This window comes from Chenopodium quinoa, unplaced genomic scaffold (genome assembly GCF_001683475.1).
Source record: "Chenopodium quinoa cultivar QQ74 unplaced genomic scaffold, ASM168347v1, whole genome shotgun sequence".
In the NCBI taxonomy this organism is placed as follows: Eukaryota; Viridiplantae; Streptophyta; class Magnoliopsida; order Caryophyllales; family Amaranthaceae; genus Chenopodium; species Chenopodium quinoa.
The window spans coordinates 1,772,670-1,916,848 of NW_018742730.1; the positions used below are offsets into that span (position 1 = coordinate 1,772,670).

The following is a 144,179-nucleotide window of genomic DNA, read 5'->3' on the forward strand; positions in this document are numbered from 1 at the left end:
TGTCTGTCCACTTAGAACTGCGAGAATGCTAGGCATAAGAGATGAAGACCTAACCCCGTCAACGCAAGGAATAAGAGCCTATGACAACACTCGTCGTCAAGCTCTTGGTAAAATTACTATGAATGTAACGGCGGGAGGGATAGAACACGCTACTACATTCCAAGTAGTAGATATTAAAGCTTCGTTCAATCTATTGTTGGGACGCCCTTGGCTTCATGACCTAAAGGTCGTCCCCTCATCTCTCCACCAACAGGTAAAGGCTATAGTTGGAGGAATTCCCATTACAATCGATGCTTCACCCATGAGAATTAAATCTATAGAGAATCCAATAATTAATGTGGAGCACGATGAAGATTTGTGGGGCTTTAATGAAGAGGTCTCCTTAATCGAGGAGGATGAAAGGACCCCTCTTTGCCACGACCCCCACTCCAATATGATCGTGAACACTATTCTACAGAAGCAAGGACATTTTCCTGGGATGACCTAGGAAAGAAGAAAGGAATAGCAAAACCATTGGAATCACCTGGCCTCCTTAAATTAGACACTTTCGGACTTGGTTTCGAACCGACTCGGAAAGATCTCAAGCGAGCCCAGGAAAAGTCAAAGGCACGTAGGGATGCTCGCACTTAATGGAAAATTTATAAAAGAAGTAGAGGATTATCCATGCTATGAATTTCCCGAACCATTTGCCGTAAATGGCATAAGGCAACCAGGATTCGAGATTTTCTTAGATTGCTACTTCATAGACGAAATCCCAACTCCTGTCCATAAGGAGAAAGCACCTCCAGGCTTTGACTTTAATGTCATGGGATTACTATTTGGGCTAGAAAAGGATGAGCCAACATTCAATGGGGATAACTCCTCGCTCATTCAAACAGTCCTACAAAGCGAAAGCTTCGATCCCTCGAAGCTAATCACTCCAGCGGAAGGATCACTACAAGGGTGGCGCAAGACCGTCAAGGTGACTACTCCAAGTGGAAGGGAAATCTCCATCACAACGGGGCAAGGATCGATGTTCGATGAGTCATCTGAGTCAGAGTCAGAGTCAGAGTCTCTCCCTATAGAGTCATTAAAGTCTTTAGTTGTAGCACCCCCTCCCTCTATCTCTTCCCCTAGGATAGTTAGTGATCAAATCCCTGAGGACATATCCCTCTTTGATATAATGATCTCAGAATTCAATAATATGGCTTCTTCTCCTTACTCCTTGTGTTCTTCTTTAACCCAAGATGACAAGCATTGCTTAACTAACAATGAACAGGACAAAGAACTTATTAAAGCAATGGAAACACTTGAAAAGAAAACACCGATAATTGAAGAAATTGAGACGATTGATATCTTAAATGATTCAACCAATAAAAGAGAAGTTAAAATTGGACTAACACTTAATGAACAAGAAAGAACCGATTTAATTAACTTGCTTAAAGAATTCATCGATGTATTCGCTTGGTCATATGAAGATATGCCAGGCATTAATAGAGAAATAGCTCAATGCACTATACCATTAATTCCAGGAATGAAACCTGTAAAACAAAGGTTACGTTGAATGAAACCCGACGTAGCTCTTAAAATAAAAGAAGAAGTTCAAAAACAAATAACTACAGGTTTCATCAAGGTATCCAAATACCCTGAATGGGTCGCCAACGTCGTCCCAGTTCCAAAAAAGGATGGAAGGGTAAGAATGTGTGTCGACTATCGAGACTTAAATAAGGCAAGTCCAAAGGACGACTTCCCTTTACCACACATCGATATTCTGGTGGATAACACAGCAAATCATGCACTTCTCTCGTTCATGGATGGATATGCGGGCTATAATCAGATTCTCATGGAGGAAGAAGACATGGAGAAAACAACATTCATAACACCATGGGGTACTTACTGCTACACGGTAATGCCATTCGGGTTGAAAAACGCGGGTGCTACTTACCAACGAGAAGCGACTGCCTTACTCCATTACATGATGCATAAAGAAGTTAAAGTATATGTGGATGACATGATTGTGAAATCAAAAGATTTCCCAGGCCATCAAATAGCCTTAAGAAAATTCTTCGAAAGGCTGAGAAAATACAACATGAGGTTGAATCCATCTAAGTGGGCTTTTGGAGTCACCTCAGGCAAGCTTTTGGGGTATGTCATAAGCTCTAGAGGAATAGAGATAGACCCAACCAAGATCAAGGCAATCATGTCAATGCCACCGCCCAAAAACGAGAAGCAAATTTGACGATTTATTGGCCGGTTGCAATACATAAGCAGGTTTATATCAAAATTGACAACAATATGTGCACTAATCTTTAAAAAGCTTAAAATGAATGTACCAGTGATATGGGATGACGAGTGTCAAAAAGCCTTTGAAAAGATCAAAGCCTATATCGCAAATCCTCCCGTATTAGCACCAGCATTTCCGGGAATACCTCTTAGATTGTACTTAACAGTTACCAAATAGACAATGGGAGCCATTCTAGCGCAAGAAGTAGAAGGCAATGAAAATGCGATCTACTATCTAAGCAAAAAGATGCTCGAGTATGAAGCACGCTATACACCACTTGAGAAATTGTGCCTCGCTTTGGTGTGGGCCACAACCAAGTTAAGACATTACATGCTCGTGCATACAGTCTTTGTAGTTTCCCGATTAGATCCACTCAAGTATTTATTCGAGAACTCTACACTCAATGGGCGCATATCGAGATGGACAGTCAACTTAGCCCAGTTCGATGTAAGATTCATGCCACAAAAGGCTATCAAAGGATTCGTGGTGTCGATTTTTCTAGCAGACTTTCCAATAGAAGACTCGATGCCAATATACGACAATGAATTTCCAGCAAAAAACTTGATGGTGACTGAAGATGATACTTGGACCTTGTACTTCGAGGGAGCCTCAAACTAAAAGGGATGTGGCGTTGGAGTATTACTAGTATCACCAAAAGAAGAGCATGTTTCAATCTCCATAAAGCTTTATTTCGACGTTACCAACAACGCTGCTGAATACGAAGCATGCGTGGTAGGCCTTGAAACAACTTAGGCATTGGGAGTGAAAAAGTTACGGATATTCGGAGACTCTTCATTGATCATCAATCAAATCTCCAAAAGATGGAAAGTAAGGAGAGAAAGTCTAGCCCCTTACCAAACTTATCTGAAAACCCTTACTAATCAGTTAGAGAAGGTAGAATACACATATCTACCTAGAGAATAAAATCAACTTGTTGATGCCTTGGCAAGACTAGCCTCAATGGTTAGGATTCCTACGAAAATCGAGCAAATGCCTCTAACTATAGAAAAAAGGCATAAACCGGCTTATATTCAAGCTATAGAAGATGATGAAGTGACCCATGAAGAAGAAGAAGAAGAAGAAGAAGAAGAAGAAGAAGAAGAAGAAGAAGAAGAAGAAGAAGAAGAAGAAGAAGAAGAAGAAGAAGAAGAAGAAGAAGAAGAAGAAGAAGAAGAACTGTGGTATACGGATATACTCAATTATGTCACCAAAAGAGAATAACCTCCCCACGCTGACAAAAGAGCAAAATGAGCATTAAGACTCTTGGCTTCACAATACGTACTCATAAACAACGAGCTACACAAAAGGGTACCTAAGGGTCAAGCTCTCTTGTGTGTAGGAAAAAGGGATGCTCAAACAGCAATGAGGATAGTCTACGAAGGAATTTTTGGAACTCATATAAATGGCAAAATGTTAGTCCAAAAGATAATGCGAGAAGGATACTATCGGACTACCATGAATAAGGATTGCCATCAATACGTAAAAATATTCCCTTAGTGCCAAATCTACGCTAATTTACAACATGTTCCTCCATCTTTGCTCTACACCTACACTTCGCCATGGCCATTTTCCACATGGGGAATTGACATCATCGGCAAAATCACCCCCCCAGGAACAGGAGGTCACGAATATATTTTAGTGGCAATTGATTACTTCACAAAGTGGGTCGAAGCACAATCGTACGCCAAACTCACTGCAAAACATGTAGCACTCTTTATCAAAAGAAATATTATTTGTCGTTATGGAGTCTCACATGAAATGATAAGTGACAATGGAACTCACTTTCAAGCCGAGTGTGAAGAATTGCTACAAAAATATGGCATTCAACATCATCATTCTTCTCCTTATAGACCTCAGGCAAATGGAGCAGTCGAAGCAGCTAATAAAAATTTAAAGACTATCATCGAGAAAATGACGGAAAATTACAAGGATTGGCCTTATAAACTCCACTTCGCATTGTGAGGTTATCGCACGTCAATTCGCACGTCAACAGGAAATACGCCATTTTCCTTAGTTTATGGAATGGATGTCGTAAAACCGGTCGAGCTAGAGATTCCATCTCTACGCATCGCATTAGAGAGCAAACTTGATGAAGTCGAATGGACTAGGGCAAGATATGAGGAGCTAATTCTACTTGATGAAAAACGACTAGAATCTCTACATCACACTCAATGTTACCAAACTCGTATGGCTAGGCATTTTAACAAGAAGGTCAAGACAAGAAACATCAAAGTAGGAGATTTGGTGTTAAAAGCTGTAGACACCTAAAAATGTCTCCCCAAAACCAAACCCGATGATGAACAACCTTTCACCGCCATTATTGGTCGGGTTGAGTATTTAATCTTGGAGTGCTTAAATCCATATTTCCATTTCATAAACCGACCCAATTCCTAGACCATTTCCCCAAAACATAACTTATTTTCCTCTTTTCGTGCCTTTAAACCCAAAATAATTCATTTCGTGTCCTTAAAATCATTCATTTCGTGTCCTTTTTATAAAAATGTTTAATCCAGTTTATTTTTATCCATAATCTGGGTCCAATGATTTAATATTTGGATGGGGCTTTAAAAGAGCTTTCCAACGATATATTGTAATCCCAAATCCGAGTTATAACGAATAAGTTATGGCTAAAATATTAAACTGAGCCCAAACCGAACCTAAGCCCACCTTACCTACGACCCAATGATCATGTGGAGGGTCCAAATTATTTAATCCCATTCCTAAACCAATTAGGATTAATTATAAGATTCTATAAGTTTCTAAAAGATTCTAATTATCCTTTTTCAAAAGATAAGATTAAAGAGTTTGAAATTGAATAAAACTCCTTTTTTGAAAATCCTATTTCTATCAGAATTAAAAGACATTCAAAGATAGACATATTTTATTTTCTTGCCTCGTAGTTTTTATCAAAATTTTAAATGGTTGGATAGCCCTTGAAATTATCTTTCCAATGATATATTATAATATCAATTCCGAGCTATAACGGAAAAGATATGAATATAATGTCAAACTCTATCCAAAACTGACACCATCTCACTATTTCGGCAATATCTTTGATTATATAAAATATTGTAATTTGATTCCAATTGGGTTAGAAATTAGACTTCAAGAGCTTTCCAACGATATCTTATTCATCTTATTCCGATTTATGGATCAAAAGATATTATAAAAACAAAAACCGCAAAAACTGATATCTATCGAGTTTTATTCCGATTTAATTCGGATCTTATCTTAATTCTTCGACCCCTATTTTTTCTCTATAAATAGAGGTCATATCACCCCTTTTTCAAGAATCAACAAGTTTGATCATCAAATAATTCTCTTCTCCCTCTTTAGCCTAAACACTAGCCTCCCCATTCTTTCACTATTTCTTCCTTTAAGCACTCCAATGAGTCCATACAATACCTGAAGTTCTATACTTTAACCAAGGCGTGATAGGTAGAATTAACTAAGGGTTTGGACTAAATCAACTCTACTTTTAATTTAATTTAATTTTCATTTAATTTATATTTTTTTATTGAAGTTACTAACAGTTTATTCATGATGTAGCAATTCAAGGAACGCGCAGAATGTGAGTGTAGGGAATAATTTCAAGCGTTAATCCCCTAGCTTGAACCCCGCTGTGATCATACATTAAAGTACGGTGGCGTCCAAAAGGGAAGAAGATAGAGCAAAAGAGTCGTCAACAAGTTTTAGGAACTTGTAAACCGTTCACGAGGTGAAGGTTACACCCCTTAACGATCCAAGAGATCGTCAACTCCATAAGGTCTTGAACCAAATAAGGGTTCGGGGATGAAGGTACAAATCCAACCTAAAAGAGATTGAACCTGCACTAATAATAGGCCTCTACTTTATTCTAATCGTATTCATGTGCGCTTTTTGATTAACATGCAATCAATAGGATTAACCCTAAACCTGTTTATCTATGTTGGTTGAATATTAATGCACAAACAAAACTATTATTGGCGATCACTTGAAATTATAACCAAATTAAACCTAAAAAGATTATTAATTATCTTATTAAGTGTGATTACAAGTACAAATTCCCTTTAAACATGCATAAAAGGTGTGATAAGGCAATAACAATATATCAAGCAACATAATAAATGATCGATAATAATTATCATAATCATAACAATCATAATTAAAAATAATCATCATTATAACAATTATAATCATAATAATAAACATAATAATAATAATAATAATAATAATAATAATAATAATAATAATAATAATAATAATAATAATAATAAAGTATAGCAAGATCCTAGGCATGATACTAACAAGATTAATAACAAACACTAGCATGTCACTAAGCAATAAAAATCAAATCTTTAACCCTAACATGATACTAACAATCATAAATATTAGGAAGAACATAGGAAGCATCATACTTTTAATCATATTTGATATTAAATTTACCCTAGACATGATACTAGGAATCAAAATAACAACCTAAACATGATCATAACATCAATAAAACCATTAAAGCACTTACTTTGATGCCTCGTACCTCTTTCTAATAACAAAATACACACGTTAGTAACTTCAAGGAAAATAATAATTAAAACAATTAAATTAAATAATTGAAACAAAGATTTGGGACCAAACCCTCAGAAATTAAACCTTTCACGTCTAGGGCGAAGGCAACTTCGAATATGGCTAGGTGTTTCTAGATCTTGAGAATGCTGAATTTTGTATGTAAAAAGCTAGTTTAGAAAAAGAGAGAGAGAAAATTGGTGAATGATTAGAGAATGAGAATGAAAATTGGTTGTAGGTGAATTCTTGTTAAAACCCGTGAATGAAAAAAGAGTTTTTACGACATTATTTATAGAGAAAATCAGCCAAAAAGATAAAATATCAAAATAGAGTCTGGTGCACGTGAAACAAGGTTGGCGCCAACGCTGGCCATTGGCGCCAGACGCTAAGCTGGCGCCAGGCGCTACAGCTAGCGTTTGGCTCTGACCTGGAAATTTACGCGTTTTCCTAAAATCAGATAAAAAATGCCGTACAGGAGGATAAAATCGTATTTCCCTCGAAAATGCTATTTGATTTTGATTAAAACTCTGAAAAGTCAACAAAAGTCAATTTATCAATGCTAATTGAATTAGGAATGAAAAGAACCTTCTAGAAGATTCTAGAAGACTAAAACCATTCCTAATTGCATTAGGAATGATAAATCATATTAGGCCCTCCCCTAGATCATTGGGTCGTACATAAAGCTCAAACCGGGCCTAGTTTAGTAAATTGGCCATAACTTCCTCAATATTCATCGAAATTGGGCTTATAATATATCGTTGGAAAGGTCTTTGCAAGCCCCATCCAACTACACTACCATTGGAACCATATCATTGACCAACAAAACTGGATTGGCTGTTTTCCTAAAATACATTTTCAAAAACAGAGAGAAGAGAAAAGAAATTAAAACTATCCGCAACACTAGACCTTTCCACACTTTCTATTATGATTCGACGTGAAAGGTACTCATCACTCGGTTTGGTTTTGGGGAGACACAAATGGGTGTCTACAGAAGCCCCCACTTTGACTGAGTTTGTAGAAACGCGAGTTTTGAAAAACGAAAGTCAAAGTAGCGATAGGGACGGAGAATGATTCAGAACGTTCTGCGATCCTAAAATCACTCTTGTAACACCGATATCTGCAAAACTAGAGTTAGTTAGACAGATAAAAGAGTCAAGAAACGCGTATCTTGCACCGTCGAGCACACGTCTCTGAAAGTAACCGATTGCTTTGATGACCTCCTGCAAGCTAGAGAATGCCATCCCGCTTGAAAACCGCTACACCTGTAACTGCTTCCAAATTTGGAAGATTTCTTCGCCTGAAACGATTCTCCTCCGCAATGATAATATTCCACATACTAGGGAATACCATTGAAGATTATTTCTCTTGAAACAATCCTCATCCGCATTGATAATATTCCACATCCTAGGGAACACTATCGAAGATTATTTCTCTTGAAACAATCTCCATCCGCATTGATAATATTCCACATCCTAGGGAACACTATCGAAGATTATTTCTCTTGAAATAATCTTCAGTTGTTCGTGACAACTCTCCGCAATCTAGGGGACGCCATCTTGCTGCTTGTTTTGACGATCTTCCACAATCTAGGGAATGTCGTCGATCAATGTTGCTACATCTCGAGCCTTTTCTTTGATCATAGTGACAACCTTTCCAATCATAGCAAAATTCATCGAAGACCGCCTCATCATGAACCGTTCTTCTCATATCTTGGTGACAACCTCCACAATCTTAGCGAACGCCGTCGAAGACCGCCCATCTCGTGCTATCTTCTCAAATCTTGGGTGACAACCTCCACAATCTTAGCGAATGCCATCGAAGACCGCCCATCTCGTGCTATCTTCTCAAATCTTTGGTGACAACTTCCACAATCATAGCGAACGCTGTCGAAGACCGCCCATCTCGTGCTATCTTCTCAAATCTCTAGTGAAAACTTCCACAATCATAGCGAACGCTGTCGAAGACCGCCCATCTCGTGCTATCTTCTCATATCTTTAGTGAAAACGTCCACAATCTTAGCGAACGCTGTCAAAAATAACTTTACTTGAAGTCATCCTCGTTCGATGCGATAATTTTCCAAAGGAAATTACCGAAGATCCACGCCTGTCGATCTTTAAAAGTTCGCCTGAACTTTGCTCCCGCTATGCCTGTACGTCGGCGTTACTGTTGCTTTGAACCTATATGTCGGTGCCTTTTCTGCTTTTGAGCCAATCGTTAGGCGCTTTAAGCTAAGTGAGACGATCTTTCGTCAGGTCGATCACTTATTTGCGGTTAAAATCAAATCAACTACTCAATCATGTCAAATTGCTTATAGGGGCTAACTGGCGTACCAAGGAACCCGAAATTGTTGTATGAGGTCGAAATCACCTTTCTCAGAGGCTCGAGCTCTGTCGCTGCTGAAATATCTCTGGCGCCAAGAATTGACTCTGTCGCCGAACGCTGTGATAGGGCCTTCCCTGTTCTGCTGCACCTGTATTTATTTTGACTATAGAACTTTGCCAATATCTTTAATCATCTTAGGGTTGACCTAAGGCTTAACGTTGCTTGACTCATTGACTTGACACGACTCAAGATATAAACTTGACTCGATGTGATCGACTCGAGGTTGACTCGACTCAAAGTAAAATGACACGTGTGACTCGTGACCCCTGTGTGCATAGTGTTGACTCAACGTGACTGAAAAATGCAAAAAGCAAAACTTTTCCGTCATTTTTGTGGAGGGTACCGACTTTCTCCCGAAAAAGAAAGACGCCAAAAAGAATCGAAGTTTGAAGATGCATGTTGAATGAGCTTAGTCAAATGTCATTTGATACTATCTTTCAAGGTGCAAGGATTAATCCATCCTAGGCTATCTCAATGGGTGACTCAATGATGAAAGTATTTGAGTAACTTAGGCACGGAGGGTAAGTACTTCATACTTCGATGCAATGATGATTATGATTGATGAGTGATGTTGATATGACAAGGCATGCTTCAACGGTGATGCATGACAAAGGGTTCCTAAGGGAAGTATATTTGGTCATGTATCTGTGATGTGTGTGAAAGTGACACTAAAGTTAGGCCGCAAGAGCTAAGTGTGTGGGAAAATATATTGAAAAGAGTCAAATGGTGGTGACTCTTAGGCTAGGTAGGCTAATGATGTAGGGATCAGGCCCCCAAGTCTAGCTCTAAGTGAATAGGGATGAGAATTGGAGATCCCTTGATATGATCATGGTGCAAGTGTGTGAATGTGAATATGAATGCATGTTTATTACGGCCGCACCTCGATGTGAGGTTTCCTACGTATCCGTTAGGAATCAGGCCGAACATAGCTCTAGCCGAACCTCGCACAAGTGCGTGTATACCTCAAAAAGGTCTTTTAAGGGTTGTAACGTGGTTTGGCTAAAGGTTATAGAAAAAAGGGATAAAGGCTCAAGACCCTAGATAAGCCCCCAAGGTGTGCAACCTTGCTTTTGAAACTTTGTATTTTTATGCTTGAGTTTCTACTCTTTTTTAGCTCTTTTTTTTTTCTTTAGCATCTATTTTATTTTTATAAGTGTGGGCAATCCCGATCATGCGGTCTATCACTCACTTGGAATTCATGTTTCTCAGGCACGGTACCGAGCACTCGATAAGAGACGCAATCTGAGACGTGTTCTTATCAAAGATATTTTCATATCAAAGACATTGCAACACTTACCCTTTTGTACACTTGTTTTCATTTTTTTTATTTTTGCTTATTTTTTTGCTATTGCTTTCTTTTGAATTTGCTCAAGCTTTCTTTAGAAGTGCATAAGTTACACACCATCCCATCCCAAGATTAGGTAGATGTAGGTTGAAAAAAATGAAGGGTCTATCATTTAACGAGGCTCAAACTGGTTTATGAAGAAAGGATTGCATATTTGAAAGGTGAAAGGAGATATGATGTGGCTACAAGGGTGCCTCAAATCATTGGTATACCTTGTGCTTAATTCGACATAGATTTTTTTTTTTTTTGCAATGAAATGTGATGTGATGATCATGTATAAGGAAATAAATTCTCATTTTATTAAAAAAGAAAAAGGAAAAAATCCTATAAAATTAAGGTGCCTATGCTAGACTTATTGGGGAAAGGAAAAAATGAAGAAGAATAGAAAAAGAGGTCACGAAATCTTGTCGTTGAAGCTCACCTCTTGTCTTGTGTTGTGTCCTTCATCATCTCTCTCTCTTCTTGTTAACTGGAGGCATGGGAAGCTTGTTATCATCAATCAAATGCTGGATAGCCTCTTTTAGCTTCCAACAGCTCTCAGTAGTATGACCCCTACCTTGATGGTACTTGCAGTGTTCGTCTGGATTCCAACTAGGTAATCTCTTTTCAGGTGCAGGATCTTGAATAGGTCCAATGGGAGTAATGAGTCCTTTGGCATGGAGTCGATCGAAGGCAGTATCGTAGCTCATCCCAATGGGGGTGAAGTCTTTCCTTAGTTGCTTCTTAGATCCTTGGTTATCTATGGCTAAAACTTCACTGAGATTAAAGGTACTAACATTGTTACTAGAGTGGGCGTTTTCGGAAGAAGGAGGATTGTCGTTCTTCTTTCCTTTCCAGCCACCGTGGTTACTATTGTTGGTAGCTTTTTTCTTTGCGAGGTCATCTTCGATTTCAATTCCGATGTCATAAACGGCCTTGAAAGTATTCAAGTTGTGTTGATATTTTAAATGCTTCGAATACTTTTCTTGGAGATTCTTGATAAACGTCCTCAAAGATTCCTTTTCGGTGGGGACCTCAATCATCTTAGCGAAAGTTTCCCTCCATTTATTAAAGAAAGAAGTAAAACCTTCATTCTCTTTTTGTCTTAGCATCTCAAGTTGTCTATGGTCGGTTTCAACTTGAATATTGCACTTGTCTGTATCAACGAAAGCGTTTACTATCGATTCCCAGGTAGAGGTTTTCTCCTTTTCAAGGGAGAAGTACCATTGTTGGCAAACGGTTTCAAGAGATAGTGAGAATAGAGAGGGGAAAACCTTCTTATCGATACCCTTAATGTTCATTATGGTTTCGAAAGCTCTTAGATGGAAGTAAGGGTTATCCGTTGCTTTGAATTTAGGGATGTCAGTGGCGTTGAACTTATGTGGAAGAAGTTCCTTGTCCAGCGAGACCCCTTGTGAACTCATGCCCTGAAATTTATAGTCAATAGATAGCTTCCTCAAACTTTCTTGCATGAGGTTCATTTGTTGTTGCTTCACGGGATCATCAACCTTGAGTGCGAGAAGCTTCAGTGTTTCAGTCACGGTAGCCAGTTGGTTCTTAAGATCATTGACTTCTTCTTGAGTTGCCATTATCTTCTTAGCCTTCCTCTTTTGACGAATCGGTTTATCAAAAAGCGAGACCTGAATAAAGAGGTTGTCCTTGATTAATCGCCCTTCTCTCCTTGACCAAGTACTGTGGAAAAGGAATTCGGGGATACTTATTGTTAATTATTTGACTCAAACTTTATTCAACATGCAATGGATGGAGGAAGTGAAGAAAGATTGGAATAGAATGTGAAGAAGATTTAGATGGAGGGATATGAAGAATTAGGAGTAGAATGTACCCCAACTCAAATAACGGAAAGACCGACCCATGCATGAACCTAAGACATGGTCATGGTGACATATACTCAAAGTGTGTGCTAAGACTAGAGAGTGTAGGTGACATGTTGAGACTCGTGTCATGACCATGTGGCTAGACTATGTGACTAAGACTTGATTAATGACTCGATAAGGTTTTACCGAATTAATTAGCAAACTGGTTAATTAGACCCTAGGTGATGACTCGACCAATAATCCGAACTATCGGCCAAGCGACAGGACTGGCGTCACACTGTGGAGGTTGGCGCCAGACAACATAGCTGTCGTTAGGCGCTACACTCCATCGTGTGGCGCTACAGCTTAGATCTTGGCGCCAATAGTGGAGCTTCGACCTGGGACTGTTTTCGGTGTTATTAGTCAACTGGGGTATGCCTAAAGTCATACTGGGTCAATTCCGATTAAAAATATTAGACTTTATTGACTCAAATTAAATAATTAATTAATTAATTGGGCAAAGTTCTTTAAGTCATTAATTTATTTAATCTCAACACAAGTCAACACACGGTTAAGAGAAGCATAGAATATATATGCACAACAAATAATGCACAATTAGTCAAGTAGGCACAATATGATGCAATGCGTTCGCAACCTAACCATGGCTCTAGTTCTCTAAAGTTCAGGATATGGTTTAGTCAATAGAGGTTCCATGGTTAATTGTCCGGATGCACCGCGCGGAAGCCTAACCGTGAAGGATTGGCACGAGTGGATGGGACACCGCGAGTTTTAGAACAAACTCGCTTCCATGGTTTGGTGAATTCAACATCTCAGATGTACCCTTTGTTGCACGGAGCGTTCAATTAGGTAGATGGAGCATGAATTCCCAGAGGGTTATGTCCATATGTAGAACACATATGGGTTTCAGAAAAGTGAGAAAAAATTCAATCAGGAAGTAGGATCGAGCAAACAATAAAAACCGGTCGAAATTAGAACGCATATTTCTGGCTCGGTATTAGAAGAAATTGGCGCCAGCAATCAGAGACTGGCGCCAGTTTTTTAACTGTAGCGCCTGGCGCCAATGCTGGCGTCTGGCGCTACGGCTAAAAGTCTGGCACCAAGCTCTGGCCCCTGACACTACTTCCCACATGCCTCAGCAGCTTTCTGTGCTCGATAAAATTTTCCAGTTTCGCGCGGTGTTATTTCAGTCCTAGTTGTGAAAGACGTTTCTCAAATTTCCTACGTGTAAAATCCTATGTTTTTAACTCATTACGGATGGTCTTTCCAATGAGATATTTTTTATGCATATGACAATAATATTAATCAAAATTACGCACATGAAATACTTATAACTTTTCGATTCTCATCCACTCATTCTAAATCATTGCCGAAACAAATTCAGGAATTAAAATAGAAATCCTCCCCAGTGGAATCGCCAAAAACTGTAGGGAATAATTTCAAGCCTTTAAAATCCCACTAGCTTAAACCCCACTGTGATCATACACTAAAGTACAGTGGCGTCCAAAAGGGAAGAAGATAGAGCAAAAGAGTCGCCAACAAGTTTTTTTTAGGAACTTGTAAACCGTTCACGAGGTGAAGGTTACACCCCTTAACGATCCAAGAGATCGTCAACTCCATAAGGTCTAGAACCAAATAAGGGTTCGGGGATGAAGGTACAAATCCAACCTAAAAGAGATTGAACCTGCCCTAATAATAGGCCTCTACTTTATTCTGATCGTATTCATGTGCGCTTTCTGATTAACATGCAATCAATAGGATTAACCCTAAACCTTTTTATCTATGTTGGTTGAATATTAATGCACAAATAAACTATTATTGGCGATCAATTAAATTTATAATCACAATTAACCCTAAACAAGATTATTAATTATCTTATTAAGCGTGATTACAAGTACCAATTCCCTTTAAACATGCATAAAAGGCGTGATCAAGCAATAACAATAAATAATATATCAAGCAACAATAATAAATAATAATAATAATAATCATGAACAATAATAATCATAATCAAAACAACAATAATAATATTCATGATCATGTTCATATTAATATTAATGCATAATAATAATAGCAAGATCCTAGGCATGATACTAACAAGATTAATAACAAACCCTAGCATGTCACTAAGCAATAAAGATCAAATCTTTAGCCCTAACATGATACTAACAATCATAAGTATTAGGAAGAACATAGGAAGCATCGCAGGAATCATATTTAATATTAAAATTTCCCTAGACATGATACTAGGAATATCACAATAACAATATAAACATGATTTTTACATCATAATCAATAAAATCAATTAAAGTACTTACTTGGATGCCTCGTATCTCTTTCTAATAAAAAAATACACACGTTAGTAACTTCAAGGAAAATAATAAACAAACAATTAAATTAAATAATGGAAATAGAGATTTGGGACCAAACCCTCAGAAATTAAAACCTTTCACGTCTAGGGCGAAGGCAACTTCGAATATGGCTAGGTGTTTCTAGATCTTGTGAATGCGGAATTTTGTATGTAAAAGCAAAGTAAGAAAGAATTGAATGATTTAAGAGAGATGAATGATTTAGAGAATGCTAAAGAATAATGATTGTTGATGATTGAAAAAGATTGGTGAGAATTGGTGAATCAAAACGGAGTTTTTAATACGATATTTATAGAGAAAATCAGCCAAAAAAGATAAATTAACAAAACAGAGTCTGGCGCTCTGAAAACAGGGCTGGCGCCAACTTTGGCTAGCTGGCGTCAGGCACCAGCCTTAGCGCCAAACACCAGCCTTAGCGCCAGGCGCCAATGGCTGGTTCCAGGCGCCAAGGCCTGAGGTTAGGCGCCAAGCCTGATACAAACGCGTTTTCGAAAATCAGATAAGTTTACCGTACTAGAGGATAAAATAATATAATTTCCTCGAAAATGCTATTTGATTTTGATTAAAACTCTGAAAAGTCAACAAAAGTCAATTTTTCAATGCTAATTGAATTAGGAATGAAAAGAACCTTCTAGAAGACTAAAACCATTCCTAATTGCATTACGAATGATAAATCATATTAGGCCCTCCCCTAGATCATTGGGTCGTACCCAAAGCTCAAATCGGGCCTAGTTTAGTAAATTGGCCATAACTTCCTCAATATTCATCGGAATTGGGCTTATAATATATCATTGGAAAGGTCTTTGAAAACCCCATCCAACTACACTACCATTGGACCCATATCATTGACCAACAAAACTGGATTGGCTGTTTTCCTAAAATAAGTTTTCAAAAACAGAGAGAAGAGAAAAGAAATTAAAACTTTCCGCAACACTAGACCTTTCCACACTTTCGTTTCATTCTATTATGATTCGACGTGAAAGGTACTCATCGCTCGGTTTGGTTTTGGGGAGACACAAATGGGTGTCTACAGTGAGTAATTTCATTCTAGGGTTTATGGGGATCCATAATTAATATGAAGGGATAATTTGTTATTATTGATTATTGATATTGCATGATAATTTCTTATTGAATTGTTTTAATTCTTTGCAACTAGATTATGAATCGAGCAGATGTAATTTGATTGTAAATGTTTAGCAATATTGAATTGGTGAATCGAGCAGATGTTAATTTAATATTAAAGGCTAATTTCAATAGGAACTTAGATCTAGTAAATTGCAAGAGCCTGTTAGATCTATGTTGATTAATAAATTGCGAGAGCCTGTTAATCATGTTATTTGTGCATTGTTAATTATTAATTACTTCGTTTTATCCCGGAATAATAATTATTGGTGAACCTGTGACCCTAGGCTTTCTTATTATTGTTTCTTTTCTCCCTAAACTTATTCTTCGTAGTATAGAATTTATTCCCAAAAATATTGGTTACTTAGATAATTTAGATTATAATAAATAATTAGGAGTAAAAAGACTTGTTTCCCTGTGGAGTTCGACCCTACTTCCCTATCTACATTAGTTAGAGGATTTAGGTATTACTTTTGATTAGGGGATACGACTTTACCCTGTCAAGTGGAAAATGCAGATGAATCTTCTAGAACTCGTGTGGTAACTTGTAAAATTTTATAGCCCCCAATGTTTTCATTATGAGTTTTACGAACATCGTGTCTTACGCTATGCCACTTCCGGTTTTGTAGATGTATGTATACTATGTTGTGTAGAGATTTTGCCAATGTACCGTTTGTAAATAATGTATGTGTATCCCTTGTATTTTGTATATGTATTGTATCATTGTATGTATCTCATATGTATATATTTCAGTTGTATTACCGTGTGTATTTCAGTTGTATTACAGTATGTATTTCAGTTGTATTACAGTATGTATTTCAGTTGTATCTTTCGGTACTAACCGATCAGATTTGCTGAGATGTCCGTACTCAGTTTTGTTGTTTGAAACCTGCTTAACATATTGGAACTCAAAAAGGCATGTGAATAATTTAGTGTCTTCACCAACTTTTTGCAACCACTTTGAAAAAGAATTCGATAAAAGGTCGTAAATCAACAAAGCGTAATAATTTCAACGTTCAAAAGGTGAATAATTTCAAGAGTAAGTATAAACAAAGACGAATTAATTCATTTCTATACCGAACTGAGTTCGGATGTAGAAACTAAGTTCGAAAGTCAGAAAAGACAAACTGATTTGGTTTGGTATGTTCCCTAACTGAGTACGGATAAGAGAATTGTGTTTAATTTTCAAAAAGACAAATCAATTTTATTCGGTTCCGGACTGAGTGTGGACAGAAGGACTGAGTTTGAAATTCAAAAAGGACAAAGAAATAAATTTACTTCTGTTCCGTACTGAGTAAGGACAGAAGAACTGAGTTTGGAATTCAAAAAGGACAAAGAAATAAATTTACTTCTGTTCCGTACTGAGTATGGACAGCAGAACTGAGTTCGGAATTCAAAAAGGACAGAAATAAATTTACTTTTGTTCCGTACTGAGTATGGACGGAAAAACAGCGTTCGAAATTCAAAAAGGACAAATAAATAAATTTACTTCTGTCCCGTACTGAATATGGACAGAAGAACTGAGTTCGGAATTCAAAAAAGACAAAGAAATAAATTTACTTTTGTTCCGTACTGAGTATGGACGGAAGAACTACGTTTGAATTTCAAAAAGGACAAAGAAATTTTTTTGCTTCCGAGCCGAGTTCGGAAGTCAGAAATGCAACCAAAATAAAGAGGAACATCTAAAGCCCCCAATGACATGATGAGGATCTAGAGTATATAAAAATAACCAAGCTAAACATGCATTAAAAGAAAGTAAGGAAAAAGTAGGTAAAATGTTACTTGAAACGAGTAATGCTTGCAATTCTCCGAATGTCATTAGACCAACTCAGTTTGTAACAATTCGTTCATATTGGTCCTCCTCAAATCACACTTGGGCCATAGCTTTAGCTTGCACATCTTCGAATGTTGCACAAGGGTACTTGGTTAGTTCCTTGTAGAGCCCATTTTCTTCAAAAAGGCCTTGACGGAATGCTTCAATTGCAGTGGGGATGTCACACTTGTAGATCTTTACTTTCTCCTTGTTAAAGCAATTCAAATAACTTCGGAGTGTTTCATCACTTCGTTGTCTAATGTGGTATAGATCTCTTGATTGTTTCTCAAGTGGGCGACTAGTTGCAAATTCTACTTTGAACATGTTAATCATTTCTGGAAAAGATCTAATAGAATAATTAGGTAAATTAATAAACCAAGTAAGGGCCGGACCTGATAAAGTGGCTCCAAAACTTTTGCGCATGATCGCCTCTCGAATATTTTGTGGTACAAAGCTAGTCATCATCTTTTGTTTGTAGAGCGCAACATGTTCATCGGGATTTCCGGTACCATCGTATGTTGGCATGTCTGGAATGACAAACCGCTTTGGAATTTCCACTAGCTCAATGGATTCGATAAAAGGTGAGTCGACATAACTGTTGTCAGCTTCTTCCTTGATTGGCCGAGGAACACCGGGAATCTTGTTGATCTTTTCTTCTACTTGCTTGACATGAAAATCTACTATCTTTTTCAAAACTGACTCCTCCCTACTCAGAACGGACTGTGATTCCCAACTTTTTGATGAAACAAAGCGCGAGGCGGGGTACGATCTCGAGATCTAAAAATTTCTTTGTTTTCATGTCTCGAATTGACATTTGCTGCTGCCATTAAGTGAACTTGACTCCTCAAGGATTCGTTCTCAAGAGTTAGTTGGGCTAGTTTGGCTTTTGTTTGGATTTTTCCTTCCAACAATGTTTCTATTTGGATTTTCTGTGAGTCTAGGGTTTTCCTCAAGGAACTCATTTCCTGATGGATATCGGCCATAGTAATCCATCCTTGGTTTCCGGACATGGCTTGGATTTAGGCTTTGTGTTTAAAGGTTTTAGCAAATTTTTGACTACAAGCCCCACGGTGGGCGCCAAATTGTTTAGGACAAATCTTAGAAAAGGATTTCTAGGAATTTGTTAAAAGTTTTATGAGGTTTTATTAATCAAATATGGCAAAAGAAAATAAACACAACCTCCAAATGAATTAGTTAAGATCAATAAAATAATAGAACTATAATAAAAGATCAAGATAAGATAGGCATTTCTGAGTAAGGACGAACTGGTATAAATAAGGACGACATAAATCAGATATTTTAATATAAAATTGTAGTAAATTGTGTTAGACAATGTATGAATGTGTGTCTTCTTCTATTACAATGAGCATCTTATTTATAATGATTTATAAGTCTAATAAAGGTAAATATTGAAGAATCCTCGCTATTATGGTAATGATGACAATATTGATTGAAATCTTCTTATCTTAGGAAATGTTGACTTAGTGATTGATATTTCCTTGATTTGCTCCTTCAATCATGGGACTTGATTGTGCTTGTTGCCCAAGCATTCATTTTGTGTCTTCAAATGGTCCGAACTTTGAAGGGAAGCTGCCTTACTCAAAAAGGCTCACTAAGGCAATCGACTTACTCAGAAAGGTGCACCTGAGTCCGTACTGTCCGTACTCAGCAGGGACCACTGCGCGGATAATATAGTCCATCAATCAAGTTATTCATTTCCCGATCTAGCTTTATTTGATTGATTCCATATTCTTCATAAGATCTTTGATTAATTGTTGACTTCTTAATTGGACTAATTAAATCCTTGATTATTATTCTTTGATATCTTTGACCATGTATGCTTCATATTTCACCTCATTTCCTTAATGAGTGTAATTGATTCTTTTATTATTATCCTTTTCCTAATTTGTATCTTGCTTGGAATCCACTCCCAACAGGATCTTGCTATTCATATTATACTTTAACATGATTATGATAATTATGATTACGATTATGATTATAATTATTGTACTATCGAATTATATAATGTAACGTAATTTGTAATTTAGCGAATTGTTTTACGTAATTTGTTAAATAGCAAATTGTTTCACGTAATTTGTTAATTTACGAATTGTTTCACATAATTTGTTAATTTACGAATTATTTCATATTATTTCTTAATTAACGGATAGCTTATATATAATTTTATTATTAATATGTTGCTTGATATTATTTATTGATATTGCTTGATCACGCCTTTTATGCATGTTTAAAGAGAATTGGTACTTGTAATCACGCTTAATACGATAATTAATAATCTTGTTTAGGTTAATTTGATTATAATTTAAGTGATCACCAATAATAGTTTTATTTGTACATTAATATTCAACCAACATAGATTAAACAAGTTTAGGGTTAAACCTAATGATTGCATGCTAGTCAGAAAGCGCACATGAATACGAGCAGAATAAAGTAGAGGCGTATTATTAGGGTATGTTTAATCTCTTTTAGGATGGATTTGTACCTTCATCCCCGAACTTCCAGTCATGGTTCCAGACCTGGATCGTTAAGGGGTGTAACCGTTCATAGGGTGAACGGTTTACGAGTTCCTAAAACTTGTTGGCGACTCTTTTTCTCTTGCTTCCTTCCATTTGGACGTCATCGTACTTTAGTGTATGATCACAGTGGGGTTCAAGTTTGGGGTACCGCTTAAAATATTCTCTACACATATCTATTAGACATATCTTTATTTTTTTATTTTTTTTTGGAACCGATCATACAACCTACACTTCAGGCGTAGTGATTCAGGTATAATTGGCAAGATTCTATCTCAATGTATACACATAATTAATATGACCAAAATGTATCTTCAACGCTATGCAACATGAGTCATAATTGAATACAAATCAAATCATAAATGTGCAATATATCTTGATAATATATATACAAAAGTTGGCATACAACTTTTCAAACTACCATTATAGGGATCATATTTATTATTTATTTATTTTAATTAAATTTTTCCAACTTTTGCTAATTCGTTTTTCTCTCCCTAAGTTGGTAAAATATCTCATTTATAGGGGTGTCTTATTATATACCAACTTAGTAGACAAATCTGCATTAATAAAATTCACTTCATTAGGAGGATCACAATCAAAATTTATTTCTCAAAAGATGTGTATTAAATATGTTTCATCTCTTCTTGAGAACAACTTCCATGAAAAATCATTTCTTCATTAATTTTACATTGCATGTGTATTTATTATATATTACCCTTTTCATAATATCTTTTGGAAAACAATGTCACTGGGGAGACATTGTGTTGTGCAGTTGTACGTTTTCCATTCTTTTCCAATTTCTTATGTGCTGACATATAATAGCCCCAATCAAAAGAATTGTTATACAAGCATAGATCACTTGCTTGTAATTCTACTAGTTAGTGATCTTTTGGATCTTTAAAGCTTTACATAATGTATTTTGGTGAGCTTCTGGTCTTCTGATAGTTTACAATAATATATACGTTATTTTGGTGAACTTCTGGTCACCCATTACTCTTTTTTATAACCTATTACCTCTTGAAATTTTCATCGATACAAATTAGTATGAATCACAATCCAAATATATATAGCTCAATCTCAATGTTATGTCTTATCGTCCAATTCATTTCATATATCTAACATTGAGAGAGCGTCAGCACAGTATCAAACGAAACTTCAAGTTTGCATAACGGGTAATTATTAAACCCGGATGGCCTATTTAATTATCACATCCAGTCACTTCTCTAAATTTGAACTCTGGTCAGTTTTCTAACACTAGTTATTACTTTATTAAACTTACTTTAAGCATGGCCATGAAATACGATGTGATAATATAACACCAATATGTGTTTCTTTATACAATTGGCAAGACAATCAATTAATATTTTATCCAATAATTACTCATACTCTACTAGAGTTTAAAATATAAACTTGATACATGTTAATCTTGTTGGATATTTCATACTCTTCTAGAGTCTTTTATATAATCATGAAATATATGAACTTTACTAAAAGTGATTTCTTCTAGAAATGTAATGAGATTTACCACTTCCTTAAATTTGTCATTGTCAATAGTGACTCCTTTCCTTTTCAAAGATACTTAATTATCTTTAGAACCTATTGATTTATCATGCTTCAGGCATGCTATAGGTTCATCAAGAATTGATATTGTACTTCTAGGACATCAATTTCAAATTAGAGCATTTGCAACTAGTATATGATAAATATCATTTGTTTATATCTATCTTCAGGATGGTATCGATCATTTCAAAATATTTAATTAACATGTGGCCACTTCTAATAAATAAATCGTTGATATTTAAGTTATTGTATGTATCAAACTGGCCATCAATACATTTTATTATTTATATGCAAGGATTACATACAATCTCCCTCTAATCCTTGCATATGGGGGTATGGAATGAATCAATCCAACAACCTTTAAAATCCTTGCAACTTTTAAGCCATACATTCTTTTGGCAATGTCATGTATCAAGTAACGTGTTCCTTTTTAGCAAAAACATGCTTATATAAAATTATACTTATAGAACACTTAACATGTTCCTCATGCCCAATTACATTCATCTTAATAAAAACAAAACCTCTTATATTTATGGGCATAATAAAACGTCAATTATGTAAAGTTTCTGTTAGTTTAGATGAACTACTACGAGAGGGGGGGTGAATAGTAGTAGGTTCCAATCGTGGAACTTAAGCGAAAATAAACAATTAAAACGTAAAGAAATTTAAAGCACACAGCAAGTTTTACGAGGAAACAATCCAGTGCCTAACTGGAAGTAAAAACCTCGGCCCTATTGGGACTTATAAACAAATTCCACTATAATAGGCAACTCTCCTAGTACAACCTATTACACAGACCTTTGCTTTACAAGTTCCGCCACGGACACTTGCCTCTATGATAGGACATCTCCTACCAGACCTAAGACACCTCTCAGGACCCTTTTTCTCCCTTTACCCAGGACACTTCCTAGGTGACCCAAGACACCTCTCAGGTTCCTTTCACTCACTGTGCACTCACAGCTACCACTTGAATTTTAGAGAATTCAAACTCATACACTTGCGTGAATTTAAGAGAATTCACAATCTCACCCCAAAACCAATTACAACTCAAAGACACACTCTAACACATAAATGGAAAGCTACACATGAAACCCGAAATCAAAATGATAAAGCTTAAACCTTTGGCAAACTTACTCTTAAGCACTAAGTGGTTTTCACGCTTAAAACTCTCGTTTTGCTAAGATGAAATACTTCTATATTTATAGAAGTTTCTCAGCTTCTTAAACTAAGGTTTTCGCAAATAAGATAGATCAAAAAGAAATTTGATCTTATCTTCTTTAAAACCTAAACCAAACAGATTTAATTTAGCTTTTTTTGAAAACCAAATTTTATCAAATTCGTTTTTGTTAAAAGATAGAATTTTATTAAAAAGATAAAACCAAGTTAAACCAGATTTTAAAAGACAAAATCAATTAAGTACTTTTTCATAAAACATATAATTATCTTTTACGAATTAATTAGTTTGCCAAGCTTTATCTGATTTCTAATAAGTTCCATGCATATCTATCATTTATATGTTTACATCATCCTACGAAAACAAACTTATCTTTTACACAACTGTAAGTTATGAAGTCCATCTTCTTCAGTTGATATCTTGATCTTAATATTGATTCTTGGTTATTGAGGCTTGCCCCAGCATTACACCGGAACCAGGTTGTTACAACCCGTTTTGAAGTTCCTGTTGAGAAACTTCAGGAAGTTCCATTGCTGGAACTCTTCTTCTATCTTTTACTTGTCCTCATGGATCTTCTAAAGTTCCTTTGTCCCAGTTCCTACTTCAGCCCTCTATGCTTACTGAACCTGCCAACATCACAACACTAGAAAATCCTTATTAAAAGGAAGTTTGCTCAATTCTTAACATCATCAACAAAACCTCATAAGGGTCAACAATTTCCCCCTTTTTGATGATGACAAACTGAGCAAACTTTTGAGGATGATAAGTAAAGAAACAGAAGGTTAATTTTCCATTTTTCAATTTTTTCTTTTTCATATTAGCTAATTAAAAGACTTAACAGAAACAAATAACAGAATGAATAAGAATGAAAAACAAATAGCAAGAAAGTAAAAATTAAGAGAAGAGAACAACCTTTGTTACTTACTCAACTGGACCTAGAACAACTTCAGCTTTCAAGTTTGCTCCTTATTTTCCCCCTTTTTGCATTATCAAAAACATGATTTTTCAAAGTTTTATTCATCTACTCACAGCCCCACAGGCAATTCATCGAATGTGGGAAGCTGGAAGCAGCGCTGGCTAGCTCTCTTAAGCTAGTACTTTCACACAAATTTTCCTGTTTATTCTCAACAATGCATGCAAGTATAGACAAAGTTCCATAGCATTTAACAAAACCAACCATCCAGAGTACTTAAAAATATTACAGACCAAGTTCCAAAATATTCAAAAGCAAATAAAGTTCAAAAACATTCATGAAAAACATATCATTGTTCCAAAAACCAACAGGAAATATATTAAGCTAGGGAATGGCTAGGGTAAGATGCAGAGATGATCAGGCATCAAGCGCTTTCAAGATTTGCTCAAGATCTGCTTTGTTGTCATCTTGAGCTTTCTTCAGTTTTGCTTCTAGGCTTGAGATGGCTTTATGGAACTCCTTAGCCTGAGCGACATCAGTCCTCTCCATTGCCTTCATCTTCCATGCCAAGTCAAGGAGCTGTCCTTCAACCTGCATAAGTCTATTAGACAAATCAGCTACTTGCTCATCAGCTCCTCCTTCACCTTCGCTTAACTCCAGGGGATCAACATCACTTGTCTTAGCCTGAGTTCCAACAGAGAGCCTTCTGCTCTTCCTAACAGGAACTCTCAGCTGTGAATCCTCTTCCTTCTCCTTTTTCTTCTGAGAAGCCTCATATCTCACACACTTCCCCCTCACTACAGCAAGACTCAACCCTCTCAGAGTGGTTTCATTTATCACATTTTCTCCTTTCTCCCTCATATGCCCATAAAAATCTCTCAATTGCACACCTAAATCTTCAAACACAGAAGCAAGAATCGCAGCATATCCAACCTTTATTTCCTTTTCTATGTAATGCTCTAAGTGTTGGATCATAATTGCTGGGAAATTGATTTTAATTTTCTTAGACATGCAAAAGATTAGGGCCATATCTAAATAGCACAATTCATTTTTCTTTTATGTCCTTGGAACCAAGGACTTCTTCACCAAATTAAACTATAATTTGTGCAATGGAGAGAGATCATTTTGATTCATTACACTAACACCCTTTTTACCACCCAAGTAGTTTATAATTTCAGTTTTAGTGTGCCCTGCCACTTTTACAGTCACAACCCCTTTCATATAAGCATCAAACCCCTCACATGGAACTTGCAGATAGACCTTATTCTAGCAGCATCAAGCTCAACATCAACACCATTAACTTTGCTATAACACACACCATCTTCAAATTCACATTCCTTACAGATTTCATCCATAGCCAACGGATACAAGTAATTTTTTGCTTTAACAGTAAACATGAAATCCCAACCCCGAACTTAAGCAGATCTAGAAATTCGAAATTCACCTTACTACACCATGCATCATCAATTTTATAGCCTACAACATACCTTTCAGCTTGTTTTCCCAGAGCTTTCTCATCTTCTTCCCCCTCAGAATTTTCCTTCCCTTCTTCAGGCTCCTCGTCTCTCGCCATAATATCAATTTCAAGAATTTGATCTTCCAGCAATTTTCCCGATTTTTCGGCTTTCCTCTTATTCTATAAGCCAATTCGATCAAGGACGGTGGGAAAACTTCCAGTAGAGGAAGTTGCAGTTTCCTCAAGGGCTTTTGGCTTGGTATTTTTAGGTTCTGAGGTGGTTTGGAGTAGCACTATAGGAATTTCTTGGTTAATGGGTTGTGGGCTAGGTGATTTTGAAGGTGATCGCTCTTCTTGGTTCTTAGGGTTTTCTTCAGCCATGGTTGATTGTGGTTTAGCTGTAGAAATTTTGTGGTTGAGAGAGTTCAAGGGATTTAATTTGATGTGACTGTGAGTTAGTGGAGTTGGTTGGGTAGTATTTATAAGGGGGGTAAATATTTGAAGCGGTGTATAGAAGTTGAAGAGGTAAGTTTAGGAACAATGAATTTTATCTGATTTTTGAAAATCAATCTGGATGGAATTTTTACAATTCAAGAATTTATCTTTCCACACTTCATTTAATAAAAGATAATTCCAGAAGATCAATCTTCTTGAAAAGAAAAATAAAATTTTCGAAAAATAAAATTCATGGAACACGTCACATACATGTCTACATTGCTTTGAATAATATGTACAGTTTTAAATATGTGTTAATTGCACTAACCTCCAAGAATTTACCAATGGTGACATTCCCGTTATGTTTATCAGACCAAGTTTGTGATAGATGTTTTATTCTTCTAATTGATCTTGTTAATTGACAATTCCATATCTAGGAACTTCACTTGCAATCAATTCAGCTTGATCATCCCAAGTTCTAGTCTCATGTTCTCAAAGCGTTCTCTGCTCAAAGGCTTAGTTAGAATATCAGCAATTTGATTATCAGTAGGACAAAATTCCAACTTAATATAGCCTTTTTCCACATTATCTTTTAAGAAGTGGTGTCTAATGTGGATATGCTTAACCTTAGAATGTTGCACTGGATCTTTAGATATACAGATAGCACTAGTATTGTCACAATAAATTGGAAAACATTAAATTTTAAACCAAAATCACATATTTGTTGTTTTATCCACAACATTTGTGAGCAACAAGCTGCAGCAGCTACATATTCAGCTTCTGTTGTGGATAAAGCAACTGTATTCTGCTTCTTGGAACCCCAAGAAACTAAGCATGGTCCAAGAAATTGAGTCATACCTGATGTGCTCTTTCTATTTTACTAGATCACCTGCATAGTCAGCATCTGTGTATCCAACTAAATCAATTGATTCATTTCTTGGATAGTAGAGACATAAGTCATCAGTTCCTTTGAGGAACCTAAGTATTCTCTTAACTGCCTTAAGATGAGATTCCTTTGGATTGGCTTGGAACCTTGCACATAAACCTACACTGAACGATATATCAGGTCTACTAGCAGTTAGATATAATAAGGAACCTATCATACCTCTATACATCTTCTGATCTATGCAGGATCCAGCTGTGTCTTCATCCAGTCTGATGTTAGTTCCCATAGGTGTTCTTAAAGTTTTGGAACTTTCCATTTTATATTTCTTTATGAGTTCCTTCACATACTTTTGTTGGTGAATCATTATTCCTTTCTCAGTTTGCTTAATTTGCAATCCAAGAAAGAAGTTCAGCTCACCCATCATGCTCATCTCGAACTCACCACTCATAAGGTCAGCAAAATACTTCACCAAAGATTCGTTAGTTGCACCAAAAATAATATCATCTACATATATTTGCACAACTAAAATGTCAGTTCCTTTAGATTTCAAAAACAAGGTTTTGTCTATTTTACCTCTTTTAAAATCATTATCTAACAGGAACTTGGACAACCTCTCATACCATGCCCTTAGTGCTTGTTTCAGCCCATAGAGAGCTTTATCAAGTTTATAGACATGATTTGAGAATTCTGGATCTTCAAATCCAGGAGGTTGTTCCACATAGATGTCCTCTTTTAATAGACCATTTAGAAAAGCACATTTAACGTCCATCTGAAACAATTTAATTTCCATAAAAGCTGCAAAACCAATAAGAATGCGTATAGATTCTAACCTGGAAACTGGAGCAAATGTCTCATCAAAGTCTATGCCTTCTTGTTGATTGTACCCCTTGACAACTAGTCTAGCCTTGTTTCTTACTATGATTCCATGTTCATCAAGCTTGTTTCTGAACACCCACTTTAGACCTATGACTTTCTGATGTTCCGATCTAGGAACTAGGTGCCAAACTTTGTTTCTATCGAATTCTCCTAGTTCAGCTTGCATGGCTATGATCCAATCTGCATCTTGTAAGGCTTCATCACATTTCTTTGGTTCCAAAGTAGATAGGAACGAGAAAAATGCACATAAGTTCCTTAACTGTGACCTAGTCTGAGTTCTTTTGGTTATGTCACTCATAATCATGTCCACTGGATGAGACTTTTGATGTTTCCAACATTTAGGGGTAAAGTCTTTGATTGGATACAACTTTTCAGGTTCAACATCATTGTTTCCTGTCTCTTGATTCAGTGGTTCCTGATTCTCAGGTTCTAGATTCTCAGGCTCAGGGTTTTCCTCTTGTGGAACTTCTGTTTCAGTTGCGGTTTGGTTTTCAGCTACTGGATTCTTGTTTTGCTGCTCCATGGATATTTTTTATTCCTCATCAAGGTCATGTCTTCTTACTAACCCTATTTCGAAATCATCATCATCCTGTACATCAATCATATAATCAGTTTCATCAAAAATTATATGTACAGACTCTTCAACACACATTGTTCTTTTGTTATAAACTCTGTAAGCTTTACTATTTGAGGTGTATCCTAAGAATACAGCCTCATCACTTCTTTCATCAAATTTTCCCAAGTTTCTCTTTCCATTATTGTGTACAAAGCACCTGCAACCAAAAGATCTAAGATAAGAAATATTTGGTTTTCTTCCTTTAATTAGTTCATAAGGTGTCTTGTTGGTTATTTCTCGAATAGAAACTCTATTCAATATGTAACATGCTGTGTTTACTGCTTCTGCCCAGAAGTTCCTAGGCAGTCCACTGGAAATCAGCATAGTTCTTGCCATGTCTTCCAAGCTTCTGTTTTTCCGTTCAACTACTCCATTTTGTTGTGGAGTCCTGGGAGCAGAGAAGTTGTGGTCCATCCCATGTTCATCACAAAACTCATCAAATTTTGAGTTTTCGAACTCAGTTCCATGATCTGACCTCAGGTGAATTAATTGATGACCTGTTCTTCTCTTTTCTTTCTTCACAAAGGTAACAAAGTGATCAAACGTATCATCCTTGCTTACAAGAAAGAAAACCCAGGTATATCTGGAAAAATCATCTACAATAACCATCACGTACCTTTTTCCACTCCTGCTTTGTATCCTCATAGGACCACACAAATCCATATGGATAAGTTCCAAAGGTTTTGTGGTGCTTACCATATTCTTAGATTTAAAAGATATTCGAGTCTGCTTACCTCTGACACATGCACTACAGACTTTATCTTTTAGGAACTTGATGGATGGAAGTCCTTCCACAAGTTCTTTTGATCTAAGTTTATCAAGAAAAGAAAAACTAGCATGGCCAAATCGTTTGTGCCATAATAAGGGTTCATTCTCAATGACACTAAGGCAAGTCAAACTACTACTTGAAACTTCATTGAGATCCACAATATATGTGTTCCCCTTTCTGGTTCCTTCAAGAATAATATTGTTAGTGTCATTGTTAGTGATTCTACAAAGATTAGAAGTAAAGCTAACTGAGTTACCTTTATCACAAAATTGAGAAATACTTAACAAGTTGTGTTTTAGACCCTCGACTAAAAAGAAATTTTCAATTGCATGGGAACTTGACCTTCCTACCTTACCTATAGCAATGATTTCACCTTTCTTATTATCACCAAAGGTCACAGTTCCACCATAGTAAGCATCCAGTGAGAGAAATTTAGATTTGTCTCCAGTCATGTGCTTAGAACAACCACTGTCGAGGTACCAAGTGTTGTTCCCCCTCACTGGAACCTGCATGAAAACTAAGCGTTAGTTTCTAGAACCCAGGTTTCCTTGGGTTCCACTGTTTTGGAAGAAGAGTCATATTTCTTCATCCAGACCTGTTCATCATGCTCAGTATTCTTAAGAGTATCTTTATTTCTTTTATGACATGCTGCTCGAAGATGTCCTGTACTACCACAATAGAAACATAATTTTTGACTGGGTAATTCCACATACTTCTTATTTCTTCTAGACTTCCTCTTATATCCTAGTCCTTCTTTATTCTTGTTTTGAGCGTTAGCTATCCAAGATGGAATTCCGTTATTAATCACTTCTTTTCCTTTCCTGGCTCTTCCAAGTTCCTCCTCCAAGGTTTGGTTTTTTACTTTGACTTCTTCCAAATCTGATTTTAATTTCTCAAAATTTGGAAGTTGGCTTGCAATAGGAACTTCAGAGTCAGGAGAGTTAATTCCAAGTTTCAGTTGAGCTAACTCTACATTCAACAGAATATTGTCATGTTTTAGTTTTTCAACTTGTTCTTTTAGAAAGACATTTTTATCTTATAAGTCAAAGAATCTAGTTTGTATGTCATTTTTCATATTGTCTACCCATTCACTATGTTCTTTGTGAATTTTTAAAGCTTTATCAGTTTGGAACTTCGACCTGTTTCGTTCTTTACAGTCATCTTGAAGTTCCACAATAATGTCCATAAGATTTCCTTTGTTTAGATGTTTGAGTTGTCGATAGTCATACCATACCTCAGATTCAAGTTCCTTCAGACGAGCTTCATCATCAGTTTTGGCCATCAAACACAAGTTGGTTGTTTCTTCTAAGGATTCTCTTTCTGCTTCCTCTTCAGAATCAGAATTTCCCCATGCAGCCATCATGGCCTTTCTGTCATCCTCCTTGGAGAATGATGATTTGTAATACTTGTTTGGCTCTTTCCCTTTGTACTTCGATTTCTCATCTTCCTTAGGTTGAGGATAGTTTCTGATGAGATGGTCCTTGGAACCACATCCGAAGCATTTGATCTCCCTGGAACTTGGCTGTCCACTCCTGTTCTTCTCTCATCTCTTTCCCGGCATCCTCCTGAACCTTCATACTAGCATGGCTGTCTCCATGTCATCATCTTCAGACTCACTAGATTCATAAGCCTTTAGTGCAAGGCTTTTGTTCTTGGAACTTTCAGTGTTTGCTCCAAGATGAAGTTCATGAGTGAGCAAGGATCCATTGAGTTGTTCTAGATTGAACTTGGTGAAATCCTTGGATTCCTGTAGGGCAGTAACCTTGGATCTCCACCTCTCATCTTGAGGAAGGCTTCTAAGGACTTTTCTGACCTGTTCATCAATGGGTATGGACCTGCCTAAAGATTCTAACTCATTGACAATGTTAGTAAATCTAGTGAACATATCCTGAATGGATTCTTTGTGTAGCATTTCAAATCTTTCATATTTTGACATCAGTAAGTCAATTTTGGAACATTTAACTTCATTTGTTCCTTCATGTGTTACTTGTAGTAAGTCCCAAATCTGCTTTGCAGACTTACAACCCATGATCCTATTGTGCTCATGAGGTCCTAGTCCACAATGCAAGATTTTCATTGCTTGAGCATTTAACTCATATTTTTCATAATCTTCTTTATCAAATTCAGCTAGTGGTTTAGGGATTACCTCTTTGTTTGCATTGGTTTTTGTTACCTCGAAGTCACCGCTTTCAATGACTCTCCATACCTGGTAATTTTCAGTTTTGATGAATATCTCCATTCTATTCTTCCAGTATGAATAAAACTTGCCATTGAACATTGGTGGTCTTTGGGTAGAATACCCTTCTTCAAGTTTCTCATGTGCATTCATCTCTCCAGGAACTTTGCTCTACAAGGTTGCTTGTAACTTCGTGAGAACCTTCTCTGATACCAATTGCTAGTTTAGATGAACTACTACGAGAGGGGGGGTGAATAGTAGTAGGTTCCAATCGTGGAACTTAAGCGAAAATAAACAATTAAAACGTAAAGAAATTTAAAGCACACAGCAAGTTTTACGAGGAAACCATCCAGTGCCTAACTGGAAGTAAAAACCTCGGCCCTATTGGGACTTATAAACAAATTCCACTATAATAGGCAACTCTCCTAGTACAACCTATTACACAGACCTTTACTTTGCAAGTTCCGCCACGGACACTTGCCTCTATGATAGGACATCTCCTACCAGACCTAAGACACCTCTCAGGACCCTTTTTCTCCCTTTACCCAGGACACTTCCTAGGTGACCCAAGACACCTCTCAGGTTCCTTTCACTCACTGTGCACTCACAGCTACCACTTGAATTTTAGAGAATTCAAACTCATACACTTGCGTGAATTTAAGAGAATTCACAATCTCACCCCAAAACCAATTACAACTCAAAGACACACTCTAACACATAAATGGAAAGCTACACATGAAACCCGAAATCAAAATGATAAAGCTTAAACCTTTGGCAAACTTACTCTTAAGCACTAAGTGGTTTTCACGCTTAAAACTCTCGTTTTACTAAGATGAAATACTTCTATATTTATAGAAGTTTCTCAGCTTCTTAAACTAGGGTTTTCGCAAATAAGATAGATCAAAAAGAAATTTGATCTTATCTTCTTTAAAACCTAAACCAAACAGATTTAATTTAGCTTTTTTTGAAAACCAAATTTTATCAAATTCGTTTTTGTTAAAAGATAGAATTTTATGAAAAAGATAAAACCAAGTTAAACCAGATTTTAAAAGACAAAATCAATTAAGTACTTTTTCATAAAACATATAATTATCTTTTACGAATTAATTAGTTTGCCAAGCTTTATCTGATTTCTAATAAGTTCCATGCATATCTATCATTTATATGTTTACATCATCCTACGAAAACAAACTTATCTTTTACACAACTGTAAGTTATGAAGTCCATCTTCTTCAGTTGATATCTTGATCTTAATATTGATTCTTGGTTATTGAGGCTTGCCCCAGCATTACACCGGAACCAGGTTGTTACAACCCGTTTTGAAGTTCCTGTTGAGAAACTTCAGGAAGTTCCATTGCTGGAACTCTTCTTCTATCTTTTACTTGTCCTCATGGATCTTCTAAAGTTCCTTTGTCCCAGTTCCTACTTCAGCCCTCTATGCTTACTGAACCTGCCAACATCACAACACTAGAAAATCCTTATTAAAAGGAAGTTTGCTCAATTCTTAACATCATCATCAAAACCTCATAAGGGTCAACAGTTTCTCACAATGTCATATTGCAATTTATAAACTTGAAAACATTATTTCTTGGTCCAATAGTTAATATGTAATCATCTTTGCAATTCTAATTGAGTTTTTCAATGATTACAAAAACATAATGAAAATATGCTTCCTTTCAATCACATGAACTCTCATTCACTTATGGAGTAAATATAGTAATTTATGTATCTTCAATACTCGCTTAGGGCCTGTTCTCATTGACTGAACTCAGCTGAGCTGAACTGAACTGAACAGAACTGAACTAAGCTGAACTGAACTGAACTAAACTAAACTGAACTGAAATGAATATTTTATAAGAGAAGGAAATTAGGAGCTGAACTGAACTGAACTGAACTGAACTGAACTGAGATGAGCTGAACTGAACTGAACTGAACTGAACTGAGCTGAATTGAATTGAACTTAACTGAACTGAACTGAACTGAATTGAACTGAACAAAATTTCAACGTAAGAGAACAGGCCCTTAGAGTTTAATATTTAAAATACATTCAAAACCTTTTGTATATTCTTTCTCATGGAATTGTGTATATATATAGACGCATTAGTATCGCGGATGCTTTTTAGCAACATACTTTATTAGAAACTAATAGAATTTTCTAGGTCATATACGCATCTTTATATCATTTTTAGGGTTTTTAAACCTTGATAAATTTAAGGAACTTCAGGTCCATATATATGTGTAAGTATTTCATGTTCAATTTATTCATTATTCTTATAATCCAATTCACTTCATGTATATAGGTATATAAACAAAATCAATCATACACAAATTAATATTTCTAAGTGTTTAAGACCAAAATATGGATTTCAAGTCCTAAAATTGATAAGGAGTACGCATTTATAAAGTATTTGTTTGCAAGTTAATAGTATTACACTACTTATGTTTACCATTCCATAGATATATCATATCATACTTATTACTGTCACCGCAAACTGTAATTCATCAATCAAATCCTTTTCTGATATGATTAACAAAATAATGGATTTGTCCATAATTTTGTTTTTAAACTATTGAACATTGCATTTGAAGCCAAAGGGGTTGTATACTTGTATTATCATAATTTAATTTGAGGTCAACTAGAAAATATCCACATAGTCAATAATATTAAATATATGGCATCATGCATATATTAGCAATCTCACTCATAAGAGAAATTAACAGAAGGAAAAATGTAAACTAATAATCCCACCTTTAGTCGGTCTTCCACAAACAATCCCACTTTTTGAGATTCCAGAAATAATCCCACCTTTGATAGGGATCTTCCACTAACAATCCCTTTGACCTACAACCTGTTAAACTGGTTAAAAAAAATTCCCTTTATTTTTAAAACTTAATCTCTTCTACGACCACCAGCCACCACCGTGGTCACCCCAACCCTCGCCCTTTACCGCCACCTCCACCCATTAGGCCACTACGAAACCCCCAACCACGCTGGAATACCATCACCACCCCCAAAACCCGAGCCTCACTCAAATTACACCACCCACAACCTCAAAAACACCACTGACTGCCCCCGAAAACACCATCCACAGCCCCAAAAACACCATCGAAAGCCCCCGAAAACACCACCCACAGCCCCGAAAACACCACCCACAACCCCGAAAACACCCACAGCCCCGAAAACACCACTGACAGCCCCAAAATAAACACCATCCACAGCCCCCAAAACCACTAACACCCCCGAAAACACCGCCCACAGCCCCAAAAACACCAATGATAACCCCGAAAACACCACCCACAGCCCCAAATAACTCCTCTTGGCCCTAAAAACTCAACCCTTAGCCTGAAAAACTCCATAAAAACCACCCCATGAAACCCACCTATACAAAACCCACCACCCCCACAAAACCCACGCCTACAGCCCCACAAAACCCAAGTACCACCCCGACGAAATCCCACCCCCACGAAAAATCTCAAAACTCTGTGTGTTCGAATTACATCATCGTTGAACTCCGGGATTGTGCGAAATTGATGGTTGTGGAAGGGGTGTGCGACTGGTGGTGTTTTCAGGGTGGTGGTTGCCGGAGAATGCAAGGGCGGGGATGGGGAGAGGAGTGCAGTGCCAGGCTGGGTTGGGGGTTTTCTTCTTTATTTTTTTTTAATTAGATTTGTTTTTTTTTAATTATTAAAAATCGGACTAAACCTATTAAAAACCTACACGTGTCTTTTAACTTAAGAAAATCGGTTACCAAATCAATCCAACCGGTCAGGGATTGTTAATGGAAGATAGGGGCAAAAGGTGGGATTATTTCTGGAATTTCAAAAGGTGGGATTGTTTGTGGAAGACCGACTAAAGGTGGGATTATTAGTTTACATTTTTCCTTAACAGAAATGTATATATAATGACTCATGCATAATTGCAACCATCATGTATAATAGATGTCAAGTTACTAAGAAAGTTAGATCTAGAGACATAATACAATTTTATGACACATGTTGTTTATTATTATATTTTAATTAGATAATTTAAAGTACTGCTCACATAATATCAATATGTGATTTCATACATAAATAATTGATAAAACAAACGAAATACATAGTACAAAGTATGATTTATCATGCATGTAAGGTAATTATCAAAGAGCCATCAAGTGAGTTCCAAGACTGTATGTGAAACATATACTTCATTCGTAAGACTGTAAGAGCATCGATGGCACTGATTTAAAGTGAACAAAACAATACGAAGTATATAATTACAACAATCCACAGGGCACAAAAATAATAGACTTGTAGTTGTATTTGTATTGTACTTGTTTAGTCTAATATGAATTGTTGGGAGTAATTATTATTCAAAATATTCATGCTAATTGTATATAAATCAATAATAAAGTAATATAGTATAGTATATGCGTACCTTTAATTACAATTGGATTGATTGCGTAGAGTTATGGTTTAACTCAGTCAAATATAATTCGGCTCGACCAGATCCCTAAAATTTTACTTATGACTTTTGATCGCCACACTAAACAAATTCCTTCACCTTGTATACTTAGTTAGCAATAACAATGCATTATAATAATTCTTATTAATATAGGATAAAAATTAATCATGATCTACAGAAAATATATATATAAATTATATAAATTGCAAGAGGATAATTGCATATTATTTCCATGTCTTGTGCTGCTTCATTAATCAATAGGGAAAATAAAAGGGATGAAACAGCAACTTAATTTCCTTCGTCAATTGAAGCGGCAAATAATATGAAGCTAGAATAGATATAATTTCCTTCATCAATATAGTCGAATTACAACAAAAGTCTACTGCAAGAACTCCTTGGTGACAATTAACATGGCCGTATATTTACGTTCGACTGTGTTTTAGTTCTAATCTTAATTGATTGTGTTAGAGCTTTGGTGATCAATAATTAATTAACAATTTATTACAAATACATATACTACGTAAAAAGATTATTCATGCTATTGAAATATTTTGCAAACCAGATAATTGTATCCATGATGCTAAACATGTGATAATAGTAATACTCATTTAAAACGAACCTGATTCTCATAGTAGATTAACCTAATTTAATCGGGTAGAGTCTGGTGCTGATAACATGTTGTGAAAAAAGGAGAAACTTGAGAGAGAATTAATTAGTATTCTACTTGTATTTTTATATGATAGAGGTATATATACACACACACATATATATATATATATAGTACAATAATTGACAGGGTTTGCTTGGAGAATAATAACCGTAAAATCTAGAAAGTTCTGGAATGATACAAGGCCAACAAGGGTATAATGGACATCCACAAATATATTTCACAACACATATTAATTTGTTAGTGAAACGGAGCCCATTATTACTAATTGAATTATATGTGTTAGTTTTTTTTCCCTACGGGATTAATAATGCTTTTTTCAAAAAATTAATAAATCGATTTATATACATCGTGCATTGCACGGGCACTATGCTAGTAACAATAAAAATTTCAAAGTGGATTAAAATGGGATGAACTAAACTGAATTTTGCAGAACTAAACTGAACTGACCGAAATGAACTTATAAGGTCTGCATAGTCCAAACGAACAAGGCCTTAGTTGTTTTTTTTTTTCAACTAAGGCTGTGACGGTTTTGAGCTTTGATGTTATACATTACAAAGTAGTTGTTTGTCTTAAAACGAATGGATGTGGCGCAGGGCAAGCTAGGAAAATTTGGGGCGGGTATGATTTTCATCCCATCTTTGCGCCACCACCCACCAAATTAGGACTCATCTGCACCTCGCTAACATCCCTAATCTTGCAGAGATTTTCTAGCTAATCTTCCTCAAGATTTTATTAGATTGGAAATGCAATTGAAGTAGTCTATAGGTCACCATTTTTCACAAATTTTTAGATCTTACAATGTTGGTCTATGCAGCTTGTATGATTGATATTTTCACTTGAAAAAAAAAATGTTAATGTCAATTGTGGCCCAAATTTCTTTAGGCCTAAAACATTGACCCAATCAAAGTATAATTTGTTCCTAAGTCTCTAATAAACTTTTGTCAAAAGAATAAAAAAAAACTCTCTAATAAACTTCTCTAGAAATTACTTACAGAAGTAAAATCTAGAGAATGAAGGTGCATGATCATGGCAGCAAATCTAGAGTGTTTGATGGGTTAAATCTTTGTTATTCTAGAAGCTTATCAGTAAGGTACATATGCATAGGTATGAGTGCTTATAATGCGAGTTGAGTTCGAGTTTGGGGTAGCTCGACTCGACTTGTTAACATATTGAGTCAAGCTTAATCGAGTCGAGTTTTGACCAAGTTAATCTCGAGTGGCTTGATATTTTATTCGTCTTAGTAGAACCCCTTATTTAGTGTAACATCTCTTCCTTCTCTTTATATTTGTAATTTAAGAAATATACATATGATAATATGAGTACATAAATATGGTATATTTATTAATTATTAATTATTAATTATAAAACAAAAGTTTTAAAATCAAAATATTTTAACTTTTATTTTTATTATATATAATACTGTATAAAGGAATTTAAGTTTCTCACGACTTTCGAGTCGAGTAATGAGCAACTCATTAACATTTCGAGTCAATTTCAATTCAGCTTGAGTCGAACCCACTCAACTCGAGCTTTGACCGAGTTTTAACTGAATAGAGCTCGAGTAGACCACGAGTTATTTCTTCTCATATGCACCCCTAGACAAAGGGTGATTGCCTCATTTGGGACTTACTGCGCTCTAATTTAGATTTGCCGGTGAAGCTCTCTCATATGTTAGAAGGAGGAGAAAAATAATGTCAATGTCAAAGAATTTGGATAAGGTAAAAGGTTTCGTCATAGGTCAATCCATATTCCATTTTTTAAGACAATCAATCCATATTCCATTTAATGATACTCGAATTAACACCCGTGCAAAACATTACACTGACAGTGTTGTTCTAGGTGTAGTACTTGGTGGTTCGGACTGGATCGAAACGAATCCAATTAGTTAACCTACACAGGTGACAAACGTTGTTGCCTTTAGGGGTGGCTCAAGGAACCCTTTTGAAGCTTAAGTCACTAAGTGTTTAGAGAGAGAAAATGTATTTAGATAGAAAGAGTGTATAATAAATTTTAGTGTCTAAACCCCTTTTTGTTGTATATGACCCTGTATTTATAATTGTATGATCTCCTTTCAGCTGAAGTCGTACGATTCATACCCATATTTGACACAAGATCCGCCCCCAAAATTAACAACACCGCCATCATACTTCTCAATTTCTCAAGTCAATTCCCCCCTCTCCACCGGAAAAAAACTCATCACTCCTCAAATCACTACACACATAATGCTCTAGTACTCAATCAAACACTCAAACCAAACCATCCCAATCAATTAAAATGCTCAACACCGTCCAATCTCCGATCACCGTCAAAACCACCACCATCACAATCTTCTCTCTCCTCCTCCTCTACCACCTCCGCCCCACCACCTCCGCCCCAATCCTCGGCCTGGACTCCTTCCTAACCCAACAATTCCAACTCGACCCACACGCATCCAACGACACCCTCCCTTCCCTCCCATCCCACCTCAAATCCACCCTCTCAACCACCGCAACAACCACCACCCTCGACCACCGCATCACCTCCCTCCTCTCCCTCTCCCTCCCAACCTCCGTCCACATCAAACTCGTCGGCCCCTCTTTCACCCCCTCCTCCGCCTCCACCCTCTCCTCCTTCCTCTCTTCTTCTCACTCCTCCTCCCCCTTCCACGTCATCACCCCCTTTGACTCCACTCTCCACCACCTCTCCCTCTCCCACTCCCTCCACCACGACGCCTCTCTCTCCTCCCCTTCTCTCTCCTCCTCTCTCTCCTCCGCAATCCGCGCTTCTCTCGCCTCATCTACGTCATCTCTCCGGTCATCCCTCTTGTCTGTTTCTTACTCCGTTGTCGATGAGATCATAGCTGCTGACTTCCGCCGCGAGAAGCCCCTTCATGGGTATACCGTCTATCTCATCAATCTCGGCGCCCAATCGAAACCGTATGCTTATACGTATTCGGGCTCAACTGGGTCGGAATTGTCTTCGCCGAGCTTTACAAAGTGCTTGGGTTCGGTTTGGGTGAGTAAGGATAGGTACATTTGGGTTGATTTGGGTGCTGGCCCGGTGGATTACGGGCCGGGTCTTTCGGGTGATGGGGTTCTTCCAAAGGGGGAGTTTCATCCTCTTGCTGCTTTTCATGGGAAGGCGAAATCGGATAAGGCGGTGTTGGCTGATTTAGCTTCGTTGGTTTATAGTGCTTATCAGATATTGCTTGTTCCTTCTTTGAGAATTCCTGTTCCTTTTGAGAATAATCTTGTTGTTCAGTTTATTCATGTTGTTGGGAGTGATGGTAATGATCATAATAGTTATGGGTTGGATTGGAAATCGATTGAGAATGCTTTGTCGGATAAGGGTTTGTTGCTTGGGGATCAGTCTTTGAGTTTTAAGAAGTATGAGATTAATTATAAGGAGTGTGCTTTGTGTTCCTTTGCTGTTTCCAAGTCGAAAAGCTCGTATACTAGTAGGTTTTTGTTTGATAACTATACTTTGATTGTGAGTGAATATGTGGACTCGAAGAAGTTGCATCAGATACTGTCTGATTCGGCTGATGAGTTTAAGAGGTTGGCGGGTGTTCATGAGGAGGATGATTTTAAGAGGGTTATCCCGGTGTATGTTTTCGATTTGGATGATAATACGTTGCTTTTGCTTGATCGGTTTCATCAATCTGTTGCGTTTAAGGATATGGTGATTGCGATTAGGACAAGAAATACTCAGACTGTGAGCGATTATAGTTGCAATGGGCGTCATGTTTTTACTCAGACTAGAGAGCTTGAGAGGCCGATTATTGGATCAGTCTTGCAGAGTATGTGGGGTGTGTCTCCAACCCATTTGAGATGGAGCCCCAGGCATAATACCACTTTGGTTGATTATACTTGGAGTGTTGGGCAAACTCCATTTGGACCGTTCTCGGAGATTTCTTCTTTGTCGTTTGTGCAGAAGGATGCTGCTCGAAGGAATGTTCTTTTGACCACTTTGAATTATACTGTTTCGAGTGCCATAGAAGTCCTTCAATCTGTTAAGGCACATGGTGGGTATCATAAGCTATTGAAGGGTAACCAGGTTACTGAATTCTCACAGAGGTGGTCTCTTTTTAAGTATAAGCTAGATAAGATGATTACAGCGCTGTCCCATTTGGAATTTGAGTTGGCCTCATATTACTTGAGATCATCGGAACATGACTTGTATGCCATGCACTCAATCATCTATCGTGCATCACAGGAGTTGGATGCTTCACTTGTGTGTTTCACAGATCCACCAGTTCCATGGGCCTCTATGTATATGTCTGCTGCAACTTTTGTCATTCTTTGTTTTGTTTATGCTAAAAGGGACAAGTTCTTCAGGAACAAAACAAAGCAGTTCTAAAGCATCAAAAGGGGTTGTAATATTGAACAGGATGAGCACTTGTATTTCTATAGGAGGCAGGCTACCAGGTTAGAAATCATTACTCGATTTGAATAGACCTGTATTTTATTTTGAACAGTTTTCTTTTTTTGGGAACAAATACCAAGTAAGAATCTCATCAGTTTTGATATGTGCATTATTTTGTTTCTCAATTTTTCGGTTTTGCTGAGTCTTGAATACTATCATAAGAAAAGTAGGGCGTCATACACGGAAATGCAATTGTAATTTCCACTGCTGTCTCTCATTTAGCCACTGTTAGCAACAGCAGTATTGTTATGGGCCCGACTTCACCCAATCTTCAGATTCTTGCATTTATTTTATGTTTTACTTAATTGATGACAATCCAACTCATATTTTATGTATGCAAGAAGAAAACTGGTTATTGACTTTGCCCTTCTAGTAGGATCTGGCTGAAGTTTGCCCTTCTCTAGCTTTTAGGCATACAATATTGGTTTTAAAGTTTGAAGTCGAACTCATTCGAGTTAGGAAACTATATGCTTTCCTGTAGTCTTAATAAAATTAGAGCATTTTAGGTATGCCATGTGGGTTGGTGCACATATGTGTTAATGTCTGTTTTATGTGGTTGGGTTGGTGGTTCTGTGAAATTGTAGGGGTTGTAGGCCTTGTTGTCTGAGAAAGCAAATTTGGAGAGAGTATATGACAGAAGCAAAGACATTTGGTAGTTTATTGATAAATTTTCACTTCTCTTTCCACTTTAATAAACATGGAGGCGTGGTAGAAGTTTTGCTACAGCTTTGAATATTTTATATACTTATCAATTTAGCTAAAGCTGGTTTTGAAAAGTAAAAAGAGGGGGGGGGGGGGGGGGGGGGGTAATGCAACCCGATGAGAATTTTGAAGTTATTTGAACAAGGGATTGTTGGCAGATCACTGCTAGCCAGGGTCCAGAAACAGAAGACCATACTAGGCTTTAAAAGTTTTATTGAGGAGTTGGGAAGTAAGAAGGATAATGAACTGATTAGGATTCTAGTAAATGGGGCTTGGTTATCAAAAAGAGATGAGCTGCTGCAATTGGGTAGATATTGATAAGCAATAATGAATATCCAGGACCCAGGACTCCTGGAGGGAAGAAAACATATCCAAATTCTTGGTTACAAAAAAAGTATGCTATTTTCCAAGGAATATGGAAAGCAGATGGGAAATCAGCCGAATTGAGATTTGGATTAACTCAACAAAAGCCATCTGAGCTATTTCCAATCCGTGGTTGCAGGGAGGAGCCTTCAATTGCTTGATGAATTAGAAGTCTTGCAGGTAGATTTTCTTATATAGTAGCTTTTATCACGGTTGATAGATATCTAGTTTTTAAAGCTCATAAGCTAAAGTTAGTACGGAGTAATTTGAGCAAGAAATGAGCCAGCTTAAATTTCCTGTGTTTTGTTGGCCCAAAAAAAAATAAAAAACAAAAAAACTTATTCATTCTCCAGCCATCCTGCTTCAGAAACCCCTTGAGCCACTGTTTCAATTTATCTCCTTCCCTCTACACCTGGCACAGGTTCTTCTCATTCAGGCTTGGCAACAAGCAACGAAGCACTAACAACAAAGAAGAAATCTAGCTCAGTTCAACTCATAGCCCCCAATCCCACGCATGTAGTTCAGATGATTGACCATTTACTTAGGTCACAGCATACCAGAACTGGCAGCATCTCAGTGCTTTGTGTAAAGGTGACTCTTAAATCTTTAGTTCATCTCTACTGGAGACTCATTTTTTCTCCTTTCAGGTTTAGACTCTCAGAAATACCAAGATTAATCCGTAGGCCCTTAGATATGGCATATGCATGTTGAGAAAACTATTCAAGTGATTAGGGTTTTGAACTCGGTGTTAATTGACCTTCCCATTTTATGTATTGAATTGGTAGGAGGGTGTGTGCGCGCTGAAATAGGTAAGGAAAACCATTGAATATACTTTGTAAATGTTTGCTTGACGGTGGGATAGAAAGGAAACTGCAATACAAGTTGAATGTGTCTGCTTTAACATATTTGTTTCATGGTGGGATTGTAAAGAAACAAAATTAGCTTACCAGATGATGTGTTTGCATTACATGTTTGCCCTACAGTAGGATGGAAAGAACATGAAAGTAGCTTTACCTGATGGTACGGAGTATATGTTTTTCATTACATGTTGTTTGCTTCTCAGTGAGATAGAAAGAAAACGAAACTAGCAAAGGAGAAAGAGAGAGAGCAGCCATGCCTAAGTTGATTGCTTACCAGATGATATGTTTGTCGATTCTGTTGATGTAGGCAGATTGATGATGGGATGGTGAGAGAGATAGGAATTGTGTTGTACAAACTCATGACTATGATTATATGAAGAACTTTTGGACCAAAACATTGCAATTGGGTAAACCAATTCATATTAACTTCGCATCTACATAAACTTTGAATGTACTTACGATTACTTATTATAATGGTTTGTAAAATATATCCTTTTCATGCACATTCGTTCCAATAATCCTTTTCTTAGAAAGAGTACTCTATGTTTTATAAGACCAAATAAGAGAAAAAAGTGTATTAATTGCATAAATGTTGTAAAAACGAAAAACATATGTTACATCTAACAGCTTTTTCCAACTATACATCTGAGCTGACCCGCGAATCGGGTAAGCCTCCTCACGTATGTTCCAGGTTTTGATTTGATAAAATCTTTCTTGAAACGCCTCTGGTCTAAGGGGTGTCCTGATTCTACAAAGTAAGCTCCGTTCAAGAACACATCATTCTCCGATCTCCATATCCATTTTTTCCATTCTTCGCCGACAACATTGTTCCTGTTTGTGATCTGTTTCATTCAAATATAAAAAAAAAATTGATGAATATCAAACAAAGAAAAACAACATTGAATCTTTTGCATGTGATTAGAGTAACTAATGCCATGTTAGTATAATTGATGGTGAATTGTTTGTGTTTCTTACCATTTTAGCTGTAGGATTTGGAGGAGCGATGAATCGATTGCCTTGACTGATGATGGTGGGATGCGAAGTACCACCGATAGCATACATTATCCAGTGTGTGTAATCGTTGTTGAGAACATGGAAGAAACCGTATCTACACCTTGGCATTCTTTGGACAAGCCCCTTTCCAAAGTGGTTAAATGCTAGTGATATTTGCATGATCTCATCCTTTGGATCAGTATCACTAGCACCAAACAACAGCACCTGTACATAGTCATCCCATATTACAGTTAAAGAAAAAAAAGATGTAATGCGAGATGTTAAACTTTATAAACTTTGACCATAGTTTTTACCCGTATGTACTTCGTAATATTTATTGACTTACGTGGTCATGTCTGGTGAAATGGTTGTTAGAAAGGGTGATGGCAGTGGAACCCTTAACGATGTCGATAAGACCATCTCTGCAATTCCACATAGAAAGATGGTCGAGCCAAATGTTGGTGGAGGCAAAGATGTTGATACCATCTCCATCATCAGCACCCCTAATGCCAACATGGTCATGTGTGTCCCTAATTAGTCCTCCAGGAGCAGGCTTAATATCATGGATCTTAATGTTATGAATGATGACATTGTTTGCAAATTGGATGGTGATCCCAGCTCCATCGGCTATCCGGACTTGTGCACCACGACCATCGATCGTCTTGTCGCTTGTCACCAATAGTTCTCCACTGAGCACAATCCTCATATCCCTAGCAAATGTAATCCACAAGGGACCAGGTTGAAGCACCCCAAAACGGAGGGTTCCTGGCCTGGGGTTAACAACGTTGTCATCAGCAGGGTCTGTTACTACATAATACGGACCGTCTTTTCCTCCGGTGGTCCGACGTCCAAAACCCTTAACACAGTCCGCTAATCTTTTTCGGTCTTGAGCCCAATTAGCCTTGCACCTCCAGCAACGGTCAATTGGGTTTTGAGCCTTGCATGCACCCCTGTACTTACCTAGCCCTCTTCTTGTACTATTGGTTCCTTCTAATGACCTGCAAATTTGTCATTGAGAATTTATGATCAAACTAAATTATGTCATGTACATTAACAAAGGATTTTCTTGTGTATAGGAGCAAATTTTTAATATGACTAATTAACAAGATATTAATTCCATAATGAAATCAACATCGCAAATGCCAAAACACAAAAATAAAACTACTAGTAATAATGTATTTGTCCTGCTAACTCGAGTCAGATTGATCTATGAGAGATTTCAAACTAATAGGACCCTTTTCTTACCAACCCAAAAAAATAATGTGCAATTATACCCTCTAGGGAGCCCTAGATGTTTATATGATACAGTATTATGATTAATTATTGTTGCATAGTTTTGATAACTATTGAAACTCTATGCATGAATACATCTACCTTAAAAGAAACATATAATAATACAATGATAATTCCTATATATAGATGAAAAATTGGGAAAAAAAAAAATTACCGATGGACATGGTAGTTAAATTCATCCATAACTTCAGTAGGTTCATGATGATAGGCTTGTAATGAAGCATTATAAGCTTCAGCAAGTTTTCTCTGAAACCATTCATCGTGTTCATGCTGTTTAACAGTGTTGTTTCCTACAATGTTAGCTTGTGTAGTAGGAATAATGGCCACCAAAATGGTTACAAAAATGAAAACGGGGATTTTAATCTTGTTATTTGCAAATTCCATGGCTTTTAATTATAATTTGCAAAATCAATCTTCCCTTTTCTTATTAAAATTAAATAAAACTAATGGGGGCGACCTCTATTTTATTTTATTTTATTATTATTTTTTTTTTGCGCAAGGCTCAGGGCACGATAGACTAAAACAATTGAATTTGTTAAGCACTCAACATGGTCCTGCCCGGCCTATGCACTCTTTTTTTTTCTTCTTATTTTGAAGGTATATATTTTTACACTTTTATTATTTTTTAAGATCTAGTATAAGAATGTATGAATTGTTATATATTGCCAGAAAGAAATCTATAATAAGGATTGTGCATAATCATACAATAAGAAATGTGCCTAAAAAAGTGGTAAACCACATTTTCCTCTAATTTTCATTCCAGTCCTATATTTGATAGCAAACCACAATCTAATACAAATTTTATCCTAATATTAGGCTTAATGTTTTTTTGGTGTCAAAAGCTAATAATAGGATTTGACTATTCTACAGTCAGGGCTCTGAATTCATATGCTAGTAAGAAACAAGGTTCTTTCAAAAACATTTGTTTAAAGTCAATTGTGAATTTTAGTCTAATCTAAATTATTTGGGGAGTGATAGACTATTTCCTAACCTTTCCATGGCCTATTGGCCAATATTTGTGAATTTAATAGTGGTAAAATCAGTGTTTACCTAAAAATGCCTTTTACCACTGTTAAATTCACAAATATTTACACTTAAATAATCATTTAAAATTGCAAACTCCTAATAATTGTACGAAGTATAATCAATGACACTTTAGCAAAATCACTTAAGTCCATTGTTCAACTCCCTTGTAGAATAGGAGATTTGGGAAATTGTAATTCCCTCATATTCATAAGAGAATTTACTAGACAATCATTGTATGTTGTCCCTACGTACAAAACTATTAGAAATTTAACACATCAACAGAACATGGGAAAAAATTAAGAGTCAAATATAAATTGAATTTAATGGAACTTGTGCCTATTATTTTAGCCAATAAAAACATTACAAATTAGAGTTGTATGTGTAGCCTTTACCAAACAGGTCTCTAATTACACAAGCAGATCTACTTGGACGAATAGGTCTCTAATTACATTTCTCTTATATAACATGATGGGATTAAAATTGAGCGTTTAGTTACCTTTGTAGTTAGTCACCTTATGAACTTCGTGCATCTAGGAATTATCGAGTCATTAGGGATAATCCCATCTCTACTTTCGACTTGGTGCTCAATCAACTTTCACTTAGCATGAAGCTACGCCAATGGTTCATGAAAAACAATGTAGGCGTTTAACATTTATCATCAAGTGAAGGTTACCAACCCCCTCCTTTCCAATCTGATATGGTTGGGTTGATGTTTTTCTCGAGGAAATTCGATCAAGTTTATAAACTGAGGGGATGTCAGTGTCATTTCACCCAATAAGTAAGGCAGCTTTGTCATTTTATCTACTTTAATTTTCTTTCTAATTAACGGGAGCTCTCTATTGTAATTAGCTCCTCTCCTTGCTTGTATACTTATATCATGGCAAAAGTGAACCAATGTAATGCATGATATATGGGTAGTGGCTAGAGGTACGCAACGTGCAGTGCTGGACCGTCGCGGGCCGTGCCTTGCCGTGCCTGGTGGTGACCCGTGCCTTGCTTACGTCTTGGCATGTCGTATCGTGCCGTGCCGGGCCACTATTTAGCACACCACAGCCCACTTGTCGTGCAGTGCCGGACACCGGACCGCCAATAATTTTTTTTATTTTTTTTAAAACAACTTTTAAAGTGGATATACTATTAAATAATTTGACTAATTTATGTTTATGTTTTTTTGTTATTATTATATATTGTTCTTTTTATTATTCTTATTTTTATTATTGTAGTTCTTTATTATTATTTATGTTATTTTATGACCGTGTCGGGCATGTCGTGCTGGCGGGCCAAACTACCACCTGCGGGTTCGTGTCGAATTCTTGAAATCGTGTTCACGTCACGGCCCAGGGCCCACTTTTCGGTCATCGAACCGTGCCATTGGCAAGCTCGTGTCGTGCCAAACCCGAGCCGCATGCGGGCTGGTACGGCTAATGCCCACCTTTAGTAGTGGCTCTAATTTTGGTACATTAAGTACACAACAAAAGATGGATGACCATATTCATGGCATTAGTTTGAAATTCATGTATTGGACATGAGACGGAGAGAAGCTAAGAGTTCATATCGGGAACTGTCAGATTGTGTAAATCTCCTTGCCTATCATATTCTCATTCATGAATATTTATAGGGTGTACAACCTAAGATATGAGAATCTAAGATATACATAAATACACAAAATATATCCACATAATATATACTAGAGAATATTAACATATTCTCTAACACGCCCCCGCAGTTGTAGTGGGAGGAAGACGAACGCTAAGACTGTAACGAAAGTCAAAGAATAGTTGACGGGGAAGTCCCTTAGTGAAAATGTCTGCATATTTATATGACCAGGGAACATGAAGTACTCGAACAAGACCCAACGCGACTTGCTCACGAACGAAATGGATGTCCAACTCTATATGCTTCGTCCGCTGATGATTGACGGGATTGCTAGAGAGGTAAACAACATACACATTGTCACAATATACAAGGGATGCCTTCCGAAGAGGGCAATGGAGCTCAAAAAGCAGATTCCTAAGCCAACAAGTTTCGGCAACTACGTTAGCTACGCCTCTATATTCTGATTCTGCGCTGGACCGAGACAAAGTTGCTTGACTTGTGGCAGACCATGATATTAAATTGTCCCCCAAGAACACACAATATCCGGAGGTCGATCATCTAGTGTCGGGGCAGCCCCCAATCAGCGTCCGTATAGGACACTAGTCTGGTCAGTGCAGATGGAAAGAGATGAAGACCGAGGTCTTTGGTACCTTGGATGTACCTGATGGTGCGCTTGAGAGCATTAAAGTGAGGCTCTCGAGGTTCATGCATGAAAAGGCAGACTTGCTGTACTGCGTAGGCTATTTCTGGCCGTGTAAAGGTTAAGTACTGCAATGCGCCAACCAAACTGCGATAGAGAGAAGGATCTGAAACAAGCTCGAGCACTTAATTTCAAATTAGTATCAACCGGAGTAGCAACCATTTTGCAATTATCCATGTTAGCCCTATGGATAATTTCTTCAGCATACTTCTTTTGAGAAAGATACATGTGGGTCGGCGTTCTAGTAACCGAGATGCCCAAGAAGTAGCTTAGAGCACCAAGATCAGTCATTGAAAATTCGGATTTCAGTAAATCAATGATAGAAGATTTCAATGCCTCGGATGATGCGGTTAGCACTATGTCGTCCACATAAAGCAATAAATATGTCGTATCATGTCCTCTTCGAAAAATGAAAAGGGAAGTGTCTCTCTTGCTACATACAAACCCAATGCGATGAAGATAGTTGGCAAACCGATGATACCAGGCCCGTGGCGCTTGCTTTAAACCATATAGAGCCTTGTTAAGACGACACACATAAGTAGGAGTATCGCGGTTAACAAATCCGAGCGGTTGATGCATGTACACAGTTTCTTTTAAATCCCCATGAAGAAAAGCATTCTTTACATCTAGTTGATGTATAGGCCAGTTACGTCCCATAGCAATACTCAAAATTGTTCTTATTGTAGCCGGTTTTACAACCGGGCTAAAAGTCTCATCGCAGTCCACCCCAACCTCTTGTGACTTACCATTTACAACAAGCCGAGCCTTATGCCGTTGAAGATCACCATTATCCTTGAATTTATGTTTATAGAGCCACATACACCGAATAATGTTTGCCCCTTCCGGTTTAGGAACTAGATCCCAAGTATGTTGCTTTGTGAGAGCATTAAACTCCTCGTGCATTGCCGCATTCCAATTCGGGTCAAGTAAGGCTAACTTGGGGCTTTTAGGCAAAGGTGATATTGCTTGGACAGAAAGGTTGAATTGGAATTTAGGCTTAAAAATCCCATGGCTGGCACGAGTTTTCATTTGTGGTGATAATGGTATTGGGCTTGGGGGAAGTGACCCAAATTGAATGGTAGGTGGGCTTGAGTGAGGTGAGTTATTCGGACTGGAGAGAGTTGGGGGAGTTGGTGTGACTGGGCTTGAGGGAGGTAGGGCAGCAGACTCTGGGCCAACTGTCTGGGTAGTCCTGTGGTGGGCCGTGGATGAATGAACAGGCCCACGGTCCAACATAGGGCTATTGTGCCCAGCAGTAGCCACGGTAGGAGAAGGTGGGCTGGTGAAGCTGGCCTGGACTGGGCCGACAGTAAGGGGAGAGGAGTGCTGAAGTTGGTGGGCTACGATTGGAGTTAGAGCAGGGGAGGGGTTCGAATCTAGGAAAGAGTATTTCGAAGCTTTAAACTGTTAAATATTTGAGAAAGGAAATATATGTTCCACAAAAGTAACATGCCTAGATATGATTGTTTTATTTGTGGATAAATCGTAGCAAAGATATCCCATATGGGTAGATGGGTAACCTAGAAAAATGCAAGGTGATGATCTAGGTGAGAGCTTGTTAGATTCCGTTGATAAGAGATTGGGGAAGCATAGGTAGCCGAAAGTTCTTAGGTGGTTATAGGAGGGACTACGACGATAGTGAATTTCGGTTGGGCTTTTATTCTTCAATGTGGTAGTAGGAAGGACATTGAGAATATGAGCAACGACACTTAAAGCATATACCCAAAAAGATGGGGGAGGTGAGGCATGAAAAAGGAGAGGGCGAACCATATTATTTATTGTGCGAATGATTCTCTCGGCCTTACCATTTTGTTGTGATGTATGAGGACATGACAAACGGAAAACTAAGCCGTGTTTAGCACAAAGTTGAAGGAAGGGAGAGTTTTCGAATTCACGACCGTTATCACTTTGAAAGGTTTTTATGCGTTTTTCAAATTGAGTGAAAACATACTCCCTAAATTGCAAAAAATATCAAACACTTGAGATTTATATTTAATAGAAAAGATCCATAGAAAATGAGTGAAATCATCTAAAAACACCAAATAGTATTTATGACCCAATTTGCTAGTAATAGGGGATGTCCATAAATCCGCATGAATAATGTCAAAAGGAGAGAAAGTGACACTTAAAGAAGATTTAAACGGAAGTCTTATATGCTTCCCTAAAGGACAAGAGTAGCAAAATCGGGTATGTGACCCATTATTACAATGAATTAAATTCCTTTTTCTCAAAAGATTGAAAACTGAAGGGCCGGGATGACCAAGACGACTATGCCAAACCGACGGTAAAATTGCAGTTAGGGAGAGGTGTTGATTATTTGTTGCAGCGGAATTGAAAGAAAAAGGATAAAGGTCTCCACCACTATTTCATCTCGCTAGAGGTCTCCCCGTATTGAGATCCTTCACAGAAAAACTAAAGGGGTCAAACTCTATAGAAACAGAATTATCACTAGCAAACTTCCTAACTGAGATTAAATTTTTAATGATATTAGGAGTGTAAAGGACATTCTTAAGAGTGAAAGGAGGATGAGGGGAGGGTGTAGTGGTTGTGACATAGCCTTGAATTGGAATGCGTGTGCCATCACCAACCAAAATAAATTGAGGAGAATTTAAATTAGATAGTTTAGAGAGATTACCCGCGGTATGAGTAAGGTGTGAGGAAGCACCGGTGTCCATGTACCAACCGTTGTCGGTTTGTTGAAGTTGCAACGAGCTATACGCCTGTCCCAAGTCCGTTGGGGACATTAACGGCCCATATTGAGCCTGTGGGGCTGGACGAGGGCCAAATACGCCTTGTTGTGGGCGCATAAACTGCTGGGCTGGGCCTGTGGGGTATGGGCAGGGGGGAGATGCCCACTGACCCTGTTGGGCTGGTTGCTGCCACGGAACTGGGCCGGCCCACTGTTGTTGGGGTGCACTTTGGCCAATGGGCCATTGTTGCTGTTGTTGTTGCGGTGAGTCCTGCGCTGCTTGTACCCCATTTGTCGCGCCCTTTGCCACCCTTAGAGTGGTTTGGTTTGCCTCGGCCACGGTCAGCCCCTCTGCCACCACCACGTGGAGGCTGGTCGGATTGTTGAGGCAGTGCTGACGTGGCAGGTGGGCCGGTTTGAGTCACAAGAGCGTGTTGACTATGCTCTTCCTGCTTAGATTTTCGCGTTTCCTCCAAAAGAAATGGCAAACGGGCCTTGTTGAACGAGGGCATAGGGTCGGCCTGCTGGGTCATAATAGCAAGGGTGTCATACTCACCTTTTGGCAGCCCTTTAATGAGCTGCAGTACCATGGAGTCGTCCGAGACCGGCCTATCAACGTTTGCAAGTTGATCGGCTAACAATTTAATGTGTTTACAGTACTCGGCCATGCCAGAATAATCCTCAAGGCGAGTGTTGGTGAATTGTTCCTCTAGGTAGACTGCACGAGTGTGCTTGTTGTCATGAAAAATTTCCTCCAAGCGTTTCCATAAATCAAGAGCCGTCGCACCTTGCTTCATGATGGTTTGAACCAAATCCCGAGAGTTTGTACCATAGATCCATTGTTTAAAAATGGCATCGAGGCGCTTCCATGTAGCATCATCAATTTTCGGGGGTCGAGGGACATCAGAATCAATATGATCAAGTACATTACATGAATATTCTCATGGTTATCTTAGCCATGAATAAATTGTGAAAATCCAATTATTACGGAGTATATGTTATCTTAGCCATGGTTGTTCGATCTTCATGTATTAGTCTTTAAAGGTTGGAGGTGGACAGGTTCAAATGTTGATGAGTGAAATAGAGGAACGATTCACTAAATTATGGCTATTATAAAGTAATAAAACTTGTTCACACTTTTGCATCAGATTGAAACTCAATCATGAAAATACTATTTTATTATAAACTGCTACCTTGGATATATAAACTGCTACCTTGAATATATAGGTCATGTTTGATGGTAGCGTTTAAGGTAACGGTTAGCGTTTCATAATACGTTGTTTACTAAGAAAAACCAATGTCTTCGATAGCGGTTTTGTAAAACTGTTACTTGAAGTAGCGGTTCAACAATGAAAATGGTCACTACGTTAATTTATGGCTCGTTTTGTATTACTGTAGTTTTCAGTATTTTGTTTTTGAAAGTCACACAATATATGTCATATAGAAAGTAAAAAATTAGTTGTCAAACTTATCGATATCATGAATAATAGAAAGCCGACAACTCTAATTTTCTGTTTCGGTTTTTCATTTCCAAGAATACTAAAAATTGAAAAAAAATAGGAAAATTTGAAAAATACCACCATGTAAAGTAGTAAACTAGTGTGTATCCCGGGCGATGTGTAACACCCCCGATTTACTAACTAATAATAAATAAGAAATAAAGGAAAAATAAACAACCTTTAACTAAAATTGCGGAAGAATATACCTAAATCGAGGTATCACCGCCACACTCAACCCTGTCAAGTGTTAAGGCTTACAAAATCCCAATAATTACAACCCAATAAACTAGGTGAGCTATTTATACAACTTTATAAGCTCATGACATCACACTAATCGAAACACTTGAACTCCTTTAGCTACGACCACTTGATCAACCTGCTTAGAATATCTTGACTGCTCACCATTAAGGACAAATTCCAAAATAGATCGTCGCAAGGCCACCATAAGAAAAAGACATGGCCGCAAACACAAGTAGCACAACAAAATAACACACACGTCAGCAAAAGCTGAGTAATCACCACATATCAGAATATAGAGTATAATTGAATAATAGACAATACTAGCTCAATTAAACAATGTAGTTCGAAGCTACATTACACATTGTACACTGAAAAAAATAACCTTTATTAACTCAACCTCGAACAATAATAATCCTTTACTCGACTAACTCGTAACCAATAAGTGTGCCATGCTCTTTGTTCTATACCTAGCCTTGGACATGGGTAATTCAAATAAAACCAACAAGTATAAAAACTTGAATACTCCCAATAACTAGAAAACACCTTGAACCAGACCACATATGGGTCAATCCCACTGTAGGAGACCATAGAAAATAAATAAATAAAGATTGTACACCTCATTCTTAACTCATGATCATTATCTCATTACCAATATGCCAAGGACTAAGGTCTATAACGCCGAGTCTCAAACCAATAACAAAATAATAATCTCAACCTTTTGATCTCATACATCGATCAAGTAATCTTTCACATGATAATAAATTCTCAATATTGGCACATGTTCCCAAATAACATGACAATTTGATTCATAAACATCTCAACTCTTAGAGAAATAATACTTATAACCCAAATATAATCAAATCTCAACCCAAAAATAATACTCTACATTAACAACCCTAAAACCTCAATATAACAATACTCCCCATAACAACAACATTAAAACCCTAGCAATAATTGTACAATCAATATATACAACAAAAATAAATAATACGATACTCAAATCTAATCAAATCATATAATACCATAATAATTAATCATATATACAAAAAGTACAAATAATAAATCATATCACACATAACAATACGAAAATACAAACATCTCAAAAATATAGTGTGATTACCTTTCCGATCAATACCCAAACAATCGAAACACTGTTATGAAATTACCATGCTAATGCTTCAAATGCGTGAAGCATTAGCATGAAAATTAAGCATTAGCATGAAAATAATAATTAATGCTATTGCTAATGCTTCAAATGCGTGAAATATTGGTTGCGAAGCCGATCTATCAAACTAATAAATATGATCATACATATAGGGCTGCCAGATGAAACTCTCCACTACACCATAGAAGAATAAAGTAAAACAAAAGTAGTTTAAAGAATAATGGCTATAAATCTTCAAAACTCACGGCAGCTATCTTTTTTTTTTTTCTTTTTTTTCTTTTTCTTTTTTTAATAAAATAACAATGTAGGGTTAAAGGATATAAATACTATTAAATAAGATAAGAAAATAAAATTTAAAGTATACAACTCTAATTTTATAATTTGTAAAATCATAAAATATACGGGGATTACACGATGCCCCGAATTGCTAACTTGTGTACTTCTCGCTTTAATTTAATAATTATGTTGGACTATTTGTGTAGTTAGTGTATGTAGTGGTTCAGGGATTGATGTCACTTTTTTTTTTTTTTTTTTTTTTTTTTTTTACATTATATGTATTTATATTTTAATCTTGTGAAAAATAAATGAATTATATTACCTCTAATTTACTTAATAAATGAAAGGAATATTATAATATTATGTGAAACTTGAATCATTAATAATAGTTAGTTGAAATGGTAAAAGTATTACCTATATATATTGGAGTTTATGGATTCGAATCTTGTTAATAGTTAGTGTATGTAGTGGTTAGTGGCACCGTTCCTGTAAAAGGAACGCCTTTTGATAGATAGTATAGATTTTGACATTACCACTTGATTTTTTTTATATATTTTTTAATCGTATCACATTTTTTCTCCAAAACGTTTAAAAGTACCACCACTTTTCTGTGTGATGTCATCATGGGTCCCACTTTTTTCATTTCCCCTCTCTTTCTCCTATTTTCTCCCCTCTTTCTGCCTATTCATCTTGCAAATTTGATTTTAAATATAGCATTTTTGCAAATTAGGAATTAATTTCTGCAATTAAACCTTCAACGAATTGAATTGATTAGTGTAATTAGGGTTTGGGTAATCAATTTGGGGTTTTGCTCAATTCAAAAAGTTAGGGTTTATGAATTGATTAATTGGATGAATATTGGACAATTAAAACATGTAATTGGGGCGAAAACACAATTAAAACATGTAATTGGGGCGAAAACACTAACACAATCCCATGATGACGTCACTCAGAAAAATGGGGTACTTTTTAGCGTTTTGGAAAAAACTAGGTGATACGATTAAAAAAAAAAAATTGAGGTGGTAATGTAAAAATTCACTACTTAACATGGTGGCATTTTTCAAATTTTAACAATAACGAGCAAGCCTTTATAAAATTTATTGGTTTTCCTTGATTAACCCCAATATTAGGGGTCGTTTGGTTGGATCATATGGAATGGGTTGGTTGGAGTTAGTATCCATTCCATAATCCATCTAATTTTTTTGTTTGGTTGAGGTTTTAGTAATGTATCCTCATACCCAAGGGGGTTCTAATTCCCCCCTCCCCACTATCCATGAAATCCCATACCCACCCCTCCCCTCCCCCTAGGATTTATAATCCATCCTATAAATAAAGGATATTATCCATTCCTATAATAAAACCAAATAACTTTAGACTATTAAGGGTTTTAGATTCCATACCTCTTTAGTATGAGATTCCATACCTATCAATTCCAATTTGATGAACCAGACTCCCCTTAGATAGATAGCAATTTTGCGTTTAAAAAAAATGAAATTCCTACCGAACATATACAATAGTTTTGTAATTAAGTTTTATTTTGACACAAATTGTAAATAATTTATAAACTTCCTTGTTTTTGTAGATACACTCAAAATAGAGACTAGCTATTTGAATATAACAATTATTAAAGATGGGAAAATTCTTTAAGAGAAGGGAGAGAAACATTGGTAACATACGGGTGAAAGAGGCACATGAAGATATATAAGTATGTAATAAGAATATCAAGTGATACAAATTATTAGAGAAGAAATAAGCCAAATAGCTGTTTCGGGTCAGACTAGAGTTATAGGTTGTGGTGGATCCGAGTTCAACGCAACTTCAATTTGGATTCCAGTTTTATTTAAGCGGGTTTGTAATAAAAAATTCACAAATTTTGGACTCGGATCAAATTTGACTCAATTAGTCAATTGTCATATGTAAATCCCCCCTCCAATTAGTAGATCGATGTTCAACCCATATAATCACAAATTGCACCATACCCATCCATTTTCCTTCCTATTCTATCTTTGCCTTATTATATTCAGTAAGACATAAGACTAACCATTGGTGGCACATGACGACAAAAGGTCATGAAGGCGACAAAGATATATAGTAGATCTGCATGCTCGCCATAAATAGTTATATGCTTATAGCTCTACCAAAGTATGAGAATGAACAAGGAAGAAAATTTATGAGAATGAATATGTGTTTCTTTTAACATTTGTGAATACCATAAGGAAATTACAATATTTTATATGCCTCATTGTGCTTTATCTTTTTATTTTCTGAATACCATTATAACGAAATATGATAATATTTAGATTATTGATCCTTCTGATTATTGTAAACATGATAAATTACTCAAACTTGTGAAATCAATTATAGCAATTTCCATCCAAATTATATTAACATGATCAATGAGTAGCACCACCTACAAATAATAGCATGAGCAATACCAAATCTTGCAATTGGGGCAATGTATTGCATCAATTTTATTTCTAATAGTCTGAAAAAGCACCAATAATGATCATTTATAAGGTTGTGAATGTCATTTATGACACTCGTTGCACGCCTGCACCCATTGCAAAAGTTGGTGCACCATTGCAAAAGTTGGTGCTATTTTAGCTACTATTCATTAGAGGTGGTGGCATGGAACAAGCGAGATATTGTTGATTGCATTTAAGCTATAATTTATATTTTTTTGAGCTATAATTTGTACGTTGAGGCTAATTTTAGCATTGATTCACATTTTGTCTTTTTAATAATTTTTTTTAGCACTATTCTATGAGGATATTTAAGTAATCTTATGTGGACACCATTTACCACTCCACTATTCATTCCTTTTTATTTAATGCATTTTCTTATATTTGATTCATTATTAATTATTTTCTTATTTTTAATGTGTAATATAATATGTAGGAAATTTTGCGAACAATTACTTTTTTTATTTGAAACCACGAACAATCACTTTATAAATCCCCATTTTGAAAAAAAAATCCACCTTTGATCTGTTTCTTAAACTATGAAAATTTTAAATTTATCTTAGAGTATTTTTTTTTAAAAATAATAAAACAAATTTTGTCAAAAAAATAGATAATCTTGGAAATGAGTGGATAAATTAATTGGTCACACAATTTATGCCTTCAATTTCTTTATGGTAAAGAAACTACCAATTTCCCACCGTAACCATGTCCCAAAGGAAAATTCTCTTCATCCTAACTTTTTCATCAAGAAACACATATTTTTGAAATTGAAAAATAAAATTATACGTACATTTAAAAAAATAAAAATAATCAAATCAACGGTAAAAAATAAGCCACCTCAAAATCTCCTACTGATTAACGCTCCTGATCTTCCATGAAAGTGATAAAAACCCGCCGCTTCAAAAAATATATTAAAAAAAAATTAAACGTCGAAAATTAGGTTGCTCTATAATTTAATTACGGAGTATTTTTGTATATTTATATAAACCCTCAACTCATTTCCATTAATTCTCAAAACCCTCATTTTCTCTCTCTTCAATCTCCATTTTTCTCTCTCCTCTGAACTTTCTTCGTCTCCATTAACAATGGCGAAAGGACCTGGACTATACAGCGACATTGGAAAGCGAGCTCGAGGTCTTCATTTTCTCTCTCCTCTTATTTTTCTGCATTTTCTGATATTTTTCTGGATTTTTTCAGGCTTTTAATTTTGTGATTTGGTTTGATTTTTGCATTTATTTTTTGAAATGAATTAGATCTTCTTTACAAAGATTATCATTCCGATCAGAAGTTCAGCATCACTACTATCTCTCCTACTGGTGTTGTAAGTGTTCTTCATTTTTCAATTTTTAAATCTTTAGTACAATTTATTTGTTAATTTAGTTGTATTTAGTAATTTTTTCATTAGATTAGATCCGTTATTTTTTTTTAAATTTTTGTCTGAAATTTGTTGTAATGTTCAAGTTTAAGCTATAACGTTCCTTAATTTTGTGATTGTGGTGTAATTTTTGAATTAGCTTATAAATGTTTGTTATAGCTTATTAGTTGGATTTGGTAATTTTATGATTAAAATCTAGTTTATATATTCCGATATACTTCTGCTGTTTGCTTGCATTGTGTATATTTCTGCAATTGATGTGCTTGGTCCGATTAATTCAATAGCATATAATACGAGTTATTCTGATATAATGCTGCGATTTGATCAATTTGTGATTAAATTGCTAGCTAATGCTAATAGTTTAGTAATTTTGCTGCTGCTGCTGCTGCTGCATGTCATCGCATTTGCACTGATAGTGAAATTCAACATTTCATTACTAATTTTGATGTTTTTATGTGTTTTTCGCAGGCTATTACTTCAAGTGGAACAAAGAAAGGTGAACTGTTTTTTGGTGATGTGAGTACTCAGGTGAAAAACAACAATGTCACAGCTGATATCAAAGTGGACACCGGCTCTAACGTGAGTTATTTTAATGCTGCAATTTGTTGGATATGATGATTTGATTCATGAAGTATTCTAAGCTGGGATCCATTTTTTTAACTTGAGATTATATTAATTTGGTTTTTTATATCCTGGAGTATAATTATTGTTGTTAATTGTTATTAAGAGTGTAATTATGAAGGAGTTGTTTTGGTGATAAATTAGTTTCTTTGTCCAGATTGAGTTGTCACATCACTAGCTCAAAAGTCAGTGTCAAAGTATTGACTGAATGATTGTTACTTAGAGGCTTCTTTAGAAAGACTACTTAAGAAGTATATCCACAATAAGTCTTATATGTTGTCATTGTCGTTTGGAAGGAAGATTTAGCATATTTTTGAACTGAACTTAGCTTTGTGTAATTCATGCATGCTGTAGCTTAAAGTGCCAAAATTCAGAAGTAGTCGAATCAGGATGACCAATTAGATTGTAAGAGTTATCGTAGGACGAAGGGGCAATTTTTTATACTGGATATTTTGTTTTGTGTAACACAACATGCTATAACTGAGTAAACTGAAACTCACAAGTATATAACCTCCTCCAAAGGAAAAACGAAGATATAGTATAGGAGAATTGAAAGGGAATGGAATCATTTACTGTTTATGCCTTTGTATCTCACTCACGTATTCTGTATTTGCCAGTTGTTGACTACCATCACTGTCAATGAGGCTACACCTGGATTGAAGACAATCCTGAGCTTCAGAGTCCCTGATCAGAGATCTGGCAAGGTACACGATTAGATAACACTTGTATATGAAATTATTAGCATGTAGTATTTTTTTGAGGTTTGAAAGCTAATGTTTGTCTTATGGACAGATTGAGCTTCAATACTTGCATGAATATGTGGGGATATGCACCAGTGTTGGTTTGACTGCGAATCCGATTGTGAATTTCTCTGGTGTGATTGGGACAAATACACTAGCCTTGGGTTCCGATGTTTCATTTGATACCAAAACCGGAAATTTTACCAAATGCAATGCAGGAGTGAGCTTCACCAATGCAGATCTGATTGCTGCAGTTACCTTGTGAGTGGTTTCCTTCTATTACTCTTAATGCTAGTAGTGCAACATTATTAACATATTTATTTTGTTTGAAGTAAAGAGTAATTCTTGTCGATATCGAGTTCAGTTAGCACGTAGCAGAAATTAGAGAATAATATCTGGACAAGGAAAAATAATAATATACATCTTGTCACATATCTGTAGTTAGTAATGCAGTTTGCTATGTTATACTTGTTCAAGCTTGCTATATGCGGAGTACTGTACTAGAAAACAGCATTCTGAATCTACTTGTATCATTTTATACGTAACATTTTACGTTGTGAGATATGGGCTTTTGTAGAAGCATCTGTAGATCTGTTTGACAACTTTAGCATGGAATTGAGAATGACTAAGTTTGACAAAATAAACATGTTCCATATTGTGTATACTGTAAATGACTTGGTAGCATAAGCAACATATATTATAACATATTGCTTTATCATTTCTATCTGAGCTTGACAGCTTTGTCAAATTTTATTATTTATTTATTTTTTATATATTGCCGTTTCTTGGTGCTGAAAAGTGGTTGGTGTTTTTGCAAAGCATGTATATTTAATAAATTATGTGTGGAATATTGTGAAATTAAATCAATTACTTTTTGTTTACTTAGATGACAACAATTGCTAAGAAATCTCTTGTTAATGCAGGAATGATAAGGGTGACAGTCTAAATGCATCCTACTACCACTATGTTACCCCCCTAACCAATACAGCTGTTGGTGCTGAGGTGACTCGCAGCCTCTCAACCAATGAAAACACACTTACCCTTGGTGCCCAACATGCTATAGACCCATTAACAAGTTTTAAGACACGCTTCAACAACTCTTGCAAGGCTAGTGTTCTTGTCCAGCATGAGTGGCGTCCAAAGTCAACAATCTCCATCTCTGCTGAGGTTGACACCAAAGCCATTGAGAAAAGCGCAAAGGTTGGATTGGCATTGGCTCTTAAACCATGAGCTTGTTATACTTACCAATGTTCTGTGTTCTTAGCGGTGTTGACATTATTTCAGGCGGATTAGGTGATTTTGGTCTGTAAAAAATAATATAAAATTCACAAACTCGTGTCTTCACTTGTCAGTTTTCCTTGGTTTTGTTCATTTCCCGTCCATTGAGTTGGTGGGTGACAGTTTTTTTTGAATATTAGAAGACAGAATACTCGAATCAGATTTTGATCGCTGGCTGTTTCAATCAAGAATGCTGTTTCATCTCCTTTAGATTGAAATGTTTGATTCTGTGCTCTTGCTGATTTATTTTATCCACTTTAATACCGTTTTCATTGTGAAAGGATTAATTTGCAGACTAACCTTTCTTAGTGTCAGAGAACAGGTTGAACTTGGAATGTCTGATGTAATGTTATTGTTAATTTTCATTAGGCTGGGCCTTCCCAATTATTTTGGAAGTAGAATCAGGGTCAAGGCCGGGGTCGGTAAACATCAGAAAAGATTGCCATGAATACTCTAATTCTTGTGATAAATTTTCTGACAATTTATCATCTGAGATTTTGTTGCTGTTGTGTTGCGTACTTGCGTTCTTGCCGTCCACAGCAGTACACGATGAGGCCTCCCATGAGCTTTGCTTTGGTAGGACACGGCATATTGGGTTGCCCTAATGGCATAATGGACCTCGTGCATGGAACTATCACAGCTGCAGTACAGCACTACACAACCCTATGGGTCCACCGCTCAAGCCGCAGACCTGCCAAGCTGGAGTTGGGTATCATTGTAGCAACTGTAGTATGATTAAACTCTTAAACAAGAATCCCCCATGATGAGACAGTTGAAAGTCGAATCTAGCCCCCCGCATGCTTAGAAGTCAAGATCACCAATATGCTTCAACTCTTATCCTGCACATTCCTCGATTATATTGTTGATGATGTTATCGTTGCTTCTTTCCTCGTAAAAATAACTTAACATTGCATACTACGTACTTTGTAGTTTGTATATGTTTGAATACCAATTGAAATCAACTCCAGTACTCCCATCATTCCATCAACGTCTAGCTTATCACATAGATTAACCTTAGCTTGTTTTCATCAAATGTCATTTTCACAGTACACTAAGGTGATTCACTGTTTCTACAAAAAATATTGATCGATTCACTTCTGTATTATTGTATTTATGTATATTAGTTGAAACCTATCTGAATTCAATGACGCGCTCTTTACACAAATACACTGATGATTTGTAATTTAGTCTTGATTCTTTTAACTCTGCACATTGGAAGCCACAAACTCCTGCTATATACGCTTTTCCTGTCTCCTCTGTCTTCTCATCTGAGTACTCCGAACATTTAAGAGGCCTGCATTGTATAACAGCACATCAAACAGATTCGATCTTAAACGCTTTCTCTGCTTCCTTCTCATCTGAATATTAAGAGGTCCAAAGAGGCCTGCATTGTACAGAAGCACATGAAACTGATTCATCCGCAACCACTATCTGCAATGAGCTGAGGTCAGTCAACACGACAACCATACACAAGTGACAATATTATACATAAATGAAAGGTGATTACGTCATTTCCACACGAGCTACATAGTATTACAGGAGAAATAAAAGCATTAAGATTTCCAGTAGACAAGGTACTTATTTTACAATGTGGTAGGGGTTTAACATTTAGATTAAGATGATGATGCTTGAAGCAGTCCATCTCTAATCTGCGTGGCAGTGTCACGCACAGCACCAGGCCCATGTGGTATAAACACGGCTGATGTCTTGGAAGCTGCACCAATATCCTTCATGGTGTCAAAGTATTGTGTGACAAGGATCATGTCTATAACATCCTTAGCACTTGTCCCAGGAACATTATCAGAGAAGCCTAGTACACTATCCCTAAGACCATCAACAATTGCCTGTCGTTGCCTGGCGATACCCAGCCCTGAAAGGTACGTGGATTCTGCCTCTCCTTCTGCCTTTTTTATCTGTAAAATCTTCTCTGATTCAGCTTTGTCATTTGCTGCCACCCTTAATCTTGTAGCTGACAAAGTTAATCCCTTACCAGAGTGAGAACACATACATGAAATGGGTGATTCATGAAATAATTCAACAAAAAATTGTATGGTTACCAGCATTGATTTTCTCATGAAACGAATCTACTAAGACAAAAGATGCTAGAGGCAACGAAAAAAAGAGGACAACGAATGTGTTACCAGCATTGATTTCATTCATAGCCCGCTTGACACCCTCATCAGGTTCAATATCAATAATGAGTGTTTGAACAATCTCAAAGCCATAATGAGACATTGCCTGAGAAGAAATTCCTCAGTTTGAGTGTCAGATTCTGTATGTACAGGATTACTTTCTTACTGATGCATGATATTTCTGTAAACTTACTTTTTCGAGTTCATCAGCAACTGCTTTGGCAATTTCATTCTTCTGATCAAATACATCATCTAGATTTAGCCTTGGAACACTGGCTCTAATCACTATAAAATATTAAAATCAGACAGGTTATGAGAAAAATACTCCCCTGTTAGCTTTTGCTGTAAAAAAAACTGCAGTGTTCAATTATGCTGTCATATTTACCGTCAAAAACATAGGCCTGAATTTGAGAGTGAGAATCAGTGAGTTTGTAAAATGCATCATTTGCCTTCTCAGCTAGGACACGATATTGAATAGATGCAATAACATTGACAAACACATTGTCCTGCATAGATCACTCTATACTCATTGTCCAATATCCCTATGCAAGGGTACAGATCGAACACAGTCTACATTAATATACTTCATGCAAACAATCCTAATTCTAATTCAATATGATCAAGCTTTTTTCATATGAAGCAACTCATGTCGGCTAAATTAATAAAACTGACAGCATAGTTGATTCGAGTACTTTTAATACTGAAACACAAATGGTAAGACAGACTAGAGATACTGACCTTGGTCTTGGTCTCACAGCGTACATCTAGCTGTTGTACACGAAGACTAAGCTTCCCTGCGATCTGATCACCGATGAACCAGGGGACACAGTGGCACCCTGGCCCCGGCCCAATACATCATCAAATTTACCAAAGTTGCCCTTAATAGCAACAGTAGATTGGTCAACTTGAACGCAGCAGAACAAATTCCCCATAGTTGTGGTCTATGTAATTCACCTTAAGGTTTAAACCACAGGAAAATATACTCAGTATAAGGGGTTACGAGAGTATTGATCATTACCAAAATTCGAAAATAAATAAATAAATCATAATTTATTGAGAGCCAAGAATTGTTGTTCACAATCATTTACAGTACTGTAAAAAATTACAAATTTAAAGGTGCAATTCACACTTAATCCTAACTATTGAAGCACCAATAACAATGCAATAAAATGATGTTGAAAGTAAAACTTTCGTTGACAAAAATTGTTGTGTAGATAATATCTATCCGTTTGTTGAACGTTGTGTTTTGTTCAAAGAAAAACAGAAAACAAGAGATGATTATACGTTGCAATAAAATACTCATTATCTATTTTATCACCATTTTTTTTTCAATGTTATTAGCTGATTATTGGGGATGCCCCAGTTTCTCATTTGTTTCTGTTGAGAACACCTTGGTTCAGGCCCAGGCCCAGGCCCAACACACAGAAGAGACTGGAGCCCAAGTCTACTGAGTTAGTTAAAGTCAAAGCTGTTAGTTAGTTATAATAACCTCTTTATTTCCTCTGTTAATTTTGTCCTTAGCTAGCATTATAAATACAATAACCAGCTGTAATAATTAGGTACTTGTATTAATTCTCTTTTAATGCTTCAATAAAAATATCTCTCTCTTCTGCTTAAACACTTCTTCTCTCTTACATTTTAATGGCGAAATCAAGGTTTTGACATGGTATCAGAGCTTTAGGCGTCTAGATACTGAAGTTTTTTCCGCAGCATTTTATTTTCGACAATCGAATTCTGGTTTGGTTGTTCTTCTCTTTCCGAATTTCTTTTCTGAATTTCGTCTTTTGATTCTTGAATTGTTATTTGATTCGACTGTTTTCGATTGGGATTTCTGTGCTCAATTTTTTGAAGAATTATTTGATTGTGTCGTTGATTTCTGTATTGGAGATTGAGTATTATTAGGGTTTTTTTGATTGATTGGTTAAATTGAATAGAGAAGCCGTTGTTCTTAATCTGGGATTGATTAAGATTGTTTGGGGATTCTTTGATTGATGAAGTATTGGTTAATCGAAGTATTATTCAAAGTTGATTCTTGGATTCTTGCATTGTTTGGACTTTTTTTATTGATAATTGAAGAACTAAGAGTGATTTTTTGAGGATATAATCAATTCTGTGAATTTTCTTTGTTGTTGAAATATGGCTAGAACGGAAAGTGTTGATAGTACTAGGGTTCTTGAACTTACCCAAGATCCTAGCACAATTTATTACATTCATCCTTCTGATAACAGTACCCATAAGTTCATCTCTGAAGTTTTTGATGGAGAAAATTACTCTTCATGGAAAAGATCAATGGTAATTGGGTTATCAACTAAGAATAAGCTGAGTTTTTTTTATGGAACCTTGCCTGTTCCTTCTTTTGGGGATGATACCTATAAAGCCTGGGTAAGATGCAATGACCTTGTGATAGGTTGGATTCTTGGTGTCTTAGGATCTGTAACTAAGAAGAGTGTATTCTTCTATAAGACTGCAAGAGAAATGTGGAAAGATTTAGAAGAAAGATATGGTCAAGTTTCTTCTACAGAGTTATATGGAATCCAAGAAGAAATCTCTTCAGCCCATCAGGGAACAGAAGAAATAGCAAAATTTTTTGCAAAGATCAAAGTTCTCTGGGATCAGCTTGATGATGTAAATCCCATTCCAGTGTGCACTTGTAATGGTTGTGTGTGTAATGTTACTGGGAAGTTTTTAAAGATTCAGCAAGATTACAGGTTGCTGCAGTTTCTGATGAGGTTAAAGGATGAGTATAAACGAGTTAGAAGTAACATACTGATGATGCAGCCACTTCCTACTTTACCCTTGGCATATGGAATGCTGTTACAAGAACAAAAGCATAAACAAATCAGTGAGCATGCTACAACTGGTACTTCTTCAGAGACTTTTGCATTTGCAGCTGCTAGAAGAAAGTTCAATGATTGAAATAATTTCCAACAAAGTGGTTTCCAGTCAAACAACAGACCAGGATAGAGTAATCAAGCTTATGGTTCACAGTCTTATGGGAACAAAGGTGGTTTTCAAGGAAGGAATAATACTAATGGGTGCAAAGGAAGGAGTATGTTCTTTTGTGAACATTGTAAGATGACTGGGCACACAATGGACAGATGTTTTAAGTTGAAAGGTTATCCACCTGATTTCAAGACTAATAATCAGAAGAAATTTGCAAATCTGGTGCAAGGTGATGGTTCTTTTGCTACAGATCAGGGAGATAATAACAAGAATGATGATGACCTTGTTTCAGCAACCTTTACAAGGGGACAGTATAATAAGTTGCTGGATTTTCTTGATTCCTCAAAAGAAGAAAACCATGTGAATGCAGCAGTTTCCAAAGAAGATAACAAGTCTGCAGTATACTTTGCAGGTAAACTGTGTCTATTTTCTGCTTTTAAACATGGATGGATCATTGATAGTGGGGCTACAGACCACATTTGTTATGATTTGTCATTATTAAATTCTTATTCTGCTGTGCAAAATGGAGATAATACAATTACTATTCTTGATGGTAGTGAGGTGTCCATCTCTCAAATAGGAAAAGTGACTTTAGAGCAAAACATAGTACTTAAAGATGTTCTTTATGTCCCTGAGTTTCAATTCAACCTTATATATGTTCATAAGCTTTGTAGAGACTTAAACTGTAGTGTTAAGTTTACCTCTGATTCTTGTATTATACAGGATCATTCCTTGACCAGGGAAACTGTTCTTGGTAGACAGAAATCTGGGTTATACCATGCAGGTGATAAAGTGCAACCTATCCCTTATGATGATTCTAGTTCTTCTACTTCTGATGTCCCTGATTCTTCTACTTCTATAAGTAATCACACAGTTACATATGCTAGTTCAGAAACTAATAATGCTAAGCTTTGGCACTTAAGGCTAGGCCATCTTCCCTTTAAGCAGATAGGTTATGTTTTACCTGAAGTGAAGAATAAAAGCTTGTGTGATAGTATTTGTCAAATATGTCCTAAAGCAAGACAAACTAGGCTATCTTTTTCTTCTAGTGAAATAAAAACTTCTGCTCCTTTTGAATTGATACATGTTGATATTTAGGGTCCTCTTAGATTCAAAACTCATAATGGATGTACTATGTTTCTTAATATTGTTGATGATTTTACTAGAATGACATGGATTTATATGCTCAATTTCAAGTCTGATGCTGTTCAAATTCTTTTTGATTTTGTTGCCTTTGCTGAAAAACAACATGGCTGCCCTGTTAAGTGTATTAGGTCAGACAATGCTAAAGAGTTTACCGAGGGAAAAATTGTTGAACTTTACACTGGGAAAGGGATACATCATCAGTCAAGCTGTGTAGATACCCCACAACAAAATGGGATTGTAGAAAGGAAACACAAGCACTTGTTAGAAACAGCTAGAGAACTTTATTTTCAGTCCAAAGTTCCTCAGTGGTATTGGGGAGAGTGTGTTCTAAGTGCAGCCCATCTTATAAACAGGGAAAAATGGAAAACAATAATCCCACCTTTGCTCAGTCTTCCAAAAATAATCCCACCTTCTATTATTCCAGAAATAATCCCACCTTTAACATCAATCTTCTTTTAACAAGCCTTGACCGGTTTTATTAGGTTGGCAAAATGGCAACTGGTTAGAGAAGGTAACTTCACAGGTGTTGCTATCTAATTGGTTATTTTGATGATTAAAAAAAAAAAAAAAAACTCCCACCCTTCCTTTCCTTTTACCCTCACCGGAGATAGCCTCAGCACATGGCAGCCGGCCTGACCAGCCCCACCCTCCCAGCCGAAGCCGACCCATTCCCTTCCCTGCCGCCTGACCAATCCGACACCTTTCCCTTCCTTTTCCGATCCCTTTCCTCTTTTTCACTTAAACAATCTCACCCCTTTTCCTTCCCTTTTCTCCATTGAATGTACTCCAAGTTCACCCTCAAAGCAGCGTGTGAGCTTTCTCTCCCCCATTAAAGCAACTTCTAAGGTAACATGGATTGTTTATATTAATAATTAAAGGGTTTATCGTCAATTCAATTGGTGATTTGGGTTAATTTAAACATTGTTAATTGTTGTGCTGGGGCGACGCGATGGTGGTGACGGTAGTGGACTAGCATTGAATTAGTTGAGGGAGGAGGTTGCGAGGTGAGATTTTTGGGTGACAATGGTGACAACAATGGATTTTGTCGCTATGAAATGCGGGGTGCAAATGTCTCTCTTTCCTCCATTAATTTCCCACTACTTTAACCCTTCTAAGTAGCCATGAACAATTCACAAAGCCTTTCTTCTTCCTCTTATAACTCTTCCATTTTCGTCCCTGGCCAGGTTTCTTTGTTTTTTTATTTCCTCTTTGTTTCTACTATATATGATTTCCTCTTTATTTTTCTTGATGAATGCATTTTTATGTTTCTTGTTTGCTTTCTTGCGACTAAAATCCAATTTTCAATCTTCTTAAATTAACTGTGGAAATTTGGAGAATGTTTTTTTTCTTTTTGTTGTTGGACGACGATGGATTTTGTTGCTGGAGGTGAGTTCCAGGTGGGGTAGTGGGCTGGTGAGGATCGATGGTTAGCATTAGTTGAAGGAGGGATGATGGTTTTGGTGGTGGTGAGGAGGTGGCTATTGGGGAGAGGTAAGGGGGTAGTAATGGGTGCAGGGTGGTCGGAAAGGAGGTGGGCTTATTTTAGTTGGCCATTAGTGTTTGGCGGCAGACTGGCAGTGGTGATGGTGGAGAGGAGACATGTTTCTAAAAAAAAAAATAAAAGAAAATTATTTGACCGGTAGAACAAGTAACAAGTCAAAGGGCTTGTTAAAATAAGATTGATGTAAAAGGTGGGATTATTTTTGGAATAATTGAAAGTGGGATTATTTTTAGAAGACCGAGCAAAGGTGGGATTATTGTTTTCCATTTTTCCTATAAACAGAATGCCTCTAACAGTCTTAAATCACCAAACACCTTATCAGACGCTTTATGGAAAACCTCCCAATCTTTTTCATCTAAGAGCATTTGGTTGTCTTTGTTATGTTTCAACTTCTAAAGTTAAGAGAACTAAATTTGATTCTAGAGCCGATCCTTGTGTTTTTATAGGGTATTCTCCTACTCAAAAAGGTTATAAAGTTCTGCACCTAGATAACAATATGATATCACTCAGTAGAGATGTCCATTTTCATGAACAACATTTTCCTTTTCATATACCTAAAACAAAAGAGTCTTCACCCTTTCAGTTTTTCTTACCAAATCAAAATAATGATCATATTTTTACTGATCCTTTCTTAGATATTACAGAGGGGTACCCTGCTTCCAGAGTGCTACCTAATAATGATTTTTCTACTACTTCTTTCAGTAATTCTCATACAGAGTCCAGTTATTCCTCCAGTTCAATAAACAGTCAGTCCAGTCCTGATTCTTCTTCAAATTCTTCTCTTTTTCCCTATCCCATTCATACTGAAACTAGTCCCAGTTCTTCTGAAATTTCTGATGTATTGTCTCACCTAATTCCTGAAGAAATCATTGACACCAGAAAATCATCTAGGCCTAGACAGAATCCTGCCTGGATGAATGACTATGACTGCAGAATGACTTCTAGGTCCACAAAAAAGGCTAATTTTTCTCATTGGTGTAATCTGGTATGCTATTCTAATATTCCTGAATCTAAAAAGGCTTTAGCCATTTTGTCTTCTTCTATAAAAGAACCAAGAACTTACAAAGAAGCCTCTAAACATTCTGAATGGATAAGTGCTATGAGAAAAGAGATTGATGCACTTGAAAGGAATCAAACATGGGAAATAGTTGATCTACCTGCTGGAAAGAAACCCATAGGGTGCAAATGGGTGTTTAAAATCAAGCTGAAGGAAGATGGCACAATAGAAAGTTTCAAGGCCAGGCTTGTTGCAAAAGGATACACACAAAAGTTTGGGATAGATTATGAAGAGACATTTTCTCCTGTTGTGAAGATGTCTACAATCAGGTGTGTAATTGCTTTGGCTGCAAGTAAAGGTTGGGACATGTATCAGTTAGATGTAAACAATGCTTTTCTGCATGGAGATCTCAAGGAAGAGATTTATATGGCTTTACCAGAGGGCTTGAAAGGTTCTCCTGGAAAAGTTTGCAAGCTCAAAAAGTCCTTGTATGGACTAAAACAAGCCTCAAGACAATGGTATGCAAAGTTGGTAACAAAACTTGCAAAGAAAGGTTTTCTGCAGAGTAATAGTGATGCATCTATGTTCCTGAAAAAGAGCCAAGGAAAGATCACCATTGCAGCCATCTATGTTGATGATATTATATTGACTGGAGATGACACAGAGGCTATTACTGATCTTAAGATGCATCTTGACAAAGTTTTTAGCATAAAAGATCTTGGAAGACTTAACTACTCTCTTGGGATAGAAGTGACTTACCTTGATGAAGGAGTAGTTTTGACTCAAAAAAAGTTTACTCAAGAGTTGTTGTCAGAGTGTGACTTTCCACTAGACAAAAGTGTTGTTACTCCTCTACCACAAAATCTCAAATTGTGAGCTGAAGATGGTATATTGTTAACTGATGCATCTTTATACATAAGCCTGATAGGAAAATTGAATTTCCTTACCAACACTAGACCTGATCTTCCCTACACTGTTCAACACTTAAGTCAGTTCATGCAAAATCCTAGAACCACTCATTGGGAAGCATTGCAACACACCTTGAGGTATGTATCTCATACTGTAACACCCTAGAAATTCCTTTCCTTTAAATACCCATTCTACTCTTTTAAAATACGATTTAGGAATAACTAAGACATTACCGCCACCGTGAAAACGGCTAAGGCAATTATCAAAGATACACAGCGGAAGACTCAAAATTAAAAACCGATTAAACAAGTCAACCCAAAGTCAACCAAACGAAAATAAAGTTTAAACCAAACGAACAAGTCAAATAAAATCAAACTACAATTTGGAACCATTAAAGGCCGTTATTCAAACACCGTTCCCAAAACCAAACCTTTGTGTTAGTCCACACATAATATATCATAAATAAATAAAGCATTAAACACCTTGTAACCTAATGAAAACTAATAGGATTCACTCTTCACTCATGCCCCATCATGATCATGCTTCAATACCTGAAAAGTTTATCTCTACTTGTTTCCACTACTCTCCATTACGAATGGGTCATCATAGGGCCAAGATAAAGACATGGCCAAATACACAAACACACAATCAGCAAAGCTGAGTACATAAGCGTAAATTAGCCACACTAACATGCTTTTACCTATCAACACACACTTACCTCATTGCACCTGTTTACAAGCACACACACCAATCAACAAAACACAATGACTAGACACTAATTAATTCATTTTGCATTGATTACGCATCGAACGGGTTTCCACCTCCTAACCTCCCCCAAATAAATTTGAGGTTAACTGGCACGGGAGCTAACCGTGCCAACGACAAAACCACACAAAGGTGGCGGAATTCCTGCGCATAATAATAAATAAAAAGAAAGGAATATACAGCGTCCTGTACTCCATTAGAATTTATGATTAAATATAAAACCCATAACTCCCCCATTGTTCATACTCAAGGTATATACGTTCCAAGAGTTTTGGTGCGTAATCTCTTTCACTTTACGTTATTTACATATTATTAGACTTGGTGATGACTCTCAAAGCATAATAAGTCAATCAACAATAATTATTCAATCAAACAAACATACTAATTTAATCCTTGAATAATTAGTGACAACATATTATTTATTTTGAACCCTTTTTAATTCTACCCCAGTGTCAAAGACACCTTAAACGCATAATGCGCCGAAAATCCTATCCCTCGATGTTAAAAACACCTTAAGTGCACAAAGGCACCAACATATAATTTATTCCTTGTGTACATAGACACTTATATAGCTCCTTCCTCATGCTTAAAGCATCAATAAAAATTATTTGAACCATAATAAAATTCCTTTTCAATATTCCAAACATAATTAAACATGTAGTTTAATTAATCATGCCTTCTAACATGCCATAAATAAAAATGTGGTTCAAACACAACATGCCCAAAATATAATTTTCCAATCCATAACCATCACAAATAATTCATGCTTCGCAATTCAATCACAATAAACACCATAAATTCACAATCCCATACATAAACCTTAGCATGATGCTACTTGTAATTGATTGAAATCAAACCTAACATGATTCTACATCATCAAAATATGCTAAGTACGCGTACGTACCTTGAGTACGTTATTAAAATTGCCACGACTAGTAGAAATCGCTTACTTCAAAGTCTCCTACACATTAAATCCATAATAGAGTATTAATATCCACTCTAAACAAATTTCCAGCAATATATACTATTTTAAAACCCTTCATAATTTAATTAGAATAAGCTGAAATTATATTTAAAACACCATAAATTAAGTCCCAATTAATGGGTAATTAAAATTTCTTCAAGAAACATAATATCAAGTGTTCTACATAAAATTCCAACACTTTATTATAATTAAAACTTGCTGTAATTAGGTTTTAAAACACTTAAAACAAAGGCCTACCCTATTATACATCATAATCTTTCAATTAAATCATGAATCAAGAACCTAGGGTTTCAAAAATTGGGGCTTTTTAATTAAAAACCAAATCTGAAAATTAATTAACACAATTACAATAACCAAACATCAAAATTAAATCTCCAAACTCATAATTTATAATTAGACTAAATCATAGATTAGTTTTGGGTAATAAAGATTTGATTTTTAAAAGAAAAAGCCTCTTTTTTTTTTCGAGAAACATGGTTGCCGACAGCAGGGGGCCGGCGCCACTGCCGGTGGTCGCCGCTGCTGCCGGCTGGTGCTGGTGGCCGGCGGCCCACCGGTGGTGGTGGTGGCTGCCGGTGGTGGCTGTGCGCGGCAAGAGGGGAAGGGAAGGAGAGAGAAAAAGAAAAAAGAAAGAGAAAAAGGAGAGAAGTTTACCTTGGGTTTTCTCCACTCTGGGAAACATTGAATTGCCTCATAAGAGGGATATTTATACCCCTTCTCTATCTCCCCTTTTACCCTAAACTTTCCTCCTTTAGTTTTTCCTAATCCCTTCCCTACTAAAACTTGTTAAAATCATAATTTCTTAAAATAAAACCCCAACTTCTATTAATTAATTAATTAATTAGACAACCTTTCCTTTTGTAAAATATTCCCAATTTACATGGGATAAATAATTAAAACATCATAATTAAAATGCTAGAATTATTTAAATACCCTTATAAAATTTATATATATTAAATAAAATACGTATAAAGTGTACATATATTAAATAAAATACGTATAAAAATACGGGGTATTACACATACAGCTGGACAGGGGATACTGCTGAAAGCCTCAAATGCATTGACTCTGCAGGCTTTTAGTGATTCAGACTGGGGTGCCTGTGTTGACACCAGGAAGAGTAAAACTGGCTATGTTTTGTAGTTGGGGTCTTCTCCAATCAGTTGGAAGTCTAAAAAGCAGGCAACAACTTCTAAGTCTTCATCTGAATCTGAATGTAGAGCCATGGCCTGTGCTGCTGCTGAAGTTACATGGATGGTTAGGTTACTTCAAGAGCTTGGGGTTCCTGATTTGCTTCCTGTTACTCTCCACTGTGATAACCAGTCAGCATTACATATTGCAAGAAATCCAGTGTTTCACGAAAGAACCAAACACATAGAAATAGACTGCCATTTTACTCGAGAGAAAGTGATGGAAGGATTGATCCAGCTGACTTATCTTCCAACAAAGTCTCAGCTTGCAGATATCTTCACCAAGATTCTGTCTTCTGCTCAATTCTCTGAGCTTTTATCCAAGCTAGGACTGTTCAAACCACAGTCTAGCTTGCCGGGGGGGGGGGGGGGTGTTGAGAACACCTTGGTTCAGGCCCAGGCCCAACACACAGAAGAGACTGGAGCCCAAGTCTACTGAGTTAGTTAAAGTTAAAGTTGTTAGTTAGTTATAACAACCTCTTTATTTCCTCTGTTATTTTTTTCCTCAGCTAGCATTATAAATACAATAACCAGCTGTAATAATTAGGTACTTGTATTAATTCTCTTTTAATGCTTCAATAAAAATATCTCTCTCTTCTGCTTAAACACTTCTTCTCTCTTACATTTTAATGGCGAAATCAAGGTTTTGACAGTTTCTCACGTGCCATTTTCTTAAATAAGCCAATGATTCGATTGTGGATCCCATAAATGAAAAACTTGTTGATATATTCATGAAAATGCTCTCATTCTCAATATGAGAAGCAGGGAATTTCCCGATAATTATTAAGCAAGCTTACAAGATCATACTAAATATCAAAAATACGATATGCAAACATTACTTACAGATAGAAAGGATGGACAAGGCGTCAATGAGAGAGCTGTTGGCGAAAATAACTTGCAATCGCAAGGATGCTTAGCAGTGATTTCTCTTTATATATTGTTGTTAAGATGGTAACTGCCTTTTACAACAAGTTATTATTCTTTAAAGACAGTTTAGAATAGTCGAGTTAAAAACATTTGATGACGGAGTTTGAGGAATAGCTCAGTTGGTTAAAGCTTTTCTTCCAATATCAAAAGATTGGGTTGAGAATTTTTAACACGAAAATGATTGAATTAGCCCTTTTTTATTAGGAAAGAATTATCTCTATCGTACCAAACCTTATTTATTCAACATGTTACCCTAATACCCTACGCAAGTATGATTCAGCTATTAGCTAAGACTGATTATTATTAACGAAACAAAATACAAAAATTTGATTGTTGACCATATAAAACAGGTAGATATTACTAGATTTAGAGTTCTATAAATCTATAATTATTAATTATATTTTGAAATTTGAATATTCTTTTTTTTTTTAAAGACTACTTTTCACATGAAGTTCTTATCATTAAATAAAATATATTACGGGTCTTACATGATCAGTTGATCACATTATTTAAGAGGCTATGAAAAAGATGTACAGTACGTATGAATTGTTGCATGAGATGGCAAGCATGTTTATCTCCTAACTTTTTTTTTTTTACATACTCAACATTCAGTGCCGTGCGTACTTCATTATTATGTGCTGTCTATTTTTCTTGATCAATCCATATGTGACAATTCATATAGTAATTTCCTTAATATTGGAGAGCTGACTTTGACAGTTGATTTATGAGAAATTGATGAACAATATTTAACTATTGGGCTAGTTCTCATACGTTGACATTCAGTTTAGTTCAGTTCAGCTCCTAATTTCCTTCTCTTATAAAATATTTATTTCAGTTCAGTTCAGCTCAGCTCAGTTCAGTTCAGTTCAGTTCAGCTCAGTTCAGTCAATGGGAACAGGTTGTCTAAAAAATGAAAAGAAATGTCTAACTAGTTTAGTTGGTTAAAGTTTTGGGATGATATCAAGATCAAATTCCATCTTTATAAGTGTCATTGTGCCTCTTTCTAACACTATAAATGAATCATTCAAGTATGAGAAGACAAGACAAATAATTGGATACCATATACAATATTTAATTGTTTATATTAGTTTGCTATTTATGATTTATTTGGTTAACTAGGAACTTTTTTTCAACCGATTTAAAAGGGTTTTTTAAGAAGCTATGTGTAAATGACGGGTGGAAATGAATAAGAATGTAGAGTGTGGTTACTAATTACTATGCACCAAAAGTCCAAAAGAACACAAGTGCAAATGTGATACATTCTTCTATGCTTGAACCCTATAAGTAAAAGGTAAACCCAATTTTTTTTTTTTATTTTATTTTTTATTTTTTTTTATTTTATTTTTAATTTTTTTTTTATTTTTATCATCATCATCATCATCATAATGTCCACAAAAAGTCGTGTACTTTGGTACAATACTCACTATGCACTCTTGTCTATCATCCAAATTGCAAGGTTTAACATATATTTTTTTCAGAACACAATTATTTTTGAATTGCATGATTAGCTGATTAAATCTCACAAGTATTCAATTAACTCTACATACATAACCGGTAACAGCTTTATGTACAAATTCAATACAATTTCCGAATTTCGTTCATAATTATATAATAATTGAGTCAACACCAACTCAAATAAGCAAATGACAGTACATAACTACATAACCACACCAGTAGTTGTTTTCCAATGAAAGCTACTAACAAGCAACTACTCTCACACAAGCAAACATTGAAAAGAAGGAATGAAATTAACCGTCACAACTCAAGTTTCCCTGCAGAAGAACAATTTAATTAACCATATCTGCATCACAACGCGATTGATTATTAGTGAGATGATGATGCTTGTCCTTGAAGCAGTCCATCTCTGATCTGTGTTGCAACGTCACGTACAGCACCGGGTCCATGAGGGATAAACACAGCTGATGTCTTGGAGGCTGCACCGATTTCTTTCATTGTATCGAAGTATTGTGTGACAAGGATCATGTCCATAACATCCTTGGCACTAGTCCCAGGAACGTTGCCTGAGAAGCCTAGCACACTGTCTCTAAGACCATCAACGATTGCCTGCCTCTGCCTAGCGATACCCAGTCCTGAAAGGTACTTGGACTCTGCCTCTCCTTCAGCTTTTTTGATCTGTATGATCTTCTCTGCCTCGGCTTTGTCATTTGCTGCCACCCTCATTCTTGAAGCTGACAAAGTTGAAGTCATTGTCAGATTGAGTTCTTAAAAATGTAATGGATGATTCAAAGACACTTCTATTTGAAATTATGATGATTTCAATGTAAGTCTTATACAAACTCTCTGATAGCATGTCATAGGAAGAGTATTTCTCATGTGTGCCAAAGACACAATTAATGTTCCATACCAAATAAAACGCGGTCTGATTTTATACATGAATAACAATACTTCCAATCCTAGGGATGCTAGAGGTAACAAAACATTGAGGTTGATGAATGTCTTACCAGCATTGATTTCATTCATAGCGCGCTTGACATGCTCATCAGGTTCAATATCAGTAATGAGTGTTTGAACAATTTCAAACCCATAATGAGACATTGCCTGTAAAGAAAATAACAGTTTTGAGCTTCAGAATCTGATCAAATATATACAGGACTTCAGGATTATTTGTGCAGCTATATACATGCCTAAACTTACTTTTTCGAGTTCATCAGCAACTGCTTTGGCAATATCACTCTTCTGCTCAAACACATTATCAACATCTAGCCTTGGTACAGTTCCTCTGATCACTATAAAATCAGAAGGATATAAAGATTCAGACTTCTATAGCTATTGAAGTTCGAAAATGCCAAAATATATTGCATTTCATATCGAATTACCATCGAAAACATAGGCCTGGATTTGGGATCGAGTGTTGGTGAGCTTGTAAAATGCATCATTTGCCTTGTCAGAAAGGGCTCGATATTGAATAGAAGCAACAACAGTGACAAACACATTGTCCTGCATAACAAGAAGCAGGTCACTCAATACTCATATATCCAACAATCTTAAACAATCACATAAAATTCAATATTTCATTAGGCATTGTTCTGTTCTTCAAACAAATCAATACAGAAACGCATGCAAAAGCAACAAAGCTAAGAGCATATGTAATCTGTAAAGGTACTTGGTAAAGGAATCAAAGCGAGACATATAAGAAGACTGACCTTGGTCTTGGTTTCACAGCGTACATCCAACTGTTGTACACGAAGACTAAGCTTGCCTGCTATCTGTTGGCCAATGAACCAAGGAACACAATGGCACCCTGGCTCGAGCACATCATTATATTTTCCGAAGCTCTCCTTAATAGCAACCGTCGATTGGTCAACTTGAACACAGCACAACAAGTTCCCCATTTTATGGTCTATGTAGTTTTTCTAAAGGTTACAACCACAAGAAAATTTCAATAGTAAAAGGGGTTAACAAATTATTACTCAATAACACAATAATAAAAAAATAACATTTTGGAACAGCTTTTCACCAGTAAAAATTAAGACAATACATACAACTCTTATGCACGTTCAAGAACAGCTTTATTAAATTAAAGATATCTAATAGTCTAATTAGATAGATTAAACTCAGTTCTGGCCAATTTAACACAACTCACAAGCCAAATTTAGCTCAATATAAATTTGATTATTAAAACAAAAATTCTAAAATACTAGTAACAAAAATCTCCATGATTGAAAACATTTTAGGTGTGAATAATGATGATTCCAGCTAATTATAACCATCGTTAAGTCATATCATTAACCAACTTTTCTTAAAATAAAATTATTTAATCATCAATTTTTTTGGCGTATATAATAAAATTAATTAAGTATTTTGTAACCCATGTTTGTAATTATTGTATGATGTCTCATTCCTACCTCGTATAACTATGAAAATCAAGTCATACGAAAATAATTCGTATGTAACTATGTTTACATTAACTGCATAAAATATTTACACAAAATCAGGCATAAATAGTTTTACATTTTTAATTCTTCTATTTGTGTTAAGGGTAAGAAAAACCCTTCTACATTAGAATTGTTGAGACTCTCGAGAGGAGAGAGGAAAAATGAGAAAAATGAATAAATAAATAAATAAATAAAAGGGTTATGTTAAACGTCGCCCTTATACTCCTTTACTCTTATGAGTTATGACCACAACAAACATTTATCACCAAGGCGAATCAATTGATCTTAGGTGAACATTTTTTTTTTTTTGACAAAACCGCTATTTCACGTAAAATACTCATCAAGTGGCAAAACCACTACTTCACGTAAAATACTCATCAAGTAGCGGTTTTGTTCATAAACAGTAAAAAAAATAGAGCATATATTTACAATATTGCCACTAGATAAACAACATAAAGAAAGATTTTTTTTTTTTTTTTTCTCTTACCACTTGACAGCTAGTCGAGTAAACCAAGTTTTTCATATGTTAATTGGTAATATTATAATTTATACCACATTATTGAAAATTTACTGATTGAATAATACTTCACGCAATACAGCCCATCCTAAAACCATACCTAACAATTCGTAGCAAAAACAACAAAAGTAATCTAAATTTTCTTTTTGAAGAAACCAATTGAGCAATTTCATATCATAATTCATAAAATATCATATAATAAATTGAATAATAAAGATACAAAATCAAAATAACGGAGTATAAAGAAAGAAAGAAGAAAATTAAATTTGAGAAAAAAATTCTTACAGATTGAGAGAGAAAGATGATGAAGAAAAAGACAAAGTGAAGATAGCTGTTTGGCGAAAATGGCCGAGAAATCGCAAAGATATTCACCAAACTAAAATCCCTTTTTATATTTCTTGGTAGCAAAAATTAGTGACTTTTTTAACAAGTTTTTAAATCAGAGTCAATGATGTTATTTTGTCGAATTTTCCACTATTGTTACAATATTCTTTAAGCAACTTGTTTTTAAGTTTCTATTTTTGTTAATGTACTAATTAAATGCAGTTATTAGTCATTTTCCTGGGAAATTTCAAGGAAATGTGGTTGCAACTCTTGCTAGACCAGGTAATTATTATTCTTTGAAATAATGTTGAGTCAATCACTTTAAATTTTGGATAAACATTGATTTTTCCATGTCCACTTGATTATACTTTGGATAATGATAATTTCAAATTTCACTCCCATTTAGATTAACGAGCTAAACAATTTGAGAATCGAATGGGGAGAGGAAAGATGTCTCCAAGCTCGAGTGCTCCTAAAGTCCTATTCTCTATATGGAGTATTAGAATTGGACCCTTAACTTCAAAGTTACTCCGTATAAGTTAGTTTAATTCTTTACTATTGGGATAATAATATTTGATATTTTGATACTTGTATTTTTGCTTTCGCTTATTGCTCTAGCTATAAACTTGTACATAGCTATACTATATTACTATAGTCTATAGATAAAGTTTTATTAGTGATTATTTTTTAGTCTATATGTTCCCAAATTGAGATATAGGTCATCTTTATTTCCTATAGTAAAAGAGTATTGTAGACCAAACTGTTTAAAAGTGGGCTTTATCTCTACAACATGGAATTTTTTTTTGGGATGATCAATGCAGATTGCGAACCAGGGCCCCTATTATGTTTATTTGTGAAATTTTGGCCCGTTAAGTTACTACTTACAATTGGTATTACATACACCATGGTGCACCTAGAAATAGGTGCACCAGGCCCAATATGAGCCCAACAAACGGAGCCCAGACTAACAATCCACGCCCAACTAATGAAATCCAGACACCGATCCACACCCAACACACGTGATTCGTTTTTTTAAAAAAAAAATTAACTGTTCTAAATTATAAACAACTATTTTATTTTTTTAATCATTTTAAAAATATTCTCTCTCCTCTTATAAATTATAAACTTCCTTCAATTAATTCATATACATTTCTCTCTCCTGTTTTCAATTTTCTCACTCATCTCTTCAATTTTCTCTCTCTAAAAACTGCTAGTCGTCCATGGCGAACGACGAAGAACAACAGAAAACAACTTCAGAAAGGTGAACATCAATTAAATTACTTTAATTTTGATACGATTTGTTAAATTTGTTAAAATAATTGTCGTTTTGATTTTTTCTTTCATTTTTTTTTGGCTAGAAAATTAGAAGTATCTACTCCTATTGAAGAGGATGAAGATGATATGTAAGTAATTTGTTATTTAAATTCACAATTTGAAAATTTTAAAAGTGAATACTAATTTGAACCACAATTTTTTAAACAGGACAGGACATTAGGCAAAATGTTCAAAGTCAAAACACCAAAAAAAAGAAATTAGAAGATATATCTAAGGGCCTGTTCACATTTACTGAACTGAGCTGAACTGAACTGAACTGAACTGATTGGAGCTGAACTGAACTGAACTGAATTGAGCTGAAATGAATATTTTATGAGAGAGGAAAATTTAGAGCTGAACTGAACTGAAATGATTGGAGCTGAACTGAACTGAACTGAACTGAACTGATTAGAGCTGAACTGAACTGAAATTAAGTGAATGTGAACAGGCCCTAAGTCAAGTAAAATTGTTAATAAAAAAATATTTGAAGAATTAGATAAAGAAATTTCAGAAAGTCCAACAAACAGGTATATTTTGTTTATATATTTTTTTTTATTAATGTTCATATACGTTGTTTGGTTTGAAATATAATCTATGTTTGAACAACACAAAATAAACCATTGAAAATCGCTTATAAACAATTGAACAGCCCACAATTCCATGTTTATGTTTGTATATTTGTTTGCATGTTCATTGATTTTAATTATGTTTTTATCTTTGTTTAAACAACCATTAAGTAACTTGTGAACAACAAGAAAAAACCACTAAACATCCCCCACTTCAGTTTACATTGGTATATGTTCTATTTAATATTGTTTTGAACACCCTTAAGAAACTTTTGAACAAAAAAAAACTACCACTTAACATCACACAAAAAACATTAAACAACCTCCACTTCAATTTATGTTCATATATGTTTTGTTTATTATGATATTCAATTTGCTTTACATTCATATATTTGTTTCAAATGTTAATTATATTGTTATTTTTTTATTCACATTCCAACTACTGGAATGCACCCACTTATATTTGAACTGCCCCCACTTACATCTGAACAACACCCTAAAAAATCTGATCATCCCTCACAATCCTCTAAAAATTCTGAACCACCTAAAACTTCTGAACAATCACAAATTTCTAAACCCTCTTCAAAACCTTCTGCACAACCTCTGAAAACTTCTGAACAACATATTCCCCCTAAAACTGAAGAACTCCCTGCAACAGAAAAACAACCAGAAAACACTGAACCCACTTATAAACCTTCTGAACAACATCCAAAAACTTTTGAACCAAAGATGCCCATTGAAACAGAAAAGACCCATAAGAAAGAGAAGCCACCAGAAACTTCTGTACTACCTTTAGAAAATTCTGAACAACCTTCACAAACTTCTGTACCACCCCCTCCAGAAACTTTTGTTCCACCTCCAGAAACTTCTGTTCCACCTCCAAAAACTTCTATACAACCTCCAGAAACTTCTGTACAAGCACCTTCAGAAACTTTTGAACTTATTAGTGGAGGCAATGCTAACAATACAATTGTGCCCATATAATTCATGTTTGATGTTCATATACTTATCTTTTATGTCCATATATATATCCACTTTAATTTATGAAGTAGTAATTTGTGTATAAATTATATTAAGTATTTTGGTATGATGAAATAATAATTTATTTGGATGTTGTGTATTTCCTTATTTTGTTGTTTAATATTTAATAATAAGCAGACCAACTACTGCACACCCTCAAAAAACTTTTGAACAACACAAAATAACAATTGAACACCCCCCAAGAACATTGAACAACCCCTACTTTAATATTTGTGTTAATATATTTTATGTTTCATGTTCATATTCAATATGATTTATGTTCATATAGTTTGTGCTTTATGAAGTTAAAAATTTGTTTGGGTGTTCATTGTTTTTCATTATGTTGTTTATTTTTTATTAACAGTCCAAAGACATCTGAACTACCCCCACAAACATCTGAACTACCACAACAAACATCTGCTCAACCCTCAAAAACATTTGAATAGCAACCAGAAGCCATAGAAAAGCCCCTAAAAGAAACTAAAAAGGCCTTTGAAACTTCTGGGAAGCAAAACTTTTGATAAGCCACTAGAAGAAACAGAAAAGCCCCCCTGAAACTTCTGATATGCCACTAGAAGAAATAGAAAAGCCTTCTAAAACTTCTGATAAGGCACCAGAATTAAGTGAAAAGCCACCAAAGTTGTTTGTTCTTATGCTTATGCACATTGCTCATATTCTAATGCTTATTGTTCATATTGTTATGCTTATTATTCATATTAATTAATGTTGTTTAATTTGTTCATTCTAAATACTTATTGTTCATATTCTTATGCTTGTTGCTTATGTTATACAATTGTTTTGATGAGTTCGTGCTCAAAAGAAAAATATTTTGCATCCAAAAAGACTCACCCTATCATTTTTGTATGGGCGAAGAAATTGGTACATGAATGAATAAAATGAATTGGAGAAAAGAGGAGGCAAGGTTACGAAATATGAGTTGTGTTGCTAGCTCAAAATCCAAATCCAAATAACATAAGAACATAATAAGGGTGTCGAATTGTGACAAAATATGTTCATTAATTGTACTCTAATTGTTCATTTATCATATTCATTTTCAATTTTTTTTTTTTTGTTTTTGGAACAGATATTCATTTTCAATATAATAAATACATACTTATAGGTTTATTTTCATGGTTCTTCATTCATTTTAAATTTCTTATTAATAGTTGATTTTTATTATTTTGTACTTAATATTTATTTGTCATTTGTATGTTGTATGCCAGATTCTATGTTATTATTTTACATAATTTAAAGTACGATTTTGTCTATAAATCTTTCACCTCATACAAACCAACTATCAACATATATAGTAATGTATTACCACTTTTGTTCTTTATTTGAAGCTATTAGCCTATTGTACAAGGAGTTATTACTATCTTGGTGAGAAAAAAGCTATTATACAGGTGTAATATGTCCATTTATCATATGTTCTTAATAACAACTAATAAGAAAATACGTCTATTATGTTCATTTTTTTAAAAAAATAGTGTTCAATTTATGAAAGTAGAATGTTCAAACTTCATACTCCATACTTCGTATCCACTTGTATAAAATTACTTAGCACTCGTATATAGAATATATGTTCAAAACCAACGTAACATAGGTTCATACATCTAATTAATAACAAATTCTTAACCACTTATTAAAAAAAAAAAAACAAAACAAATTTTTTTATCAACTGCAAAATATATATGTATGTTAATAAATAACATATGTTCATGAAATTACATTAGAAGTTCAAATCAAAAAGCATAACCATTATAGCTCAGAAGGCTTCTTTATCAGTTCTGACTTGTTTCTTTATTGAGTTAGAATAGATTTATTCTTTATTCACTGAAAAAAATAATTTTAAAAAATATGTTAATAACCAATCTTCATAATTAAGATGTTCATATATAATTCCTAAATATATGTTCAAAATAATAATTAAGATGTACTGTTCATAATGTTCATAGATCAAAAGAAATGTTCATAAGAAATGTTCATAAGAAATGCATAGCATGTTCAGAATTATAATTAAGATATTCAAAATTCTAAAATATATATCGGTAAAAATTTATTTACATAGGATACGTATCATATGTTCATATTTTTAACAAAAATGTTCAAAATTACCAAAATATAAACGAATACAGGAATGTTCATAATAAAATGGAAAATGATCGATTCTATACACATGAACTAAATAAAAGGGGTTCATGTTCTGAAAATTATATGAATGTGCGTGATTGTTTAATTGATACCAAGCTAAGTTTTTTTGAACAAATTAACCAAAGTAAGTCAGATATGACTATATGAGGATATACATTAACAACTTTATTACTTTCTCTCTCAAAGTTAGGCAACATTCACCATGAATGAAGCTCCACATACTCTACAAGTTAGATATACTTTTCCTAATTAATTTCTTCCTAAATCAATCTCCTCATATAGCTAAAATCCACCGCCACCTATATCGCCTCAACTACTCCGTCCAATCATCATCATCTTCTCCGGGACAAAAACAGTCAAATATTAAATTAAATGCAAGGTTTTTCCTCTCGATCCTATATCATTAGTCGAATTTTCTTTTATAATGAAGGTAATTCCAGGGGAATTCCAGCCAAATTCAATCAAAACAGAGGAATCAACAATGGTGATAACCGCATTCAAAAAACGAAGAGAGAAAAATATAGGAGAGAGAATATAGATGAGAGATAAATTATGTATGATGATTTAAAATGAGGTAAGTTTAAGAAGAAAAATTGAAGAAAAGGAATTGAGAAATTAGGAAAGAACACATGAAATAGAAAACGGAAGAATGTTGAGAATTTGAAAGAAGAAAGCTACAGTTGGCAACTTCTAATTATGTGGCTTCACTCATTGGTGGTGCACACAATTTAAGGTGCACCATGGTGCATATTATAATTTGCGTACTACTTATATTACAAATTCTTACATAGACCTATTGCTACTTATATAATCATATGTTTAAAATAAAATACAAAGTATAATATGGATATATTTTACGGAGTACGATTTATGACTAAAAAGACATTTTAAAACATAAAATTAAATTTTGAATATCTCAATTTACGTGACAACACAAAAGAGGTTTTTTTTCCCTTTCTTTTTATCTTATTTTATTTTATTTTATTTTTTTTTGGCTTTTTGACCTCGAATCGGATTTAAAAGGATCAAAATTTCAAAGTCTTAATAGAGCAAAGTTTTGGCAAAAAAATCAATAATTAAAAAAATGAATCTAATAATAGATTCGTAGAGCATAAATTATTATTATTATTATTATTATTATTATTATTATTATTATTATTATTATTATTATTATTATTATTATTATTATTATTATTATTATTATTATATCTCAAAAACAAAAGTCATACAACTTACAATAAATTCGTGGGAAGCCGAGATACAATCTAGGCCCCCTACTCCTCTAGCTATAACAAAGTTGACCCTAGTGAAGATATGAGTTGCAGCACGAGCCCTAATGTCTTGCGTCGTCGAGAACCTCTGAACTCGCTTCAGCAACTCAACAATCTCTTTCTCTAATTCCCTAAACGAAGAAAAGGAGAAGGAAATGACTCCATATCCAATCGCCTGACAACGAGCTGCATACTTAACCCGCTTCCAATGAGTCGCATCAACCACAACTAGTCCAAGAACAAAGTCACCAGCCCTGCCTGTGTCAAAGGAGAAGACCCTGCTGAATACTACTAACAATAAGATGAATCAGACGGAAAACATTCTCACAGCTACAAAAGATCATCGGGTTGTCTCTCTGACAAGGTTTGTACTATCCAACAATATAAGCAATTGATGTTCCATACAGTGCAAGATCTACACAACAATTGTTGTTTTTATGAAGGGATTTTTTATTTGATTCAATATATGTATTTGTTAAATTCGAATCCCCTTTGTAGATGTTGTATAATATATGATTTTTTTTATTAATGAATTAATTTTACTATTCTTAAAAAAAAAAAGAAAAGAAAAAAAAAACTGATGCAGAGTATAATATCAAATTCATTAATATATAATCATAAAAATAATTAAGTTAATATTTTATAGTGGAATATGATTTTGATTGCATAATTTATTTGATTGGTTGAAAGTTTAGAGTTATATATTATTTTATTTATCCCATAAGACAATAAAAAAATATGTAAATTATTTTTGAATTTAATTCATGCAAATCCCAATTATTGATGATTAATCTTCCCTCTTTTTTTAATGGATTATGGAGGGGTGATATCATTAAATAATAATAGTCACTTAGCGCTTACAATTATCCTTTAAGAGAAATAAGGGCCTGTTCTCATACGATTATTTTCAGTTCAGTTCAGCTCTAATCAGTTCAGTTCAGCTCCTAATTTCCTTCTCTTATAAAATAATCAGTTCAGTTCGGTTTGGTTCGATTCGGTTCAATTCAGTTCAGTTTAGTTCAGCTCTAATAAGTTCAATTCAGTTTAGTTCATCTCTAATAAGTTCATTTCAGTCTGCTCAGTTCAGTCAATGAGAATAGGCCCTAAATCCTCAATACAATAAGTATTAAAAAACACTTAAACTAATGGCATCACTTTTGAACTGCTCTGAATAATTATAGGTGTATTTGCATCATTCTTGACAGAGCTTCATTAATTGTAGTAGCAAAAGTAATAAAACTTGATTGGTTATCAAGATCGGCAAATTTGCACTCAAGACAAATCTTCGATCTAAATTTGCAATCATATACCAACAGACACACAATTTCACAAATTTACAAGACAAATCTTCTAAATTTGTATTCCTACTTACACACACAAAATAAACTAACAAACAATAGTGAAATTCCCACCATAAGTGATGCACGCGGGAGCATCCTTGAAACTAAGGATTGTATGGATATATGATCCTTAAGTTGCATTTATGACTCCAATCTACTTTTGGGATAAATACCCTATCTTAGATGAATAGGAGTGAATCTTGTGTTTTGATTTTACAGTACAATTGATGGTTAAAGATGTAAGCGTGGAAACAAGGATGAGAAAGAACAACTTCATCTTGTACTTGCTCAAATTCAATCAACTATATCTTCTACACTACAAGAAATTTTATATCAATTCAAATTGAAGATTAAAGTAGAGTTCAATTCAAGTGTTTTCCAACAACAGGTCATATGCCCAATTTGAGTAACAAACAAAGAAGTTATGAACGTACATTTGTTTTTGAGCTAGCTATCATGGCAAAAGTGAGGAGCATTTTCTTCTTTCAAATGGAGCGGCCGCTTTAGAGGCCCTGCTTCACACGAATGATTACTCTACTTTTCCTCTTACTTTCATTGTTTAATCTAGGAAATTAACTTTTGAGGATGGGATAGCTAAAGCTAATACAATACAATTTTTTTTCTCTTACTTACCTTGAAATTCATATATATATATATATGTATATTTTTTTTTTTTCAAAAAAGGGATGTAATCAAGCGGTCTCCTTCTTTTATATATATATATATATATATATATATATATATATATATATATATATATATATATATATATATATATATATATATATATATATATATATATATATATATTAATGATTTAATACATGCATTGTAAATTAGGTCAAAAAAAATATATCCTATAAATACCATAATGCTCAAATAATACGGAGTAATTATAATCAAATTGTAAGCTCCCTTGACTATTTTGCTTTTAAAATTTTCCTCTTTAATGTTATCTAATACTCTGTATAATTAATTAAACTAATTTAGAACATTTTAGTTCTCATCCCAAAAAATTAATATATATTTTCATGGTTTAATGTGTTACTTAACAGTACAATAGGTGAGAATTGATCATATGAGGCGTGTAAAGTGGTTTGAGCTATGCAAATTTGAGTCTAAAAATAAAATGGATACGTTAAGGTATCAATAATATAGATATTAAAAAAAAAAAGATGATAACAACAGTTTATAAGGTTAATGATAATCAAATTGAACCTTGCCACTAAAGGTAAATGATCATAAGCTAGTGTAAAAGGTAAAAAATCATCTCGATAACAAAATAAATCATTAAGACCATGTCATTTAACTTTTTGACTTAAAACACTTGTAATAATCTTAATTTGATATCCAATGAGATGTAATATCCAACCAGCTGCTTTCAATTTAAAATATAGAAATAAAAATCAAGTTTTATATAATTTTCACACGATGAAAAGAAATCTGAGATATAATAACTATAAAAGTATCCTTCAAATTTTGGAAACAAATAAATAGAAATATTTCATCTTTCATTTGCAGCATTTATGTAAAAATGTCTTAACTCATTCAAGAGCTAAATTGTTGTTAAATAATAATGAATACACAATATTTTTAGTTTGCTAAATTATTTATATCAGTAACAATGCTATCTCTCTATGATCAATAATAATTTGACTAATATTATATCGTACATACATATATAATGGAGTATATAATATATACTCGTAAATTCGTAATAATAGACAATTATTATTGATCATAGAGAGATAGCATTTTTCAAGTGCTCCGATCAAAACTTGAATTCATGGATCCATCACTTCATATAATAAAGAAAATTTTGACTTTTGCTACCTATCAAACACATCAATTTTATTTTTGCTACCTATGAAAACTTTTATTTTATTTTACTACCTAACATATGCTCTTTTTTTTTTAACTTTTGCTACCAGTTAACGGAATCCGTTAGGATTCCGTTAAGTTTATTTTTAAAATAAATAATAAAATTAATATTAAAATTAAAAAAAAAACCCAAATGCCCAGCCCAGCCCTCCCGTCAGCCACTCAGCCACCCTCCCCCTGCCGGCGACCAGCACCCAATGCTGCGACCGGCGCCGGCAACCCTCTTCCACACACTTTCCCCACCAACGCAACCCAGCCCCCTCCCTTTTCACCTTCTTGTTGCCCCGACCCCAACCACCACACCGAAACCAGCACCACTACCCCCCCCCCCATACACACAACCACACTCACCACACGCACCACCTTCAACACCACGCGCACCACCACCAGCACCATCACACGCGCATAGCCACACCCACCACCAGCCCACCACTACCCAAATTTTTTTTTAAAAAATTATAATAAATTGATGGAAAAGGGTAAACATACCTTATGATCTTCAACTTTTGGTTTATATGGTTAAATTCGACCATGAAAACCCTAGATCCGGAGTTTTCATGGTCGAATTCGACCTAAAAAACCATTAATTGGTCGAATCCGATCTAAAACCGTGGGGGTGGGTAGCGCCGGACTTTGAAAACCGAGGAGGGGGAATGAGAAGGGAGGCCCGGAGGAGGGAGGCGGAGATTAGAGAGAAAGATGAGAGAGGCGGTGATGAGAGAGAAAGTGTTAAGATAGAATATATCTTATGTTAAGATAGAATATATCTTGTTATATGATAGGAAAGAATATATTGTGTAAATATTATCTTGAGGTGAATTGTTCCCCAAGGCATAACTTTGTATAAATATTTCATAACATACATGAATGAGAATCAGGAATTTGAGCTCAATTTAACATGGTATAATGAGCCAAAGTTGAACCTAAATTTTTTTCCGTGAGAATTTATTGAGTGTAAGATGGGTGAGAAAACTCCGATCGATTTAATCTATTACCTAGGGTCGAGTGATAGTCCCGGTAATGTGATCACGCCGATTCAATTTCGTGGTGAGAATTATGATGAATGGTCACAAGCTATTCGAAGGGCTTTGATGGCTAAGCGAAAAATCGATTTTGTAGATGGAACAATCCCAAAACCAGGAGAACCAGCTTCGAAGATAGATGATTGGATTGCTGTGCAATCTATGCTAGTGTCGTGGATAAATAATACCCTTGATCCAAAGGTGCGATTGACGCTTGGTGATTATGATGATGCGAGTATTTTGTGGACGAATTTGAAGAATCGTTTTTGCGTGGTGAGTGGTACCCGTGTGTGCCAATTGAAGATAACGTTGGGTGAATGCAAGCAAGGTTCTAATGAGGCTGTGGCTGATTATTTTGGTAGACTCTCGAAGGTGTGGAAGGATCTTTTCACATTCATACGTGTGCCCAAGTGTGCGTGTGGGAAGTGTACTTGCAACATTGTTGCTCAAGTGGAGGAAATCAGAGAGGAAGATTATCTTCATTATTTTTTGATTGGGTTGGATGATCATTATGCATCGATTCGTACTCATCTTCTTGCTCAAAACCCTTTACCATCGGTTGATATTGCTTATCAAAATATTGTGATGTCTGAGCGACTCCGTGATGGTGCCACGCTAAAGGACAATAAAGATACGGTGAGTGCCTTTCGATTGGATGCCCGATCAAAACAAAAATATGGTGATAAAAGTGACAAATTTTGTAACCATTGTGATCGAGAGGGTCATGATGAGGAAGGATGTTTCCAATTACATGGCTATCCCGAATGGTGGGGAGACAGAGGCCGTGGTGGACGAGGCCGCGGTCGTGGTGGGGGGTGTAGCAATGGAGGTCGTGGGTCACGTTCTAATAGCAGTGGCACGGCAGCAGCTACACCCCCTTCTTCTTCGCAGAATGCTCGCGCAAACAAGGTGGCTGGTGGCTCGAGTACTGCTCAGCAAACAAAGGTTTCTCCTGATGATGCCGCAAGCTTGGTTGGGGTGAATGCTTCCCAAATTCAGCAAATATTGGATATCTTGAATCCAAAAAATAGACAGTTGCATGGTAAGGAAAATACTATCCCTTGGATTGTAGATACGGGAGCATCCAATCATGTGACGTGTGATTTTCCAATACTCAAAGATGTGAAGCGAGTTCAAAATTGTCCCGTTGGTTTGCCCGATGGAAAATTGGCAAATGCGGATCAATTAGGAACGCTGATATTGCCCGGTGGCTTACGGCTTGATAATGTCCTTTATGTGCCTCAATTAACGTGCAATTTAATATCTGTGACTCAATTAAGTGATGAATCTAAATGTGTGATGCAATTTACTAACAAAATATGTGTTATACAAGACCATCAGACGAGAAGGGTGATTGGTGTGGCTGAACGTGAAGATGGACTGTACCTTTTCCGTGGTGTTCCTCAAGTGAAGGTTCTAGCAGTGGATGGAGAGTCTTCGTTCGATTTATGGCATCAACGGATGGGTCACCCTTCAGAGACGGTATTGAAGATGCTTCCAACTGTGAGTAGCTTTTCTAGGAATCATAATAATAAGGAAACTTTCATTTTTACCACCTTCAAATAACGACTTTGTCGAATTTACCACCTCCAAAAAAAACATTTACTTTACCACCTCATAAAAAAATTAAACATCAGTTTTACCACCTCATCTGAGCTCAGGTGACGGAAAACGCTTGTGGGGCTCAGCTAACTATCACTTCCCTCCAATTTAATTCTTTTAAAATCGATGTCCCTCTCTCTCCTCCTTTTCTCACCTTCCATAATCAATTTCTCACTAAATTTCTCACTTCCTCATCAATTTTCGTCTCTCTCTCCTTTGATTTTTCTTGATTCTCACTGTAACTGTTTCTCTCTCCTTTGATTTTTCTCTTTCTCTCTGTAAAAACTGAAACCCTAGATCAATTTGGGTGGTTGAAATCGAGCTGGAACCACAAAATTGCAACACATCAGCTCTCTTGTCATCTTTCACAGGGTGAGGGGACCAAAAGCTTGGTAATTTGCTGACAGAAATCGAGATTCCTGACTACAAGAGGTACTTTAAACCCTTTATTAGTACATTTCGTTGGATTTATGGTTGTCAATTGGGGTAAACTATGCTTTTTTGGGAATATATGAATTAAAGTATTATAAACCCTAATTATGCGAATCTTTGACTGAATTAGAGTGTGCATTTGTTAAATAATTAGTTAATTAGGTTTACTTGATTACTGTTAATTTAGTGCACAGTCAATGTGAATTGCTTTTACTTGCTGTAATTGGTGAATTGGTTATTGTTGTTTACTGTAATTACTGAAATTGGTTATTATTGTGTGTGCTTTTGTTGGTATTGTTACAGAATGGACACAGTGGACTTAAAAATTACAGTAGGGGGTGCCTTTATACCTTCTTTAGCTGGTAAAAATAGGAGGGTGTTAACTTGGGATGGTGGGTGGGTTTATTGGATGAGAAATGTGGAAAAAAATAAGATAGATGTACACTTTATGAGGCAAGCAACTATACATGGGTTTGTGTATGTGAATGTGAAGGTTCCTAGCGGGTTTAGTTGCTGGTATAAACAAAAGGGTGAGTCTTGGGTGAATGGTAAAAGGGAGCTTGTTGATGGTGAGGTGAATGGTTTCCTAGAGTCTGTGAACAAAGAGGGGGCATGTGAGATGTATGTTACCAGTCATGAGCCAATTGAAGGGACTAACAAAACACCCTTCAAATGTATAAATGGAAATGAACTAACCCATGCACAAAGGAAGGAACTGAAAAAGAGGTTTGGTGGGCCTAAAGTATATGAACCCAGCCCAAAACTTAGTAAGCCCACTGAAGAAGAGCCATTTAGGAGAAGCCCTAGGTTAAAGGGCATTGTTATACATGACAGAGAGGCTGAGAAGAGGCTTCCTAGGGCAGAGAAAGTGAATGTTAATACACATAAAGGGAAGGGTAAACTCACTGCTGCAGATAAGGGTAAGGCTAAGGTTGGGGATGAGACTGGAAATCATGCTAATTTAGTGAGAAAAATAAAAGAAAGAGTGAGGAGCTTAAGGGATGACAATGATGTGTTTACTGATGAGGACGGTGATACAGAGTCTTCTGATTCTGAGTTGAGTGATTTTGAGTTAGAAGTTGATGAGGAAGATGAGGACTTATACTCTGATGGTGATTAAGAGTGGTTGAAGAAAAATTTAGAGCATATCAACAGTGAGGTGAAAGGCAGTTTGAGGGGAGTTACTGAAGGAGGGGATCATAGGGATGATGAGGACACAGGGTTTGACATAGAAAGAAATCTACAGTCAATTGAAGTGAGGGTTGAAGAGGAGGCAACTTGTGATTCTGATGAGCTAAAGAGTGTGGAAGGTGATTCTGATGATGATCAGGGTAGTGTTACTTGGTTTAACCCTGAGACAGACTTTGATAGGGCTATCAAATTTGTAGTTGGTCAAAGGTTTAGTGATGTGCAAACAGTGAGAAAAGCTTTGAGACAGCATGCAATTGAAAATAGGTATGAGTATTACCTTCTTCACAATGATTCAAAGAGGCTGACAGCATATTACAAAAGGAAATGCAAGTGTGTGTATAACAAGAACAGTTGTAGGATAGTGAAGTGTACATGTACTAAGGATGTTAGGTGTAGGTTCAAGTTCTATGCAACAAGACTTGTGAAATCAGAGGCTTGGAAAATTAAGACTCTAAGGCTGAAGCATAGGTGTGTTAGGAGTAAAATGAACAACAAGGTGACAGCAGAGTTCCTTGCTGACAGGTACTTGGAGGAGTTCAGGGGCAACCCCAGATGGAAGATCAGACAGATTTAGGACAAGGCCTTGAATGACTTGGGGATCAAAATTACATACTCCAAGGCTTGGTTGGCTAGAATAAAGGCAAAGCTTATAATATATGGGTCTTCAGCAGAGCAGTACTCAAAGGTTTGGGACTATGGGAAGGCACTGCTAAAATGGAACCCAGGGAGTGAGTGTAATGTGGTGGTGGATAATATTGGTCAAATTGAAAGGCCAATTTTTATGAGGATGTTTGTGTGCTTAGCTGCACTTAGGGATGGATTCATTTCTAGTTGCAGACCAGTAATTGGGGTGGATGGGTGCCATCTAAAAGGGGCATACCCTAGGAAGATCTTGGCTGCAGTTGGAAAAGATGGCAATAATGCCATCTTCCCAATTGCTTGGGCAACTGCAGAGATAGAGAACAAGGACAGCTGGTGCTGGTTTCTAGAGAGTTTGCTCAAGGCACTTTATGTGTATGAGCAAGGAGATGGCTTGACTTTTATGTCTGACAGACAGAAAGTAAGTGGGTTGTGTTTGTGTTTACTTGACTTTGCTTTATTTTGTAAAAGTAGGACACTAACTTGTTGGTTTTGCCTTGTGTGTAGGGTTTCATAGAAGCATTTGCAGATGTGGCCCCCAAAGCTGAGCTCAGATTTTGTGTGAGGCATATTTGGTCAAATTTCAAACTGAAATTTCATGGTGCAACTTTCAAGGAATTGTTCTGGGCTGCTGCTAGGGCAAGCACTCTGGTAAACTTCTATTTAGCCTCTTTTATGTCAGTTTTATGGTGAACTAGAATGTATGCTAGGTGATTTTGTGTTTAGCTTGTATCAGTTTGGTTTTTGGCCTAATACTTGTGAATTTTGCCCATTTATCTACATTTAGTTTTGCACATAATTGCATGTGTTTCTATTTTGTGAAAACTGTATGCCATGTGTCTATGTTGTGTTGAATGGTTGTCATGTGTGTGGTTGTATCAGTTTGAGTTTGAGGTTGCTATGGAAAGTATCAATTTTTTGGATGAAGAAGCATACCAGTGGCTGTCAAACATTGACCCCCAGCACTGGTCAAGGCATGCTTTCTCTACAAACTGCAAGTCTAACATGTTGTTAAACAACATGTGTGAGACATTTAATGAAGTGATTAGAGATGTCAGAGACAAGCCTATTCTAACTCAAATGGAATGGCTTAGAAGATATATGATGAAGAGGAGTAATGACAAATGGGAGGCAGCAAAGTCTTGGGAAGGTTTACTAACCCCATTTGTCAACAAGGTCTTTGATGGGTTGGAGAAGTATGCCAGGACATGTGAGGTTACAACTTCAAGGGATGAAATTTATGAGGTGAAATACAAGGATGATCAGTGCATTGTGGTTCTACAAGAGAGAAAATGCACTTGTTTTAGATGGGAGTTGACAGGAATACCTTGTGTCCATGCATTTGCTTGCATAATGGACAAAAGGGATGATCCTGAGTTGTATGTGCACCCACATTACTATAGGGTGACATACTTGGCTGCATATGAGAACCCAATACAGCCAATGCCTGGTCCTAAGAATTGGGAAAAGGTCAAGCTCAGACAGCCTTTGCCACCTGTGCTGAAAGTGCAGACAGGAAGACCTAAGGCAAAAAAGAGAAAGCTTGAACCAGGGGAGGGCACTTCTGCAGCACCTGAGGGCAAGAAGCCAAAGGTGAAGAAACAATGCAAGAACTGTGGTGGGTTTGGCCACTTTGCCAAAACATGCAAGGCTGAAGCAGCACCAAAACAACCTAACCCACCTGCAACAAATCCAAAGGGTGGGAGGCCACAGATGCAGACTCCTTGGCTTAAGGAACAGAGGAAGAAAAGTGAAGAGAAAGCAGCAAGACAAGTATTTTGTGACTTGAGTGTATTTAGTTGCTTTGTTTCTGAGTCTTTTCATACTGTGATTGCAGGTTGCACTGAAGTTGCCACAATATCAGCCTCCAACAACAGCAGAGGCTGGGTCAAGTAATGCTGCACCTGCAACTGCTGTGTCAAGCCAGCCTGCAACAAGAACAGAGCCTTTGCCAACTCAGCCTGTTACCAGGAGCAAGAAGAGCCTAAGTCAGCCCACAAGAGTGCCAGCAACTACCCCTCCCAAAGTCAAAATACAAACCAGGTCCAAGCTTCATGTAATGAGAAGCAAGAAGGACAAGGATCTCAATCAACTGTGACCTAGATGTACTCATTAGTATTTTGTAATAGACAGCCTAGTTTCTTAACTACTCATGTGTATAGTAGGCAGTATATTTGGTAGTTGAACAATGATTTTGCACAAAGGTGCCTTAACTTTTGTCTCAGCCAATGTAAAACAATTAACAACATTGTGTTGCAAGTACTAATATAAAATGTGATATGTTTCTACCAAAAAGTTCCATTTCTCATTGATTTAGTCAAAAGTAGTACAAGAAATGTCATCCCAACATCCACACATAATAATTCAACAAAAGACAACATAATTTGGGGATTTTTTTGTTTCTAAGCATTCCAAAATGAACCTAAGATCTAAAATACATAGCCAGTACCAAACCAAAACAACAAAACACAACAATAGCATGTACTGTGAGCATTTTCTTTGTTGTTGCATTGCTGCCATGCACTTCCTTGCTCATCTTCTTCCTGTCTGAGCTAAGAGCTTTGCATTTCATCTTCAAGCTGTCAATCTCATTGAGCAAGCACCTCCTTTGTCCACTAACATCATCAACTTCCCTCTTCATGTCATTCAGTTCTCCCTTCATTAGTTTCTTGTCCAGCAGCAAGTTGTTAATCACCTCTGTTTACCAAGGTGTTCCATCTAGTTGATCTAGCCACTCAAAAGCTTTACACCCCCTTGACTCAGTCACAGGATCATAGAATATGCAGGTCCTAAACTTGCGTCCAGGGTTCTCCCTACTCCAAGCAGTCAGCCTAGACATTGGAACTCCACATTGGCATTTTTTCTCCTTTGAGGGTGACATGCTAACTGAAGACATTCCCTTCTGAAATTCAGTAAGAACAGGAATGAAATTAATTGTATTTGAACACAATCACCATAATATAACCCTAATTTCAGTAGCCAATTCACATAACAAAAACCCCCAATCTAATTTAATCTTACATGAACCCTAAGTATTTTAATTGAAATTGGGGTTTAATTGACCTCACAAAACGCCCAATTTCAATTACTCTTAGAAAATGCAACATAATCACGCAACGAATTGCCAAAAATTACATCAGAAAGCACGAAAATTGCTAGAGAATTAACGACAATTGCTTACCTTTTTGATGTTTGTTGTCGAGGAGTTCAATTGATTGTTTGATAATTTGAGGGTTTGGGATTGTAAGTTTGCCCAAAAATACTGATTTCTGAAGAAAATCGCAAAAATTATTCTCCAATCTTCAAGAATTTGGTGTACAAATGAAGAACTATGTTTAAATAAAAGGGAAATCGAGAGAATTTTGGGAAAAAATCAAAAACTAGCCGTTATGCTTGGCCCCACAAGCGTTTTCTGTAACCTGAGCTCAGATGAGGTGGTAAAACTGATGTTTAATTTTTTTATGAGGTGGTAAAGTAAATATTTTTTTTTGGAGGTGGTAAATTCGACAAAGTCGTAATTTGAAGGTGGTAAAAATGAAAATTTCCTAATAATAAAGCATGTGATGTTTGTCCTCGTGCTAAACAAACTAGATGTAATTTTCCAATTAGTGAGAATAAAGCAAGTCGTATTTTTGAACTTATTCATATAGACTTGTGGGGGTCGTACAAAACCCCTTCTTCTTGTGGTGCACACTATTTTTTAACGATAGTTGATGATTTTTCTAGAGGAGTTTGGATTTATTTATTGCAAAATAAAACCGATGTTGAAAAGATGTTTTTGAGTTTTATTGCTATGATTAAACGACAATTTAATCAAGAGGTTAAAATTGTTAGGAGCGATAATGGAACGGAGTTTAACTCCTTGCGTGATTATTTTTGTAAAAATGGCATAATATTTGAGACATCATGTGTGGGAACACCACAACAAAATGGGAGAGTAGAGAGAAAACATCAACATATATTAAATGTGGCGAGGGCATTGAGATTTCAAGGAAATTTGCCATTGAAATTTTGGGGGGAATGTGTTTTATCGGCTTGTCACTTGATCAATAGAACTCCGACACCTTTACTTGGCAATAAAACCCCGTTTGAAATACTGTTCAATAAACCACCGTCTTATGATTATCTCCGTGTTTTTGGGTGCTTGTGTTATGCCCATAATCAAAAGAGCAAGGGTGATAAATTTGCTAGTCGAAGTAGAAAGTGTGTATTTTTGGGGTACCCATTTGGGAAGAAAGGTTGGAGAGTGTTTGATTTAGAAACCGAGGAAATTTTTGTTTCTCGAGATGTGCGATTTTTTTAGTCTATTTTCCCATTTAATAATCTTGTGTGTGAGAATACATTGAGGGATGGTCATCCAACAATGCTGGACGGATATAACAGTGATGATGAGTGGTTGTATGGGAATCTTGGTGTTGGTCCTAGGGAGGAGCCACGGACAGAAGACTCCACAGCCAGGCCGAGGCCTAAAGGGGTAGACCGTAGCCCGCCTACGGAAGGGACTGCTGGCAGCCCGGCCGCTGCTGTGCAGCCCGATGAAGAGCCAGATGCCGCAGGCATGGACAGACAACAGCAACCAGGTGCAACACAGCAGCCTGGTGTGTGTGACGGGGCTGTGTGTGTGCGGCAGCAGCAGCAGTCTGATGGTGGAGGGGCTTCTATGCGTACGCATGATCGAGAGGTTGAGGAGTTGGGAAAAGGCAAGAGAACAAAAATACCATCGACTAAATTTCGTGATTTTGTGACTCATACAATACGGAAAAACAGTCCATCCAACAACGCTACCTACATCATCTTCCTCAGGTACTCCTTATCCCCTCACATATTTTGTTAATTGCTCACGTTTTTCTGAAAAACATAAAAGGTACATTGCAGCCATAACAGCAGGCCATGAGCCTTAAACATTTAAAGAAGCTATGAAGCATGCAGGGTGGAGAAATTCAATGGCCGCCGAGATTAGAGCTCTAGAAGAGCAAGGAACACGGGTTCTTGAAAAGCTTCCGCCTGGAAAGAAAGCTCTAGGGAGCAAGTGGGTGTACACAGAGAAGCGAGATGAACATGGTAATTTACAGCGATTAAAGGCGAGATTAGTAATCTTGGGCAATCACCAAGTTGAAGGCATAGATTACAATGAGACATTCGCTCCAGTGGCAAAGATGGCGACAGTTAGAACATTTCTAGCAGTTACAGCTGTGAAGAATTGGGAAGTACATCAAATGGATGTGCACAATGCCTTTTTACATGGAGACCTAGAGGAAGAAATATACATGAAAATTCCTCCTGGTTTCAATAAAAATAATTCTGATTATGTGTGCAGGATGAAGAAATCGTTGTATGGCCTGAAGCAGGCTCCTCGATGTTGGTTTACTAAATTGACTGCCGCTTTGAAGAAATATGGATTTAAACAATCCTATGGATATTATTCTTTGTTCACATTGAACAAAGATAAATTGCAGTTGAATGTGTTGATCTATGTTAATGATTTGATTGTTGCAGGGAATGATACAAATGCATTGTCAAAATTCAAGACATATTTGGGAAATTGTTTTAAGATGAAAGATTTGGGAGTGTTGAAATATTTCCTAGGTCTCGAGGTAGCTCGAAGCAAACAAGGGTTCTACATTTGTCAGCGGAAATATTCTCTTGATATTATTTCCGAGACTGGATTATTGGGTGCTAAACCTGCAGATTTCCCGATGGAGCAAAATCACAAGTTAGCTCTCGCAGAGGGGAGACTGTTGGAGGATGTCGAGAAATATAGGAGGCTTGTTGGCCGCCTGATTTATTTAACTGTGACCCGACCAGATCTTGTGTACTCTGTCCATATATTATCTCAGTTTATGCAGAGTCCGAGAGTAGAACATTGGGAAGCTGCACTTCGTGTAGTTCGATGTTTGAAGAAGAATCCGGGTCAAGGGATACTTCTTCGGTCTGATAGTGCATTGAGGCTCGAAGGATGGTGTGATTCTGATTGGGCAAGTTGCCCGTTGGCTAGAAGGTCATTGACAGGGTGGTTTGTGTTGCTTGGTTTTTCCCCGGTGTCTTGGAAAACTAAGAAGCAACCTACGGTGTCTAAATCATCTTCGGAGGCTGAGTATAGATCTATGGCGGCTGTGACTTGTGAATTAAAATGGTTGAAACAAATATTGCGAGATTTGGGTGTCCGACATTCGCAGGGTATGGATTTGTTTTGTGACAGTCAATCAGCTTTGTACATTGCTCAAAATCCGGTGTTTCATGAGAGAACGAAACATATTGAGGTTGATATGCATTTTTTGCGAGATGCAATTAAAGAAGGTTTGATATGCCCTTTATATGTTCCTACAAAGATGCAGTTGGCGGACATATTTACGAAGGCGTTGGGGAAGACACAATTTGAGTTTCTACTTGGCAAGTTGGGCATTAGAGATCTCCATGCTCCAACTTGAGGGGGGATGTTAAGATAGAATATATCTTATGTTAAGATAGAATATATCTTGTTATATGATAGGAAAAGAATATATTGTGTAAATATTATCTTGAGGTGAATTGTTCCCCAAAGGCATAACTTTGTATAAATACTTCATAAAATACATGAATGAGGATCAGGAATTTGAGCTCAATTTGACAGAAAGAGAAGGGAGGAGGGAGGAGGGAGGAGAGAGGAGAGAGGAGGAGGTGGTTATGAAAGAGAAGGAGGAGGGAGGAGATGAGAGAGAAAGAGAAGGCTGGGTGTTTTTTTTTTTTTTTTTGTTGGCTAACGGGGAGGCATTTAGGGTGGCTAAGGCGAGAGGGGTGGCCGGAAGGTGGTAATGAGGGTGGCAGGATCTCAATAACGGAATTATTAACGGATTCCGTGATCTGGTAGCAAAATTTAAAAAACGGGATTTGATAGGTAGTAAAATAAAATAAAACTTTTCTCAGGTAGCAAAAATGAATTTCATGTGTTTCAGATATAGCAAAAGTCAAAATTTCCTATAATAAACTATATATATTTAAATGTCACTTTTTATGCTTGATAACCTTAACAAAAGAATTACCCACCTACTAACAAGGTCAATTTGGATATATTTTAATTGATAACATTGGCCAATGAAATTGAACTTTCAAGAAATCTAACATGATTAACTGATCAAGTATATAACATTATATAAATAGGACTTGAAGCTCACTCTTCACACACTAAAACAAAAACTAATAATTAACTACTCTTTACATCAAATCCCTCACTTCTCTCTTGTTAAGTTGTTACTTCGTATAATTTTGTCTAGTGATTCTCATCTTTCTTTAAATCTTTCTACCTATTGGTAAGTTGGTAAGTTGATAACCTTGATCGAATAATAAAATTCTTTATGATACATGATTGTCATATTAAGAGTTTGGATACATTTATTTCATATTTAATCATTTTTTTCATTTCTCATTATTAGATTGATGTCATGATAGATTATTTTTGGAGGGAATTTGAAAATTTAATTCCAAAGATTTTTTGACACGTTTTGTCAAGCATACATTGAAAGAAAAAAAAATGGTTTATTTATGGCGCGCTAAACAGAGAAAATACAAGTTCATCTTGATGATAAACAAAATTTGTTTATCTAATGGCATTTTCGTAAATAAATCAACAAAAAATCCCAATCAGCATGGCATTTTCGTAAATAAGTCAACATTTGTGGGACCCGCATATTAATAAAAGTTGTTCACTTATTTACAAAAATGTCATGCTGACTGAAATAAATTGTTGATATGTTTAAGAAATTTTTATTAGTTAAACAAATTTTGTTTATTATGAAGATGAATGGGGGCTCCCTCCGTTAAACAAGCCAAATAAAAGTTTATTTTTTAGTATGTTGTTTAGTACTTTATTTAGTCTACAATTTTAGTACATTTATTTTATACAATAATATATAGATATTAAAATTTAAGGATCTATATATATCTTTCTGCAAGACTTTACATTTTTCATTGTTATTTTGCGTGAGCAAGCACAGGCGCTTCACTATGCAACCACACGCACATGTCACTCATGCTAAATATCAAATGACCAAATTTGTGTTATTGAAAAATATAGTCTTTAGTGATGATCCTTTTTCGTATCATGATGATCTCTTAACTTTTTTGGGATTCAATAAGGAAAATCTTTTGTCATCCGAAAAAGATTTTTTAATATCATCTTCAATGTGTGAAAGAAAAGGTTTTAATTTCATGAAGATTTTTTATTCCATAACAAATGTATCCAAAATGATGATAATATGCCCTTATCATTATGCCTTCAAATTTGATTGATTTGTCTTGATACCATGAATCACCTATTGTATTTGTATAAATACATACCTCATATATAAAGTGAAATTAATAATATTTCATTCATGGAGAAGGAAGGGGAAAAAAACAAATGAAATTTCAAAATAAAATTCGAAAGTATAATTTAGAGTTGTCACTCTTTATAAAGTATATAGGAAGTCACAATAATTTGTGAAATCGGTGATATTCGATCTCAGGTGTTGAGTGTCTTTTTCTAAAATAAATAAATAAATAAAAATTTACATCATTAAATAAGTAATAACATCTTTATTTTTATTTTTTTGAAAACTGATAACTATCTTTATTTTAATTGATCTTTATAAATAATTACAAAAGTTAATTTTAAGGTTTCTTCGATTTTAATTTGTACTAAAAAAATAATTATAAGTAAGAGGAATTTGAAGTTCAAGTCCACATAAAGTATAATTATAATAAAAATAATTTACTTAATTTAATTTTTATTTTCAAAAAATTATTATTCTTATTAATTTTATTATTATTTCCCCTATATATGCATAATAAAATTATTAAAAAAACTATATATTCCTTTGGGTTCATAAACTAAGGCAGGTTTAATTGCCTTTTAAAAATTTAAGAAAGTATAGTTAGTAGTTCCATTAACATATAAAAATTAGGAGTAAATTAAACCTCTTCATAATTAGCTCTCATTTCTTCTTAACTTCTTTTCTTCTTGATTTCTTTCATACATCTACAACAATGGGATTCAGACCATCATCAATTCACAAGCATTCATGGGGGATATTGTCAAATTAATCACGATGAGGCCCGTTACTTTCTTCATCCTCTTGGTAAGCAATAATTATTATTAGTTGATTTCTTTGCACCAAAAAAAAAAAAATTATTACTTGATTTCTATAGAAAAATAAATATTATTCTTAATGATATCTCTATACATATACTACCTCCGATTTTTATCAATTGCAACTTTGTAATATTTTATATCTCACAAATAATACCCAAAATAAAAATCGAAGGTAGTATATTGTTTAATGATCAAAGAGGATTCTCGTTTCTATGATTCTCAATATAATCGTGCTTTTGTTACATGTTACAGACATTTGCTGTGTCGTTGTTGCCTAGCGTTATTATCCCAATATGGCATCATATAACGAAAAGTTTAGTTAAAATTGTGGAGATGGAAGCAAGCTATGCTCGTTATGAACATATTAAAAAAGTTCAAGACGTAGCAAAACTAATTTCACCCGTAAATTCATCAGCCGTCAATCTAGCAAGTGTTTTGGACACTAATAATACACGTGACAAATTTTTATTTTCCGAGATTGAAAAAGAGGTTTGTAATCATCCTTTCCCGTGTTATTTTTGAAATTAGTTATAATAACTTATAATACGGAGTTTTTATATAATCTTTTTTATACTATATATATATATATATATATATATTATTAAGTAATTAATCAAGATTATTATAGAAAAATTAGTGATTTTATGAATGATAAATTTCATGAGTAATAAATATTCGTAAACATTGTATAGAAAAAAATAAAATCACACATTTCTATAAGTAATATAATAGTCGTACAAGTAAATTTAGGTTAATTTATTTTGAAACGAATAACAAATGGCATGCAATCTCAATTACTTTTACATACTCCGTAAATTTTTTTTTACTGCATTTTTTTTTTCCTTATATAATACTATTTGCTACTAAAAAGAATAAGATATTACACTGATATGACAACTCATTATTAGGATGGAAATACTTGTAGTATTAAAGAGAAGATCATTTACAGCTTTTAGCCTTAAAATGTATTGCTGTATGAATAATAATTTGTGTTACTCGTATAATTTATTGACAAAAAATACTAAATTAAATTGTAAGGCTATTCAAAGCTGCCATCATCATAAATTGGGAACGAATTCAATCAATCTAATAAATTTAAGAAACTTCCATTTATTACAAATGATTTGATTCTACTAAAATCAATTATATTGAAGGAAACTAGAATAAAAAATTCAAAATCATTTGTTGTCTTAAAAAATCAAACCAACAATTTTTTTATTTTTTTATTTTTTTTGTCAAAAGAAAATACTTTACAAAATTCGTTTTTTCTAAAGTGTTCCCATTAACTAAAATTATTGATTAAATACTTGTAAGATGTGGTAAATTTTGTAATCGAGGAAATAATGAAGATTTTATTATTTTCAAATGATTTGTTAAACCTAACTTTCTTTAAGCGTCGATATTCCTCATCATCAAATAATTATAGGGGATCTATTTTCTTAATATGTGCCCATGGACACACACCTTAGAAAAACATACAAAATTTTATGTTAACACTTATACAACATATCTAAAATATATGGATTTGACTTATGTTTACTATGGGGTATAATTAGTATATATATTCGGATAATTAGTATATATATATATTCGGAAATAATACTCCATAGGCCGTATGTCTGGATATAATAGTGATCATTTATAACAAATATACTGTCACGACCCTACTTATATGGAGCTAAAATCATGATAAATTCTATATCTAAGTTGGATAATATAACGTGACAATTAATTATGAATACATTACTTTTTATTGCAACTAAGTAACTAACGACTTCAAAACATTTTCAGGTTGCACCAGCGTTATTTATATCACTATTGGTCATACCTCATACAATCCAAGCTTCATACATTGGATTGGATGGTCTCTTCTTCTCTTACTTAAAAAATAATGATCAAATATATGCATTGTACTCAAACTCAACTATTCAAAATAATCTTGATCATTACACTTGGTATACTCAACTAGTAAAATCTACTAGTGGAGAATTACTAGGAGAAGCCAACATCACAAAACCCCTTGTTGTAATCAATGAGACATGGTTCCAAAGAGCAATGAATAGCTCGAATGGTTATGCATCGTTAGGGTCTCGATGGAGTACTAACGACGAAAATGAATTGTCAAGACCATTATTATTAGACACCGCGAGACTAGGTAGAGTTGGAGCTATCTTTCTCGGGTTTTCTAGTGATGAAATAACAACCATCTTCTCTAGCATTGATGTTTTGGGTGCAAGCTTGTACATGGCCACCCTTAATGATGACAATGTACTAATGGACGGTATAAAAGACGCCGACATTAGTATTAAGGATGGCAAGGCAGCTTTGGTACAAGCTAGCAACAAAGCTGACCTTGGTGAAATTTCATGTAAACCAATCGAGAATGGTGTTACAAATGTTAGTGGTACGTCCTTAGACATTGGAGGAGCCAAATTTATCTTCTATTGCTCGTCGATTGATATTGCAAGGGTGCCAATGGTACGTTTTCATGTCGTTTTACAATCTATGTAAACTACATTGTCAATACTACTAATATAATACTGTCTCTGTTAATTTTTAGTTGCAACAAAGGAATTATTATGTCTCACGCCTTTGTTGCAACTAAAAGTTAACAGAGGTAGTGCAAAGTATTGTGAAATTGTCATTGATAATAATATGGTTTTCTTGTAGGTATATGTATTGGCTTATCCAAGTAATAGATTAGTTAGCATTGTACACAATCACACAAAGGTGGAACTAATACTTCAAATTATCATGGTGGTTGACATGGTAATCTATGTGTTCGCGTTTGTAACTTTGATTGTTAGAGCGGCTAGGAGGGAAGTGCATTTGTGTGCCGCGTACATGAGGGAAATGGAGAAAACAACACAAGCTGAGAGAAAGAGCATAAAGCAAAGCTTGGCCTTTGCAAGTGCTAACCATGATGTTCGCGGCTATTTAGCTTGCATTAAGGGCTTGACCGAACTCTCTGCTACTGATCTTCCTCCCTCTTCTGAAGTTGCTTCTAGCTTGAGGAAGATAGATACTTGTGCTGAGGACCTTTTAGGTAATATAAACATAATATTTACATACATTTACCAATAAATTGTCGACTCACTTAGTAAGGTTTTTACCTCAGATCCTAGAGGTCTGTGGTTTGAATCCTACCAAGTGAGGACACTTAGGGTAGGGATTGTACCCTCCCCTCTACTCCGAAGTGTCTGGCCCGCAAATACTGGACTAAAAAAACCGTGAGGGTTGAGGTCTTGTTAGGGAAAATGCAACTAACATTCATAACAATTAATTCATGTTCTTTCTTGTTGAAATATGCAGCATTAGTGAATTCCATCCTAGATTTCAGCAAGATAAAAGCAGGGAAAATGCAATTGGAGGAGAATGAATTCAACTTAGCACAACTTCTTGAAGACGTAGCTGATTTACACCACCCGGTTGCCATGAAAAAGGGAGTAGAGGTGATGCTAGACCCTTGTGATGGTTCCATCTTCAGGTACTCCCAAGTAAGAGGTGATCGCGGCAAGCTCAAGCAGATCCTTGGCAACTTGCTAAGCAATGCTGTCAAGTTCACTTCACAAGGGAACATTTGCATCACATGTCATTCAAAGAAACCGAGCTTTGAGAACTCTATCATTGCTTCGAACAGGAACAACTGTCTAAACAGGTTTCCGCGCTTCTTCCATAAGAATAAGCGTGCTTATAATGATCTTGAAGACAATCAAGCAAGATCCAAACTGTATGGAGTTTGAGTTTCAAGTGGAAGATACAGGTCCCGAGATCCCTAAGGAGAAGCGCCATTTGATCTTTGAGAACTTTGTTCAAGTCAAAGAAAACTTTGCTGGCCAAGTTGGCACTGGTTTGGGACTTGGCATTGTCCAATCTTTGGTATGCTTGTTTGGCATCGTTTTCTGTTTTCATTTTTCTTTTTCATTTTTAAAACCAAAAACAGAAAACAAGAAAAATGTGTTCTCACTTTTATGCTGTTAGTTTTCAAAAGTATCATGATTTTTTCAATAAGTTTGACCAATTGAGTGTTTGATGTTATGCTAATGAGGTGTATGAAAATAATTTGCAGGTTAGATTGATGGGAGGAGACATAGAAATTGTGGACAAAGCCAATGGTGAGCGCGGGACATGCTTCAAGTTCAACATATTTTTGATAGTACAAGAGGAATGTTTGGATAACCCAAGGCAAGAATTGACTGAGCATAAGGACATCAATTCGGGTTCAGGAGGGTTAAGCACGTGCGTTCGTAGTCCTAGAGGTGAAAAGTCTCTAGTGATTCTCTTAATCAAGAATGATGCGCGGAGAAGAATGGTTCAAAGATACATGGAGAGCCTCGGAATAAACTTGAAGGTCCTAAGCCATGGGAAGCAACTCTCTCCAAATCTCAAGAATATCAAATCTATGCTCATTGAGCCTCAGTATTACACCTCCTCGTCAGGGAGGTCAGACACGAGCCCTCCTCGAGGAGCTTACTTGAGTAGCAACTCTGAGTGCAGTGGTAGAGGTTGGGGTAAACTCCTTCCTCTTAGTACGATGGATGGTACCAATGAAGTCCTTCCGGTGTACAAAAGGTCCATTATTCGAGGGTCAGTGAACTGCATACTACTAGTAATAGATTGTAATGCAGGGGATAATTTTCAGAAAATGCAGAGATCAGTATCTGAGTTCAGAAAGGACCTTTACATGACCTGCATCAAGGTGGTTTGGCTCGATAGGCCTGACACTCGTAGAGCTCACTTCCAAGGTTTGCAAGATGAGAGTCTCCCTTCAACAGATCTTATCATATCGGAACCTCTTCATGGATCACGCTTATCAAGGATTATAAGGCTTCTCCCTGAGTTTGGGCGCGATTCTGTAAGCTCTCCTTCTTATGGGAGATCAAAGAGATCTAACATTGCTAGGGGTGGGACTTCGGTCTGGCGGTTCGGTTTGACCTCGGTTTGAGTCGGTTTCGGTTTGAAGCGGTTCGGATTGAAACGGTTTAGTTTAGCTGGCGGGTCGGTTTGGTTCGGTTTGGGTTAGTCACGGCTCGGTTTGGTTTCGGTTTATTTCTTTGCGGTTTAAATTCGGTTTGGGTCATAAGCGGGTCGGTTTATAAAGGATTTGGATTATGTCGGTTCGGTTTGATACGGGTCGGTTAAGGGGGCGGGTTTACCCGGGTCAATGTCAGTGCGGTTTACAAACGGTTTGGATCAAGCCGGTTTGGTTTGAATGGGTCGGTTTAGGGGCGGGTTTACCCGGGTCAATATCGGTTCGGTTTATAAACGGTGCGAATCATGTCGGTTCAGTTTGAAATGGGTCGGTTTAGTGGAGGGTTTACACAGTTCAATTGGTTTGGTTTATGAACGGTTTGGATCATGTCGGTTCGGTTTATAAGCGGTTTGGGTCATGAATTCATGATTGTTTTAAAGATCGTGTCATGACCATGATTTAATGAGTTGATACTTATAATACGATAAATCGATAATTAAGAATGTACAAGTATTCAATTAGATTGATCAACAAGTGTTTTAAACTTTTAAGTTTTAATGATCAGATATGTAAATATGTTTATCGATTGTAGTACATACCAATAATTCAATGAGGCAATGATACTTATGATAGTATGATAATGATACCAACCGTACATTCGTACGATATGATATACATAATAATTAATCTATAATTACATATACATTAACAATATCGTATTGAATCAATTTCCATTTTCAAACATTGCATTTCTTATAAATTATAACTTACACGAGATTAAATGGATTCGTTATTTAGTTTGTTACTTTATTTAGATTACTAACTCAAACAACTTAATAAGTTAAATGGACGAAATCACGAAATCACTAATTAAAGTGGTGATGAAATCATTATGCAATACTAATGTACGAATAGTCAAATATACAACAGTTAGATTGAATGCCCATGAAAAACAATGGTTAGATTTTCATTACTTTATTAGTTATTAGTATTACTTATTAAGTTATTATTAGTTTATTATATATATATACTGATATACAGTCACAGACTCACAGATATATATAATATACATATAGAGATGTCAGATATTGATGTGCATTAACTCATTAAGTCATTAACTATGTCGTATTGAATCAATTTCAATTTTTAAATATTTGCGTTTCTTACAATTTATAACTTATAAGTAATAAACTAATAATAATAATAATAGTAATAATAATAATAATAATAATAATAATAAATAATAATAATAATAGTAATAATAATAATAATTGTAATAATATTATAATAATAGTAGTAGTAAACTAGTAATAATAATAATATTAAAAAATAATTATACTAACAATAATAATAATAATAATAATAATAATAATAATAATAATAATAATCCCTCAAAATAATAATAATAATAATAAATAATTAAAAAAAACAGTAAAAAAGACCTAGAAAAGCACAAAGAAAAATCTAGACCGTTAGATCTAGATGAATATTCTGGAATTTACAAAAAAAAAATAAAAAAAAAATAAATGAACGGTTAGATGTTGAGATTGAATATGGACAGTTAGATCAACTGAACAAGTAAAACCTAAACCTAGAAAAAAAAAACCCACTCTATCAGCCATTCAGCCGTTTTACTCACTCATAGTTTCTCTCTCTAACTTCTCAGTTTCTCACTCTTTCGTTCTGAAATTCTCAAGAATCTCAAGCTCAACTTCTCAACTTTTAAAAATCCTAATTAGGGTTTTTGTTTTCGTTTCATTTGTGTTTTGGATCTACATTTCTGATTTCTCGCTTTACATTCTCGTTTTTTTGTTTTTTCAAATCTTCCTCTCCTTCAATTTGAAGGCTTCAAGCCGTCAAAAGTTCAAAACTCAAGGTAATTTTTTGTTAATTTTTGTTGTTTTCGTTTTGATTTTTTTCGTTTTTGTATCGGTTTGTTTATTTAGGGTTTTTGTTTTCGTTTCATTTTTGTTTTGGATCTAAGTTCTGATTTCTGACTTTTCCATTCTCGTTTTTTTTTCCAAATCTTCCTCTCCTTCAAGCAGTCAAACCTCAAGGTAATTATTTGTTAATTTTTGTTGTTTTCGTTTTGACTTTTTTCGTTTTCGTTTCGGTTTTTTACTTTTTTTATTTAGGGTTTTTGTTTTCGTTTCATTTTTGTTTTGGATCCAAAGTTCTGATTTCTAACTTTTCCATTCTCGTTTTTTTTTTTTTTTTTTTTTCAAATCTTCCTCTCCTTCAAGCCGTCAAACCTCAAGGTAATTTTTTTGTTAATTTTTTCGATTTTTTTCGTTTTTCGTTTCGGTTTTTTTTTATTTCAAGTTCTGATAATCTACATTCTTGATTTTTTCTTTTGATCTCCAGTTCAGGCAGTTCTCCATCTTCAAATCTCCTTCAAGCCGTCAAAGGTAATTACTTTTTCCTTTTCGTTTTTTTTTAATACAGTTTTTCTGTTTTTGTATTTGATTGTTGTTGTTGTTCTTGCTTGAATATAGTCGAAATATGCCTAAAATCTGTTGTTGATTGTATTTTTGTTTTTTACGGGAAAATGGTAGATTTGTGCTGTTTTGTTTTTTATTATTCTCGATTTAAAAGTAACGATGATGGGTTGTTCAGATTATGTGGTTATTGGCTTTTTTACCTAACAAAAGACCAAATTGTGTCACTTTCTGCAGTTATGTGCATAAAATAAATGCTAGTTTAGGGCTAGTAAAATAAACATCTCATGTTTATTTATAGGTTCATAATTTCATTGGAAACTTTTGAAAAAGTTTAAGCTTTTCTTATGTATGCTTTTTTCTTTTTGAGGATATAGGGGTAAACTTTTGCCAAAGAATGTTGAGGCATGGTTACCACCCAAAATTGGTGTCGTGGTTATCAAGCGGATGTTGAGGAAGACGTCCTCCTTATTGGTAAAGAGATTGAAGCCGAAAGTGCTTCATCTGCATAACTGGTATTTGTGTCTCATTGTGGTTTATTTTATCTTGAAAAATCGTTGCTCTTGTCATTTATTTTCAGACTTGCTGGCAGCATTTTTCAAGACTTTTAAAATCGTTGCCCTTGTCATTTATTTTCAGACTTGCTGGCAGCATTTTTCAAGACTTTTAAAATCGTTGCCCTTGTCATTTATGTTGAGACTTAAATAGTTAAATGTATTTTGGTACTTGCTGGCAGCATTTCTTAAGTTTTTGTTAAAACAACCATTGCTCAATGATGTAAATCTGAGAGCAATTTTAAAAAAACAAAAGCTATAATTTTGAAGTTGCTTGAACTTGTTATGAGCTGCTGCCTGCTGGTAGTGGTTTTGCCTTTTGGTTGTTGTCTCTGCTGAGTTGTTATTGCCTATATTGTTGCCTGCATGAGCTGGTTCCTGCCTCCTGCCAGCTTGAGGTGCTGTGTTGCTGCCTTTTGTGTTATGAATTTATGATAAGTTTTGTTGCTGCTGTTTCTTATGCTTGTTGTTTTAATTTTTCTTGAATCATCGTTGCCCTTGTCATTTATGTTGAGACTTCAATGTATATGTACTTGCTGGCAGCATTTTTCAAGTTTTAAGTTAAAACAGCCATTGCTCAGTGATGATACGATAAACGTAAATCTGAGAGCAATTTTGAAAAACAAAAATAAGTTCCTGCTGAGTCCCTTCTGCTTATATTATTCCTTGCTTCTGATAAGTTGCTGATCTGTTATTCCGTGTGCTGGTTCCTGCTTGTTGCTGCTATTTCCTCTGCTCTTGGGTGCTGTGCTGCTGCTTCAAGATTCTGCTCCCAAATCACTCACATTCTCACTCCTCCCTTCATCTTATAATGTATTATTTTTTGCAACCCTAAACTTGATGATGTTTCAGTTGATAAATCTGAAATCTAATCTGGGTAGTAGTGATAGTAGTTTCATTATGTATTGGTATATGTATTGTGAATTTTAATCAATGAAAATGGTGACTTTTTTTAATTGCTTGTTGATATTACTCTAATTTCAATGCTATTTATCTACTGAATTTGTGGTAATGTTATGAAATAATTGTGGCTACAGATTTGGGATGCCTCCGTATTTATTAAAATTCTTTTACTTAATATCTGGTTTAATATAAGAAAAGCTAAAAAAATGTGTTTTATAAACATTTTAGTCCTCCCCTTTACAAAATACTTGTATAAGAAAGTTTTATAAAGTGATAATGTGAATGATTGTACGCCTTATTGACTAGTACAGTAATATTCTAATGCTTATGCCACTTGTGTAACGCAATCTCATACATCTCCAATCTTATGTTACCTTTGAGGCTTTGAGTGTTATTGGATGATCATGAATATCAAGGAACAATGAAGATAATTTGGGTGGACTAGCATTATTACTGGAATGAAAATGATACAAATGATATATCTTGTAATTAAAATAAATAAGTAATCTAAAACGATATTAATAATGTCGTTGGCCTAGATCTAGGTGATATAAACCTTTGTATAAACCTAAGCCGTTTGATTAGATCTACATTTATTAACATTAATTGTATTTACTATTTAGCCATTTAGGTTGTAAATAATTCAATTTGAGTTAAGCAGTTTGTAATCGGATTAGTTTAAACAGGTTGCGATTCGAAAATAGTTCGATTTTAACGGTTTAACGGGTTATGGCAGTTCAGTTTAGACGGTTAGCAGATTATAACGGTTCGGTTTATACGTGCGGTTTAAACGGTTTCGGTTCATAAACGGGTCGGTTTAAACGGTTAGCGGGTTACAAATGGTTCGGTTTAAACGGTTTTTTTTTTTCGGTTTAAACGGTTTCGGTTTATAAACGGTTCGGGTCATTAACGGGTTTATAAACTATTCGGTTCGGTTTCGTTTCGGTTCGGATTTGCGCAGTTTGGTTTGTTATCGGTTTACGGTCCGTAACGGGTTGACATTGAGCGGTTCAATTCGGTTTCGGTTTGATATTGAACGGTTCAGTTCGGTTTTCGGTTTATATTTATCGGTTTATAAACGGATCGGTCTGTGATGGTTCGGTTCGATAACGGGCGGTTTCACGGTTCGGTTTGAAAAGTCCCACCCCTAAACATTGCAATTCTAAGCAATACACAGTCGAATACTGAAGAAGATATTGGTGAATCTAGTAGTGGGGAGATTAAGCTAGCTAGGAAAAGGCGAACCTTGAAATTTATTGCTTGTAGGGATAACTTTGCTATTGAGCAAGATATCCCTCAAGTTCTAAGGAGCTCTAGTAGCGAGAAATCTGCATCGATGACTAAAACTACTCAAACAGGAGAGATACAAGAAGTTCCAAGGTAATGTAAACATTTCGAGTTGTGTTTGATTCAAGGGAAAATGTTATCAATTTCGTATTTTTGTGTTAACAGCAGCAATGTAGAGATCAAGAAATCTCCCTTGGAGAGGAAAAGAATACTGATCGTTGAAGATCATTTCTTACAACGAAAGCTTGCTGAAACAAGTGTTAAGCGTTTAGGTGCCGAAACTCAGACATGTGGAAATGGCGAAGAAGCTCTTGAGGTGGTCTGCAAAGCATTGAGCAACCAACCAAGTGGAGAACCCTTCAAGTTTCCATATGATTTTATAATAATGGACTGTCAGGTGAGCTGCGCATATTTATATGTTTTTCCAACTTATATAACTTACAGTAATTCACAATAGTTATTAACTTGAGGTGTCTTGTGTTTATCACAGATGCCAGTTATGGATGGTTTTGAAGCAACACTAAAAATCCGTGAAGAAGAGAAGTATGGACTACACATTCCGATTATTGCACTATCGGCTCATGAGGTGGATGGAGAAGAAGGCAGGAAGATTGCTGAGGCTGGAATGGATTCCCACCTGACAAAGCCACTTCGCGGTGAAGAACTTCTGAAAGTACTACAGCATCTGTTAATAGACTAAGAGATTTGTATAGATCATACATATTGTACTTTATGTAGTATTAGTAGTTCCTTATTTATGTGCCTGCAAATTCAGGATATTTTATGCCATGTGCAGGTACTTAATAGGCTTTTTTAAGTGATAAAAATTATTTGTAATCTGCAGGGATGTTAGTTTACTCCTACAATATTATAAGCGTTTTAAAATCCATATATAATGTACGTCGTACTTCATATTTATAAAGATTTAGAAACTACAAGTCTGTAATAAGAAAATGAAGATACAAAGCAAAACAAATTGTACTGAAACATATTAGCAAAAACAGGTGTACTGAACAATTAGAGGAAAAACAAGCTGAAGCAAATGCAATCAAGAAGCGTTAAGAGTGATCATCCTATATATTTTAGGAGTGTTAGGTCTGTTTGTGCAGATGCTTTGTTCATCATTTTAAACATGGTCTGCTGAAATCAGAAACCTTTCTTGGTAAAACTGCAGTAAGGCAATATAGTGTACTACTGTCTTTAAGAACATTGTGCGAGTACAATTAAACGCTATAAATTCAACAGAATAAGAAACTGGATTAGGCTAGTTTAGCATGGTTGCGTCCAGATCGAATTATCTACCAATAAGGCAAAAATTAATAGGTATAGTGTGGGATTTCATTTAACTAGTTGTGCTTTGCACCAAAGTGCTTGTATTATAACTTTGCACTTAGTTATCAATATACCTGCCCAACAATCGTCTTCAGTAAATTTCAACACAGCATAAAAAAAATTCCGTAACTATCACTGAAGCTGCGCACTTCCATTGGAAATTTAGAACTAATTTATCCTTCAATAGACCTTAACCAGGAAGTGCTGAAGGCCGCCAATTCAAGGACTCTTTCCATACTCCCTCTGTAACCTCTGTTCCATAACATCTGACCATTTAAATAACTATTTTCATTGTCTACAATATTCTGTACATCACTGAAACTTATGCTATCAATTAGAAATCCAAATAACAACGCAATAATTAACACCTCAAATTTCTGTATAAGCAACATTTAATGTGGAATGGCAAGAATACTTTATTGCCTAGTCATTGACCATATTAGACAATTAAGAACTCAATTATACTGAAATTGGAACATAAGCTAAAGTTTAATTGATATTTCGTGAAGCCAAGGACTGTACACATCCCCAAGGCGTCAAAGCTTGCATACCAAACATTGCTAAACGCCTAATCAAGCATGTCAGGGTACACCAAATCCTCTCGCAAGGAGGTAACAAACACCAGTCAACTATAACCATAACCTAGCTTAGTTGCTATCTGTCAAGTATAAAATGTTCCCATTTTCTTTTCCCACCTAATCTTCTCTTATGGGGGACAGGGGATGGCACAGTTGGAGCTGCCTTACTTATGATACGAAGGACGCACCTAGAAAGTAAGAGATATTTTAAACTCAAGTTTCTAACCAAGCTAATGTCCCCAATATCAAAAATTTTCCCGGCAGCTCTCCTGCTGAAGGTGCAAGGTATGTTATTTTTTTCCTGCATATTGATATATACATAAATAAATAACCATCAAGGATACATTATACATAAATCAATACACATATGCAAGCTACGTTATCAGTTTCACTTATATAAACATAAATCAATAACCATCCAAAGAATTACCAACCTTTGGACATCAACATCAGTAATATATATAAACCCAGCAACATTACTGCAACCATTGAAAGAAATAAACATCAATTGTTAATATTGTTATTGATATAATATATAAATTTATAAACATTTATATAAAAATAAAATAAAATAAAAAAGAAGGTAATAATCAAACCTTACTTAACATTAAATCTGTGAAAAATACCATTTTTATGTTTCTTGGGAGAAAACTTATACTTATTATAAAAAGACACCTTGTGGATGGATTCCAGCAAAAAAGTCAAATCTCAGGCCTATGACTCTTCCTTTTTCAATCCTTTTTAGGAGAGATAGACAAGAAATGAGAAGACCAATTTGCTTGCCGAATTTGGAGGGATAGAGAATGGGGAGGAGAAACATCAGGATAATTGAAAAACAGAGTGAAACACGTGCATAAAGGGAGAGGTAAAGAGAGGATCAAAGGTCTTATATATGACTTTTTAGCCGGAATTTGTCCATAAGGAGCATCTTTTGTGAAAAAAATTGCCGTATTAAGGTGTCTTTTCACAAATTCCGTATTAAATAAAGACTATTCTGACAAATTTTCTAATAAACATCAAACACCCTTCATTAGTTCATGAACCGATGTAATATAATGCAAAACATTTATGAACACATCTGCATTCCTCATCAAAATTACCTAGTAATTATGTCTTCCGGATCCTTGGCAAATGAAACAGCAAGCACAGAATGTAGCAAGTCTTGGCTGATGTTTACAGGAACCACCCTAGTAGGGTCCGCAGCAGGCTCTGCACCAATTGGCAGAGCTGAACGTGGTGCTTGCGGACCACCGCCAATTCGATAGACAGACAGGTCATTGAAATTAGCAATGTTGGAATGAGGTGAGAGATCATTCGCCAGGCCATAGAAATATTCCTGAAATTAAATTATAACAAAATGTGGCATCAACAAACTTTAAATGTCTAGGTAATTTGGAGAAACTATTCGCCATTTCAACTTAGCAATCAGCATATCGGAAATTTGATTTTATTTTTTATTTTTTTAATACTATTACATATACAAAGTAACAGCACATAAGCTCAGCTGTTAAACAAAAACTTAAATTTAAGAATGGCTACAAGAAAATAGTAAGACAAGAAAGCTGAGAACATAACTCTTATCACAAAGAAAAAAGAACTTTCGAATCAGTGTAATGTAAAATGAATAGTCAATTGGGACACAGACTGAATGACAAGTTAGAAACAGTAGTCGAATTAATTTATTAAGGTAGGGCACAGACTTATTTAACTGGCAAGTGAAGTCATAAACGTTTACTGGCCTATGCTTAACGCTATAAGTAGCAGAAGAATGGTCCACAGATGGAAAAATATTTAACTTGTCCTTCTCTAATGATATCGAATGTTCAAACTAATTTCGATATGTTTAGTCTTTTATCAAGCACAATGATGAAGCAAATTCTAAATGTACAGGTACAATGCCAAAGTTTAAATGCAAGAACACCACAACTAAAATAAATATATTCAACATATATCAATTTTACCACAAGAAAAGGTGAGAGATAATATCTAATTTATTACCCTTATCCTGTAGCCCCTGGATTTCTGACGGTATCTTGGTGGTCGGGAGACAACACCTCCAGATTTCTGTAGTTTTACTACATCAACCTTGGGCTTGGTTTTCAGCACATCTTTAAGCATACTACAAAGCTTTTCCTGCACAATACATAAAGAATTAATAAGATTAGAGTATGCATAAGTCATGGGCAACAAACCAAACGGTCCAACAATACTGTACTAGAATACTAGATCACAGAATCTACACTGATGGTAAAATTAGATAGCTGCAAGATCACTTCTAAGAATAAGATCGGAACACAATTCTCAAATGATTTTGAGAGTTTATATCTAAATCAGATTTTAAACAAAAAAGGGGACCTCATCCAAGTTAGTGTATGACAGTGAGAAGTACAAATAAATTGAAGTAAAAACACAGGTTACAGTAACACATACCTGGCCCAAAACCAATACAACATCTGCATTAAACATATCTATAGCCTGAAGAAGCAGCTGCAAAAGGACAAAGGATTCAGAATACACTACGGGAAACATTCAACACATCAGAGGCTGTTAATGAACTGTCCATAAGCATGAAAAAGCTCCAGAAGCATTAGACAACACACCTCATAGCCTACTCCTTCAATCCAACCCATTGTATTGATCACCATACCAGCAGCTCGTGATTCAGAATTACCAGAAAATTGTTTTTCAAGTGTTTGAGCAAGTTCTTTCACAGCTAATTTATATAAATCTACATTAGCACTGCAAAACAGCTCCAAAAAAAATAAGGTTATAGCAGTTGCAATGATGATGAAAGCTGTGATAATCAATTAAATATAACATTATAGTCACAAAAAAATAAATTTAGAAGTCCAAACACTATTACCTGGGACTTGTGTGTCCATAAAAGTAAACCAAAGGCATTTCAAGAGGAATTCCTTCCACTGGATCAATGGGCATCTCAATTGGAGTTGCTGCAATTGACCCAGGTACTGTTATACTTCCCTGGCCTATATCCAAATCCACAAAAGTAGGCTTCCAGCCCTGCTTGGCTCCCCAGCTAAGAAGCATCCTTGACAAAGTACTCTTTCCAGAGTCAGTGGGACCAACCACAATAACCCTGGGACCCTACAAAAAGGCCATCTGTTAGAGGATATAACAAAAACAGGCAAGTTTACAGAGCCTATATGTTACAAATCATTTCCTGCTCGAGTGGGAAGGACTAAGGAGACATAAATAGAGCATAATGAAGATGTAACAGCTTTCTTATCGACCTAGAAAACCTGAACTGAACAAAGCCTGAAACTGGATGACACAAATTTGACCCAAACTAAAATCAACTGTACTGGAACCAAGGTCACCCAAATATATATGGACAAATGATAAAATCAATATGTATTTAACTTAAAATATCTTAAATATGACCCGGCCAGATTCCGAGCCAACCTAACCTAAATCGTATGGTTAATCACCCCAATAGGACCGATACTAAACCCATTCAGATGGTCCAGCAGCCCGCTTATCACCCCGCCACCAGAAACTTTAGAATCAAGCCTAGTTGTGTGCTTGAAATATTCAGAATTTCCAATCTAATAATAGTAGTTGCAGGAATGTTGTAAAATGGATACATATTGCCAAGTTAGAATGTAAAGTTTTATTATGAAAAATGGTGAATAGTAAATGGATCCATAATGCAACATTGATGTAGGAGAAAAAAAAGGTGTCAGAATCATGCTGAAGCAAATAAGACCCAAATTTAGAAAAGTTGGTGTAGCACAAATCATGTACAGAAACAGCAAGTGATACCTCCCAGCTTAAAGACACATCTTTTGTTCAGCCAGCTCAACACGTCTTGCGAGATTTCACATAACTTGTTAGAAAAGTGAAGGGGGTTCTCATCCTCTTCTGTCCCCCTTGCAATAAACAGTTTCAACTTGCAATTTATCTCAGTTTTCTAACTTGGCAAGTTATTAGGCTTCCTACATGAAATTTAAGTTAAACTTACTAAGAAAGGAAAATTAATCATTCCTTAGTTATTAGGGCAATTGGGCAAACTAAATCCAGTACAGAAAGGAAAATTGAAAACTAAAAGCAACTATCACAAGACTCATTCTTTAAATTAGCTTAATCTGATGGCTTATATAGCCGCTGCACTACAAATACTACAAGAAAATTGTTCATGGTCAACAATTTTCCTCACTCTTAAAACTCCCTCAATAAGCACACACGACCACTCTCTCTGCAGGGTTCCACTTCCCCAGTCATGGGATTCATGGCATTCGGCAATTTTGACAATCCAAATTATTGATTATGACCGTGTTTTTATCAGCCAAGCCTGTGACCCATCCCTGGTATATCAGAATTGTTTCAGTCTATACTAATAAGTTTCATATCTCTGTTTCACAATTTAATTCTTCTAAGATTTTCATTCTAAAGTTTTATTTTAGAAATAGAGTTTTAATTCAGGGTTTCAACGGGGAGTATACATATATAATTTTGATGGGGAATGTTAAAGCTTGGAGGTTTTTTATTGTAACAACTAACAAGTTTTTCCCAAACCAAATTCCAAGCTTGCAGCTTTCTTGGATTCAACTTATGAAATGGGAAGGATGGTTTAAGATAAGACAAGAAAGAATAATTGGTAATGATGGAGAGCGAAAGGATCTAAGGAGTTGATTTTAGTTTAAAATCTTTTAATCAACTCTATGTCTAATCTTTTGCATTTTGTAAATTGTATCCAATATCCTATCTAAACTCCTAGCAACCCTTAATCATCCTTTTATAAACTACTGGTGCCCCTTTTAAAAATACTAGTACACCCTTAATTATATATAGTCCCCTTTCATAAAATAAGGTTACTCCCTTGATTGTATATAATACTCTTTACAAACTACCAATATCCCTTTCTTAATTGCTTTTTTTCACTGTTGCGCATTGAAAATTTTATCAGAAGATTCCTATATATGCTTAAAACTTATAATAAAAAATAAAAAAAATAAGGTGCCTCATACCCAAAAGGCTTGGGCCTAGGCTCGAAATACCAATTACGCCTCGTGCCTTTAAAAACAATGGTATAAATCAAACTTGTCATTAATTCCACTTTGGCATAGTGTCTACAAAAGAATCATGTTGATTTTGTAATACCTAACCTTCCTCATGATCAAGCTCATTATCCTTCTCTTCTTAAATTACAGCCTGATTATCCCAACTGAACAATTGTCTTCAGATTTTATCACCAGCCATCATTACTATTGACAAAGCTACCCTTGATCCTCCATCAAAGGTCCTATTACTGCTAAACACAAATAAAATCCTCCAAAAAGCTAAAGTGATAACCCACGACCCTTTTTGGTAAAAGCTTCTAGCAAAAATTGTTTTCTTGGCTCTTGCTTGAAGATAATTATCATTGAAATGGTAGTAGGCAATGCATCAACAGACTTTAAGTATCTTATAAACATAATGTTATCACACCTTATAGGGTGTATCTCTCTACATATAGTAAAATGCCCGGATCGAATTGACAAGTTTTGACTTTTGCACTATTCGCAAATTTTTAATTGACAAGTTTTAACTTTTGCACTACTCGCAAATTTTACTTTGACTAGCTTTTGAAAATTATAATTATAATTAAAACATATTCACATGGGATCTCGTTAGAGCCATTATAATGTAAATTTTCATAACATCAAATTTTAATAATTTTACTTATTTAATAGTTAGAGATGGTAATTGTTGGCTTGTGCATTGGTAAATGTAACATGTATTAAGGAAAAAATAATTACGATTACGGGAAAGAGTGTATTAGATGTCTTGTTCTATAAAGGGGGCTTCTAATTTAGAGACACAATAGAATTATATCTGGATTCTTAACAAGAATAGAGAGAACACTAGAAAATTGAATTTAGGGCTAACAATTTTTCTACTTGGTCATATATACACTTGTTCAGACTACGAAAATTTTTTAGAGTTGGTGGGAGTAGAAAATACCATGTCTAGGGTTTCCAAAATCTAGCTGTTTTAAGTGAAAACAATACCTGAGATGACTCAATATCATCGGAAGAAGAAGCCTTAGCTCTATTCCTCCGCGCTTCTAGTATGGCATGAACATTAACATAGCTTATCATAGGTGTCTGAACACAAAACAAAAGCAAAGTTTCACTAAAAGAAATTTAAGGGAAACAACTATCGGGCTTCAAAATCGATTAAGGAAAAAAAATCAAAATTCATGAAAACTCCGTAAAAAGCTAGCAAGTGGATGAGCATACCTCATCTGCTACATAATCAGATGTATCAGACCCACCATCCATTTCAATTGTGGCTCCATGCCATGTAAAGATCTGGTAAGTAAAACGGGGTTAATTATTAGATTGAAGCATTTACACTAAATTACTCTACAAACCCAATCTCCTAGTGAGCATACACAATATGTCCTACAAACTATCCTATTTCCTATGGCACAGTTACATTATTAAGAAGTCATGAAACCCAAATCTAAAACTCGATAGTGCAAGTGGCAAGGGAGAAGAAGGCACTAAAACAATAATTAGTAAAACACCGTCCAAGGTACTAACCACAAAATAGTCTAAATTACCCGCGGTAATAATAATAGAACCCACAGCAATGCTTAATAGTCATATACTCTCTCTCTCTCTCTCTCTCTCTCTCTCTCTCTCTCTCTCTCTCTCTCTCTCTCTCTCTCTCTCTCTCTCTCAAATAAAAAAAAATATTCTTATTTCTCCACTATCTACCAAAAACCAACCACACCCTACTAAAACCATCACTATGCATGCTCACACCCGACAGAAAGATTATTTACGGATAGAGAGAAGTTTTTTTTTTTTTTGATAGGATACCATGGTGAAATTTACTTCAAGACAAAGCTAGCTACTAGCAAAAACTAGCCAAGTGAAGCAAATGTGAATGTTTCTAGTTTTCCACAATCTCAAGTTCTATGAGAGGCATAATGTGGGTGGAAATCTCCTACTCCCACTTCCTTCCATGCTTACTCCTACATTAGTCTGGGTAACATAATTTCGGGTTCAAGACCTTGCCATCTACTCAGCATTCTGTCCAGTAATTAACAAACATGCACATAAACATGTTTAGCAAAAACAACAACTCATTGAAATATGTCATATTGCCATTCTTGTGGATCTAATCCTTGAATAAGATGTTATAATTTCTTGTAAATCTATTCAAGTATCCAACAATGATCAAAATAAGCACAAACATGTTGACAGAAGAGGATTCAATTTTTGTTTCACAACTTAAAAATCCAAACAACTCCTTGTTGAAATATGTCATACTGCCATTCATGTGGTTTCCACTCCTTGAATAAGATTTTATAATCTATAATTTCTTGCAAATCCATTCGAGTATCCAACAATGATCAAAATAAGCACACACAGAAGGATTCAAATTTGATTTCACAACTCAAAAATTGAAATCAAAGACTCGTAATATACCGCAAATTTAAGGCGTGGAGGAAAATTGAGCCAAATTTCTGGAGGAATTTCTGTACCATATATCTCAGCATATCCATTTAGCAGCCGAAGGCGAAGAGGCGAATTCTCGCCCACCTCAATTCGCAATTCACATTCTCTCTCCAACTTCACTTGCCTTGGTGGAGTGGCCCGTCCCTGAGCCGGGGCAGGAGGTGCAGCCGCCCTCGGCCCGGGGAGAAATGGTGCATTTTCATAGTTCCGTCCTAACATTAAACTAAACTCTGCAACAAATTACACCCAAATTTGACTCAATTATCAAAAACCAAGCACAAATTCGTCTCATTTGAGAATATGAATAGCAAAATTCTGGCAACAAAACTTCTCATTTTAATCATTCACAAATTCAGTAATTATAAGTTTATAACCATAACCAGTAGTCTAATTATCCATCATATAAGAACCCTAAATTGACTATAAATACTCGCACACTGACAATTAAATAATCGATTAATACTAGACTGTGAAATGGTTATTCGATTAGTATAAAATAATGAGTAAACTTACCTTAGGAGCTGCTTCAATGGAGGAAAAAAAAAGCTCAAAAGCCGCTTCAATGGAGGAATCGGAGTACGCTTCGGTGAAAGAGGGAGCTCACAAGTCACAAGGAGAGCGTAAACGTCTAAAGACGAAAAACTAAAGCTCCAAAGGGGGGGAAAATGTAATTGTAGATGGAGCATCACTGACACGCTCACACGCGCATAATGTCGATGATTCATTAATAGGGGAGTCTAGGGGTGGGCAAAAATATTGGGTGTCCATTATTCGGATAAAAACTGAAATTTAATTTAAACCAAATTTTTTATTTGGATTGGATTCAAACTTTAAATTGGATCGGATCGAATTGAAATTTTTTTAAATATTCGGATTTTCAGATCAGATCGGATTAACCTTTTTCGGATTCAAAAAATCGAGTTAACCGAAATATAAAATCATGCTTTTACAAATAAGGATACATTATATTAATCATGTAAACTTTTGTTGATAATTACATTAATATGAACTATGGAAAATTATGTTTTTAATAGGATTTTTTTGAAAATAACACCACATAATTTGAAAAAAATGGACTATAACACCACCTTTTTTCGATTTTTTATTATAACACCATCTAATTAAATTAAATTATGAAATGACCACCAGAAAACGAATTCTGTGACGGAAATTGTGTGTGGGTCCCACAGGTTAGCTTACCCTCTAAATTTTTTAGTTATCAAATTCGATTTTCTCTCTCCCTATTTCATTACTCCCTCTCCCTCATTCATTATTCTACTACTCCCACATTAATTTCTCAATGATAAAGATTCAACCACCAAAATTGCGAATCAGAATCAAACCCTAGGATAATTTGTGTGGTTGGGAGAGTGAATTGCAAGGAGAGGTGTCAGTGTTTAAGCGAAACAACTCGGCCATTTTCGTCAGCCATTTTCGACTTACATAAAGCTTATACTTTTCTGGGTTTCTGACAGCGACAGGATGAAGAATCTGAAAGAGGTACCACATGAAACTTGTATTTTACTTTGAATTTACTTTTGGTGTCAATTTTGCAATATTGATGTTCAGATTAGGGCTAATTTGGGGGAAAATGTCGCTGACTATAAAATAGTCAAAACTTTTGTTTGAATTACTGTGAATTATGGGTAATTAGGGTTTAATTGGGTAATTTTGTTTAGTTAGTGCTTCATTGAACTTAATTATGTGATTTTTGTGTAATTGATATCATTAGTTTGTTGCATAGTTATTTATACTTTACTTTAATTGAAAATTGATGTAAATCTGAATTGTTAATTATGATGGAATTAGTGCTTGCTTTGTGGTTGTGCAATTGGGATATAATATGTTAATTTATGTTCCCTTTTGGTAGTTGTGTTGACTGTTTTTGCATTTATTTCTTTATTGTCTAGATAATGGCCACAACATATGGTGTGGTTGATATTGTTTTTAGAGTGGGGGGTGCTTTTGTTCCCAATAGAGTGCACAAAAAAAAAAGAGTTTAATTGTCTACTGTGGTGGGTTATGTTATTGGAGGAGGGGTGTGAAAGTTAATAAGCTTGATGTGCCTTACATTAGAGAAGCTGCAATTCATGGTTTTGTCAACTTTAGTGTCAATGTGCCTACTCTTTACAGCTGTTGGTATAGAGAAAAAGGAAAAACCTTCAATTCTCCAAGTATATTCCTAATTTGGTCTCCACTCTCCTTAAAGTATGGCGGCTTGACAAAGCAAAATTCATACACTTCTCTCGCGTAGTTTATCATCACCAAATATTTCATCAATTCTCCAAGTATATTCCTAATTTGGTCGTAAGGTTTCTCAAATAAACACTCATTGGTTGCAAAAAAAAACATTGAAGGAGATATCAAAAAATAAAAATATAGACCTTATCAATAATCCAAAGCACTAAGTAAATTAGATCACTAAATAAGCATAAACAAATAGTCACATAATTACCTGCTTCATATAATGATCATTCATATATATACATATTACATTACACAAATCATCGCAAATTAATCTATATAGTATTCTTTAATCCTTACACATGATATTAGGTGATCACAACACCCAAATTTGCACGATTATATAAAACATGTACAATTAAATATAACTTGCACAATTATTACATTAAAAAAATAAATAGCACCAAAGAATTAAATTACAATGCACAAAGAAAGAAATCATCTATCCTATATGTCCTTCTTAAGACTACTCAAACCTCACACATAAAATAAAATAAGAACTCAAGTTCAAAGAAAAAAAATAAGTACGCAGATTCAATTAATTTCAAAAATAATTAATAACATAGTTTTTTATATAAATACATCTACTTTATTTAAAATGCCGATTTATTTATTTATTTATTTTTTTTGTGCGTGAATGAGATAAGAAGAGGTAAGCAGTAGCAAATTAGCAATATGAGTTTTATGTGAGATTTGAGGGCAAATTTTTGAGGGTTTTGGGGTTTATATAGATATATGGGCTTAGGTGTTTAAGTCTTTATTTTAATCCTAATATTGGGTTAAGTGAAATATAGGCTACATTCACTTAAAATTTGGGCTACTAATATTATAATTTAATATTGACAACCATGGTTAGTAAATAGAAAGAGGATCTTAATTTAAATAAAAACTTATAAGTTCAAATAAATTTTGCATAAAATTATTTATATATTGAAATCAAAATAAAATATTCGTGTAAATAATAAAGAAATATATTATAATTTACTATAATAATATGGGGGAATTACAAGTATGATCGCGAGGAAGGGGAAGTGGTTCCCATATCTATAGTCAAGGTTTGTGGTATTGTATTCCTTTAACAATATATTTGTATTTTTGGCAATAAATACTGAATTTATTGAATTAGTATATATTTAAATCATTAGTTGCTTTATTGTATAGTATTTACATTAATATGATTTTAATGTTATGATTTTGATTCTAATTCTTATTAATTTCATTCTTTGTGTAGGTGTAGGCTACTACAATGGAAGAAAATGTAGATGATCATGATGGACAGGAACAATCTGGTGACAGGGATGTCTCCACTTCCCAAGGAAAGTCATCTACAAGAAAGAGACGAGGCCCATCTAAAGCAGTCGAAACAACTACACCCATGTTCCTCAAATTTGATGAGTTTGACATGCCTATTAGAAAGTGGGAATCTGCTTATGGGAAGCAAATTGGTGATTGTGCTCAAAGAGTTAACATTAATGTGAAGGGATATCCGAAGTATGATAAAGTTCAAAAGCAAAACTTGTGGGAGGAGAGTAAGGTAATTAAGATATAAATATGGTTAGTGCTCTAAATTTAATGATACTCATAATTAATATTGAATATTAACAAACTCTAATTTTGTAGCGGAAGTTCCACATTGATGATCCCAAGGGTATTAAAGAGAAGAAGTTCCACGAAACTGTTGGTGCTAGATTTAGGAAGCACAAGTCTTGGTTAATTTCACGATTCATTACTAAGGAAACATCACCTCCGCCTGACTCACCAAGTGCAAACATTAAGCCCTAGGAGCTTTATGAAGGTTACATCACAGAAGAGCAATGGAAAGAGTTTGAGACATATTGCAATACAGATGAATTTAAGGTGTGTAATTATGAAAGTAATTTCCACATACTTCATTTCAACTATAACACTACTTACAATAGCTATTCCATTTGTAACAGGCTTTGAGTGAAAAAGGCAAGGAAAATGCAAAGAATAATAAGCATCGCCACCATCTAGGCTCCAAGAGTTATGAGAGGGCTCGATTTGATTGGAGTAAGACCAACAAAATTCCAGCAGAATCTTCAACCTCAAGCACAACAGATTCCACGACAAACAGTGTAATGAGTGAAAAGCTTAAAAACCAATCTCTTTGGTGGATTTTGGCCCGTCAAACTCGTCGTGCAGATGGATCGTCGGCTATAGACCCGAAGAATGCCTAAACCTAGCAAATAGCCAGTGCTATTGTAAGTATTGATCAGGTTTTGGCTGTAATTTTTGAGCTGACCAGTTCTGATCAGTGCTGATCTGTTTTGATCAGTGCTGATCTGTTTTGATCAGTTCATGTTTGGGCTGTAATTTTTTAGCTGATCAGTTCTGAACTGTTGTGATCAGTTCTGAACTGTTCTGTTCAGTTCAGGTTAGGGCTGTATTTTTTAAGCTGATCAGTTCTGATTTGTTCTGATCAGTTCTGAACTGTTCTGATCAGTTCTGAACTGGTCTGATCAATTCTGATCAGTTCTGATCAGGGGATGTTTTTGCTGAAAATTTTTGAGCTGATCATTCCAGAACTCTTCTGATCAGTTCATCTTTTTGTCGAAATTATTGAACTGATTAGTTTAGGTTTGGTCTGAAATTCTTGAGCTGATCAGTTCATGTTTTGGCTGAAATTTGAGAGCTGATCAGTTCAGTTTTTGGCTAGAATTTCTGTTCTGATTAGTTCGGATCAATTATGATCGGTTCTTATCAGTTTAGGTTTTGGCTGAAAATTTTGAGCCAATCAGATCTGATCAGTTCAGTGTTCAGGTTCTGCCAAATTATGTAATTTTCTTGGAATCTCATTATTTAACTTTCTTGCTGTATAATATGTTTATTTACGTTTTTTTTGTTAATAGTTGGAAAACTTGCAAAAGAATGTTGAAGGAAACGATTCAAGTGAAGGTATTGGTATGGATGCCCTCAACAAGGCTTTAGTAAAAAAGGATCACCGCGGGCATGTAAAAGGACTAGGAAGGTGTGTGGTTGGAGTTAGTCACACACAAGTATTTGGGAAGGGACATAGAAAGGGTAAATCATCCGGCCACGGTGGATGCTCATTGGAAGAGTTAGAATCAATGAAAGCTACCCTAACTCAAGAATTTGGGGCGAGGCTAGAAGAAAGGTTGAAGTGAAGCTTCAAGAGAGGATTCAAGAGAGGTTGGATCAATGTGTGGCAATGGAGGTGAAAGCTTATCTCGCCAATTTACTACCACATATGACCGGTGACGTGGAGGCATTTCAAGGAATGCAAGTGATGACGACCATGGAGGCAACACAAAGCACTCGTGTAATAGAGGTATATGTCTTATGAACTAATACTAAAGATGTGACTTAGCATGGTTAACATGTATAATATTGATCGAGTTTTTTGTATTATGTAGGTAGCCACTAAATGTCGCCTTGCATTGAAAGATGAGTACAATCAAAATTTAGTGGTTGTGGCAGATGGAACGGTATATCCTGTTACCGGTGAAGTTACTCACAACCTGGCCTGAAGATGTTACCCGATCATTACAGGGTTAGTGTGGACAACCCTTATCCCGATTGTGCCCTCCTCGATATACCGGTACTGTCTGCCGATGGTGTGACTAAGTTGGGTAAAGCCAAGTCTGCCTTTGTACTATGGCCTGTTGACATGGTTTATTTTGATGAAGAGCTATATTCTCCTGCTATTGACATTAAATTCCATCATTTTTGTATATTTTATCTGGACTAATATTCACCTTTTTATAAAGGTTTCACAATCGCCCAAAAAGAAGCATAGATCTACCCAAAGCAAAGAAGGGGACGATAATTGTGGCGTTAAATCAAGGCAATCTACCATCAAATCCACAAAATTCCAACCACTTGAAGATAAAATTGTTGAGACTTTTGGCGAGGGGTGTGAGTTGTTGTATTGGTTAATGAGTTCTGATGATGCAAAGTATGATACAACATTGGTACTTTTAAAGGCCTCAATGTTTAATTTTGACAGCGACAAACAAATTTGGGTAACTGCTACCGATGTACGTGAATTTCTAAGAGGAGCGTGGGCTAATGTTCATTGATCCATGTTTATATCATGTAGATTACTTAATAATCCTTTACTTTGGTTGTTTTATTTACTATAGTAATATTTTTACTGCTATAATGTTGATTTTTTCTTTGTTTTATGACTTTATCATGTAGGTACTTAGTAGACAATGTCATCGACCTTTTCAACAAAACTGAGATCACATTCTTTTGTCCCCAACTCATTTCTGAATCTTCAATTGAGAATGATTACCTTGAAACTTATGTGTATGTGAAGAATGCATTTTTGCATGAATTAGATAAGGCGGGTAAAAGTTGCAAATTCATAGTGGCCCCATATGTAGCAAGGTTCGAATTATGTTTTTTATACTTCAACTAAACTTGTTTTTATCAATGATTTGTTTCCTAATTGTAGGCATCGCTCGAAGTGCGCCTACGTAAAACCATGTAGTGAATATGCTTGGCACTCTTAGAAAGTGGGAATTGACGTATACGATTAGGAACAAGGAAAGTAGGGAGCCGCCAACAAGTTTTTAAGGAACTTGTAAACCTTTCACGGATCATTATTAAAGGCAACCACGATAGAGGGACAACGAAAGGCAACAACGATTGACCCGTGAAGGTTACACCCCATTCATAATCCATGAGATTACTAACTCCATATGGTTTGGAACCACGAAAGGAGGATCGGGGATGATGGTACGAAGTGAGTCATGGAGTCACATTCGCCCATATTGCCTCTACTCGATTCTTATAGTGAAAAGTGATTCCTGCGATCGCAAATGCATACAAAAAAAATATTCAATTTGCTACAAACTATTATTATGCTAAATTGGTTGAATATTAATGCAACATATAATTCTAAAATATTAGTGATCACTTGAGTTAATAACAAGATTAAAAAGGAACCTAAACCGGTCGTCCAAATTATCTTATTAGGCGTGATTTTCAATTACATATTCCCTTTAACATGCAATATGGTGATCAATAAATAATAATAGAATAAACATTAATATTGGAAGCAATTTAACAATAATAACATTAGTCAAATCAAATATAAAATAACCTAATCATGATACTAGCAATATAAAATAAAATAAGAGTAATTAAGTGATTAATTACTCACTTTCCGTGTTTCCTTTAAATTTCTATATCATGAATAAACTGTTAGTAACTTCAATTAAAATATAAATCAAGTTAAAATAATTAAAAAAATTAAAAGTAGATTTTATTTGGTCCAAACCCTCAGTTAATTCTGCCTTTTCACGCCTTGGTTTTAAGTATAGAACTTCAGGTAAAGTATGGACTCCTTGGAGTGCTTAGGGGAAGTATTTTGAGAGAATAGGGTGGCTAGTGTTTAGGCTAAAGAGGGAGAAAAGAATTATTTGATGATCAAGCTTGTTGATTATTGAAAAAGGGGAGATATGACCTCTATTTATAGGGAAAAAATAGGGTCGAAGAAAACAAGATAAGATCCGAATTAAATCGGAATAAAACTCGATAGACTGTATTTTTTGCGGTTTTGTTTTTATCATATCTTTTGATCCAGAAATCGGAATAAAACAAATAAGATATTGTTGAAAATCTATTTAAGTATAATTTCTAATCCAATTAGAATCAGATTAAAATATTTTGTAGAATAAAAGATATAGCCGAAATAGTGAGACGCTGTCAGTTTTGGATAGAGTTTGACATTTTATTCATATCTTTTCCGTTATAGCTCGGAATTGATATTATAATATATCATTGGAAAGATAATTTCAAGGGCTATCCAACCATATAAAATTTGGATAAAAACTATGAGGAACAAAAATAATATCTGTCTATCTTTGAACGTCTTTCAATTCGGATAAAATTAGGACTTTCAAAAAAAGGAATTTTATTCAATTTCAAACTCTTTAATCTTATCTTTTCAAAAAGGATAATTAAAATCTTTTAGAAACTTATAGAATCTTCTAATTAATCCTAATTGGTTTAGGAATGGGATTAAATAATTTGGACCCTCCACGTGATCATTGGGTTGCAGGTAAGGTGGGCTTAGGTTCGGTTTGGGCTCAGTTTAATATTTTGGTCATAACTTATTCGTTGTAACTCGGATTTGGGCTTATAATATATCGTTGGAAAGATCTTTTAAAGCCCCATAAAATTATTCAATCAGTAGACCCAGATTATGGACAAAAATAAACTGGATTAAATGTTTTTATAAAAAGGACATGAAATGAATGATTTTAAAGGACACGAAAAGAATTATTTTGGGTTTAAAGGCACGAAAAGAGGAAAATAAGTTATGGTTTGGGGAAATGGGATAGGATTTGGGTTAGTTTATGAAATGGAAATATGGATTTAAGCACTCCAAGATTAAATACTCAACCCGACTAATAATGGCGGTGAAAGGTTGTTCATCATCGGGTTTGGTTTTGGGGAGACATTTTTAGGTGTCTACACTAATACTCTAACTTATATTTACCTTTTAAATGATGTAGTGATCATTGGGTTCTTGTGGTGGTAGATCTACAATTAGGTTTAGTGTATGAGTTTGACTCTATGAAGCAACCTAAAGAAAAACCACGACCAATGAGAATTGCCGAAATCATGATACGTGAGCCACTAACTTCAAATTGTGCCCAATTGAGTTTCTATTTTCATATTGTTTGTGGTATTTGACAGGGTAAAGTCGTATCCCCTAATCAAAAGTAATTCCTAAATCCTCTAACTAGTGTAGATAGGGAAGTAGGGTCGAATCCACAGAGAAACAAGTCTTTCTATTCCTAATTAATTAAAGTAATCTAAATTATAAGGGTGACCAGGGGATCCTTTATCTCCATACTTGTTTCTCTTCTGTATGGATATTCTGTCACGCATGCTTTCGATGGCGGAGAATATTAATCAGATTCAGGGGGTAAGGGTGATCAGGAGGTCACCAAATATTTCTCACTTATTTTTTGCAGATGATGCTATGTTATTTTTCAAGGCGGATAAGAGGTCTTGTACGAATGTGGTTGACATATTACATAGATTTGGGGATATTTCAGGACAACAACTAAACTTAGACAAGTCCTTTGTCAAGTTTAGTAAGGGCTCTCAAGAGGCGGAAGTTGAAGAATGCAGAAATATTCTTCGTATGCGGCAGGTTTCTCTGATGGAGAGACACTTGGGAGCCCCTATTGATTTTACTGCAGGGAAGAAAGGGGCGTTCCAGTTCCGAATTGATAAAGTCTCCAAGAGAATTATGTCGTGGAAATCTGTAAATTTGTCCCAGTCGGCAAAATTAGTACTGATCAATACTATGTTGATCAGTATTTCTTCTCATGTTATGAAGTGTTTCAAGTTACCTTCTTCTATCACCAATAGGATTGACTCATTGGTGGCAAGGTTCTTCTGGGCAAACAAAGGCGATAAGGGGATGCATTGGGTGAAGAGGGATACCTTACATCTCCCAAAAGGTATGGGAGGTTTGGGTATTAGGTCCACGGAGTGTTTAAATGAGGCTCTCTTGTTTAAACAAGTCGTTCGTATGCATTGCAATCCACAATTGCTAGTAGCCAGAGTGTTGGAGCCAATCCACAATTGCTCCATTTGCATTGGACGACAGAAACCTGGGGGAACAGGTAACATCTCCTGGGGGCGGAGAGGCCTCCGGGTTGTGGGGAATAAACTGATACAGGGTTATGCTTGGAAGGTTGGGGATGGGGAGACGGTGCGAATTGCAAATATGAAGTGGGTTCAGGGTGTAGTCTTGGAGCTGAAATCAAGCCTTATCCTTAGAGGAATAGGGTCAGGAAGTAAAGATCTCCTGACTCATAATCCAAGACAGTGGAATGTAGCGCTTGTTAGAGAGAGGTTTGAATGGGACTCGGCTAGGAAGATCCTGGAAATGGAACTACCGACAACTGATGAAGAAGACCTACCTTTCTGGAATTATCATCCTTCGGGTAACTACACTGTTAAAACCGGGTATGCTTTTTTAATGCGTGTTTTTTCTTTGGAACAGGATAATGCTCGGGACTTTTCCTTCTACAAACTGATCTGGAAGCTCAACATTCCACCAAAATGGAGTTTGTTTTTATGGAAGCTGTGTAGGAATGGGGTGGCTGTTAAGCACAACTTGATCCAACGAGGTGTGGAAATTGATGGAGAGTGCGACTCTTGTGGAATGGAAGAGGAAGATACTCAATATATTTTTAGATTATGCTCTTTTGCGAGATATGCATGGAAAAATTGCTCCCTGCATATTAGCTCTGAAATTGAAGAATCTACTCCCTTGGGACACTGGATTCAGAGTCATATCCTGTTTTTTATAGCGAGGATGGGAAGCACAGTATTAGGATACATGTATTTGTTGGCACTTTGTGGAGCCTCTGGTTAACTAGAAACGGGAGAGTCTTCAGAAATGAAGGGGGGTATCTGGCTGACTTTTATAGACATTATAATCTGACCATGAAAAGTCTAGATTCCTTCCTAACACCTAATGTGAGATCCAATGGGGTCCTACGAATTTCAGATAGTCTGGTAGGTCAGCCACCAGGATTTAGAAGATTCAATATTAGAAGGTGTGGTGATCTACTGGAGACACCCCTAAGTGGAGATATTCAGGTTGTGATTATGGTGGACGGTTCATGGATGAAAGGCAAGGGCCATGGAGGTTTTGGGTGGGCTTATTCCTCGGATGCAGAGGAATTTCTTGAAGGAGGAGGGGATTTTGGCAATGCCCTCTTGGCTCTTCATGCGGAATTGTTAGCTTGTCTAAAAGCTATTAGGTGGGCACGATTGAAAGGGTACCAGCGTATCACAGTCTTCACAGACTCTAGTGCTATTATCCAAAACTTACAACATCCAAATAGTAGAGAGATGAGGCTACTTTGGACTTTCGGAAATTTATTGAAAGAGGGTCGTCTCTTAGATAAAGCACTATTTGGAAATTCGATAGAAGCCAACTTTCTATGGTGCATGATATTGCGGGAAGGTGTAGGAAGGATCTAATTAGTTTCTTGATGTAATTGCTTTTAGTTAGGAAGGATCTAATTAGTTTCTTGATGTAATTGCTTTTAGTTGCTGTTGTCATATATATATATATATATATATATATATATATATATATATATATATATATATATATATATATATATATATATAAAGTAACCAATATGTAAATTTGGATATGAAACTGAACTACGAAGATTAAGAATAAGGAGAAAACAATGAATAAAAGGATCTAGGGGCATAGGTTCACCAATAAATGATATTCTAGGGTAAAACACAATAATCAATCATCAATGCATACATTAATTAGATCATAAAGGGATTTTGCTACGTATTGCAATCACACAATTAATTTACCAGTATTAAATCTCATCTCTCGAATCTCGACTTAACCATTTATAAATTAACATGCCTATTGAAACTAGACCTAAACATCAATTCTCATCTGTCGAATCTCGAATCAATATTTTTAAACTCGTGCATAAAAGATCTACGCAAATCTAGTCACAGAGCATTAAATCAATCAATAGGAAATTAATCTATCATTGACAATTAACAACAATAAATTACCCCTTCATATTATTTATGGATCCCCACAAACCTTAGAAATAAAACTACTCACACATAATAAAAACTAAACTAATCAAAGCAATTAAACAAGACATGATCAAAGGAATAAAATAAATATCTAAGATTAAGAGAAGAGAAATCGTTACCAAAGAAATCTGGAATTAAGAATAGAGTTAAGAACAAAGTATAAGAGAGATAAAACTAATCTAAAAGCTAAGTAGAGAGAGAAAGTCTAAGAAATAATTAAGAAAGAGTAAAAGAAAGTACTAAACTCGTTTTACGGAAAAGTATTTATACTAAGCAAGAATCCTAAACTAAAACAAACTTAAACGACGCTAATCGTCTCCTAACAATGACACGCGCCCGATCGGGCGAGGCACCGCTCGATCGGGCGCACCTTTTTCCTTCAGATACACTTCTCGCGTCCGGCCGGGCGCGATTTCGGGGACCAGCCTTGCTTCCCTCGCCCGGCCGGGAGCGCCTCCGGGCGCCAGCCTCTTTGGCCGGGCGGCACTCTTGGGCCACTATTTGGACTTCGATTGGGCTCCAATTCTTCGAGCCAATATGAATTTCCTTTTCGGGTCTTGAATACTCGGTCCAAATGCCCTGGTATCACATATGCCGAGCCCTTAATCACCGGTTCAATGACTCTAACCGGCCATGGGCTATAGAATCTGGTCTTGCTTCTCCAATGCTCGTAATTGCTCCATAATATCTCGGGAAAATGCTCCAAAAGTGCAAATCCCTGCAAAAGTCAACCAAATCTACGAAAACACTAGAAAACACCAATTAGTAATAAAAGTGGCTCTAAAGAACCAAAAACACTACTAATTATGACCAAGGAACGAGGGTAAAATACTATATAAAATAGACATATCAAACTCCCCCAAGCCAAACCTTTGCTTGTCCCTAAGCAAAGATCTCATCAATGAATAAATAAATATGATTCACCCCAAAAAGTAAAAATCAAGCACAAACAATTCAGGGTAAATCAAATAAACATGCTTCAAAGTCAATCAATCAAATCCATCCAATTACCATTCTTCCCTAACAATTGTCAAATAGAGCAAACCATAAGAGCATATGGAATTCAAGACTAGTGCTCACACACTCAACTCTCATTTATGTGGCGAGTAAAAGATGTACTTGATCGCTCTCCAACCAACCCCTTTATGTGAACAATGCCCTCCCAACTCACACTCTCGTGTTTATAAAAAGATGTACGCTCAACCTACTAGTCGACTCGAAATATGTCACATCATAACTTGCATTGATAAACAACACTTTCACATTCGTACAACTCTATGCACAAAGGTCGGAAGGTCTTTAAAGCTTGTAATGAAAGGCTAGGGTAAAGGGTAGGAATCATTTGGGAACAAGTAAGAGAAAAGCTATGCTTAAGGGAGCAAGTCCTAGTAAAACCCATGATCAAAATAAATAATGATCAACATCTCCTACATAACCAACTCTAACATCCACCAAATATACTCCAAACAATATAAATAATCTCAACTCTTACAATTTCACTCATAAGATATAATAATAAAGAACTGGAGTGAATAAACAAACTTTATTTTCAAACTTGAATTTTTCATTGAAGCTCAAAAAAAAATTTCTTCCTTTTGATCAACCTCCAACTAGAACATTTGAACATTAAACACTTTCTTTTTTTTCTTTCTTTTTTTTTTTTTCTATTGAAGTTCACTTATTTATTTTCACTTATTTTTTTTGAACTTTTCTTTATTTTTTCATAACATTGTGCTTTATTTTTTCCAAGAAAATATAACTTTCAAACTCATCAAAAATAAATATGTTAAAAAACAAAATAACTTCTCAAAACCCACCCACATTGTGCAAATAATAGGCACACTACAAACTCCCTCACCTCACTCACTAATAGCTCCCCCAAGCCAAGCTTGGGACTAGTAACCAATGGGGAAAAATAGGCTTGTAATGTGGCTAATAAACAACAAAAAGTCAAGGCAACAACATGGGTAGCAAGAAGGGAACAAATGTATCTACAACCATCTGAAGGCTATCTAAAAGAATGAACGCCTTCGTCCTCCTCAATGTGCATAATAATGAGTCATATAAACATTACTTATAGTTGCAAACCAATACTCAAATTCATTGACATACCAGGAACTATCACACATTCCTAACCAAATCAACTAGTCAAGCACTATATTCACAAATAGTTGGCAAAATTGACTCATGTTAAGGTTTCAAGGAAATCAAACATCAAATCATGATCAACTAATCCACAATGCTTATCATCATATACCAAGAATCAAAACAATATTTCTAAAGTATGGGGCATAGGGAAGCATGATTTACAATTCATTGGAACGTATTTTTTGATTTTTTTTTTCAATTTTTTTTTTTTTTTGTATTTTTCATATATAAGAAAGCAATAAAACTAACCTAGAAAGCAATAAATCTAACCTAAGAAAACACACCAAAAATAAAAGAAAAGAGAAAAAGAAAGATACCAAATCCAAAATCTTCCCTAAGCCAAAATCAGACAATGTCCTCATTGACTCGGGAACTAGCCCAACATAGCTAGTCCCGATCATCCTCATCCATGGAGCCGAAACCTCCACCTCCACTTCCACCTGCACCACCTGCACCAGAAGAGCTACCACCAAAATAATCAGCATGAAAACTCCCCCCCGCCGGTCCCCCGAAAGGAATGTCCTGGCCGTACCCATGGAAGGCAGAATAGTCAGTGTAAATGCCATGGGCAGTGGGATCCCTATCGTATCCCTCGGGTGGAGGTTGAAACCAGTCAGGGTAGATAGCATCGTTGGGAATGTTGCCCCGACGAGCATAATCATCGTACATAGGGTAGAGAGCTCTACCCTAGTTCCTCTCCAAGTACCCTAACCTCTGGTCAATGGAGCCTACCATCCTCCTAAGGTCAGTGTGGGAATGATCGATACGTCCTAAAGCCTAAATTATACTCTGAAGGTCCCAAACTGGGTCAGAGTCAACATGGGGGACGGAGTGAGACATGCGAGGTGCAGAAAATGCTACCTCGGGCTCAAGCTAGGGTGGTGGAACTGGTGGTGGTACTGGTGGTGCTTGCCCCCTAGCGTTGGAAACTAAAAGGTCGTATGTGTAGGATGCTTGCCCGGGGGGAAAGGCGGTCAAGTCAGGACTAGGTAGGGAAAAGATGGGCAAAGGCTGCTCGATCCCTGTCCTAATACACCAGTGGGGTGTCTGCTCACTGTCCAGTCGTACCCACCCCAACTCCTCAAAATACCTAGCAGTCATATAGGTATCTAGTCTACAGTTGGTTAGTTAGTGGGGTCCACTCTCAACAAAACCGACCTTTTTCACTACTATCCTAGTGACAAGGCCTCCTAGACGAATGGGGGTGCGAGACTGGGTACTGGCTGTGGCATGTCTGCTTAGATGGTGGATAATGTACCTACCCATGTTTAGTTTCCCAAACCCATACACATAGTGTCCTATAATAGCTAATTCGTTGGTTTGGGCGTTATGGGGCTCATTCCTACCCAAAAAACACAAACCCGCAAATCTTTGCCAGATTTTTGGAATAGGGTGATGGATAGGTTTTGTACTAGCATGTTCGGGGTCGGGAGTAGGCAAACCAGTCAAAGCATGATAAATGTCACACATTTTGTAATCAGCATGCCATTGGAGTGGTAATTTAGAGCATGATAAATGCCACACATTTTGTAATCAGCATCCTAAACTAAAACAAACTTAAACGACGCTAATCGTCTTCTAACAATGACACGCGCCCGATCGGGCGAGGTACCGCCCGATCGGACGCGCCTTTTTCCTTCAGATACACTTCTCGCGCCCGGCCGGGCGCGATTTCGGGCGCCAGCCTTGCTTCCCTCGCCCGGCTGGGCGCGCCTCCGGGCGTCAGCCTCTTTGGCCGGGCGGCACTCTTGGGCCACTATTTGGAATTCGATTGGGCTCCAATTCTTCAGGCCAATCTGAATTTCCTCTTCGGGTCTTGAATACTCGATCCAAATGCCTGCAAAAGTCAACCAAATCTACGAAAACACTAGAAAACACTAATTAGTAATAAAATTGGCTCTAAAGAGCAAAAAAAAACTACTAATTATGACCAAGGGACGAGGGTAAAATACTATATAAAAAAGACATATCAATATTGTAGATTATTTTGTTCTAAGTGTTAGAATATATATCATTTTTGTAGGGTTGTGGGGTATATTTCAAGTGTTAATCCCCTAGCTTGAACCCCATTGTGATCATACACTAAAGTACGGTGGCGTCCAAAGGGAAAGAAGATAAAGCAAAAGAGTCGCCAACAAGTTTTTTAGGAACCTGTAAACCGTTCACAGGGTGAAGGTTACACCCCTTAACAATCCAAGAGATAGTCAACTCCATAAGGTCTTGAACCAAATAGGGTTCGGGGATGAGGTACAAATCCAACCTAAAAGAGATTAAACCTTCCCTAATAATAGGCCTCTACTTTATTCTGATCGTATTCATGTGCGCTTTCTGACTAACATGCAATCAATAGGATTACCCTAAACCTGTTTAATCTATGTTGGTTGAATTTAATGCACAAATAAATCTATTATTGGCGATCACTTGAATTATAATCAAATTAACCCTGACAAGATTGTTAATTATCTTATTAAGCGTAATTACAAGTACCAAATTCCCTTTAAACATGCATAAAAGGCGTGATCAAGCAATAAAAATAAATAATATCCACATAATCATAACAACAATTATTATAACGATCATAATAATAATAATAACAATAACAATAATAATCGTAATATTCATGTTAAAGCATAATAAAAATAGCAAGATCCTAGGCATGATACTAACAAGATTAATAACAAACGCTGGCATGTCACTAAGCAATAAAAATCAAAGCTTTAACCCTAACATGATACTAACATGAATAAATATTAGGAAGAACATAAAAGGCATCATAACAATCATATTTAATATTAAAATTACCCTAGACATGATACTAGAAATCATAATAACAACTTAAACATGATTTCTACATCATAATATCAATAAAAACCATCAAAATACTTACTTTTATGCCTCGTACCTCTTTCTAATAACAAAATACACACGTTAGTAACTTCAAGGAAAATAATAATTAAAACAATTAAATAATTAAAAGAGAGATTTGGGACCAAACCCTCAGAAATTAAACCTTTCACGTCTAGGGCGAAGGCAACTTCGAATATGGCTAAGTGTATCTAGATCTAATGAATGCGGAATTTTGTATTTGAGAGAAGCTAGTTTAGAAAAAAAAAGAGAGAAAGTAATAATCAAGAAAAACTTGATGAGATTTGGTGAAAATAGAGAGAATCGATGATAGTAGGTGATTGTAGATGATTGTTGATGAATTGTGGATGAATGAAAACGGAGTTTTTACGACGTTATTTATAAAGAAAATCAGCCAAAAAGATAAAATATCAAAACAGAGTTCTGACGCAAATAAAATTGAATTAGCGCCAACGCTGGCTATTGGCGCCAGACGCCAACATTAGCGCCAGGCGCCAATGCTAGCGCCAGGCGCCAGGCGTTACATCAGGCGTTTGGCTCTGATTCTGAAATTCACGCGTTTTTTTAAAATCAGATAAAAATTGCCGTACAGGAGGATAAAATCATATTTCCCTAAAAAATGTTCTTTGATTTTAATTTAAACTCTGAAAAGTCAACAAAAGTCAATTTATCAATGCTAATTGAATTAGGAATGAAAAGAACCTTCTAGAAGAATCTAGAAGACTAAAACCATTCCTAATTGCATTAGGAATGATAAATCTATATTAGGCCCTTCCCTAGATCATTGGGCCGCATATAAGGCTCAAATTGGGCCCAGTTCAGTAAATTGACCATAACTTCCTCAATATTCATCGGAATTGGGCTTATAATATATCGTTGGAAAGCTCTTGTCAAGCCCCATCCAACTCCACTACTATTGTACCCATATCATGGACAAACCAAACTGGATTGGCTGTTTTCTTAAAATAAGTTTTCAAAAACAGAGAGAAGAGAAAAGAAATTAAAACTATCCGCAACACCAAATTTTCCACACTTTCACTTCATTCGATTATGATTCGACGTGAAAGGTACTCGTCACCGGGTTTGGTTTTGGGGAGACACAAATGGGTGTCTACAGAAGCCCCCACTTTGACTGAGTTTGGAGAAACACAAGTTTCGAAAACAAAAGTCAAAGTATCGATAGGGACGGAGAATGATTCAGCACGTTCTGTGGTCCTAAATCATTCTTGTAACGCCGATACCTGCAAAACTAGCGTTAGTTAAACAGATAAAAGAGTTAAGAAATGTGTATCTTGCACCGTCGAGCACACGTCTCCGAAGGTAACCGATTTGCTGCCGCATTTTTGATGACCTCCTGCCAAGAGAATGCCATCCCTCTTGAAAACCACTACGCTTGCAACTGTCTCCAATTTCCGCCTTGATAATATTCCACGTCCAAGGGAATACTATCGAAGATTGCTTCACTTGAAACAATCTTCTTCCGCTTTATGACCATCTTCCACATCTAAGGGAACATGATCGAAGGCAACTTCGCTTGAAATCACCTTCAGTTGTTTGTGACAACTCTCCACAATCTATGGAACGCCATCCTGCTGTTTTGATGTTCACTCATCTCTGAATAAAGAGCTTCTTTTTGGATATGTTCACGCGCCTCTGAACAATAGAGCTTTGATTGATATTCCCACGTGTCTCTGAGCAAAAGAGCTTGATGATATGTCCACGCGTCTCTGAACAAAGAGCTTTTGATTGATATGCCCACGCGTCTCTGGAGCAAAAGAGCCTTTAAAATAGGATGCCACGCGTCTCTGAGCAAAAGAGCTTGAAAATAGGATGCCCACGCGTCTCTGAGCAAAAGAGCTTGAAAAATATGTCCACGCGTCTCTGAACAATAGAGCTTGAATAACATGTCCACGCGTCTCTGGAGCAAAAGAGCTTTAATAATATGTCCACGCGTCTCTGAACAGAGAGCTTTTATAATATGTCCACGCGTCTCTAAACAATAGAGCTTCGATACTTGAACGTTTGTTACGATAATATTCTGAAGAAAAATTTCCTAAGACCAACGCTTGTCGATCTCTAAAGCTCGCTTGAACTTTGCTTCCGCTATGCCAATACGCCGACGGTTTGCTGCTTGTGAACCATTCCCGTGATAAGCCTACGCTTAGGCGCTTTAAGCTAAGTGAGACGATCTTTCGTCAGGTCGATCACTTATTGTGACTGTAATCAAACCGACTACTTAATCATGTCAAATTTCTTATAGGGGCTAACTGGCATAACAAGGAACCCGAAATTGTTGTATGAGGTCGAAATCACCTTTCTGAGAGGCTTCGAGCTCTGTCGCTGCTGAAATATCTCTGGCGCCAAGAATTGACTCTGTCGCCAGACATGGGATTTAGCGCCAGGCGCTAAAAACTGTTGCCAGACGCTAGATGTTTTCGTCTAGCGCTGGGGTAGGGTCTTCCCTATTTTGCTGCACCTGTATTTATTTTTTATTATAGAACTTTGCTTATCTCTTTAATCATCTTAGGGTTGACCTAAGGTTTAGCATTGCTTGACTCATTGACTTGACACAACTTCAAGGCATAAACTGGACTCACTGCGATTGACTCGAGGTTGACTCTACTCAAAGTGTTTTTGACACATGTGTTAGACTCAAATCAAAGTGATATGACACGACATGACTCAATGTGTACATGACTCGTGTGTGCATTGTATTGTGATCGTGCGACTCGAAAATGCAGAAAAGCAAAAATTTTCCGTCATTTTTGTGGTGGGTATCGACTTTCTCCCGAAAAAGAAAGACGCGAAAAAGAAAGAAGCGAAGTTTTTGAAGGTGCATGTTGAATGAGCTTAGTCAAATGTTGTTTGATACTATCTCTCAAGGTGCAAGGATTAATTCATACTAGGCTATCTCAACTGTTAACTCCATGATGAAAGTATTTGGGTAACTTAGGCACGGAGGCTAAGTACTTCGTACTTTGTGATTCAATGATAATTATGATTGATGAGTGATGTTGATATGACAAGGCATGCTTCAGCGTTGTGTTAAGATTTCATGACAAAGGGTTCCTAAAGGAAAGTATATTTGGTCATGTATTTGTGATGTGTGTGAAAGTGATACTAAAGTTAGGTCGCAAAGGCTAAGTGTGTGGAAAGATATTATTATTTTTAGAAGATTCAAATAATGGTGACTCTTAGGCTAGGTAAGCTAATGATGTAGGGATCAAGCCCCCAATTCTAGCTCTACATGAATAGGGATGAGCATAGGAGATCCCTTGATATGATCATGGTGTAAGTGTGTAAATTTGAATATGAATGCATTTTTATTACGGCCGTACCTCGATGTGAGGTTGCCTACGTATCCGTTAGGAATCAGGCCGAACGTAGCTCTAGCCGAACCTCGCACAAGTGTATGTATATCTCAAAAAGGTCTTTTTAAGGGTTGTAACGTGGTTAGGCTAAAGGCTTGAAGAAGAAGGGGATAAAGGCTCAAGACCCTAGATAAGGCCCCAAGGTGTGCAACCTTGCTTTTGAATCTTTATATTTTTATGCTTGAGTTTTTGCTCTTTTTTAGCTTTCTTTTCTTGCTTTAGCATTTATTTTATTCTTATAAGTGTGGGCAATCCCGATCATGCGGTCTATCACTCACTTGGCATTCATGTTTCTCAGGCACGGTACCGAGCACTCGATAAGAGACGCAATCTGAGACATGTTCATATCGAAGACATTTTCATGTCAAAGACATTGGAACACTTACTCTTTTGTACACTTTTATTTACTTTTTTGTTTTTGCTTTTTAGCTATTGCTTTCTATTATTTTGATCTTTTGAAATCACTCAAGCTTTTTAGAATTGCATAAGTTGCACACTATCCCATCTCAAGGTTAGGTAGATGTAGGTTGAAGAAAGAAAGGTCTATCGTTAGACGAGGCTCAAAGTGGTTTATGAAGAAAGGATTGTAAATTAGAAAGGTAAAAGTCAATATGATGTGGCTACAAGGGGTGCCTCAAATCATTGGTATACCTTGTATTTAGTTTGACATGGATGGGTTTTTTGTTTTTTTTTTTAATGCAATATAATGAAATGATCATATGCAAGAAAATAAATGCTCATTTTATTAAAAATGGGAAAAGAAAGAATCTACAAAATTAATCTAAGGGAGAAGAAAGGTTCCTATGCTAGACTTATTGGGGAAAGGATAAATAAAGAAAAAGAAAAAAGATGTCATGAAATCTCGTCGTTGAAGATCGCCTCTTGTCTTGTGTTGTTTGCTTTATCATCACTCGCTCTTCTTGTTAACTGGAAGTATGGGAAGCTTGTTATTATCAATCAAATGTTGGATAGCCTCCTTTAACTTCCAACAGCTCTCAGTAGCATGACCCCTACCTTGATGGTACTTGCAGCGCACATTTGGATTCCAACTAGGCACTCTCTTCTCAAGCGGGGGATCTTGAAGAGGTCCAATAGGAGTAATGATTCCCTTGGCATTGAGTCGATCGAAAGCATCATCGTAGCTAATTCCAATAGGGGTAAAATCCCTTTTTTGTTGCTTTCTAAATCCTCGATTATCCATGGCTAAGATCTCATTAAGGTCGAAAGTACCAACGTTGTTACTAGAGTAGGTGTTTTCGGAAGAAAAAGGATGGTCGTTCTTCTTCCCTTTACATCCACTATTACTATCGTTACTAATCTTGGCCTTCTTGTCGCGCGGAGGAACATGAAGGAGATTTGAATCAATGAAGTCTTGAACACGATCCTTGAGGGCGAGACACTTTTCGGTAGTGTGACTGCGACCTCTATGGTATCGACAATAGGAATTTGGATCCCAATTGAGAAAACGTTTTTCAGGTGGAGAGTCTTGACTGGGACCAATGGAGTGAATATGACCTTGGTTGTGAAGACGGTCAAAAGCTTCATTGTAAGTCATTCCTATTGGTGTGTACTCTTCAATGGTCCGTTTTGCCCGTGGCTTAGGAGCATTAAGTTCTTCATTAAACCCTTGGCGAGAATTTTATTCGATGACCATCACCCGATTTGCTAATCCTTCTACCACATTCAAGAGCATGGCAATGACATCTTGCAGTTTTCGGACGTCCTCTTTTAAACTTGACGAGTCTTCCCTAGCATTATCTAAGAAAAGACTTTCATCCTCCTCAATTATGGCCACTTCATCAAGAGAGGTTATATAAGTTGTCTCGATCATGGGCTCTCCTACAGGTGTGATAAGAAGTGATGGATTGAAGGATGTTTGATCTTCTTCGATGGCTAGAATCTCGGAAGTTCCATTGTCATCGATCAGATCTTGAATAGCTTCTTTGAGTTTCCAACACTCCTCAGTGTTGTGTCCCTTTCCTTGGTGATATTTGCAGTACTTATTAGGGTCCCACTTGGGTGGCCTGGCTTCTGGAACTGGATCTTTGATAGGCCCTATGGGCATGACTAGTCCTTTGTGGTGTAGCTTCTCGAAAGCTATTTCATAGCTCATACCAAGTGGGGTGAACACTCTTTTCGACCTTTGGATTCGCGATTTAGAGGCGGTTGTAGCATGTACTTCATTAATGGGAGAGGAAGAAGAAGGA

At 35.8% G+C, this 144,179-nt stretch overlaps 7 protein-coding genes, 1 long non-coding RNA gene and 2 pseudogenes across 13 annotated transcripts; 6 read left to right on the top strand and 4 right to left on the bottom strand.

Moving 5' to 3' along the window:
• Positions 1-38,134: 38,134 nt before the first annotated feature.
• On the top strand, positions 38,135-43,577 carry LOC110723411. 3 transcript variants are annotated; one of them, XM_021902768.1, is made up of 2 exons: positions 38,135-40,562; positions 43,475-43,577. In XM_021902768.1, the coding sequence occupies exon 1, from the start codon at positions 38,431-38,433 to the stop codon at positions 40,492-40,494; it is 2,064 nt and encodes a 687-aa protein (XP_021758460.1). In that variant the 5' UTR covers positions 38,135-38,430; the 3' UTR covers positions 40,495-40,562; positions 43,475-43,577. The 3 variants fall into 3 exon arrangements, with proteins under 3 accessions (XP_021758460.1, XP_021758459.1, XP_021758458.1); XM_021902767.1 differs by having other exon boundaries at positions 43,469-43,554; XM_021902766.1 differs by lacking the exon at positions 43,475-43,577 and adding an exon at positions 42,689-43,004.
• Positions 42,947-45,541, bottom strand: LOC110723413 (pectate lyase-like). The gene is made up of 4 exons (XM_021902769.1): positions 44,926-45,541; positions 43,825-44,476; positions 43,461-43,703; positions 42,947-43,327 (listed from the first exon to the last, which is right to left on the bottom strand). Exons 1-4 carry the CDS (start codon positions 45,153-45,155, stop codon positions 43,106-43,108), a joined length of 1,347 nt encoding a protein of 448 aa, XP_021758461.1. The 5' UTR covers positions 45,156-45,541; the 3' UTR covers positions 42,947-43,105.
• Positions 45,542-57,401: 11,860 nt separating this feature from the next.
• On the top strand, positions 57,402-60,643 carry LOC110723415 (mitochondrial outer membrane protein porin of 34 kDa-like). The gene is made up of 6 exons (XM_021902771.1): positions 57,402-57,558; positions 57,678-57,745; positions 58,268-58,378; positions 59,038-59,124; positions 59,213-59,421; positions 60,084-60,643. The coding sequence occupies exons 1-6, from the start codon at positions 57,510-57,512 to the stop codon at positions 60,388-60,390; spliced, it is 831 nt and encodes a 276-aa protein (XP_021758463.1). The 5' UTR covers positions 57,402-57,509; the 3' UTR covers positions 60,391-60,643.
• A 123-nt stretch (positions 60,644-60,766) lies between these two features.
• LOC110723414 lies at positions 60,767-72,929 on the bottom strand (annotated as a pseudogene).
• Positions 72,930-75,421: 2,492 nt separating this feature from the next.
• Positions 75,422-78,790, bottom strand: LOC110723416 (hypersensitive-induced response protein-like protein 1). The gene is made up of 6 exons (XM_021902772.1): positions 78,632-78,790; positions 77,098-77,307; positions 76,771-76,891; positions 76,589-76,680; positions 76,396-76,492; positions 75,422-76,122 (listed from the first exon to the last, which is right to left on the bottom strand). The coding sequence occupies exons 2-6, from the start codon at positions 77,284-77,286 to the stop codon at positions 75,758-75,760; spliced, it is 864 nt and encodes a 287-aa protein (XP_021758464.1). The 5' UTR covers positions 77,287-77,307; positions 78,632-78,790; the 3' UTR covers positions 75,422-75,757.
• Positions 78,791-80,997: 2,207 nt separating this feature from the next.
• On the top strand, positions 80,998-81,534 carry LOC110723462 (pollen-specific leucine-rich repeat extensin-like protein 1). Its single transcript, XM_021902819.1, has one exon. It carries the CDS (start codon positions 80,998-81,000, stop codon positions 81,532-81,534), a length of 537 nt encoding a protein of 178 aa, XP_021758511.1.
• A 10,481-nt stretch (positions 81,535-92,015) lies between these two features.
• Positions 92,016-95,197, top strand: LOC110723463. Its single transcript, XM_021902820.1, has 7 exons — positions 92,016-92,076; positions 92,184-92,381; positions 92,436-92,982; positions 93,094-93,520; positions 93,607-93,750; positions 93,982-94,872; positions 94,937-95,197. The coding sequence occupies exons 1-7, from the start codon at positions 92,016-92,018 to the stop codon at positions 95,195-95,197; spliced, it is 2,529 nt and encodes an 842-aa protein (XP_021758512.1).
• A 6,937-nt stretch (positions 95,198-102,134) lies between these two features.
• Positions 102,135-113,212, top strand: LOC110723464 (annotated as a pseudogene).
• A 714-nt stretch (positions 113,213-113,926) lies between these two features.
• Positions 113,927-122,448, bottom strand: LOC110723417 (protein CLP1 homolog). The gene is made up of 11 exons (XM_021902773.1): positions 122,255-122,448; positions 121,712-121,971; positions 120,512-120,583; positions 120,281-120,376; positions 117,133-117,374; positions 116,870-117,008; positions 116,700-116,756; positions 116,268-116,402; positions 115,370-115,605; positions 114,704-114,748; positions 113,927-114,570 (listed from the first exon to the last, which is right to left on the bottom strand). The coding sequence occupies exons 2-11, from the start codon at positions 121,958-121,960 to the stop codon at positions 114,483-114,485; spliced, it is 1,359 nt and encodes a 452-aa protein (XP_021758465.1). The 5' UTR covers positions 121,961-121,971; positions 122,255-122,448; the 3' UTR covers positions 113,927-114,482.
• A 2,744-nt stretch (positions 122,449-125,192) lies between these two features.
• Positions 125,193-128,333, top strand: LOC110723418. Of its 4 annotated transcripts, none has more exons than XR_002511732.1 (6): positions 125,193-125,519; positions 125,606-125,842; positions 125,923-126,207; positions 126,856-127,295; positions 127,381-128,062; positions 128,168-128,333. It is a non-coding gene; the product is annotated as an uncharacterized LOC110723418 (long non-coding RNA). The 4 variants fall into 4 exon arrangements; XR_002511733.1 differs by having other exon boundaries at positions 125,195-125,519; positions 127,381-127,596; positions 127,735-128,333; XR_002511734.1 differs by having other exon boundaries at positions 125,194-125,519; positions 125,612-125,842; positions 127,381-128,333.
• The last annotated feature ends 15,846 nt before the right edge of the window (positions 128,334-144,179 follow it).

Coding starts and splice junctions, on each gene's coding strand:
- LOC110723411 (XM_021902768.1), top strand. CDS start 38,431: ATGCTCAACACCGTCCAATCTCCGATCACCGTCAAAACCACCACCATC.
- LOC110723413 (XM_021902769.1), bottom strand. CDS start 45,155: ATGGAATTTGCAAATAACAAGATTAAAATCCCCGTTTTCATTTTTGTA. Junction 44,477..44,925: donor TTTAACTACCATGTCCATCG/GTAATTTTTTTT, acceptor ACAAATTTGCAG/GTCATTAGAAGGAACCAATA. Junction 43,328..43,460: donor CAAATCCTACAGCTAAAATG/GTAAGAAACACA, acceptor TGAATGAAACAG/ATCACAAACAGGAACAATGT.
- LOC110723415 (XM_021902771.1), top strand. CDS start 57,510: ATGGCGAAAGGACCTGGACTATACAGCGACATTGGAAAGCGAGCTCGA. Junction 57,559..57,677: donor CATTGGAAAGCGAGCTCGAG/GTCTTCATTTTC, acceptor GAAATGAATTAG/ATCTTCTTTACAAAGATTAT. Junction 59,422..60,083: donor CTGATTGCTGCAGTTACCTT/GTGAGTGGTTTC, acceptor TTGTTAATGCAG/GAATGATAAGGGTGACAGTC.
- LOC110723416 (XM_021902772.1), bottom strand. CDS start 77,286: ATGGGGAACTTGTTGTGCTGTGTTCAAGTTGACCAATCGACGGTTGCT. Junction 76,892..77,097: donor GCTGTGAAACCAAGACCAAG/GTCAGTCTTCTT, acceptor CTTGTTATGCAG/GACAATGTGTTTGTCACTGT. Junction 76,123..76,395: donor TATGAATGAAATCAATGCTG/GTAAGACATTCA, acceptor CAACTTTGTCAG/CTTCAAGAATGAGGGTGGCA.
- LOC110723462 (XM_021902819.1), top strand. CDS start 80,998: ATGCACCCACTTATATTTGAACTGCCCCCACTTACATCTGAACAACAC.
- LOC110723463 (XM_021902820.1), top strand. CDS start 92,016: ATGAACCCAGCCCAAAACTTAGTAAGCCCACTGAAGAAGAGCCATTTA. Junction 92,077..92,183: donor CCATTTAGGAGAAGCCCTAG/GTTAAAGGGCAT, acceptor TCACTGCTGCAG/ATAAGGGTAAGGCTAAGGTT. Junction 93,751..93,981: donor CTGCTAGGGCAAGCACTCTG/GTAAACTTCTAT, acceptor TGGTTGTATCAG/TTTGAGTTTGAGGTTGCTAT.
- LOC110723417 (XM_021902773.1), bottom strand. CDS start 121,960: ATGTTAGGACGGAACTATGAAAATGCACCATTTCTCCCCGGGCCGAGG. Junction 117,009..117,132: donor TATGGACACACAAGTCCCAG/GTAATAGTGTTT, acceptor GCTGTTTTGCAG/TGCTAATGTAGATTTATATA. Junction 115,606..116,267: donor CCAGGGGCTACAGGATAAGG/GTAATAAATTAG, acceptor ATTTAATTTCAG/GAATATTTCTATGGCCTGGC.